Source organism: Schistocerca gregaria, chromosome 1 (genome assembly GCF_023897955.1).
Source record: "Schistocerca gregaria isolate iqSchGreg1 chromosome 1, iqSchGreg1.2, whole genome shotgun sequence".
Lineage (NCBI taxonomy): Eukaryota > Metazoa > Arthropoda > Insecta > Orthoptera > Acrididae > Schistocerca > Schistocerca gregaria.
The window spans coordinates 155,796,967-155,941,145 of NC_064920.1; the positions used below are offsets into that span (position 1 = coordinate 155,796,967).

General features: G+C 43.5%; 1 protein-coding gene across 1 annotated transcript; it reads right to left on the reverse strand.

The window, feature by feature from the left end:
• Nucleotides 1-24,560: 24,560 nt before the first annotated feature.
• Nucleotides 24,561-79,872, reverse strand: LOC126335267 (bromodomain-containing protein DDB_G0280777-like). Its single transcript, XM_049998319.1, has 3 exons — nt 79,814-79,872; nt 56,832-57,026; nt 24,561-27,267 (listed from the first exon to the last, which is right to left on the reverse strand). Exons 1-3 carry the CDS (start codon nt 79,823-79,825, stop codon nt 26,593-26,595), a joined length of 882 nt encoding a protein of 293 aa, XP_049854276.1. The 5' UTR covers nt 79,826-79,872; the 3' UTR covers nt 24,561-26,592.
• Between the last annotated feature and the right edge of the window lie 64,307 nt (nt 79,873-144,179).

A 144,179-nucleotide genomic window follows, 5' to 3' on the forward strand; every position in this document is an offset into this window, starting at 1 on the left:
TCCAACATTCTTCATAAGCTCTACTGCACGTCCTAGTTTTGGTTTTCCTTCACTACCTTTCCACACAATCGGCCATTCCATTCCCTCCTTTACATTCTTGGATCCCTTAGCATATGTCACAGTAATCTGCTCCTAACTATGGTGTCTTACTCATTTATTCGTTTTAGCTTTTCTCTTCTTTTTAACATTCTGTGACAAACTACACTCCTGGAAATGGAAAAAAGAACACATTGACACCGGTGTGTCAGACCCACGATACTTGCTCCGGAACCTTAGAGAGGGCTGTACAAGCTATGATCACACGCACGGCACAGCGGACACACCAGGAACCGCGGTGTTGGCCGTCGAATGGCGCTAGCTGCGCAGCATTTGTGCACTGCTGCCGTCAGTGTCAGCCAGTTTGCCGTGGCATACGGAGCTCCATCGCAGTCTTTAACACTGGTAGCATGCCGCGACAGCGTAGACGTGATCCGTATGTGCGTATGTGCGTATAGTGGGCATGCGGGAGGCCGGGTGGACGTACCGCCGAATTGCTCAACACGTGGGGCGTGAGGTCTCCACAGTACATCGATGTTGTCGCCAGTGGTCGGCGGAAGGTGCACGTGCCCGTCGACCTGGAACCGGACCGCAGCGACGCACGGATGCACGCCAAGACCGTAGGATCCTACGCAGTGCCGTAGGGGACCGCACCGCCACTTCCCAGCAAATTAGGGACACTGTTGCTCCTGGGGTATCGGCGAGGACCATTCGCAACCGTCTCCATGAAGCTGGGCTACGGTCCCGCACACCGTTAGGCCGTCTCGCGCTCACGCCCCAACATCGTGCAGCCCGCCTTCAGTGGTGTCGCGTCGCGACAGGCGTGAATGGAGGGACGAATGGAGTCTTCAGCGATGAGAGTCGCTTCTGCCTTGGTGCCAATGATGGTCGTATGCGTGTTTGGCGCCGTGCAGGTGAGCGCCACAATCAGGACTGCATACGAGCGAGGCACACAGGGCCAACACCCGGCATCATGGTGTGGGGAGCGATCTCCTGCACTGGCCGTACACCTCTGGTGATCGTCGAGGGGACACTGAATAGTGCACGGTACATCCAAACCGTCATCGAACCCATCGTTCTACCATTCCTAGACCGGTAAGGGAACTTGCTGTTCCAACAGGACAATGCACGTCCGCATGTATCCCGTGCCACCCAACGTGCTCTAGAAGGTGTAAGTCAACTACCCTGGCCAGCAAGATCTCCGGATCTGTCCCCCATTGAGCATGTTTGGGACTGGATGAAGCGTCGTCTCACGCGGTCTGCACGTCCAGCACGAACGTTGTCCACAGGACAACATCCAGCATCTCTACGATCGTCTCCATGGGAGAATAGCAGCCTGCATTGCTGCGAAAGGTGGATATACACTGTACTAGTGCCGACATTGTGCACGCTCTGTTGCCTGTGTCTATGTGCCTGTGGTTCTGTCAGTGTGATCATGTGATGTATCTGACCCCAGGAATGTGTCAATAAAGTTTCCCCTTCCTGGGACAATGAATTCACGGTGTTCTTATTTCAATTTCCAGGAGTGTATAAAAGGATTTCACTTGTTTTTACTACATTTTCTCTTCTGCATGTGTCACTTCCATACAATGTTGTGTTCCAGCTGCACTCTTCCAGTACGTTCTCCCTGTGTTCCGCACTGAACAGATATTGGCAAATGACATGCAAATCACGAAATGAGCTCGTCACCGCTCTGCGTCAAAACTGTAGTAAATTTAAAATCATGGAAATTAGTTCTCAAATGGCATCACGCTGGAGGTGGAAATGTAATGAAATAATTAAAGGATTTAACTATGCCAGGTTATATTTATAACTATGTCATCGACAAAGAGCTGATATGACTGGGCGTATACACGAGTGAGTAACTGGGCGAGATGGGGGGGGGGGGGGGGGGGGGAATAATGGAATATCTCTTCTAACCACACGACAAAGGTAGTTCTGCTTGGGGCGAGTGCGGCAGATGCACGTTCGGCGCGTCCCATCGATCCCCACTGATTATTTAAGTGGTGGCGGTTGACTTGCGGCAGCTGTCGTGTTCCATTCGCGTGGCTTTGTGAAGAGGCCCTGGGCAGCTTAAATCGGTCCTTCTTCCGTTCCAGTTGTAGTATTCTGTGAAAATTTCAAGGTATCTTTTTTTATGTTCTCTGGGATGTCTATTGTACTGTTTATCGCTAGTTCGCCTGAAAGTCAGTCATGCAGGTACTAGGCGATTTGTGCGCCTCTGAAAAGCATTCACATAGACAGTCAACATGTAATTTCAACGACAGCCTAACGGGCCTTAAGGAAATTATGAACGTACTCGAGCTTGAGCTCTGTCCTTCCTGTTGCAACGTCTCTCAAAAGCGGACGAAAAGCGTACTCATCTAGCAGAGCAGTCACCGACATAACTTGCAACAGAGGCCCTCAGGACCGCCGTGGCCTCGAAGAAGATGGAGGAAGACTTCGTTCTGGATCTGGAACGATTACTGTATGGTCCAGAGATCGCTGACTAGTGTGTGTTTAACTTAACTATAAATAGCCCAAAAGTTTAAGCGCGTTTTTCTCGAAACAGTATTTTACAATTTTTCGACGCTAGACACGATTTTGATCGGAATTTGCTGCCGCCATTCTAAACTCAATTCTTTCTCAGCGTGCGTAGCTGCTTTCCGATATCTTCAAAAGTCTATTTTTCGCTGAACAGCTTTGTCTCGATTTTCTTAAACTTCCTATTTTTCAGTTATCCGGTATGTGCTGATAGAAAATATACTGAAAATGACTTATACAAAATTATTTTGTTACTTGTCCAATATTGTCTTTTCTTATCTCTATTATTCAACATCGGAAGAAAACCAGTAGGCGACTAAGTCAGCATACACGGACGAAATTCCTCTCACTTTTGATGTGACGAGTTGCCATGAAAGGTGGTGAAACTGTGACTATAAAAACAAGTGGACATGAAAAAATGCGCTACACTGTTGTCGTTTCATGTTGTGCTGACGGCATTAAACTTAATCCAATGATCATTTTGAAGCACAAAACAATGCCAAAACTTTCTGAAATACCGCGAGGTGTTGTGGTTTATTTACATGTCAATGGTTCGATGGATGAGGATAGTATAAAATTAGGATTAACAGAGCGTGTGAAAGAATGAACGATGCTTTATTGAAGAGGAATTATCTTCCTGTGCTAGATTAGTTTAGTACCATTTAAAAACTCTGCGAACGAAAAACTGAAACAGGAAAATACAGAGCTTGCTGCTATTCCGGGAGGACTTACTTCACAATTGCAACCTCTAGATGTCTCGACTAATAAACCATTTTAAGAGTATATAAGAGAGGAATGGAACGAACGAATGATTCATGAAGCCCAACATCACACGGAAGGGAGCTTTAAAACGACCTACAAACAAAGACGTATATCAGGAGACAAAACAGTCGTCGTCGTGAGTGGGAGACGACCTTTTTGTTAAATCTCTCAAGAAGTATGGCATAAGTAGCGCTCTCGATGGCAGTGAAGACCATCGTATACATAAAAAGGACAACGATGTTGACGAAGAGGAAGGATCAGAAGAAGAAGGAGAAGAAGGTTCAGATGACGATTTGCAGTGATTTTAAAGGTCAGTACGATTTTATAAAGAAAGAATTTTTTTGAGACAGGCTTTTCAGTCTAATAGTACAAATGCTAAATATGTTACTTTAAAGAAAATTGCTTAAAAATTAAGATACGTCTTATAGACCGTAAAATACAGTAATATTTGAACGCTGACTTCTCACTAGGAAAACAGATCCAAATGAGGCCTCCAAGGGTTTGTCCATTCAACATACAATGAAAATGAATCTGTCACCAAGTGATGATAAGCATCAGTTTCAAAGCAGTGTCTGACTCATATTCCAAAGACTTTAGTTGATAATAGGCTCGCTAGGCCCCGGAAGACAAACTCACTGCCTCTTCTGCTACCTCTGACTTTGCATTTGCTAAGAAAGCGACTCCTCACTGTCCTATATTGGCTCTTCACCGTCCATCTGCCTGACTATCCACTTCTTCAAAGGCCGCCTGACCTCCTTGCAGTTGTGTTACCAGTCTCCCTCACGCTGTTGATGTCGTGGTCTTCAATCATGAGACTGATTTGATGGCGTTCTCCATGCTACTCTATCCTGCGCAAGCTTCATCATCTCCCAGTACCTACTGCAACCTACATCCTTCTGAATGTGTTTAGTGTATTCATCTCTTGGTCTCCCTCTACGATTTTTACCCTCCAAACAGCCCTCCAATACTAAATTTGTGATCCCTTGATGCCTCAGAACATGTCCTACCAACCGATCCTTCCTCCTAGTCAAGTTGTGCCACAAACTCCTCTTATCTCCAATTATGTTCAATACCTCCTCATTAGTTACGTGATCTACCCATATAATCTTCAACATTCTTCTGTAGCACCACATTTCGAAAGCTTCTTTTCTCTTCTTGTCTAAACTATTTATCGTCCACGTTTCACTTCCATACATGTCTACACTCCATACAAATACTTTCAGAAACGTCTTCCTGTCACTTAAATCTATACTCGATGTTAACAAATTTCTCCTTTTCAGAAACGCTTTCCTTGCCATTGCCAGTCTACATTTTATATCCTACTTCAACGACCATCAGTTATTTTGCTCCCCAAATAGCAAAACTCATTTACTACTTTAAGCCTCTCATTTCCCAATGTAATTCCCGCAGCATCACCCGATTTAATTCGACTACATTTCATTATCTTCGTTTTGCTTTTATTGATGTCCATCTTATATCCTCCTTTCAAGACACTGTGCATTCCGTTCAGCTGCTCTTCCAGGTTCTCTGCTGTCTCTGACAGGATTACAATGTCATCGGCGAACCTCAAAGTTTTTATTTCTTCTCCATGGATTTTAATTCCTACTCCCAATTTTTCTTTTGTTTCCTTTACTGTTTGCTCTATATACAGATTCAATAACATCGGGGAGAAGCTACAAGCCTGCCTTACTCCCTTCCCAACCACTCTGTCCTCTAGGGCCCTGAAATTTCCCTCGTATAGGCTTCGTCCTTGGCAGGGTCAATATGCAGTCGCAAGCAATGACCAATCGACACTGCGTAACAACGCCTCCCAGTCTTCATCTAGGTTGAAAATTTCCAGTATTGCGGGAGCAGTCGTATCACATGGGACATCTGTCCCGTTCTTAAACGTTCCGTGTTGTGGTACTTCAGACCGTGGATTGCGGCTCCCTAGCGTCTTGCTTCAGGAGTTTGTCTGTATTCGTGAATCGTCAAGAGAGCATCCACCCAGCAACTATCCACCTGTTTGTCACAGCAGTGCCTCTGTTTTTCTCCCCAGGTATTTATGATTCTGCGAGGTCCCCCTTGTTGCTCCTCAGACAATACACGTGGCAATTTCTTTCTGTAGAAACAAACATTTCAGTTCAATCGGACCTGTCTGACTTCTGGGAAAGTCTTGCGACCAGTTGCGGCTTATACTTTCTCACTTGCCCTCAGCCCCTGGCGGGCAATTATCAGTTTCTTACACGGGGTGTTCAAAAGTCTCTCCGCAGTGTCGTATGATTGTTAGCCGCGTGTGCTGTATGGCGCAGTGAATATACCGAAATCCAACTCAGTGAAATACGAGTTATTAATTTCTTGAATATTCATTGTTACTTACAAATTTTCACATTAAATGTTGAAAGTGTCCCCCGTGTTGTTGAATACACAATTCAATTCGTCTAATCATGTTTCCAAACACAAGCTTTAACATTTGTTCTGTAACACAAGCAGTGAAAGTGGATATTGCAGTTTTCAATTCATCGATGTATTTTGGACGGTTTTTAGAGACAGTAGCTTTCGCTGCATCCCAGGAAAAAAATTCTGGTCGTGTCAGGTCAGGCGATCGTGGAGGCCAAAATCCCTGTGAAATTATGCGATCACCAAAAAAATGAGCAAACCGTGACATTGAAACGGGAGCTGTATGCGCGGTAGCACCAGCCTGTTGAAAATAACCGTTCAGTATTTCACTTACCGCAAGTTCTCCTATGAATGGGTACAGAATATCATCGCAATATCGTTGTGCGTTTATTGTTTCGTTGAAAAATATGGGACCCACTATACGACGTCTAGAAATTGCAATCCAAACTCCTATTTCCACAGACTGAAGTGGTTCCTCATGAGTAAACAATGGATTTGCAGTACCCCAGATACGAGAATCTTGCGAGGTCATGTACCCGGATAAACGAAACCATGCGTCATCAGTGAAAAGCGTTTCATTAAGAATATCCCTTCCATTTCGTTTAACGAAATTTTTGAACCATTGACAGTAATGCAGTCTCTTGCTTACTTACTTGTTTGGACATTTTATCGCAAATATGGAGTAATTTATCCTCAGACAAAACGTTAGAATGACCCCTTCTCAGTACATTTGTCACTGAACCCGTACTTCGAAATTTGTTAGTAAAATATCTCACAGTATCGTGATGTGAGATTGTTGTCTCCGGGAAAACTGAATTAAATGTTTGACGAACTGAAACTGTGCATTTACCGCCAGCTTTGAACACTTGTTCGACTAAAAACACACGTTCTTCAATGGTTAGTATTTTAGCAGTGACAAAAATGAAACAAACTAACAAAGGAATTAAACGTTCGCGCCAGCACGTAACGACACACATCAACGATACTACTGTTTGTGGCTGAGATAAACGAAAGAGTGGAATGCTGGGAGAGTCCACTTGCATGGAAGTAACCCAGGCAGACGAACAATCACGACAAGTACGGCTAACAATCATACGGCACTGCGGAGAGACTTTTTCAACACGCCGTGTAAGTCTTTTATTGAAGAAACCGCTGTCCTCCTGCCCCAGCCGAAGACTCATAACTTCCTGCCTGTGACAGTCTTACGCTATCCGGTTTTCTACATAGGAGAATTCCATTACTACTTTCAGTATTGTGTAGATCTAAGTCTTGCTAGTAAGCAAGCCGTCATTCTTATTTCTAATCCTTATCTCCTTCGTCATTGTTCTGTTTGTTCTTAAGCTGTTGTTCGTGATAAGTACTCGTACTTGGTCCACTCATTTTAATGATAAGTACATCGGACTGTTACTTATAATTTTCCGCAAAGGTAAAACTCCGCATATTAATGCGATGAATACAGTAATTCCATTGGGGCATGAAAAAATGTATGTACATACAGATGCTTAGAGCAATCATTTCACCAATAATTAGACACCATTTAAAGTTATCTCAAGTGAAAATATTTATGTACGTTCATCCTTTTATGTACGTCCATCCTTCTGACTGATGATTTGTGGGACTTCGGCCATTGACTTACATAATGAAATGAAAACTGCTAAATCTGTCGTTTTGATGTTCGTTATTAATTATTATATTGTATTGCAACCAGTATTGGCTTTCAGCGTCAATTAAGGTCTGGATATGGTGTGCTGAGTCACCTGAACGGGTTGGAATATCATTTATGTTATTTATATCAAAACGATGGCTGACTGTTTCATTTCATTGCGTCAAACTAAAATCTTAAGTGAACGTGATTTGCATTCATCTTTCCCGGCGCTGTAGGACTTGAGACTCCATTTGTGATGGATGTTATCACAGTGAATTTTGCTTGGTTTTCTTTTATTTCTTTCCATCCTATCCAATCACATTTTCATGCTACATTGCAGTAGTCGTACTCTATGTATACAACGTGGAGACATCTCCGAGGAATTGAAAGAAATTCGAGATGTAACTTTTATCGAAGTGTAACACAAAAAGTGATACTACGGGTGGTTATTGTTTACAGTGCTAACGCTAGTTACAAAACAACTGAAAACATTTACTTTGTTACTTTGCTGAGAACTTACACCCCCCATCACACTACATACATGGTATGCAGTACGGTCTGACTACTTAGTTACACCGACATAGGTATTCAGTAACTTGCCAAAGCACATTACACACCATGTATGTAATGCGATGGGGTGTAAGTTCTCTTGGACCATATGTTGTACTCCACTTATAAGTACCTTCACTGAAATTAAGAAAACAATGTTTTCAGTTATTTTATAATAAGCGTTGGCACTGTAATGCAATAATCATTCGTAATGTCGAGCTATTTTTTGTACTGCACTTTAGTATAAGGCCCACCTTCATATACATATTTATGCATGTAGGGTGTTTCGAAGTCATTGCATCAGACGTCTAGCGGTGATAGACCATATCATGAGAAGCAACTTTTGTTCGAGACAGAATGCTCGCTCTCACACCCCACTGACTTAAGATTACTGGTTATTCCCCTGAGAGGCGACAGGGCTTGGGCACCCCGCAGTGCTCGCATGCAGTATGTGTAGCCTATAATCCAGATATCTGCTCTGTGCCAAAGGATACTTCGATCTTCACTTGGAGACACCCATTCTTGAAGTTTTCTGGTTGAAAATCACTTTATCAACTTACTGGCGTAGGTAGTAAGCAGATGCAGCATCAGTAGTCCCTGATAGGTCGGTGAAATCTTGTCGTCCGGAGCCTGACGAGTAAAAAGACGCCGAAAGTCTCATTCAAGTGTGAGTGAACATTTCGTCTCTAATAAAAGTTGTTCCCCATGATGTGGTAGACATTTTATGCAAAGACTTGTGGACTGGCGCCAATCACAGCTTCACTTCCTTTCTACTTTCCTTTTCTTGCTAAACCCTCTTCATTAGTTCACTACGTTTTTCCTTCCTGTCGACTTCTTCCTTGCTTAAGTTTCCTGTTTTTGATTTCACTTCTGGGTTTTCTGTACTCCATTCTTTGTTCCAAAAAGTTCAATTCTAGTAAGTCTTCTTGTGTTTCGTTTATCGAGTAGGTCTTTAATTTGCTTGCATTCAAGACATAACAAATTTTCTTTGTGAGTCTGTTTTCATTCATTCTGTATAGGTGTCCGTAGAACTGACGGCGCCTTTACTAACTTTATCTGTTGTCTTGTTTGTGTCTTCATAGAATTCCTTTCTAGATCGTCTACCCAAGTTCCGTCTCGGACAACAGCGCCGTAACTTGTTCCAAGAATCTTTAGTTCTTATTTTTTTATGTCATGAAATTTTTTATCTTTCTAATAACAGTGGTTTCTGTGAAATGCAAGACTTGTGGTAAAATAACCGCGTTGTCTTTGTGTTACACTGCATTACGGGATATTGGTCTTTTGTTACAGTGAGTCTTTGCATCACTGTTTGTACGCCTTTTGCAGCTTCAATATTCTTTCTGTGTTGGACGTTTTCCCTTTAGTGCTTGGACTGGGTAACATGTCACATTTTTTTCCACATTGTGTTTTCAGTGGAAGTTTATCTCACGATAGTATTGCTTGATCTTTGTTGTTTATTGATACAGGCAGGTCATCGGCAAGGGAAAGGCTTTTCACAGTGACTCTTCTTCCTTTCTCTTTTCCAATTTGGATACCTCTTATATGATTTTCCCGTTCTCTGATTATTTTTGTCTGTACGATGTTAAACAAGAGAGACAATCAGCCGTCACTTTGTCGGACTCTTAGGTGAATCTGTCCCAGAAATTACACATTCGGATTGCTTTCTGATAAAGAATCATGGAAGAGAGCTCTGGTCTTTTTACGGACTTTTAATTTTTCTAGGATATTAAACAGCATTCCTCTGTTACCAGAAGCTTAAGTCTTTTTGACATCCACAAATGTGACTGTAGTGATCAGGCTTCATCTGACGTTTGTTCAGTACAGCATACACCTTTCTGACTCCTGTCCGATAACTGCCAATCTGTGGCCTACTTGCTACTCAAATCGGTTCAGCAAAGCTTTAGAGAGGATTTTATAAGTTACTGGAATAAGTGAAATTTCTCTGTAATTGTATGGATCTGTCTTGTTTCCTTTCTTGTGGAGTGGGTGGATCAAGGCGCTCATCCCTCATGTGGTCCAATTTCTACATCTACATCCATACTCCGCAAGCCACCTGACGGTGTGTGGCGGTGGGTACCTTGAGTACCTCTATCGGTTCTCCCTTCTATTCCAGTCTCGTATTATTCGTGGAAAGAAAGATTGTCGGTATGCCTCTGTGTGGGCTGTAATCTCTCTGATTTTATCCTCTTGGCCTCTTCGCGAGATCTACGTAGGGGGGGGGGGGGGGGGGGGGGGAGCAATATACTGCTTGATTTCTCGGTGAAGGTATGTTCTCGATACTTCAACAAAAGCCATTACCGAGCTACTGAGCGTCTCTCCTGCAGAGTCTTCCACTCTGCCATCTCCAAAACGCTTTCGCGATTACTAAAAGATCCTGTAACGAAGCGCGCTGCTCTCCGTTGGATCTTCTCTATCTCTTCTATCAAACCTGGTACGGATCCCACACTGCTGAGCAGTATTCAAGCAGTGGGCGAACAAGCGTACTGTAACCTACTTCCTTTGTTTACGGATTGCATTTCCTTAGGATTCTTCCAATGAATCTGTCTCGCATCTGCTTTACCGACGATCAACTTTATATGATCATTCCATTTTAAATCACTCCTAATGCGTACTCCTAGATAATTTATGTAATTAACTACTTCCAGTTGCTGACCTGATATATTGTAGCTAAATGATAAGGGATGTTTCTTTTCATGTATTCGCAGCACATTACACTTGTCTACATTGAGATTCAATTGCCATTCCCTGCACCATGCGTCAATTCGCTACAGATCCTCCAGCATTTCAGTACAATTTTCCACTGTTACAACCTCTCGATATACCACAGTATCATCCGCATAAAGCCTCAGTGATCTTCCGATGTCATCCACAAGCTTATTTATGTATATTGTGAAAGGCACTCCCCTCGGCACTCCTGAAACCACTCTTACTTCGGAAGATTTCTCTCCATTGAGAATGACATGCTGCGTTCTGCTATGTAGGAACTCTTCAATCCAATCACACAATTGATCTGATAGTCCATATGCTCTTACTTTGTTTATTTAAACGACTGTGGGGAATTGTATCGAACGCCTTGCGGAAGTCAAGAAACACGGCATCTACCTGGGAACCCGTGTCTATGGCCCTCTGAGTCTCGTGGACGAATAGCGCGAGCTGGGTTTCACACGATCGTCTTTTTCGAAACCCATGCTGATTCCTGCACGGTAGATTTCAATTCTCCAGAAAAGTCATTATACTCGAACATAATACGTGTTCCAAAATTCTACAAGTGAGAGACGTTTTTTCCATAATTCTGGAACAGTTCCTGTTTTTTTAATGATTTGATTATTTTCTTTACTTCCTCGTGTGAAGCAGGAAGCGAATCAGGATTTGGTTCTGGTTATACAAATTCGCGTTGCTCAGATGGGTCTTGGCTAAAATTCTGCAATCGTTCTTTGTATTAGTTTCCAGGGATCCATTAGGTCGTTGGAAATGTAGGCTAGGATGCTGGTAGTCAGGTTATATTTTGTCTGAATGTTTTGTAAAGCTGCAGCTATTGTTCTTGTTAAAAGAATCTTCTGTTTCAATCATCCGCTTATTATCGTATTGACGTTTCTCTAGTCGAATAATTGTAGAGGAGTTATACCATGAGTATTGAAATCATTCAGTGCTTTAATACTGTATTCGACGTTTCGAGGGATTGATCTAATTTCATTGTTTAGTTCACTTTCTCCGCGAGTTGTGACTGTAAGTCGCTACTGAATGACACCTACTTTTCTTAACAGAATCGTTTCTGTATTAGTTTCTTCGTTCGGTGAAAGAAGTTTCTAGACACGAACCGACGTGTTGGGCAGCTGTGTCATCGTTGACAAGTGCAAAGTCAAGGCGAACGCCAGTGCCGATACAAGGTCTTCCTTTTTTTTGAGAAAGCAATATAAATGCAAATTCAGCGAGCAAATGTTGTCCCTTGAGCCAATAAGCGCTGCACAGTTCGCAGTCGCAAGTGTTGTGCCGTCGACTACAGCACTACAAAATGCTTCGAGCTGCGAGGGGGGGAGGTTGCAAGCATTGTTTCGTGTTAAGCCCCGCAGCCTCTCGAAGGAAATTCTGATATTATACGCATAGAACGCTTTGAGACTCAGCGGGCCGAGTAGGTTGCGAGTAAAATTTCAGTTTCTTCCGAGGTATAAAATGTTCCAACAACTTCCGGGAATGTAGCCAGGTGATATCTTTGACGACCAGAGATATTTCGACGAGTACATCTCATGCGCAAATGCGAGTAGAGCATCTTCCGCAGGAAGACAACTGACTTGTACACACTCGTAGTGTAGGTATTCCCGAACGGCTATGAATTTAACATGATATGAACTGTAGAAGCAGCTACATAAGACAGCAGCTATTTTCATAGCTATACACCGCTTATAAGATTGGTAATTAGTTTGAACTATTAATAGGAAATACTATCTTCAAGAATCACAAGAGAAGAAGGTATTCTTGGAAAAGGCTGATATATACGGGAAGATTTCAGTTAAATTACATACAGTCAGGCAGAGCTTGCCACATCAGATACTCGACTGTAACGCGTATCCAGCAGCACTATAGATGGAGATCACCATTTCATAATGGTAGAGAGTAGCCTGAAACTAAAGAGACTAGTCAGGAAGAACTAATGCCCTAAAAAGTGGGCCGCGCGGATGCCTGCGCGGTCTCAGGGCGTCTTGCCACGGTCCTCACGTCTCCCCCCGTTGCAGGTGGAGCATGGGTGTGAGTGTTGTCCATAGTGTAAGTTAGATTAAGTAGTTTGTAAGCTTAGGGACCGATGACCTAAGGAGTTTGGTCCCATAGATTTTACCACCTAAAAAGTGGAAGACGTATGGCTACAGATACTACGATAGTAAGTAGCGAAGTTGGCAGTTCAGTTCAAGAGGAATGGACATCTCTAAGAAGGACAATCACTGAAGTTGGAAAGAAATACTCAGGCACTAGAAATGTAGGTGCGAAGAAACCGTAGGTAGCATAAGAAATACTTCCTGATAAACGAAAGAAGAAAGTTGAAATCCCTGGGCTAGCAGGACAGAGATGAGGTTATATTTGTGGAAAGGGGTCAAAATAAGTTACTATCAGTTGAACTCAACACATATACATTATTTCCTAAGACACACAATCACACAAGCAAGAATCAATAAGTCTCAAGGTTTTAACGAAAGACCTCCTTTGATTTAATTTAGATCGGCTGAGGGCCACATCGAAATTCCAAGGCACAAGGCCTAACAAAGGAATTGAGGTACAGGAGTTCTTCTGGAGGTTTCACTTCTTTAGAAATTTTTTTTTATCTTCAATATAAATAGGCTGAAAACCTTATCTCTCATTTTTCCCATAGAACTCTGCTCAAAGCCTCACATTAATCAAGAACAGTGCTACGGCTTAAGGCCATGACCAAGATTTTCAATGTTTAATCTAAATAGGCTGAAAACTCGGCTGGAGGCCGCATTTCCACAAAACAATTTAACGGCTTAAGGCCTAGGAAGAAGAGCTTTCACTTTGAAAAGGCTGAAGGCCTTATCTTAAAATATTTCGTGTAAATATCGGCTGAAGACCTCATACTAAAGAGTAACAATCTTACGACTTAAGGGCAAGACAAAGATTTAGAGAGATTAGAATTCGGCTAAAGGCCACACACCATGCTGAAAACAATTTTACGGCTTAAGGTCTTAAGGAAAGAGCTACTAAATTTCAACTAAAATAGGCGAGAGCATTTATCCTAAAATGCTTCACATAAAACTCGGCTGAAGGCCACATACAAAACCCAAACTATCTCACGGCTCAAGGCACAAAGATATTTCGAATTTTAATTTAAACTGAAAAAGTCAGCTGAAGGCCGCATACAAACTAGAAAATATTTCTTCTGGCTTAAGGCCTAGACTAAATATTTCAACTTTTGATTTGAAAAGGCTGAAAACGCGGCTGAAGGCCACATACCAAACATGAAACAATTTTTTTCTTTTTTACTGCTTAAGGGCTAAGATAAAAGCCTTGCAATTTTAATAAGCTGAACTCGGCTGAAAGGCACACAGAGTACTTAAGACTAAAAAGAAAATCACTATGTAAAACACAAGGAGCGGCCCTCAGAAGGTTCCAAGAATCGTTTAGCTGAGACAGGCAGCCAGACCAACTTCTTAATCGGAAGGCAACCCAACCAAAAGCCAGCCGACAAACCAACCAACAAGATCAGTTCTGCTCCAGCCAACCAGCAAAACGACAACAAGCTGTCAATAGCACTACATTCTGGATACTGGTGCCCATTCCAGCCAAGTCAGAATAAAAACCCAAAACTACCAACAACACCTCAGCTGTCGAACTACATGCCATGCTGGGCAGCATCATCCCGACGAGGAAAATATACTGTCAAAAACTACATCAACGACCGTGGCACATCACTGGAAAGTCAACGGCCACAAGCCAAAAGATAACAGTCGTACACTTCATTAATGAAGGAATGAATTAAATTAAGTTAAACACCACACAGGAAGATGGCCACAATTCTAGTCAACTTCAATGCACACACGTTGTTGGTCGTGGGAATCTCCCAGAAAGCGACAACAAGGATCAAACGAAGAGATGTGATAGCAGTTGGGGCTTGATAGTAGGTTAAGTGAGCACTCAGCTTTAGTGTCCAGGGTCGGTGGGCGACGAACTTCGTAACCCTCGGAAGAAGCGCCTCACAATTCCAACCACGCGTGCACGCCACCAGTGGCTCCGGCATGATCACGCGCTCGGAGACTTCCTCGCTGCTCTACCCCAACCGACCGACTGCCCAACACCCGGAAACGGTCAAAAGATCATATACACTTCGGCCGATGGGATGACCGGACGAACGACCAACCAACGGTCGTACCCGCTCCAGTCTTCTTCAGTCGGACAGTACATGTGTGTCGCCAGCGGTCGGCAAGTACTGGCTGGCAGCACCTCACTGCCGCTCCGTGCCTGGCGCTCCTTCGTCCCTGACTGCTGCTCCATGTCTGACTGAGCTGCCAACTGAACTCCAGACACACGACGACCCGGAAATACTATCGGTCGCTCAAGAAATGGTACGAGAGTGCACTTATCGATATGCGCTGCTGCTGCCACTCACAGGCAGTTAAGGCAGTATGTCAGTGACGCCAGTAAATGGAATAAGTAAACGAGGCGGCAGTACCGTAAAAGAAGATGACAAACAACAAACTGCGTGAACACGACCAGCGCACACCTCAGAAGTACAAAAATGTTGTGGAAAACTCAGGAATACTGAAAGACAAGTCGCTTAGTAATGTAATATACAGGAAGTACGGAGATATAGGGCGAAATTGCTACATGAAAAATGTGAAGAAATCGAAAATGAAATGATTGTCGGAATAAATGGCTCAAAATATTGAAAAGTCAACCTTCGGTGAAATTAAAAGCATAGGCTGTAATATCAAGAGCGCAGTGGGAGTTCCAGTGCTAAATGCAGAGGACAGAGCGGATACTTGCAAGTCCTGTTTGAGGGGCTGGCCCTGCCTGACTACGTGATAAAGGAAGAAACAGTAGTCGATAGGAAAGAGGTAGGGGATCCAGAACTAGAATCGTAATTTAAAAGAACTTTGGAAGACCAAATAAGACAGAAGGTGTAGATAACATTGCATCGGCATCTCTAAAATCATTGGGGTAAGAGGCAACAAAACTATTCCTGTATGAGAATGGCGATATACCATTAGACTTTCGGAAAAACATCATCCACACAACCAGCTCGAAAGCCCCTGCATCCAAGTTGCTGGGAAGGATAGTATACAGAGGAACTGAAAAGGAAATTGAGGATAGGTTGGATGACGATAGCAGGGCTTTAGGAAAGGTAAAGGCACCAGAGAGGCAATTCTGGCGCTGTGATTGATAATGGAAGCAAGGCTGAAGAAAAATCAAGACACGTTAATGGCATTTGTCGATCTAGAAAATTCGACAATGTGGAATGGAGCAAGATGTATGAGGGAACAATAAGATTGTAAGACCTTCGACAATGTGGAATGGAGCAAGATGTATGAGGGAACAATTAGATTGTAAGACCAAGAACTAAATGCTGGAATTAAGAAGGGTGTAAGACAAATGTCTAGTCTTTTGCCTCTGCTGTTGAATGTATACATCGAAGAAGCAATAACGGAAATAAAAGATAGGTTCAAGAGTGGGATTAAAATACAAGATGAACGGACATCCATGATAAGCTCTCTTTTTCACGTTGGTCCCATCACTCAAAGTGAAGAAGCATCCCAGGGTGTGTTGAATGCAATAAATAGTCTAATGAGTGCAGAATATGGAGAGAGTAAATCGAAGAGACACAAGAGCATTGAGAAGTAGCTGAAATGAGAATAATGAGGAACTTAACATAAGGAGTGATGATCACGAAGTAGATAAAGTTAACAAATTCTGTTGCCTAGGCATCCAATGGTGGATGGAGCAGAGAGGATATGAAAAACAGGCTAGGAGAGGGAAGAAGGCATTCTTGACTAAAAGCAGTCCACTAGTATCAAAGGCCATAAACCGAGGAAGAAATTTCTGAGAAAGTACGTTTGGTACACAGGATCGTATGGAAGTGAAACATGGACTATGAGAAAACAGGAAGGGAACAGATTAGAACCATCCGAGATGTGGTGCGGTACAAGAATGTTGAAAATGCGGTAAGGAATCAGGAGGTCCTCCGAGCAATCGGCGAAGAAAGGAATATATGGAAAACACTGCCAAGAACAAACGACAGCTTGGTAGGACATGTGTTAAGACATCAGGGACTAACTTCCATGGTACTAGATGGATCTGCAGAGGGTAAAAGCTGTAGAGGACGGCAGACATTGGAATACATTCAACAAATAACTTACGACTTAGCGTCCAAGCGCTACTCTTGAGATGAAATGTTTGGCATAGGAGAGGAATTCGTGGCGAGCCGCATCAAAGCAGGTCAGAGACAGATGACTCAAAAAAAAAAAAAAATTAAGAGTTAAGGTTTTTACGCGATCGTTTGACACGCCATTTGTAGCGTTAGAGGCTTTAAAAGTACACTCCTGGAAATTGAAATAAGAACACCGTGAATTCATTGTCCCAGGAAGGGGAAACTTTACTGACACATTCCTGGGGTCAGATACATCACATGATCACACTGACAGAACCACAGGCACATAGACACAGACAACAGAGCATGCACAGTGTCGGCACTAGTACAGTGTATATCCACCTTTCGCAGCAATGCAGGCTGCTATTTTCCCATGGAGACGATCGTAGAGATGCTGGATGTAGTCCTGTGGAACGGCTTGCCATGTCATTTCCACCTGGCGCCTCAGTTGGACCAGCGTTCGTGCTGGACGTGCAGACCGCGTGAGACGACGCTTCATCCAGTCCCAAACATGCTCAAATGGGGACAGATCCGGAGATCTTGCTGGCCAGGGTAGTTGACTTACACCTTCTAGAGCACGTTGGGTGGCACGGGATACATGCGGACGTGCATTGTCCTGTTGGAACAGCAAGTTCCCTTGCCGGTCTAGGAATGGTAGAACGATGGGTTCGATGACGGTTTGGATGTACCTTGCACTATTCAGTGTCCCCTCGACGATCACCAGAGGTGTACGGCCAGTGTAGGAGATCGCTCCCCACACCATGATGCCGGGTGTTGGCCCTTTGTGCCTCGGTCGTATGCAGTCCTGATTGTGGCGCTCACCTGCACGGCGCCAAACACACATACGACCATCATTGGCACCAAGGCAGAAGCTACTCTCATCGCTGAAGACGACACGTCTCCATTCGTCCCTCCATTCACGCCTGTCGCGACACCACTGGAGGCGGGCTGCACGATGTTGGGGCGTGAGCGGAAGACGGCCTAACGGTGTGCGGGACCGTAGCCCAGCTTCATGGAGACGGTTGCGAATGGTCCTCGCCGATATCCCAGGAGCAACAGTGTCCTTAATTTGCTGGGAAGTGGCGGTGCGGTCCCCTATGGCACTGCGTAGGATCCTACGGTCTTGGCGTGCATCCGTGCGTCGCTGCGGTCCGGTCCCAGGTCGACGGGCACGTGCACCTTCCGCCGATCACTGGCGACAACATCGATGTACTGTGGAGACCTCACGCCCCACGTGTTGAGCAATTCGGCGGTACGTCCACCCGGCCTCCCGCATGCCCACTATACGCCCTCGCTCAAAGTCTGTCAACTGCACATACGGTTCACGTCCACGCTGTCGCGGCATGCTACCAGTGTTAAAGACTGCGATGGAGCTCCGTATGCCACGGCAAACTGGCTGACACTGACGGCGGCGGTGCACAAATGCTGCGCAGCTAGCGCCATTCGACGGCCAACACCGCGGTTCCTGGTGTGTCCGCTGTGCCGTGCGTGTGATCATTGCTTGTACAGCCCTCTCGCAGTGTCCGGAGCAAGTATGGTGGGTCTGACACACCGGTGTCAATGTGTTCTTTTTTCCATTTCCAGGAGTGTAGAACAAGTTGCAGACATCCATATCTTAATAGAATTATCGTATTGTATCTCTACATACGTCTACTGATAGCTACAGCAGTACATAGAGACTTTGAGTCGGACAAACCGGCGCTAGTAGCAACAGTTGTGCTTATTAAATAGTTGTCATTAAAATAGATGAAGCAAATTGTGAATTGTTCTATTAATTAGTCTGCAGCTATCTGTCTTTGAACCGTTGTAGTATTCGTTTGAAAGAACAAAAACGTAGTAACACGATAACGTTCAAGTAGCTTATTGTAAATTTCTCGTTTGATCCACGCTAAAGCCGTTAAGAAATTATTCCGGTTACGACTTTTTTTATGTTAGTCATTGCTAAAATGTCACAACTCGCCTCTGAACCCTTACACTGTACCTGATCCTTTTGTAACACCATAGTAAGATATTACGTATTTTTTTCCTTCTGCTTAATTATGCTTTGCATAAAGTGCAGTTTCTTTAATATTAGTTCTTTGATATGTTGCACTGTGTTTTCTCTTTACTGACTTATTGCTTTGGTTGTATTCAGAAAGGGATGATTTTGGTTAAATAATTTTGTATTGATTTGTGAATAATGGAAAATGCACTTAAAAATATTTACTTGCTACTTTGTAGCTGCTGATCCACACTTAGGGCTGTTGGTCTTTTTATTTTTTGTCATCAGTCTACTGACTGGTTTGATGCGGCCCGCCACGAATTCCTTTCCTGTGCTAACCTCTTCATCTCAGAGTACCACTTGCAAACTACGTCCTCAATTATTTGCTTGACGTATTCCAATCTCTGTCTTCCTCTACAGATTTTGCCCTCTACAGCTCCCTCTAGTACCGTGGAAGTCATTCCCTCATGTCTTAGCAGATGTCCTATCAGCCTGTTGGTTTATGTTATGGTAAAAGATGGAGTGGTTCCCCTCTAGAACGGAAGTTATTTAGCTCGCGCAAATTACGGTTGGTGCGAGTGAAAAGGTGGACACGACTGTCAGTCGGAGTGCAGTTGACAGCTAGTGATTGGAAGGTGCATTGTGCAGGTGCCGAGTGCGGCTTTTAGTGCTTGGATTTATTACGCCAAGGCATCGCTTGAATGAATGGATTTAATACAATGCTCTATGGCCTGAAATTATTGTAAAATCTGATGATCGTAGCCATGAGCCACAGAGCATATCAATTACAACTGCACGTCCATCTGCCATCATATACTCGCCACCAATATTGCGCAATCACTGTAACAGATACGGGGAATCATAGATTTGTAAAGTGATGGATCAGCACATTTAGTATGTGCGGATACAAGGTAACTCATACCTACCTTGATTTTTTCCCTATCATAACACCTATCAGGATCCTCTTCTTTTGAGCTCTGATTTCCAAGTGTCCAGATTGCGAGAAATTATTATCAATAATTATTTAATTAAATTACCTCAAAACTGAGTGAAACAAGTTATCTAAAATTACTGTCGATGTTGGTAAAGTTGAGGAGGAAGTAAGTGTGCCTTTTGTGAAAGCCTCTCACTGACTGAACTAATTCATTTCAAAGTTTCGTGGCCTTTTAAAATTACTTGCTTTACTTCTGGTTTCAAAAGTAAAGACCTATGATGATAACTAAAAGATAACGATCCATTTCTACGCTAGCTTTAAAGTAAATGTCCTTAAAGACTGGTTTGAAGTGCAATACCTGGTGAATAATTTTACTGTAAAATCTATTATAAACACGCATACTAGGTGGGTCAACATATCAAAGACTTGTCTTCCTAAGTTGGAATTCTTTATATTGTTCATGAAAGTGTGTTTAATTTGCTTTACTGTAGTAGTCAAGATTAGGGGGCCCTCCATTGAAAGGTGCTCAAAACGAACGAAATTTCTTGATTATAGAAAGTTCCAACTGCTCTTGAAATTTATGTTGAGTTTTGTGCACATTGTCTGTTAAAACGTGTAATATCAGTTTATGAGCAACCACTTAGTGTTTTATTCTCACTGAAGGTAGAGTTACTATGAATGTCATTATCTATGTAAACAATTACTTCTTTGCTTTTAAAGAATAGTGTCAATCTTACTGCATGTGAATTTAATTAAATTTTGTACTGTGTAGGAAATATCTGATGAAACAAGACTTCGCCCATGCCCAAATTCCAGCTTAGCAGTGACTTGCATTTGTGGTGTAGATGAAGTTATTCAGTTTGACAAAGTATTTAAAACCAATGAGTGTAACACAGTCTTCTGTGATTGTGAGAACGAGGATATCTTTCTACTACTGCTTTTACCCACAATAACATTTTGTTTCTGCTTGTGACTGGGTTAATTCCACTTTCGTAGGAAACAAGTATAGGCTGAGGTTTTCACTAAAACTATTTTTTATTTAAAAGAAATGTTACACATTTCTATGCCTAATTAGGCTTCTGAACTTATTCTATTTCATTTTTTGAGTAGTTAAAACAGTTTCTAAATTAGATATGTTACTGTCTGTGTATTTTCGTAAATTTAATGTTGGATAGGCAAAAACCCTCTTGGCATTTCATGGTCAAATCTACAAAAATCCTTAGAGAGGGTAACATTATACTGCATCTAACTACCGTAATAGGTTATAAATACAGTACCAGTGTACTGAACGGTGGAGTGTAGGTGTTATACTTTGCATTTAATATTCGTTTATAGCTGACACGGAAGTGCCAACTGAACACCTACGCAATGTCATGTAGCTGGTGTGTGTGTGCTTACAGACACAATCTACTTGTTGTACTGTATGTGGAAAGGTTTTATGAAATGTCAAAGGTAATTGCATTACCGTACTAATAACACGTGGCAGCACTTTTATTCAATGAAAGAGCAGCAACACCACTTTACACGTAATGAATGCTGTTTGATATTACAACTCCGTGAAACGTTCCAGTAATGTGCTTTCCGCTGGAAAAATGATTCACGCTTTATCGCCACCGAGCTATTCTAAACAGCAGAGGCTAAGCGGTTATTAGTACAAATTGGGCGAACTAAAACGGTCCGTAAAATATTTCATGCACCTTAAGATAGCCCTCCCAACTTATTCCATTCACGTCGAGTGTAGGTGATGTAAATTGGGTTGTTTATCCTAAGGTGCTGTATTTCCTGTCCCAGTTTTATATTGTCAACCCTGTATGTAACAAGCAAGAAAACCATCTCCTGTGCAGATGAAAAGAGGAAAGTAAATCTGTCTGTATACAATGATCACCCAGAATACAGTGACCATCTACCTGATTGCCGGTATAGGCACCTTTGGCAATGATAACAGGGGAAATGCTTCGTGGCACGGAAGCAGTGAGGCACTGGTAAGTCGCTGGAGGTAGCTGGCACCATAAAGAACACACAATTCCCGTAAATTCCGGGGAAGGGGAGGGGAGGATGATGAGCCCTGATGCCACGTTCATTCACATCCCAGATGTGTTCGATCGGGTTCAGATCTGGCGAGTAGGGGGGCCAGCGCATCAATTGGAAATCCCTACTGTGTTCTCGGAACCACTCCATCACAATCCTGGCCTTGTGACATGGCGCGGTATCTTATTGGAAAATGCCACTGCTGTCGGGAAACATGAGTGACATGAAATGATGTGCGTGGTCTGAAACGAGTGTGTGACACTCCTTGGCCGTGATATTGCCTTGCACGAGCTCCACTGGCCCCCTAGATGCCCACCTGAACGTTCTCCAGAGCATAATGGAGGCTCCACCAGCTTGTCTCCGTCCCTTCCTCTGGAAACGACGGATTCGTGCCCTCCCATCGGGATGATGAAGATGGTACTGGGATTCATCAGGACATGTAACGCTCTTTCACTGCGCCAACGTTCAGTGCCGATCGTCACATGGTCCTTTCAGCCGTAGTTGCCGACGTCGTGGTGTTAACTTCGGCCCATACATGTGCGTCGATTACGGAGGTCCATCGTTTTGTTTGTTTTCTGTACATTTCACGGTTTCTGGCGCGCTGCATTATGTCAAAGATTTGCATATTTTCGAATCTCTGTCTTCCCCCACAATTTTTACCCTCTGCACATCCCTCTTAGTACGATGGAAGTTATTTCTGAAGTCTTAACACATGTCTACCTTCCTGTCCCTTCCTCTTGGTAGTGTTTTCTGTGGTATCGGTGACAAGGATGCCACGGCGTAATTGCCAGTTTAGTTGGCCCTCTAGTAGGCGCTGTTGAGCTCTACGAGCACCGCTGTACATTCAGCCCATTTGATCAAGGGCAGACGGCCGGGGCACTTCGCTTCAGCTTCGCACCTCAGGGCAAAGTTATGTATTACTCTCGCTGCTACAGTAAAGGTGATTTTAATTCACACTGCAATACCGAGAGATTTTTCACCTTTTCTTGCTCCTACCCACGCGCCACCTTCCAGGCGGGGTACAAAATTTTCCATATAGGCCTTTATCTTCCCCGATTCTGCGAAGAACCGCCTCATTTCTTGCCCTATCGGTACACGTAAGTTTCTATATTCTTACTGTAGCTCTTTTTCGCAACACTTCGATTATTTTTATTCGTGGTTCTGTTGCGCTTTGTAGTTTACCTGTCTGTCCCTATGGGGTATATCTATACCACATAAGAGTCACAACAGTTTGTACCACTGTCTCGCTTTACGATTACGAAGGCTTTTTCCAGGTCAATAGTATAAACCCAATCTTTCAGTTAGATTGAATCAGTTTTGTGTCCTAACTTGGGACAGCGCCCCAAGTTAGGCTTAAATACAACTTTTGTTTTTGTAAAAGTACATACATGTAAAACACAAGAAGATTTAAACAAAAAACTGAAATTTGTCCTCCATTACAACCCTCAAGCGATACTAGTTATGTACCTGATTCGAGTTACATACTTACGAGGTAATTTGTAGAGACCAGGTTGCCAAACACACAAAAATTTTCATTTTTTAGCAAACGTTTCAGCCTGAATCGCTGACGTGAATTCTAAGAACAACTCACACACTTCATTGAAACAACAGTTGAATTTCGTTTAAACTAAATAGGCTAGCTGGCATCTCCCATACAGGTGTGCCCACCGTCAGCATAAAAGGCAATAAAATACCCGAAGTTATGATGCTGTCCAAAGTTTGTACATTTTAGTGAAGATTTGTAATCGAGATATGAAAGAATAATTTTTGCAAAAGGAGCTCTGTTTAATTATATAGCATATCCTTTAATTATGGCACCTCATTCTGAAAAAAAGCATGTCGGTAGTAGGGTCTATGTTACAAGCCATAGAGTGATTCAGTGTGCACAATTTCTCATATAACATAATACTGTACGGAATTATAAACAAAGGTGATAATAAGTAGTTCGTAAAACAGACTTCCTTGATTTTGCAGTTTCAGTTATTCATTGCCGTCGTTACGAGTTATTTGATTTTACAGAATATACATCTACAATATATCTTGCGTCATCCATAAGCTTTTTAATGCAGAAATATGGAAAAAATTATGTTCTGGTTTGGCTCGATAACTCTATTTAGAACCTGGAGTAATTTAGTCACTTGAATGGCTTTCAGGTGATCTGTTTCTTTCTCTTTATTTTTTGCCACGTCACTGCTATACATTCCAGGCGGACCGTTCATCCTTTTTTTTTTCTTTTTCTTGCTATGCTCTGTATAAACTGTGATACAGCAGCCACAAGAAATTGAAATTGCTGCTCCGTTTCTGCACCGTTTATGTTATAGTAACCCTAGAGTGACTATTAAAAACGTTTAGAACAACGTGAAAAAGTTTCTTTGAATCTGCCTTGATGATAAATAATCACTGATAAGTATCACTATCCATTCTCCTCCTCTATAAGCCTTTTTTAACGATGCGTTTTTCTGTGAAGATTAAAACTATGTCTTCATTGTTAGTCATCAATAGTCTTGCAAAATCTGTGCTTACATTACCTCGCGATTCTTTTTGATGTTTCTATAGTTTATGTATGTGATGACATGGGCACTCATTCCGTAATACGAGAGGTAGTTTGCGGTACCGTTTGTATCATTCGCAGTATCAGCACTGGTACCGCAAATACTACCTTAGCTGGAACTGAAGATTTGCCGCAGTATTTAGCTGTGTAATTTTTATAATACACACCAATACAAGTAGTTCTGTGTTCTTTAAATCATAGGTGAAAGCCAGTGATGTGTAAACACAGTTAACTGTTTTTGAACAGGAAACACGGTGTAAAAAATCGTGGCAGTGAAAAGACAAATTATATTTAACAAAAACGATATATTTATTCTAAACACAACAAAAATTCTTAACAACAGTTGTTCCAGAATGGTTTATAGTTTGGAATACAGCGCCGGAGGAAAAGTCGAACACCTGTTACGACTTTTAGCTGCCAGTAGTTGGTGAACGCGAGCAGGTTCTGTCTCTTAACGGCTTCTGTTGTCTTCTCCAGCAGTGGACGTCAGCGGAAACCCAATTTACGACGTGGCACATATCGGCATTGTCAGCGCCAGAACTCCGCGAGCTGCCTGACGCAGTCGTAAAAAAAAATGTGTCGGGTGGTAGGAGATGGGCTCTTCCGTAGGAACAACACAGAAGAAAAAAGGGAGCAAGGGAACAAAGAGCTGCACGAATTTTCGGTTTCACTGTGCATCGTAATGCACACGCAAAAGATTTACATGACAAAATGTGTAATCTCAATTACTTTTTAAAAGGTATTTCCGATGACGGATTTCTTGTTTGAGAAATAGCCTACTGCCGACCTTGTTCTTCGCTTAAATTTTTCAGTAGAAAAGTAGTAGACAGACGTTAAATGTCCTGTGGTTATCTATTGGCATATATTACCACAATAGTGAATAAAGAAGAGAAACAATAAGCAATGTAGAGCAATAACTGTGCCTGCTAGCACTCAAAAGGCCATATACCAGGCAGAAAACTCCAAGTACTGAAATTTTCTTTGGTGCAGGAAGAATTTAGAGCGATATGGTAGACATTTATCAGTTATTGTGGTTGGGGAAAAATCTATTTTTATATGAATCGCACACTGTAGAAAGTTGAAAAAACCTGGGAAAGGAGAAAACTGATAGAAAACAGAAAACATAACCAAAGAAAAACCTCTCGACACCATTTTCGGTCCGCAGAAATTACAATTTTAATTTTCAGTGCTTCCGTTTCGCCAGTTCTTAAACTCTTTTTGGCCTACAAAAGTAACAGTTTTCATTTTCAATGCTTCCGCTTTGGTGAAGCTTGTAGTGATGCCTGGCGAAAAACCAGTTTTTAATGTGACTCGCACAGTGTAGAAAATTGGAAAATTTGGGAAACGAGATGATACCTAAGAGAACATACAAAAAATATAACCAAAGAAAAGTCCCTGGACGTTCTTTCTGGTCAACAGATATTACAATTTTCATTCTCAGTGGTTCAGTTTCGGCAAATTCTTACAGTATTTTTGGTCCACAAAGACAACAATTTTCATTTCTTCCTTTTTGGTAATTCTTACAGTGATGGTTCGGGAAATATTAAAAAAAAGCACTCCGTCTTCAGGCCACAAGTCGCCCATCGGCACCATCCGACCGCCGTGTCATCCTCAGTTGAGGATGCGTATAGGAGGTGCGTGTGGTCAGCACACTGCTCTCCCGGTCGTGATGATGGCTTTCTTTGACCGGAGCCGCTACTATTCGGTCGAGTAGCTCCTCAATTGGCATCACGAGGCTGAGTGCACCCCGGAAAATGGCAACAGCGCATGGCGGCCCGGATGGTCACCCATCAAAGTGACGGCGACGCCCGACAGCGCTTAACTTCGGTGATCTGACGGGAACCGGTGTGTCCACTGCGGCAAGGCCATTGCCCGGGAAATATTAGTGTACACTTGAGAAAGTTGGAGAAATCTGTGAAACGAAGAAGCTAAGAGAAAATACAAAAATTATGAGCAAAGAAGGGATCTCTGTAAACAGTGTTTGGCCCACAGAAATCACAATTTTCATTTTGAGTGCATTCTTTTCGGTAACTCTTGCTGTGAAGATAACATAGTATATGGGTGGAGACTGTCTTTCTGTACAATTGTAATGGTACAAACGAAAGAAGTATTTTTACTGATTTTCTTACTGGTTTTCACTGAAGACCTTTAACATTACAACAGGTAATACTTGTTGAAAGACTGATCGATTGAATATCACACGCAGCACATAATGAGCACAATAACAATTGTTTCTCTGTCAACATTCTTTCAGTCACATCACACACTTGAACCTCTATGCTCCTGACACAAGACTAGTCTGGACTGTCTTACACCCACACTGTTCCCTACTCCTTCAGTAAGTGAAGTTGAACCCATTTCCGCTGAACCTGATCTTAGAGACAGTGTCGGCAGCGGAGAACTTGACACCTAGCGCAGACGGCTGTTGCACCTGCTGTGCTGAGGCAGCTGTTCCAGCTGGGGCCACCGCCACTTGCTGCTGTTGTTGTTGTTGCTGCTGCTGTTCTGCAGCTGGCTGTGCGCGAACGATCGGCTGCTGCACCTGTTGCGTCTGCAGCTGCTGTTGTTGTTGCTGTTGTTGTTGTTGCTGCTGCTGTTGCTGCAGGAGTTGCAGGTGCGCCTGCTGGAATGCGACAAGCTGCTGGGTATAGGCGTCCGCCTGCTGTGGCGTCACCTGCGGCTGCTGAGGCTGCAGCTGCTGCAGCTGCTGCTGCTGTCCGATCTGCTGTGCTTGCAGCTGCGCCTGCAGAGGGTTGTACACGGCGGCCTGTGGCTGCAGCTGCTGTGGTTGGAGTCCGCCCAGGGCGGCTGCGTGCTGCGCCTGGAAGGCCGCATAGGGCGACAGCTGCTGCGGGGTCAGGCCGGAGTACGCTCCGATCTGTCCCGGAAGTCCGCTGTAGGCAGCAGCTGGCTGCGGCTGCTGAGGCAGTCCAGTGTATGATGACAGGTAGGCGCCCGGCTGCGTCAGGCCCGACTGCGCCGCCAGCAAGTTGTTCAGCGCTGCGTTTGGCTGCAAAACACACCAAGGATGAAGTGGCTTCAAGGATTTTGATATCAACAACCCATTTCTAGAATAAATGTATGGAGACACTATTGTATTCTCTGATTTTCCTCGAGAACTGTCATATTTTTTCAACTGTCAGCACTGGATGTCTACTGGTAAAGCCCACACCTGTGAACCGACCAGTGAAGGTATCGAATCCCGATCGTACGACGAGAATTTTTATTGCTACCTAGCCTACATCTTTCTGTGACATGAAGACCAAATGGCACAGATTATTGGAGTGTTTACTTCAAAGAGAGTTTCTCAAGTCTCTGAAATAAACACTCAAAAAACTAATTCATGAGATCCAGATATTGACGGATCCAGTTATGCAAGTATCGGTAGATAAAATCTCTAGATGGAGTGCATAGAGGGCTGAAGTTAGCATTAATGAGATACCAAAACTGGTCGTCTAAATAAACACCTTGCCGATTTTCCTTGGTAAATATTTGACTGTTTGCTGACCTGTATCCACGATGTATCAACAGTGTACGAATTGAACAGTTATCTGGTAACAGATATGTGGGCTTACATCCACAGAATGGCTGAGTCGTGTGCACACATATTCTGTTTCTTTCCATTTCTCTCCTTTCTAGTGAGATAGTTGTAAATGGTGCTACTGTGCTGACAAAGAAAATGTAGGTCAGTGTCCCAAAGATATCTTACATTTGGGCTATTTACCTTTACATCATGCCACGCCAGGTCAAAGCTGAGTACCAAGGAAATCAGAGACCACAGATGCGGACTTGACATCATAGTTATACCACTCAAGATCGGTCCAATGTTAGTGGACATAATAGCAGAAGCTCTGCTGGGGATAACAGTACAAACTATTGTACGAAATAATGCGAGAAGGTGACAGTTGCTGGGGGTTATGGAGAAGAGAGGATGATGAAGTATTAGAGAGTTCTCTTAAGTGGCTGGAGGAAAAATATGAAGAAATCTAGAAAGAAATGATCGTCAGAATCACTCAGCATACACAAAAGTCAAAACAACATTTGGTGAAATTAAAAGTAATGGTTGTTAAAATGAACTGTGCAGTGAGTAATGGCTCAAATGACTCTGAGCGCTATGGGACTTAACATCTGAGGTGATCAGTCCCCTAGAACTTAGACTACTTAAACCTAACTAACCTAAGGACATCACAGACATCCATGCCCTAGGCAAGATTCGAACCTCCGACTGTAGCAGTCGCGTGGTTCCAGACTGAAGCGTCTAGAACCTCTCGGCCATCCCAGCCGGCTGCAGTGAGTATTCAGATGTTAAGCGCAGAGGAAAGAGCGGGCCAAATACATACAAAATTTGCATGAGGCGGACGAATTACATCATTATGGGATAGAAGAAGAAATTGGAATCGATGTGGAAGGCATAGAGGATCGAGTACTGGAGTCAGAATTTAAGTCTGGAAGACCCATCAAGTAAAACAGAAGGCACAGATAATATTCCACAGGAATTTCAAAAGTCGCTAGGGGGTGGCGAAACCAAATGAATGTTCCGGTTAGTGTGTAGAATCTATGGGTCTGGCGACTTACGATCAGACTTTTGGGAAAATGTCTTCCATACTATTCTGATGGTAGCAAGAGCAGACTGTTTTGGTAGATGGCCACTCTCTTCTCCCCCCCCCCCCCCCCCCCGCCCCGAACCCTGACTTTTTTTTTTTTTTTATCAGTCTACTGACTGGTTTGATGCGGCCCGTCACGAATTCCTTTCCTGTGCTAACCTATTCATCTCAGAGTAGCACTTGCAACCTACGTCCTCAATTATTTGCTTGACGTATTCCAATCTTGGTCTTCCTCTACACTTTTTGCCCTCTACAGCTCCCTCTAGCACCATGGAAGTCATTCCCTCATGTCTTAGCAGATGTGCTATCATCCTGTCCCTTCTCCTTATCAGTGTTTTCCACATATTCCTTTCCTCACCGATTCTGCGTAGACCCTCCTCATTCCTCATCAGTCCACCTAATTTTCAACATTCGTCTATAGCACCACATCTCAAATGCTTCGATTCTCTTCTGTTCCAGTTTTCCCACAGTCCATGTTTCACTACCATACAATGCTGTACTCCAGACATACATCCTCAGAAATTTCTTCCTCAGATTAAGGCCGCTATTTGATATTAGTAGACTTCTCTTGGCCAGAAATGCCTTTTTTGCCATAGCGAGTCTGCTTTTGATGTCCTCCTTGCTCCGTCCATCATTGGTTATTTTACTGCCTAGGTAGCAGAATTCCTTAACTTCCTTGACTTCGTGACCATCAATCCTGATGTTAAGTTTCTCGCTGTTCTCCTTTCTACTACTTCTCATTACCTTCGTCTTTCTCCGATTTACTCTGAAACCATACTGTGTACTCATTAGACTGTTCATTCCGTTCAGCAGATCATTTAATTATTCTTCACTTTCACTCAGGATAGCAATGTCATCAGCGAATCGTATCATTGATATCCTTTCACATTGTATTTTAATTCCACTCCTGAACCTTTCTTTTATTTCCATCATTGCTTCCTCGATGTACAGATTGAAGAGTAGGGGCGAAAGGCTACAGCCTTGTCTTACTCCCTTCTTAATACGAGGGTCGGTCAAAAGGTAATGCCTCCCATTTTTTTTCTACTTAAAAAAATTAAGTTAAGTGAAAAATTTGAATTTGGCGCCATTCCTCAAACCTTCTTCTGCAATCCACTGCAGTAGTAACTTTCTGTGTCAACAGGTGGCAGCACAGCAGAAGTTTGTAAGATGGCCGACATCGATGTTCGTTTTGAGACAGCGTTGTGTGATTGAATTCTTGAATGCAGAAGGTGAAACGCCCATATGCATTCGTGAAAGACTGGAGAAGGTGTATGGTGTTGTGACAGTGGATGTCAGCACTGTTAGACGATGGGTTCGTCGTTGTAAGGAAGCTGAAGGGCAAACACCGTTGACTGACGAAAAGCGGAGCGGCAGGCCGGTGAGTGCAGTGACTCCACACAACATTCAGCAAGTTGATGACATCATTCGTGGGGACCGTCGGGTGACTGCAGATGAAGTGTGTCGCATTATTTCTCTTAGTAAAGGCAGTGTGATCACGATTATTAAACAATTGGATTACTCAAAAGTTTGTGCACGGTGGGTTCCAAGAATGTTAACCGATCAGAATAAAGAGGCAAGGAAAACAATAGCCTCCCAACACTTGCAGCGCTTCCGTTTGGAGGGAGATGAGTTTCTGAAAAAAATTGTGACCGGGGACGAAACATGGGTGCATTTTTTTGAACCCGAATCAAAGAGGCAGTCAATGGAGTGGCGTCACACAAGCTCGCCGAGGAAGAAAAAATTCAAAACTGTGCGATCGGCAGGGAAAGTTATGGCAACAGTTTTCTGGGATACAGAGGGTATGATTCTGGTTGATTTTTTGGAGCAGGGATGCACAATAAATTCTGTTCAATACGTCACAGCCCTCAAAAAACTTAAAGCACGTCTTCAGCGAGTTCGCCCAACAAAATCAATGGCAGATGTTCTTCTTTTGCATGACAATGCAAGACCACACACCAGTCGTCACACCTCTGACGAGATTGTCAAAATTGGATGGGAAGTTTTGCCTCATCCCCCATACAGCCCTGACCTGGCACCATCAGACTTCCATCTGTTCGGGCCACTAAAAGAAGCTCATCGTGGGATTCATTTTGAAGATGAGGAGGCCGTCAAAACATCCGTGCGTCAATGGCTTAGGAAGCAGAGCTGTGATTTTTACCGTGCTGGGATACATGCCCTTGTTCAAAGATGGACCAAAACTGTAGAGATGGGCGGAGATTACATTGAAAAATGACAAAATGATCCTCAATGTTGTGGTTTTCAACCTATGTAATTGCATTTAAATTTCCTGACAATTAAACGTAGAAAAAAAATAGGAGACATTACTTTTTGACTGACCCTCGTACAAGCTCTTCGTTCTTGATCGTCCACTCTTATTTTTCCCTCTTGGTTGTTGTACATATTGTATATGACCTGTCTCTCCCTATAGCTTACCCCTACTTTTTTCAGAATCTTGAACAGCTTGCACCATTTTATATTGTCGAACGCTTTTTCCAGGTCGACAGATCCTATGAACGTGTCTTGATTATCCTTTAGCCTTGCTTCCATTATTAGCCGTAACGTCAGAATTGCCTCTCTCGTGCCTTTACTTTTCCTAAAGCCAAACTGATCGTCACCTAGCACATTCTCAATTTTCTTTTCCATTCTTCTGTATATTATTCTTGTAAGCAGCTTCGATGTATGAGCTGTTAAGCTGATTGTGCGATAATAATCGCACTTGTCAACTCTTGCCATCTTCGGAATTGTGTGGATGATGATTTTCCGAAAGTCAGATGGTATGTCGCCAGACTCATATATTCTACACACCAACGTGAATAGTCGTTTTGTTGCCACTTCCCCTAACGATTTTAGAAATTCTGATGAAATGTTATCTATCCCCTCTGCCTCCAAAGCTCTTTTAAATTCCGATTCTGATACTGGATCCCCTATCTCTTCTAAATCGACTCCTGTTTCTTCTTCTATCACATCAGACAAATCTTCACCCTCATAGAGGCTTTCAATGTATTCTTTCCACCTAACTGCTCTCTCCTCTGCATTTAACAGTGGAATTGCCGTTGCACTCTTAATGTTACCACCGTTGCTTTTAATGTCACCAAAGGTTGTTTTGACTTTCCTGTATGCTGAATCTGTCCTTCCGACAATCATATCTTTTTTGATGTCTTCACATTTTCCTGCAGCCATTTCGTCTTAGCTTCCCTGCACTTCCTATTTATTTCATTCCTCAGCGACTTGTATTTCTGTATTCCTGATTTTCCCGGTACATGTTTGTGCTTCCTCCTTTCATCAATCAACTAAAGTATTTCTTCTGTTAGCCATGGTTTCTTCGCAGCTATCTTCTTTGTCCGTATGTTTTCCTTCCCAGCTTCTGTGATGGCCATTTTTAGATACGTCCATTCCTCTTCAACTGTGTTGCCTACTGCGCTATTCCTTATTGCTGTATCTATAGCGTTAGAGTACTTCAAACGTATCTCGTCATTCCTTAGAACTTCCGCATCCCACTTCTTTGCGTATTGATTCTTCCTGACTAATGTCTTGAACGTCAGCCTACTCTTCATCGCTACTATATTGTGATCTGAGTCTATATCTGCTCCTGGGTACGCCTTACAATCCAGTATCTGTTTTCGGAATCTCTGTCTGACCATGATGTAATCTAATTGAAATCTTCCGGTATCTCCCGGCCTTTTCCAAGTATACCTCCTCCTCTTGTGATTCTTGAACAGGGAATTCGTTATTACTAGTTGAAACTTGTTACAGAACTCAATTAGTCTTTCTCCTCTTTCATTCATTGTCCCAAGCCCATATTCTCCTGTAACATTTTCTTCTACTCCTTCCGCTACAACTGCATTCCAGTCGCCCATGACTATTAGATTTTCGTCCCCCTTTACATACTGCATTACCCTTTCAATATCGTCAAACACTTTCTCTATCTGTTCATCTTCAGCTTGCGACGTCGGCATGTATACCTGAACTATCGTTGTCGGTGTTGGTCTGTTGTCGATTCTGATTAGAACAACCCGATCACTGAACTGTTCACAGTAACAGACCCTCTGCCCTACCTTTCTATTCGTATCGAATCCTACACCTGTTATACCATTTTCTGCCTCTGTTGATATTACCTGATACTCATCTGACCAGAAATCCTTGTCTTCCTTCCACTTCATTTCACTGACCCCTACTATATCTAGATCGAGCCTTTGCATTTCCCTTTTCAGATTTTCTAGTTTCCCTACCACGTTCAAGCTTCTGACATTCCACGCCCCGACTCGTAGAACATTATCCTTTCGTTGATTATTCAATCTTTTCTCCCTTCCTACTACCACATAACATATTCTTGCTAAAAGCTATGGTTATTTTTGTAACTAGCCTCCATTTTCTTCCCCCCATGAGTGCTCAGTGTACTTCTATTTTTATTTATTAAAATGAAAGCAAATTCTTGAAGTTTCAAATCTGTTTGGAAGTTTCGCACTTTCTTTTAAAATATGTAAAACAGAACGCAAATTACAATCCACAGTATGTTGTCAGTTTGTAAGTGTACAACATTTGTTCTTTATGTTTTATTGTGGACCTCACCAATCATGTTGAAATTTATCCCAGTAACGTTGGAATAATGGGTGGTGGGAAACCATAACAGAGGGGAAAGAATTTATGTATAAATATGCAAAAAAATTATTGTAAAAATCATTTTTTATTCAATTAAAAGTTTCGATGGACGGGAATATTGCTTATGTTCAAAGCTCTCTGAGTATGCCTGGTACTGAATCGTATTGAACTTGTCACCCTCTTAAATAAATTGAGGAACGCAATATGACTAAACAGTGACAAAAAAGGATGTCGTCGAGTTGTAGCAACAGAAGTAACCAACTCCCAAATGAATCTGACAACTTCTGAAGAGAGCACAGTGGCATGGAGCTCAAGGCATTTATTTACTAAAGGCCCTTTGTTCTGCCGAGCTGCAGTTCCAGCACATCCAAAGCGACAGCGATTGCGACTGTTGCCGACAGAGTGCAGCTGCCGCACCGTCGGTGGACGCTCGATGCACCCCTTGAAACCTGCCTACTCACTTGGACTATGATTGTCCACAATACTCTCCTCTGGGAACTGCTCCGGTATCGTACTGCTTACGAGTGAGACCAGCTGCTTGCCCACAGCCCTGATAAAGACAAGAGTCTCACTACAGGCACGAGAGAAATAAAATCACTTCTTATGTCCAACTGCTCTTGGAGCTTCTTAAGCTCCCCACTCTGCCTGCAGAGTGACTAATATAAAGCTCACAGAGACGCTCTGGTACTTCTGCTCGATAATCATTCGGAGTCTGTGCCTCTCTACTGTGCACAAGATGGCCCACACCGAGACACACCCCCTCCGCTCACGGAGAAGGCTCAGACCTGAATGCTAAACTAGTATCCCCTTTCTATTTCGAGTCATACAGCCTCCTACCATTCCGTGTTAGTCCATGTAGCAGTCGAGCGTAAATGTCCTGCAAAACCCCAACTCCCGACTAATTTTTAAGAAGAGGCAATGGCTGTTTCTTTTAATTTAAGCTGTGGACATTCGACTGCGGCTGGCCTGGAGCCGTTTCGCTTCGCTTCCCACTCTGCTACCTGAAAACTCTCACAGCTCGACAGCTGGAGCCTGTGTGAACGTGTACTGGTAAGAAATGGCTTTCAGTCGGCAGATCTGCGTCATCTCAGTGCCACTGACTCCGGAGTGCGGCTTCCCCCCCCCCTTCCCCCCTCCCCCTCACAACAACTCCACCCTGAGGAAGCCTGTACGAAAATACTGTTCCGTCTAAGCCACGCATCGCGGATCAGCCCGCTAGATCACAGTGCCCGTCTATGTTTCCTGTGGTTTCTCATCAAAAACAGCGTTGAGCATTCAATACAAGCGATTGGTAAAGTCATCCTCATTACCCTAGTATGTCAATATTCTAAATAACTTTCGAAAAGCGTTGGACTCAGTTCCGCACTGTCGCTTGCTACCTAAAGTGCGCTCTTACGGTCTATCCAATGAGATATGCAGCTGGATAGAAAGTTTTCAAACAGACAGGGAGCAATATGTCGTCCTGAACGTGGTAACTTCAACAGAAACAAGAATAACTTCAGGGGTACTCCAGGGCAGACTAAAAGGTCCTCTGCTTTTTACGATTTATATAAACGATCTGGTTGATGGTATTGACAGCGTCCTTAGACTGTTTGCCGATGACGCTGTAGTCTACAGGAAAGTGGTATCAAACGAAAGTTGTCAACAAATAAATGAGGATTTGCAGAAAATAAATGCGTGGTGTAATGACTGGCAGTTATTTCTCAATATTAGTAAATATAACCTACTGCGTATAACAAGGCGAAAATCCCCATTAGTGTATGAGTACAAAATAAATGATCAGTCTTTGGAAGCGGTAACATCAGTCAAGTATATGGGTGTGACTATTCGAAATGATCTCAAATGGAATGATCAGATTACACAAGTAACGGGTAAGGCGAACTCTACATTGCGGCTTAATGGTAGAATTCTGAAGCGATGCAGTCCTTGAGCAAAGGAAATAGCTTACAATACGTTAGTTCGTCCAGTCTTAGAGTACTGCTAGTCTGTATGGGACCCTTACCAGTTGGGTTTGATTCAAGAGATTGAGAAGGTCCAAAGAAGAGCGGCAAGACTCGTGGCTGGTACATTTAGCCATCACGAGAGCGTTACAAATCTCACAGAAAGTTTGAAGTAGGACACACTTGCAGATAGACGACGCGCTAAACAGAAGGGGCTGCTCACTAAATTCCGAAATCCAATCTTCGCCGAGGATGAAGAGCATATACACTCCTGGAAATTGAAATAGAACACCGTGAATTCATTGTCCCAGGAAGGGGAAACTTTATTGACACATTCCTGGGGTCAGATACATCACATGATCACACTGACAGAACCACAGGCACATACACACAGGCAATAGAGCACGCACAATGTCGGCACTAGTACAGTGTATATCCACCTTTCGCAGCAATGCAGGCTGCTATTCTCCCATGGAGACGATCGTAGAGATGCTGGATGTAGGCCTGTGGAACGGCTTGCCATGCCATTTCCACATGGCGCCTCAGTTGGACCAGCGTTCGGGCTGGACGTGCAGACCGCGTGAGACGACGCTTCATCCAGTCCCAAACATTCTCAATGGGGGACAGATCCGAAGATCTTGCTGTCCAGGGTAGTTGACTTACAGCTTCTAGAGCACGTTGGGTGGCACGGGATACATGCGGACGTGCATTGTCCTGTTGGAACAGCAAGTTCCCTTGCCGGTCTAGGAATGGTAGAACGATGGGTTCGATGACGATTTGGATGTACCGTGCACTATTCAGTGTCCCCTCGACGATCACCAGAGGTGTACGGCCAGTGTAGGAGATCGCTCCCCACACCATGATGCCGGGTGTTGGCCCTGTGTGCCTCGGTCGTATGCAGTCCTGATTGTGGCGCTCACCTGCACGGCGCCAAACACGCATACGACCATCATTGGCACCAAGGCAGAAGCGACTCTCATCGCTGAAGACGACACCTCTCCATTCGTCCCTCCATTCACGCCTGTCGCGACGCGACACCACTGGAGGCGGGCTGCACGATGTTGGGGCGTGAGCGGAAGACGGCCTAACGGTGTGCGGGACCGTAGCCCAGCTTCATGGAGATGGTTGCGAATGGTCCTCGCCGATACCCCAGGAGCAACAGTGTCCCTAATTTGCTGGGAAGTGGCGGTGCGGTCCCCTACGGCACTGCGTAGGATCCTACGGTCTTGGCGTGCATCCGTGGGTAGCTGCGGTCCGGTCCCAGGTCGACGGGAACGTGCACCTTTCGCCGACCACTGGCGACAACATCGATGTACTGTGGAGACCTCACGCCCCACGTGTTGAGCAATTCAGCGGTACGTCCACCCGGCCTCCCGCATGCCCACTATACGCCCTCGCTCAACGTCCGTCAACTGCACATACGGTTCACGTCCACGCTGTCGCGGCATGCTACCAGTGTTAAAGACTGCGATGGAGCTCCGTATTCCACGGCCAACTGGCTGACACTGACGGCGGTGGTGCACAAATGCTGCGCAGCTAGCGCCATTCGGCGGCCAACACCGCGGTGCCTGGTGTGTCCGCTGTGCCGTGCGTGTGATCATTGCTTGTACAGCCCTCTCCCAGTGTCCAGAGCAAGTATGGTGGGTCTGACACACCGGTGTCAATGTGTTCTTTTTTCCATTTCCGGGAGTGTATTGTTACCACCAACTTTCAAATCGCGTAATGAACATGTAGAGCATATATTGTTACCACCAACTTTCAAATCACGTAATGATTATCATTCAAAGATAAGGGAAATAAGAGCTCGCACTGAGGCATTCAGACATTCAGACAGTCGTTTTTCCCTCGCGCGATCCGCAAGTGGAACAGAGGGTGGGAGGGTGGGGCGGAAAATATGACATTGGCGCAAATTGTGACCTCCGCCACACACCGACCGCTTGGGGGCTAGCGGTGTATAAATGTAGATATGAAGAGTAAATGTAGACTTGTTCTCTATTTCTTATCGCAATTGGAATACAAGTACTGTTCGAATTACTTCAAGCAAGACATCCATAAAATGCGACGCCTTTCAACGTGTCCTTTGTCTTAATTTTTATTAACTTTTTTGTTTAATTATATGCGGCAAAACACTTTTACACTCTTCCACTGTACTCATCGATGACTTACGCACATATCAAGCAACTACATGAAAATTATTAGCGCGCCATGTCGTTGTTTTTTTTATGTTAGTCTTATACCACCTTGTTGACAGATTGTAAATTGAGGTGCCAGGTATTTGTGGGTTCATAGTATTTTATTATTTCTACAACTTATGAAAAAAGTGTTTGTAATATTGCACCTGTATAAAATTTTTATTGTTTTTGGTTTTTTTGTTCCAGCCTAGAGCTGAAGATTATATGCAACGCAGAATGTAATCGGTTGTCAGTAAATTAGAAGTTGTAATCCAGATGGTGTTTGTTTATTTATTAAACTCTGAGTCGGACTATTGAAATGAATATTACAGAGTGAATGCAGACAATTTTGTTATTCACATATTGTCTGACAAACTGGCTGGATCATTTATTAGCTCTGGAATGATATGTTATCCGACACAGTACCGTGTAGAAATATTTATTTTCGGAGAGATATTCATCCCTTTCCTTCACATTTGAGGGGAAAACTCTCCTTTTGTCAATATCGCAAATATGAGCAGTGTTGCCTTCCGGTAGTGCCATTGTTCATTTTAGCGGAAATTTAATTAACAGACAACACGTGTGCTTTGGTTTTATTTCAAGAGACGATAGGTGAATTTCGACACGTATGAGACTGTATGCAAGCACCGGCATCGACTAAAGGCGAGGTCTGTTGTGCACTGTGGAGCCAAAGCTTATATCGCATCCCGTGTGAAGCGCTGCATCTGCCGGCAGTCTCTCGCTCTTATAGAGCGTACTTCTCGTTCCTTCGGCGCGTAGGGATTCTCTCCGCTGCAGTTTTGCACAGTTCGACGAATATGCCGAAGAATAGCGACATAGCCATCGGTATTTACGGTCCAGATATTCGCCTTAGTGCCAGCAAACAGTAGACGGTTCCAGGGAGAAGGCGCCATAAGTTTGCGATAAGAGGCTATTCGTTTGTATTCCTGTAGTTTCCACCCCCTCTTTTTTTTTTTTAGTGGATGACCGTTTCCAATCTTCAGACAGTCGTCTCATTTTAGCTAACTATCTCAAATCCATTTTTGAACTTCTGTCACGATACGCTAAAGAAATGCCTCCCATTTCGTTTTTAGAGTGCCAAGAGCTTCAATACCCTTCCCATTCTTACAGATACGTGGGCAGTCTTACGGACCATTCACATATTCAGTCACATTTTCTTATCTAACTATAGGTGACAGGTTTTCCTACACTGTGCCTAATTACTAGGACGGCGACGGCAATTTAATCCCATACTTTTATTTTTTATTCGGTGTATTTTTGGTGACAGGTAGTCGCCTCCATATCTGAGCGTATTTAACATTATGCACCAGTTTTCAGCACTGAATGCACACGTAGCTGAAAAGAATGTTACAAATCGTAACACTGCCTCCTGCAAAACCTAGAACAGTACTAGCATTCGGAATCGGTAACACTCCCACTGTTTTTGTGTACGCAAGGGTCCACGGCAAAGCGAGCGCATGGAATATACACGAGAGGATCCCGGAAAGCAGTCGCTCAGTAGCTACTGCGCAAGTGGACTCATTATGAGCACTGTGACAAAGTACAACCTTCCAAGCTTCTGTCTTTCCAGTTGGAATAATCATTCCTTGTTAGTGGTTGTGATTTTCCTTCGACACAGACGGGCATGTTCCTAAAATGCACGACGGATTATTAATACGACGAAAATGTAAAACACCAACGCGAGAGATAAATACTCTGTGGAATTGAAGTATCTCCATGCCAACTCGATAAAAAAAATATGCAGACTGCATTAAGCTATGGTAAATAGAGAATTATTCCACGTTGGACATTGGAAGAGGTATGTTCTATGTCGGATTGAGAGATTGTTGGAAGCCGCCATTAAGGCAGAAATCTATCTTTTATGGTATTGAAGAAAATAAATACATATAAAAGCAGAAAAGGAGTATCAGGTGTGTAGAGTTCATAACCCTTAATAATTTCAAAAGAAATATTCATTGCTTATAAAGACGCAGGTTGTTCGGATCTGTTCGGTATATGATGGTGCAGACGGTTTTGGGATTCGTCGAGAATATTTCTCCGAAGACCTAAATAATTTCAGGGACTGAAGTTGGACGCCACATTCCATACACATGACACAGCATAGCACTTGGCTATACCGATCGATTTCCGCGGAGTGATAAATTGTCTTAAGCGATTTCAGGTGGAGAAGTTCCAGCAAGCAGACTCAACGAGATCTGCTTCCGCGAAAAACATGTGGTATTACCGTATTCTTTAACTTGCGGAGAACAGTAAGCAATACAGACTTCATAACCACCGCGAAATAATTAAAAGAACTCAAATGAAAGGAGTAAGCCGGCCGGAGTGGCCGAGGGTTTCTAGGCACTACAGTCTGGAACCGCACGACCGCTACGGTCGCAGGTCCGAATCCTGCCTCGGGCATGGATGTGAGTGATGTCTTTAGGTTAGTTACGTTTAAGTAGTTCTAAGTTCTAGGGGACTGATGCCCTCAGACTTAAAGTCCCATAGTGCTCAGAGCCATTTGAACCATTTTTTAAAAGGAGTAAACAGTGAAAATGAATCGCTAAACCAAACCAGAAATAAAAATCAAGTAATAATAAAACGCAATCACGTTAATAAAACGCTCATTAAATAATAGAGAGAATAAAAATATGAACTTTAAAGTATCTAATGGGTTTTAGGGGCAGCAAACATTTCATTTTTAGTATTTCATATACGTGCTTACCAAATTTAAAAATGTAATATGCTTGTATACATGGAAGAACCCTGGACATACTAAAGGTATCAGATAGATTATATTATGGTAAGAAAGAGATTTAGGAATCAGGTTTTAAATTGTAAGACATTTCCAGGGGCAGATGTGGACTCTGACCACAATCTATTGGTTATGACCTGCAGATTAAACCTGAAGAAACTGCAAAAAGGTGGGAATTTAAGGAGATGGGACCTGGTAAACTGAAAGAACCAGAGGTTGTACAGAGTTTCAGGGAGAGCATAAGGGAACAATTGACAGGAATGGGGGAAAGAAGTACAGTAGAAGAAGAATGGGTAGCTTTGAGGGATGAAGTAGTGAAGGCAGCAGAGGATCAAGTAGGTAAAAAGACGAGGGCTAGTAGAAATCCTTGGGTAACGGAAGAAATATTGAATTTAATTGATGAAAGGAGAAAATATAAAAATGCAGTAAATAAAGCAGGCAAAAAGGAATACAAACGTCTCAAAAACTGAGATCGACCGGACGTGCAAAATGGCTAAGCAGGGATATCTAGACGACAAAAGTAAGGATGTAGAGGCTTCTCTCACTAGGGGTAAGATAGATACTGCCAACAGGAAAATTAAAGAGACCTTTGCAGATAAGAGAACCACTTGTATGAACATCAAGAGCTCAGGTGGAAACCCAGTTCTAAGCAAAGAAGGGAAAGCAGAAAGGTGGAAGGAGTATATAGAGGGTCTATAATAGGGCGATGTTCTTGAGGACAATATTATGGAAATGGAAGAGGATGTAGATGAAGATGAAATGTGAGATACGATACTGCGTGTAGAGTTTGACAGAGCACAGAAAGACCTGAGTCGAAACAAGGCCCCAGGAGTAGACAACATTCCATTGGAACTACTGACGGCCTTGGGAGAAGCAGTCCTGACAAAACTCTACCATCTGGTGAGCAAGATGTATGAAATAGGAAAAATACCCTCAGACTTCAAGAAGAATATAATAATTCCAATCCCAAAGAAAGCTGGTGTTCACAGATGTGAAAATTACCGAACAATCAGGTTAATAAGCCACAGCTGCAAAATACTAACACAAATTCTTTACAGACGAATGGAAAAACTGGTAGAAGCCAACCTCGGGGAAGATCAGTTTGGACTCCGCAGAAATGTTGGAACACGTGAGGCAATACTGACCTTACGACTTATCTTAGAAGAAAGATTAAGGAAAGGCAAACCTACGTTGCTAGCATTTGTAGGCTTAGAGAAAGCTTTTGACAATGTTGACTGGAATGCTCTCTTTCAAATTCTGAAGGCGGCAGGGGTAAAATACAGGGAGCGAAAGGCTATTTACAATTTGTATAGAAACCAGATGGCAGTTATTGAAGTCGAGGGACATGAAAGGGAGGCAGTGGTTGGGAAGGGAGTGAGACAGGGTTGTAGTCTCTCCCCGATGATATTCAATCTGTATATTGAGCAAGCAGTGGAGGAAACAAAAGAAAAATTCGGAGTAGATATTAAAATCCATGGAGAAGAAATAAAAACTTTGAAGTTTGCCGATGACGTAGTTCTGTCAGAGACAGCAAAGGACTTGGAAGAGCAGTTGACTGGAATGGACAGTGTCTTGAAAGGAGGATATAAGATGAACATCAACTGAAGCAAAACGAGGATAATGGAATATAGTGGAATTATGTCGGGTGATGCTGAGGGAATTAGATTAAGCATTAAGACACTTAAAGTAGTAAAGGAGGTTTGCTATTTGGGGAGCAAAATAAGTGATGATGGTCGAAGTAGAGAGGATATAAAATGTAGACTGGCAATGGCAAGGAAAGCGTTTCTGAAGAAGAGAAATTTGTTAACATCGAGTATAGGATTTAAGTGTCATTAGTCATTTCTGAAAGTATTTGTATGGAGTGTAGCCATGTATGGAAGTGAAACATGGACGATAGCTAGTTTGGACAAGAAGAGAATAGAAGCTTTCGAAATGTGGTGCTACAGAGGAATGCTGAAGATTAGATGGGTAGATCACATAACTAATGAGGAAGTATTGAATAGGATTGGAGAGAAGAGAAGTTTGTGTCACAACTTGACCAGAAGAAGGGATCGGTTGGTAGGACATGTTCTGAGACATCAAGGGATCACCAATTTAGTATTAGAGGGCAGCGTGGAGGGTAAAAATCGTAGAGGGAGACCAAGAAATGAATGCACTAAGCAGATTCAGAAGGATGTAGGTTACAGTAGTAGGTTACAGTAGGTACTGGGAGATGAAGAAGCTTAGAAGCTTGCACAGGACAGAGTAGCATGGAGAGTTGCATCAAATCAGTTTCAGGACTGAAGACCACATCAACAACAATATGCTAATGTTACATCAGATGTTTAACACCACTGAAACTGTATATATTTCTCGAGGCAATGTAACAGCACGGAAATTATGCAGACTACGGGGCACTTTCAATAAGTAATGCAAGTCTCTCGGCTACTTTCGGTTGAAAATATGCAGAATTTGTTGTGGGTCATCGCGGAATATTCCTTCTGCATCCAATATAGTTTTATGAAGTTGCGATAAATGGCGGAGCTTATACGTAGCCTTCAAAACGGCATCTGTAACGAGATGCGTTCCACGCAGAGAGCTCTCGTTAAGTTTCTTTCGGCGGAAAAGCAGAGCATCGCAAGTATTGAAAGACGCTTGCAGAATGTCTACGGAGACCTGGTAGTGAACGAAAGCGCGGCGAGTCGTTGGGTGACGCGTATGTCATCTTGGCGACTAGGTCGCGCAAAAGTATCCGATCTCCCGTGTACCCGCTGGTCGCACACAGCTGTGGCTTCTGCATTGTTGGAACGTGCGGGCACTTATTCGAGGTGATCGACGAATCTCAAACAGCTCAGTGCACAACAGGACGACTCTGCTGGTTGAGTTGATAAAAGGCGTGTGCCTACTGCTGTTCACCTTCACACTATCCTACTTCTATCTGTTTGGCCCAGGTGGGGTAAGGAAAATAGTGGGATATAATATACTGGGTTGGAATCCTGAATAAAATCAACCTGCTTTAAGGAAAAGAAAGTGTTGCACTACTTACTGAACGTCCGTCGTATACTCAGAAAGTAAATAATACGAAATTAATAAAACCAACACAAGTTTCAACACAATTAGAGTTTTTCGTCTTAAAACATAAGCGCTTTACGTGCTTATCGCTAAACAGTTAACACATTAAATCAGTTTTAAAGTATGAATGCGTTTCAACCTGTTTACATACCGGAGATCGATCCATCCGAGAAACTTGAGTGAGGTGGAACAGGAAGGTTTTCTGGTTCACTTCTAATATTAATTACAACTCTTTACCTTACACTATGGCAGTGCAAATACAAAAGGTTCTCAATAGAATTTGTCAACTCATACACTTGTTTTCGTTGGGAGTCGACAGATTCAGAAACATCTGAAAGGGCAGGAGTCTTCAGTCAAGGTATTTCTGACCTCTTTATATTGATTTCAGCCCAGGTGATATTAGTGGAATTGTCACCTATCATTACCTGTTTTGACTCTGAAGCAAGTCATTATCAGAAGATTATCTAAAATATGAAAGAAACTGGGGTAGAAAAATTCTATGAACCTAAATTACAAAATGAAACCAACACGGTGTTGGATTGAATACGTAACTCAGTTACTGGTCAAATTACAACTGAACAGGCCGGAAGAGTATAGCTGCGAACGTTAGTCATCAGTTTGACACTCGTGGATGACTTTTGAAGGGTGGCAGCACTGATTCAGATTCTAGTGTACTTTTAGCTTACGTACACCATTAGCTTCTGGATCTACATCCATAGTACGTAAGCAACCTTACGGTGTGTGGCGGAGAGTACTTTGTGTACTACTGTCACTTCTCTCTTTTTCTGTTCCAGTCCGGTATGGTTTGTGGGAAGAATAACTGCTGGCAAGCTTGAATCTAATTTTATGTTTAAAAGGGAGCAATATCTTGGTTGGTCCTTCCAGGAACATACACTCCTGGAAAAGCAGACGACACCGTGACGCAGTCCACTTTTACAGCATGTCTTGCAATGTCGTCAACAATCGGAAGAGTCCTCGGAAAATATGGAATTGTGTTTTTCAACCATCTACAAAACTGAAAAATCTGTTAAGTTCGGTTAAGGATGATCTTGGCCTGAGAAAATGTGTGTACAAGACTCCTTGTCAGTGAGGGGCAGCGTATACAGGGTGTTACAAAAAGGTACGGCCAAGCTTTCAGGAAACATTCCTCACACACAAATAAAGAAAAGATGTTATGTGGACATGTGTCCGGAAACGCTTGATTTCCATGTAAGAGCTCATTTTACTTTCGTCAGTATGTACTGTACTTCCTCGATTCACCGCCATGATTTCATACGTGATACTCTACCTGTGCTGCTAGAACATGTGCCTTTACAAGTACGACACAACATGTGGTTCCATGATGGAGCTCCTGCACATTTCAGTCGAAGTGCTCGTACGCTTCTCAACAACAGGTTCGGTGACCGATGATTGATAGAGGCGGACCAATTCCATGGCCTCCACGCTCTCCTGACCTCATTTATGGGGGCATTTGAAAGCTCTTGTCTACACAACCCCGGAACCAAATGTAGAGACTCGTTGTGCTCGTATTGTGGACGGCTGTGATACAATACGCCATTCTTCAGGGCTGCATCAGCGCATCACGATGGTGGAGGGTGGATGCATCTATTCTCGGTAACGGAGGACACTTTGAACATTTCCTGTAACAAAGTATTTGAAGTCACGCTGGTACGTTCTGTTGCTGTGTGTTTCCATGCCATGATTAATGTGATTTGAAGAGAAGTAATAAAATGAGCTCTGACATGGAAAGTAAGCGTTTACGGACACATGTCCACATAACATATTTTCTTTCTTTGTGTGTGAGGAATGTTTCCTGAAAGTTTGGCCGTACCTTTTAGTAACACCCTGTATAGGCCAGACATGTCGCACAGTACAAGAACGCTGCGATGAACGCCAGCGTCACACACGCCTTCGTCAACTGGAAGAGTTCGCACCTGCGGAACACTGCCTGAATACACAACATCGCATGATTTATGAAAACACGAAAGTTTTATACTCGGCATCATCTTTCTGGGATTGCGTCATTAAAGAAGCAACACATATCCGTACAGCCAATAATCTCATCAACAAGGATACGGGATTTCAGCTGAGCACAGCCTGGAACCCGGCACTGGCTGCTATTAAATCACGACGCGAAAATCAAGATTCTTCGTAACAGACCAGTAATAACATTGTTCTAGTACGGTCTTTGGTGAGTAATGTCTGGCCGCACTGATAGCAAACGCAACGTACAGCGAACGCGCAATAGACGCTCTGTGATTTTCGGCAGAGGGCTTTTGAATATGGTAGCATCTATCTGTAAATCATTGCGCATGCGCGATTTCGGCGCCAATCCATTATTCGCGCGTATGTTCTAGAAACGGGGCGACGACGTGCGGTTACCGACGGTCGTACCTAGCCACCAGCAAGGTTGAACCACTTGACGACGTCGGACAGTTGCTCTGAGGAAGTATTGTGGAATTTGCACAACGGCGGCAGACCCCTGGAGACTGTTTACAGCCTTCAAGGAACTTGGTTTCCGGATGAAAATGCACCAGGGAAATGGCTCGAGGAGATGTTCCTCTCGAAACCAAGTGATTTCTGCAGTCACGGAAAGTTGCCCCAGCATTGACAGACTGTTCCAAACATTGAAGGAGAATATATTGTTGATGACTGTGGTCTCTGTTACACGTATCTGTTGTGTTACTAAAGTAATGGGAAAACGTTACGAACTTTTGCACCAACCCAGCATATCGTCTGATGACTTACCAGGAGGTGGAAACCGATATTAGTATAATTTATGTCAGCTGTCACCTGAGAAATATTTCCTTAAAAATCAGTTACGAAACGCTAAATATGCTTTCGTGAAGCAATCGGTCTTATTCTAAATCTGTCATGGTATCTCAGGCTACAGCGGAACATAAAGTAGAAGCGTGCCTTTTTAAATTGGTTTTGTTCATCTGTGTTTTCATTATAAAATACATTTGTCATTGTCAGTTCATTCCGATCAAATGAAGTTTTTGCTATACTCTTTGTGGGAGGGGGAGAGGTGGTACTTGGGAACAGATTCTGCAGCACTTTAATAGTGAGTTAAGCAGCGATGAGCATATGAAAACAAATCTCTATTTAAACTGTTAATTTTTGTATACTGCTCGCTAAATGCTTTCGTATGCGTATATCTTTTCAATAAATCTCGATCGGAAGCTGTTTTTCCTTCAAGCATTCCGTATCTATTCGCTGGAGTCACAGGTCGTCGGTGAAGCGTTCACCTTTAAAGGCAAGATTAATCTCGGGAACAGAAAAGTTTGCGACGGACAGGTCTGGAAAACAGGGTGGATGTTCGATCGCTCAGCTGTAGCTTGAAACCTAATACTTCTTTCTGGCCAGAAGTCTATCATGGTATGTCGTGTGCGGTGAAAAGACAGAGTAATCGTGTCAAATAGTATACACACACACAAACACAGGAGAAGTCGTTACACATAACGTGGAAAAGGGATATTCGTCTTCTGAGATGATACTGAGGCATCTTATGTTGTTTTGTCTCTGTGCGAAATGTAAACGTTTTTAGTCAAATGACAGTTTTTTGCAGTATAGTTGTATCAGTGATGCTTTGACAACTTATACTTAAATAATTCCTCTACAATTTCGTCACTGAATATCGAAAAGTTGTAACGGAGTCTTCAGTTTTTCTAAGCTTTCTCACATACACCTGAAAAACGTCTATCTGGTCGTTTCTCACACGATTAACTTAACAAGTGACTACGGACGATTTAGCTGATTAAACTCAAGGCATTAGCAGATTTTTTAATTGTAATAGAAATGTTTTATGATAGGATCTAACAGCAGAAGCAAATGAGTAACAGTAATCCACGCTAAAAGACAGTTGAATCACTATCCGAATACGTAACACAGTTTTCAAGAATAGGTGACACATTTCTCATATTTAAGTAGAGATAAAATGCGCCAATTTATGATCATGAGGTTTGTGAAAGCGGAGAGAGAGAGAGTACTGCTAGCGCTTTTCATTTCGCACAATTGCAGAATGCTCCTGAACGTTGTACTGTACTAACCTACACTGGCCTTTATCAGAACTAGAATAGAAACACAGATAAAGGATCGTTATTATATTTTGCCAAATATACACGCAGAGGAATCAATACATATTATGAAAATTAATGTATGTACGCGTCTTCACAACTCCTTATAAACAAATGGACCGACTTCAACCAAACTGGGTAGACATAGTCCTCATCTCCGGCAACAATCGCCGTATGGATGAAAACCAACTACACTACTGGCCATTAAAATTGCTACACAACGAAGATGACGTGCTACAGACGCGAAATTTAACCGACGGGAAGAAGATGTTGTGATATGCAAATGATACGCTTTTCGGAGCATTCCCACAACGTGCTGACATTTGGAAAGTTTCCAACCGATCTCTCATACACAAACAGCAGTTGACCGGCGTTGCCTGGTGAAACGTTGTTGTGATGCCTCGTGTAAGGAGGACAAATGCGTACCATCACGTTTCCGACTTTCATAAAGGTCGGATTATAGCCTATCTCGATTGTGGTTTACCGTATCGCGACATAGCTGCTCGCGTTGGATGATATCCAATGACTGTTAGCAGAATATGGAATCGGTGGGTTCATGAGGGTAATACGGAACGCCGTGCTGGATCCCAACGGCGTCGTATCACTAGCAGTCTAGATGACATTCATCTTATCCGCATGGCTGTAACGGATCGTGTAGCTACGTCTCGATCCCTGAGCCAACAGATGGGACGTTTGCAAGACAACAACCATGTGCACGAACAGTTGGACGTCGTTTGCAGCAGCATGGACTATCAGCTGGCCGTGCGGTTCTGGCGCTGCAGTCGGGAAACGCTGGACTGCTACGGAAGCAGGTTCGAATCCTGCCTCGGCATGGGTGTGTGTGATGTCCATAGGTTGGTTAGGTTTAAGTAGTTCTAAGTTCTAGGGCACTTATGACCTAAGATGTTGAGTCCCATAGTGCTCAAAGTCATTTGAACCATTTGACTATCAGCTCGGAGACCATGGCAGCGGTTACCCTTGACGCTGCATCACATATAGGAGCGCCTGCGATGGTGTACTCAACGACGAACCTGGGTGCACGAATGGCAAAACGTCATACTTTCGGATGAATCCAGGTTCTGTTTACAGCATCATGATGGTCACATCCGTGTTTGGCGGCATCGCGGCGAACGCACATTGGAAGCGTGTATTCGTCATCTCCCTACTGGCGTATCATCCGGTGTGATGTTGTGGGGTGCGTTACACGTCTCGGTCACCTCTTGTTCGCGCTGACGGCACTTTGAACGGTGGACGTTACATTTCAGATGTGTTACTGCTCGTGGCTCTATCCTTCATTCGATCCCTGCGAAGCCATACAATTCAGGAGGACAATGCACGACCGCATGTTGCAGGACCTGTACGGGCCTTTCGGGATACAGAAATTGTTCGACTGCTGCCCTGGCCAGCACATTATCTCTCACCAATTGAAAACGTCTGGTCAATGGTGGACGAGCAACTGGCTCATCAGAATACGCCAGTCACTACTCTTGATGAACTGTGGTATCGTGTTACAGCAGCATGGGCAGCTGCACCTGTACACGCCATCCAAGTTCTGTTTGACTCAATGGCCAGGCGTATCAAGGCCGTTATTATGGCCAGAGGTGGTTGTTCTGCGTACTGATCTCTCAGGTATTATGCACCCAAATTGCGTGAAAATTTAATCACATGTCAGTTGTAGCATAATGTATTTGTGTATTCAATACCTGTTTAGCATCTACATTCTTGGTGTAACAGTTTTAATGGCCAGTAGTGTACATACATGTCCAAAGGAACTTTGCGTCGTAATCAGTATTATGTGTATTATAAAAGTGCACAACGTAGCCGCCGCTAAAACTCAGAAACGAGTCCCGGTACGATCAAAGGAGTTATATTGTGTGTTAGCCCCCTATCCCCCACCCATGAAGAAGGTTCCAGTTTTTACCTGAAGGGCATGCTTCTGTAGATGTAAGTTCTGGCAAGTTTCGTACTCTAGAAATTTCTAGAAAATTCTAGAGCAGTCGAGAATATTCGAGAACATTCGAGAGTATTCTAGAGAATTCCACAACATTCCAGAATGTTCCACAATGATCTGGGATGTTTTGCAATGTTCGGAATTAGTTTGGAACTTTCGGGAAGATTCCAGAATGTTCGGGAATATCTCGGAACATCCCAGATAATTCTGAAATATCCAAAAACTCTCTCCAATATTGAGGAATGCTGTGGAACATTGTGGACCATTCGAAGCCTTTTTGGTGTGCTCTGGAATTCGCCACTTGTGGCGCTAACCATTGATAGGGGTATATAAAGCGAGACTCGTAGTTGGTTCGATCGTCAGTTTCTTATCAGTGACGAAGGGAGGAACCGAAAAAGAAATGCAGTGACTGAATAAAAACAAACAGTGAAATGTGAATAGTCAATGTGCCACAGTGAATGAATATAAATTGAAAATAGAATATGAACAGTGAGCAAAGTGTACTTAGTTTCATTGGTAAAAAGTAGATTTAATTTATACGTCAGACAATGTCCAAATGTAAAAGAGGCTATCTTGCTAGTTCTGAAGCAAAATGGGAAAACAAAAAGAACAACGAAAAAAGGAAGTTCAAAGCACGTTTCAGTTTCTAAAGAAAGACAATGAGCACCGTGATATGCAGAGAAACCGGAGGACAAGGAAATTAACGGACTGAAGAATCAAGAATTGCGGCACAGTCCTATAATGAAAGATTGCGAACTCAAGCCAACCAGGAAAATATCATCCTACGAGAGGAGCGGATGAGGACAAGTAAACAATACTACCTAACAAATGAAACATTCTACAACGACCCAACGAAAGGATATAACAAACGCAAACATGTCGTAATCTAGAGAATGTATAACATCTGCCGAATTCGCAACGCGAAAAGAATCAGTAGAGAAACAACAGGATTCTGCCGCATGAATGGAAAAATTCGGTTACCACTACAGGAATTACCTTCGCAGGAATTTTTACATTACATGACCTGGGAAACACCAGAGTCAAAACACTTTCTTCAAAATATAAAAGCATACTACGCCTGCTTCCAAATGACTTCTTTCGGTGGCACTTCGAACAACACTAACAGAGATGAGATCGACTATGTTTTTCAATTCTAGGACAAATCACTCACAACATAGGATCATTACTACCACTACCCAACGAAGACCATGAATTTCTACAAGTATGTTTAATCGGAAATGAAGGAGCAGAAACTGATCAGTGATGCACAGATATCAGTGGACTGAGAGCAGAAGAAGTCCAAGATGTACAGAGGATCTTACTCAAACACAATCAACTGTTTCACATACTCAAAACAGCACTACACCGAATGATTTCTGATGACTGTTAAGTTATAATTCGAGTCAACAGGAGACTACCTGGAGAACACGAACGTCGATGTAATGCGCCTCAGATACACAAAGTCGCCATCGTAATTATGGACAGTGAAAACACAAACGGAAACATAATTCTACAACGTACGGACAAACCCCCATTCATCGACACGACACAACAGCCCGAATTTTCCAACAAAAACAAGTCACCACAGCCTACCACATCTTTGGAACCGTTAGATGTCCCATGTACTCAATCGAATGGAAAAAACGAAGACTGGCTCACTTTCGCAATCTTATGTGGCTGCAAGACAGAATTCATCCCACGGATACCGACAAAACCATCCAAGATGAATTACACAATCCACAACAAGTTCCGGAACTGTACGACAGAGTAGTAAAAAACCTGATTCACGGAACATGCGTGACATTAAACCCCAATTCGCCGTGTATGAGTGATGGGAAATGAACAAAAAATACCTAAAACCATAGTTGGACCACACACAAATCGGAGTTGTTCACCATCTGAAACACGGTGGCTTCACAGCAGAAATACGAATACGAGGCCGCGACGAACTGGAAATAGATAATCAGTGGGTAGCACCACTACTCTCAAAATGTTTCAAGCACACGTAAATGTAGTACACTGCAATTTAGTGAAATCCATCAAATATGTTGTATGTGTTCTAGGCGCTTCAGTCCGGAACCACGCGGCTGCTGCGGTCGCAAGTTCGAATCCTGCCCCTGGCGTGGATGTGTGTGATGTCCTTAGGTTAGTTAGGTTTAAGTAGTTCTAAGTCTAGGGGACTGATGACCTCAGATGTTACATCCCATAGTGCTCAGAGCCATTTCGAACAAAAGACGAGACCCTCACGTACAAAACGGAAATATACACCAACGGTAACGAAGCAGTGTGGCAGGTTTTTGGTTTTCTCATACACGAACGTGCAACATTTAGCAGTACATTTGGAGAATGAACAGGAAGTTTACTTCACAAGAAACACAGCCAGAAAAATTACAAGCGAACCACCTCGGAACACAGCATTACCAGATTTTTTACCACCTGTGCCAAGCGGATCCATTCGCGTAAATGTTACTATATTTATTTATTTACTTATGCATTTATTTTACAATGTCGGCGTCCCACCCTATTATACGTGGACCACAACAAGAAAAGTTCTTAAACGACGAAAAGTAGAAGATCATAAGTAAACATGAAAACTGGTGCACTTGGCTGAGTATACATCGTACGTCCGGACAAAACCGAATGTTTCTGTCTCCGTATGTTGCTAGACGAAATACGTGGATCAACAAGTACCACAGATCTCAAGACTGTTGACGGTTACCTATACCAGACACAGGGACAAGCATTCCAACGCTTAGGCTATTGTAAAGCGACAACCACCGGTAATTAACTAAAAAAAAAAGGTTTTTTTCGCGGTAAATAATAACAACCAAAGAGTTGCAGGATAAAGATTCATTGAAATCCTTGACCACTGTTTCGGTATATCTAATTATACCTTCATCAGAAGCAAAAATAAATCCGAACAGGGAGACACCTTGATTAGCAAAGAACTTAGCAACATAACTGAGACAAAAGAAAAAACAAGCTTTAAGTGCCACGAAAATTACCAAAGTATTACAAGAGCAAAAACTTTTAGTGACTTACTAAAATCACATCCTGCAGTGGAGGTGCATAAACCATTCGTGCCAAAGGCGTCGTCAATAGTTAAAATTAAAATATCACCTCCATCTGTACAGCATGTACAGCATATTTATGAAGAGACTGTCGACGCGAACACAGAACACAGCATACAGTCAGTACTTACCACTGAACCAGCGTGAAGAGGGTGTGGAAGCACTCGGGCAGACAGTTTCACCGAGAGAGAGCACTTGTGGTGTGCGTGAGACCCTCACGCACATTAAAACCAGGGATACATACTCGTGAGGTCAAAATTTTAATGGTTATGCTACTTCATACCCTCTGTTTTAAGAAATAAAACATAACGGAACCAACTGCAACCGACGGAAACAATCGTAAGAGATCGTTATCGAAAGCAGTTGATGTGTTTGAGCCGATCACTGAGAGACAAACGGCCACAATACAGCGACAGACATGAAAAGGTGATTTTGCAGCATGACTGTGCTCGACCCCGTGTCGCGAAACCCGCCAAAAAATATCTAGAAACGTTGCAGTGGAAAGTCCTACCCCACCCGCCGTATTCTGCAGACATTGTTCCCGTTGACTAGTTCAATGGCACGCGACCTGGCTGCCCAGCGCTACCTGTCATATGAACAATTGCAAAATTGGATCGATGCATGGATCTTCTAGAAAGACGCCCAATTCTTCCGCCACAGGTGTCGTATGCCCCCGAAAGATGGGAGACAGTAGTGGCCAGCGATGGCCAATACTTCGAAACTTCAATTTTTTGTAAGGTGCTCACGATAAAGCCTCGAACTGTGAGAAAAAGCGGCAGGGGCAAAGTTGTAGCCCCAGTACAAATCGATCGACACGACGGTAAACGAGGAAGAAAGTGTGAACTTCCCTATGGGATTTCTAAACTCTTTACAAGCACCAGGAGTGTCATTACGTTGCCTTTAACTTAACATTGAATATCACTCAGAAATCTCAATTCACCAAGAGAATGTAATGGGACAAGGATTATTGTCCAACAACTATCGAATAACATCATCAAAGCCGAACTTATGACTGGAAAGTACAAATGACGCACACTAATAATCGCCAGAATGCCAATGACCTCTAATGAACTGCCATTCCAATTTAAAAGACAGCAATTTCCAGTCAAATTGACCTACAGTTTTACAGTTAACAAAGCGAAGGGGAAAACCCTCAAAAATTGCGGCATCAACCTCAAAGACTCCTTATTCTCTCAACTATACGTAAATTCGAAAAATTGATGTATATGTACCCCGGATAACAAACTGAAAATTGTTTATAAACAAGCATTATAAGTAGTTAGAATATGATTAAATAAATTTTTTGCCCCTTGTACTTTAAAATTTATCCTTTTATTCCATCTACCACACAATCTCATATCACTCTCTGGGCAAAGCCGGGTACCGCAGCTAATATGAAAATAAGTAGCTGACAATTTAGTCACTCACGTTCGCCTATGGTGAAACTATTTTTTTTCAAAATAGTGATGGAATAAGGATAAATGCGGGAATAACAAAAGTGATAAGGATAAGCTAGTACCAATCTTTTTGTCAAAGAGTTGGAAGGAAAGGCCTTGCAAAAAGTTATGCCTTTTCGGTAGTTACGAAGTAACAGAAAACTGAAGGTGTGCTGAGAAATTATGTTTGTTCACAGACGTTGAGAAAAAAAAGTAGAACTTAGAGATTAGTCAAGAGTTTTGTCTGGAGAATGCTGTTGTATAGTAGTGAATCAAAACAATGAAAGAAAGGAAAATTGTTTGATTGCTTTTGAAATGTGGGTGTGCTGAAAAATGCTTACAATGAGTGAAATGCACTGGAAAATGATGAATGAAGCTTTTCGCAATAGAAGAGAAAAAATACTAGTGGAATTTACGATGAAGAGGGTCGAGAAATTGGAGAGTATGATCATAATGGGTACGAAAAAGTAACATTATTACCTTACTTGTTGCATATATTGCAATGAAATGGCTTGCAACAAACCTATCGGATGAAAGATAGATGTGACTATGGCCGAGCGTTGGACTACATGGAAATGTAAGGGCGGGTGTTCTCGTTGTGAAGGTTTCGGACCACCACGTCTGACCACAGCAGGGAAGAATCGCATTATTGTGCGCGAAGCACATCGCAACCCCTTCACATCTGTGGCTGTCGCCCCGCAACAAGTAACAGGCTCCACGTATCACTCCACACCAGTAGACAGAGACTAGGTGCAGCCGGAGTAGGAAATTGCTGTCCCAAGCGTAGTTTACCGTTAACGCCACAACACAAATGGCAGCGTAACTGGGATGTATTGTCTGCTAATGGGTAAAAACTAAAAACTTAACTAGGATTGAGTGCGCACCGCTCGCAAAAAAACGTGTGTGAAATCTTATGGGTGCTAAGGTCATCGGTCCCTAAGCTTCCACACTACTTAACCTAAGTTACCCTAAGGACAAACACACACACCCATGCCCGAGGGAGGACTCGAACCTCCGCCGGGACCAGCCGTACAGTCCATGACTGCACCGCCTCAGACCGCTCGGCTAATCCCGCGCGGCCGCCTGTCAACAGCGCTTGACAGACCGGAAGGTCACCCATCCAAGTGCTAGTCAAGCCCGACAGTGCTTATCTTCAGTGATCTGACGGGAGCTGGTGTTACAACTGCGGCAGTGCCGTTGGCCTGCTGATGGATGGTGTCGCGTTATGTTGTGAAGCGCAGTTCTGTATTAAGTACGTCGTCGGCCTGGGAAGACGTTTCGCATTGTTTAATTGTTGTGAAGAGGAACAGGTGTGTTACTTCTTGCGTGATTGTATGGGGAGCCATCGAGTAAGGCTTCAGAATACGTCTGGTAGTGATTAAGGAAACTGACACTACGTCACCGACATGCTGTGCCCTCATGCGATACCTCTCGTGCGACAGTAACATCGTTTCATTTTCCAACAGGATACTGCTCGATCACGCACGGCACATCTCTGAAGTTTCTGGTGCTGAAGTGTTACTGTGGGCAGAAAGATCCCAAGAGTATTCCGTGATACAACATATTTGGGATGACCTCGCACATCATCTTTGTCCGAGTACCCCAGCACCCCAGAATTCAACGGTCAGTTACAACAGTTGTTGGGCATCTTACCTCAAGAAGAGGCTACGACGGTTGTAAGACACCCTTCCCAATAGAATTGGTGCGTGCATCCAGGTCAAGTGGGTGCCAGGTCATACTGATTAGTGGGCTCATTCTGTCAAGTTCTGTCTAAATTTGATAGCAGTTTGTCATCACTGAAGTAACATCACACTTTCTACATCTACATGATTACTCTGCCATTCACATTTAAGTGCTTGGCAGAGGGTTCATCGAACCACAATCATACTATTTCTCTACTATTCCACTCCCGAACAGCGCGTGGGAAAAACGAACACCTAAACCTTTCTGTTCGAGCTCTGATTTCTCTTATTTTCTTTTGATGATCATTCCTACCTATGTAGGTTGGGCTCAACAAAATATTTTCGCATTCGGAAGAGAAAGTTGGTGACTGCAATTTCGTAAATAGATCTCGCCGCGACGAAACACGTCTTTGCTTTAAAGACTTCCATCCCAACTCGCGTATCACATCTGCCACACTCTCTCCCCTATTACGTGATAATACAAAACGAGCTGCCCTCTTTTGCACCCTTTCGATGTCCTCCGTCAATCCCACCTGGTAAGGATCCTACACCGTGCAGCAATATTCAAACATAGGACGAACGAGTGTAGTGTAAGCTGTCTCTTTAGTGAACTTGTTGCATCTTCTAGGTGTCCTGCCAATGAAACGCAACCTTTGGCTCGCCTTCCCCACAATACTATGTATGTGGTCTTCCCAGCTGAGGTTGTTCGTAATTTTAACACCCAGATACTTAGTTGAATTGACAGCCTTGAGAATTGTACTATTTATCGAGTAATCGAATTCCAACGGATTTCTTTTGGAACTCATGTGGATCACCTCACACTTTTCGTTATGTAGCGTCAACTGCCACCTGCCACACCATACAGCAATCTTTTCTATATCGCTTTGCAACTGATACTGGTCTTCCGATGACCTTACTAGACGTTAAATCACAGCATCATCTGTGAACAACCTAAGAGAACTGCTCAGATTGTCACCCAGGTCATTTATATAGATCAGGAACAGCAGAGGTCCCAGGACGCTTCCCTGGGGAACACCTGATATCACTTCAGTTTTACTCGATGATTTGCCGTCTATTACTACGAACTTCCTGACAGGAAATCACGAATCGAGTCGCACAACTGAGACGATACCCCATAGGCCCCCAGCTTGATTAGAAGTCGCTTGTATCGCTTCGTTTCCTACTTCCCTTCTGACTGCTTAAATTTTTTAGTCAAGCAGTGTAAATGAGCAGCGTACCTGCGCATACGTCCTCTGCGCGGCGAAGAGGCTGCTGAGCGTGGGGTTGGCTGCAGTGGCGGCCGCCGGCGCGGGTACGGACTGGACGTGGCTGAAGCCGGGCCCAGATATGGACAGCTGCAGCCCGTTGAAGGGCACCTGCTGGCTCCACACGCAGCGCGCTAGCCACGTCGCCACCAGGGCTACTACCACCTGCTGCACAAACAACAAAACCATACTGCTCACCAGCTTCACCACTAGGAACACCTTGTTTTCATACGAAATTGCAATGCGTTTGTTATTAAGAAGTACAATGCAATATACCTTCGGACGTGTATGCATGTCCGAAGGATCCTTAATAACTCAGGCACTGCTATTTCGTATTCATTCGTAAATACCAGGCGCTCGGCTCTCAATAACAACGACCTTCCTGGACGGGAAAATAGATAACGTATGAGTGCAGGTTCTGACACATGGACGACGACGTATGGAAGTTTGGGTCTAACTATGATTAGGGCACGGATAACGGAAAAAAATTGGAAATTTGTGGAAAGGTCTTATGGGACCAAACTACTTAGGTCATGCTACTGGAATTTATGATGAAGAGGGTCGAAAACTAGGAGGGTCTACACACTACTTAATTTAACTTAAACTAACTTACGCTATGGACAACACAAACACCCATGCCCGAGGGAGGATTCGTGCGATCTATGGTGTAGACTGTCGTAACTTTGTGCCCACGTTTTTGAGTCACACAGTGGTTTTTCTTATAGTACCTCACAGCAGAGACCGCTAAGCATTGACACTTTAAAGCTGTATAAACGAATCCATAATCTGTTCTGTGAATCTTCTTGGTTAATATGACTTGGTAAGAATATCAAGCGGATTAACAGTACTCAAGAATCTGTCGAAAGAAAGTCCTGTAAACGATCTGCTTCGTGAGGGATATGTACTCCTTAGGAAACTTTCCGTAAAACTCAGTGCAGCATCTGTCTTCAACATGACTATACTTATGTGGTTATTTCCACATTTAACTGTTCTGGAAACAAATTCTTTGATATTGTCATTTTTTGTGTTTTCTGTGGTTCCTTAATTCGTTCTATTTTTCGATAGATGTGGTCCGTGTGTGAAACTAAGTGAAAGGCTGATTTGTGTCATAAGCGTTTTGCTTCATTTTATTTATGAAGTATCTTCAGTTAAGATGTTGTGATCTTATTAGTCCTCATATATGTCTTGGAGAGGTTCTTAGTCGTCCTGCTTGCACCAGGATGTCCGATATTCGACGTTTGGGAGCACATTTCACTTGAACATTTTACTTCCACTGTGTGTTGGTTGTGGGTGTTTATCGAACATCCTGGTGTACGCAGACCATCTAAGAACAACTCAAGACGAGACCTTTCTGTTGGAAGTGAAGATGCTTCACAAATAAAGAGAAGCAAAAACCTTACGGTATAAAATAAACAGCCATTCACTTAGTTGCATAGACGAACCACATCCCTAAGAACATGCCTAGATAGTTGATGTTTGTGAATGATTCCATTGGTTTGTTGTTGACCGTACAGTCACATCATAGCGATTCTTTTCGTCGTTTTTCTGCATTAGATATCATTCACGTCTATCAAACATATTTAAAGCAAGTTCTGATCATCGCAACTCTTTTCGCATTTCGTAACAATATTTTAATATCTCCTCAATGATCACATTTGCAAACAGCCTCGAAAATCTTTCACACCAGAAACTAAATTTGTCTAAGAGTGTTAATTCTGTTCTCCAGGATAGCTTACATACAAACTGTTACCTGTTTGAGTACTGTTATCACGCAGTAAGGAATAAAACGATCCGACGAACTGGGGAGGAACTGAAGAGGCTGTTACATTGAGAATAGGAACCTGTCTCTGCCAACATCATCCAACGAAGCTACAGAGCGTCCTGTATACTGATGTCGGGACCAATGGCTGCTGCTTCATATCCCCTTTCAAAGCAAAGAGCAGTTTATAGGCTGAGGCAAACTCAACTTCCGCCAATTAACTTGCTAGCATTCAGGCCGTTAAATTAGGCCCAGTCTGTCTGTCCTTCTCAAACATTACTGCCTGAAAGTACAGGGTGGACAAAGTAAAATTTCACCTTGAGATAGGCAACACAGCTTACACCTTCTGCACGCGAGACTTTTGATGTAAGTTGGTTTGCCTATATTAAGGTGAATAAATTATTTTTCTGACTAGAGGCAGAGTAGGGTGGTGCACTCAACAGTACGAGAGTGATTGGTCTGCGAGTGGACTTGCATCGTTTATTGTTTACAAAGGAAATAACATTCTTGAAATTTTTTATCCCTTTAAGGCATACGAAGGTATAGGGATGATTACAGTACCATCTAATGAAAAGTCAAGATACTTTTAAACGTTTTCTGTCGAAAAAAAATAGAAAAAAAGGAAAACAGCAAAGTCCTCTTTCATGTCAACTCACATGGTACAATGTCTTTCCAGTAAGTACCTATATTTAATTTTTTGTCATCTGTTCGAGAAGACGTACCTTAAAATCGCCATTGGAATCAAGAGTTTTTCAAATACAAACACCTCACTGGAAGTGGGAATAGGTGGAAAGGTGAACGTAAAGCTTTCAAGAATAGGACTGGATTGACAGCAGTTTGTTCTTCATAGCTCAAACTATCGGAGGCACAAAAGGCGTTTCGTCCTGTATAACGTGCACATCATTACCGCAACAGGTGCACCTATTCTCCAATTCTGAAGGGGATCTGTAACTTTCTGCCCAGCCAGCAGTGGTATACGAGACTAGTCTTTGTCTACAGATACGTCTACATATCGTTAGACGTGTATCCGAGACCAAAATCGCACAAAACCTTTGGGAGCGTCTAACAGGCTTAGGGTAGACATTGAAAGCTGGGGGTTCCTCTGCAGAATGAATGGGACCTTGGTGCCGAGAATAATTCATCTTCAAAATCTAAAGCTAGACCCTTCATAGATCAAGCCACTACGCAAGGAAAGCAATTCCTTCGCAGTCTTTTCGTTCAAACAGCGGCGTAGAATGAAAGATTCCTTCAGGTAACTATTCTTAAGGTTCGCTACGCCATATTCCTTATTACCTTTTTTCCCACAGAAGACGAACTAGAGCAATGAGGGCCCATTTGGAGTTTGGAAAGAGGGAGAGAGGACTTATTTTGCCCGGCATACACTGTCGCGTATTTCTGGTGGTAGGGTGTTGCCTATGGAAGGCAGAACTTCTCATATTCGTCCAAAAGAGGTTGGAAAATATCACCCTGTGTCATAATTGATTCTGCATCTAGCAATTAGGTATGGCAACAGCCAATAACTGAGGAAATAATTTTATTTGTATTTATTAAAGTGCGGTGAACTGCATAACACGATTTAAATTCTTTTTGGTTTCCATCCTCACCACAGAATAAAATGTTGGCCACGTAAGTATGAACACTACATTTTTAACAGAAATCGAGGAGGACTGGAAAATAATAGAACAAAACGGTAAAATGTATCCACAACAGTGCGAAAAAAGGAAGAAATACCAGAATACAGAAATAAATACGTGGAGGGGGGACACAGAATTTTTTAGCACGTGATTAAGATGTCACTCGCGACCCTAAAGAGACGAAAGAGCCCGTGTGTGCTCAATATTGAATTAGGAACTCCTTCTGGTATCGTTAGTCGCTACAGAATCAATATCAAGTCTAAACTGCAACATCCTATTTCTCACGTGGAATTCCACTATTGAAAGAATTTAAATTATTTTTCTATAGGGTTAGCTTACAGATGTAGGGCCATGACAAATATGCATTTTCAAAGTGTGTACACAGGAAAGTACCATTGTCTTTCGGAACAAGACGTCATCCGACATTCTCTTTTGTCGTTTTTACTGTTCCTTGTGTCGAGAGCTTTCAGACGTGTTAGTATTTCGAAATTTCTCCTCAATGTTCTGCTAAATTAGCGTACCAAACACTTGTATTATATAGCAGTTGCAATAGGGCAACACGGACCGTCTCTGGTTTCCCTGTACAAAGCACATATATATGTCAACAAATGATTAATTTCCTTTGCTTGTAAGTTCAATATCGAAGCGATCTTAAAAGAGTTCGAATTGGGATTTATTTGTGTCTACAAACCGGTGACGGTTTTGCAACAATTCTCAGATCAGTTTCCATCAAAAAGAAGAAAAGTGGTTACAATATACACATTCTTATGAGAGGCATTATTCGTTTATACTTACGTTGGCTTGAGCTTGGCTACACGGGCAACAGCAGTTAGGAAACACAAAGAAACAGTGATATTGTCGGTTTTACGATCAGTTCTAATAACCAGTCCCTGCTAATCGTCCGATACTCTGTTTAGAATTAAAGATGCAAGATGACTGAGGTAGTGAGAAAAAAAAATCGGGACTGCAGAGCAAATAACATTAGTCGGCGAGTAGTTAAAGAGCCAATCCAGCTGGAAATTCGAGACGAATGGTCATAAAACTTCTAAATGGCTGAATTTAATTCCTACCCCCCCCCCCCCCCCCCCCAAATGTATTCGATGAAATGATTTACACGCTGATTTCCCAACAAGCACACATGTGATATGTGAAGAACATAAAAGTGGTAAATTGAAAGATAAATGCAGTAATTTCACTGATGAATATCAGCTTTCCCTGGAACAATTAATATCAGTGGGACTCCATGTGACTAACGGTAAGGGCGTAGAAATTAACTATAATTAGTTGAAAATATTCAATTGTCAATGCAAAATAACTAGCTATTACATAGCCCCACTTTCGAACAGAGCAGGTGGTGCCAACACAGTACAAATTAAAATTATATAGAAGGTATCTATTATAGTCCTGGAAACAACGCAACAATTAAGAAAATTTAAGTACTCAGGTTACGTGAATTTACAGCAATTATACTGTTGGAACTAAGCACTATGTTTTGTCTGGAAGTGGTCGTAGCAGAAAATTGGCAATCTACGATCTTAGTTAATTCTGTTTTACGCGTGAGTCGTCTGGAAATGGCAAATAGTCAGCACAGCGGAAGAGACAGAATAAAGAATCGAGGCGAATGCAGCAATAATTCTGCTGCAAAATGCAGTAGCAAGCTCGAAGTTATTGGCCCAACAATGGAACTATTTGTTAGTGCAGAGTGATTATCGTACTAACTACGAAGCGGTCCCGCGCTGGCTTAAGCTAGATGTATTGAGGACGTCACTAGAGGTATTGGGACTAGATGTGTGCCTGATAAAGAGAAGTACATCAAATCCCATTGTTATTTACTTTACTGACTATTGCTTTACATTGGAAGTAGTTATTTAAAAATATTAATGTCTTCCGACATTGTTTTGAATTTTGTTTTCATATATTTGCCAAAGCCAAGACGGCATATTTAATAAAATAGGTAGAAGTAATGAATAGCAGGTACGAAAAAAACCGAAGCTGTGAAAGAGGTCTGTAATCTGTCATGTAAGGCCACAAGATATTAGTAAAACATAATAGCTTTTACGTCAATAATCTACAACTAAGACGGAATTCCTGAATGCGTGGGAAGGAAAGTAAATGAAAGTCAATGAAAACAGCACAAGGAGAAACGACTGTAAATTTGGCAAACCGAAATATGTTAAAAATACAATGAGCAGAAAGAAATCTTATTGTACGGACTTACGACTACATTTATGAACATGTACTTAGCTATGCGAAACAAATCAAGAACAGCAGAAAAGTAAAATCGTACAAGAAGAAAAAATAAAGCCGTAAAATTAAGGTAATTGAGAACGGTGTGCTTAGGGAAAATAATGATAAAAATGAGTCTTATGCGATACTAAAAAAAAGAAACACTGACTTGTCTAGATAAAAAGAGAAAATTTGCTACCGACAGTGCGACTTTCATACGCTAAGTCCACGTACGGTTCTAAAAGTGTAAAAGCTGGAACGACCATGGTCTTCATTACGCAGAGAAGCCTTAGGATAGCTATCAGAACAGAAATACTGCCAATTTGAGACTAGAGTGTAATATAAGGCAGAGTCCAGTCGAAATCCTCATTCGGTCATGCTCTCGTTGCGGCAAAAAAATCAACTGGAGGTCTTTCAGAGTATTCGGATCGACAGATCCAATAGACGGTAGTAATTTTCATATTGTGTAACCCAAAATGACATAGTAAAACATAAAACACCAATTTTATATTTCAAAATACTTCAGCGTCAACGAAAATTTAATGTCCTTTCCATATTTAAATAACTAGCGCGTGTAGATGATTCATGGTGAAATAAAATTTAGAGCTACGAATGCCCTGTAATTTCATAGTGAAATTAAATGAGCCAACAAATTGTTTTGAAAATAATGCCACGCTTTTCTGCTGCTATTTTTCCTTTAGATTGAAAACTTATTTTACTCCTACTAATTATTACTGCGTGTATCTTAAAATGTAGGTCCCAGCGGTTCGAGGAGATAGCGCCATACTCTGTGAGTACATCCATTTTTGTGAAGTAATGGAAAATTCGTGTAGGATTCCTCCTTTACAGGTTATCTCAGAAATTTTACATTACCCAAAGGACACGAAAAGGAACCTGTGGTTGAGAAGGAACTGAAACACAGTTATGATTCGGCCTCTATTTGTAAAAGTAGTAATGGCTCTAAGACGAAATCTGAAATGGATTTTGAAATTCAGAAAAATGAAATAAAAATCGTCTTCGTAATCCTAAAAGAGAGCAAAGGACCTGGAACATTAGTTGAACACAATACAAGGTGTCATGAAAAGAAGTTATAAGATGAATATCCACAAAAGTAAAACAAAGGTAACATAATGTAGTCGAATTAGTAAAGGTGATGCTGTGAAAATGTAGGATAGGAAATATATTAATAATAGAAGACAGAGTTTGCTATCCGGACAGCATCATTACTGACGAAGGTGGAAGTAGGCAGGATGTAAAACACAAACTGGAAATAACTCTGAAAGCCGTTTGTAAAGCAAGAAAGTACTTAATATCCAATAAAAACTAAAATTTTTCCTGAAGGTATTATTCCCAAGTGTAGTCTTGCACGAAACTCGGACGTGGACAATAAGCAGTTCAAACAAGTAATGTTGCGCTATAAAACAGTATTCAAGATTTCTGATAGCTAAAGAAGAAAGAAGAGGCATGGAATCACGTCGGGGAGAAAAGCAATTTGTGTCACAACTTGACTTATAGAAGGATCCGGTGGACAGTACATGTCCAGAGACATCAAGGAAACGCCAGTTTGGCTATGGAAGAAATTGGGGGCAGGGAGAAGGAGGTCTAAGTACTATAGTGAGAAACAGCTAATTTACTGCAGTACGAAGGTTCTGGTGGATGTATTGCAGTAGATGTTGAAAGACCAGGAGTTTTGAAGGGATGGGAAGTATCTTCAAGATCAGAATAAAACAGCTAGATTAAATTTACGTATAACAAGGCTAAACAAACAAGGAATACAAACAAACATTTTGTCTAAGGGTATAAAATTGTGCAATGAAAAGTCCAAGAAGATTAATACGAGAGCTAAATTACACGTATTTGAAAGAGTCAATTAAAGAATAGCTCTTAAATAATTCATGCTACAGAGTAAAGGGTTAGTAAGGTAACTCAGAGTACGGAATGGTAAAGAAACATTATATAATAATAAATTTTAGAATCCTTTGACGTTCAGTCAGGTGTGAGACAAGAAGATGGACTGTCTCCAGTTCCGTTCAACGTCGTCCTACAGAAGTCTATGGAAGACTGGGAAAAAGAATTCAAGGAACGTAGATTTTGGAAGCGAGTGCTGCTGGGCTTTCCCAAAAACAGCCTCTACATACCACACCTCGCTCTAGCGCAAGACCTGGGTGTACTTTCACAGGACGAAGAGAGTGCCGTCAAACACCTGGAGGTACTTAAAGTATGTTCAGAGAAAGTAAGGTTACAAATCTCATTAAAGGAAAACTGAATTCTTAAGTTCAAAGACAGAGACCGCGAAAGGGAAAATAAAACACTGTAAAATAAACGGGGTCCTGTATTTTAAATACCTCTGAGAATAGCTTGCGCTGGTTGATCTGGGATAGAAATTACTTCACCTTTTTTAAGCTTAAATTAATTACTCGTGTATACAGTACCTTTAGTTATGTTTTCCTGTCGGCAAATTCATGTCCCGATCACAATATTTGATTTTCATCAGCGGTCTACAGAACATCTCGCAAAAATGATATTGCAATTTCAAGACCTTGACAGTTTGACGTTTTGATGAAACAATTGATAATTCTGGGATACGCCACCGTGTTTCCCAAGAAATGCCTTTCCATTCTGTCTCAAATAAAACTTGTTGATGGTCACATTTGTACTAAAATATCTGTAGTACAAATAGACTTAATATTTCCAAGAAGAGGGCTGCTTTCGTATATAAAATAAAGGCTTCTGATACGACATTGCTTTATATGGTCATTGTATGTGTTATAAGAGAGAGATATGAAAAGTTGTCTTGATTACCAGTGTCCTCCAGCAATGATTACTGTATGAAAGACATTTTCGACGTGAATAGCAATAACATCGAGCTTGTTCCTGGAACATTACTACTATGTACAGAGTCTAATGTAATTCTTGCTCCTCTATTTCATTCCCTGCCTCCGTTTATTTTATATCTAGGAAAACAAGGTAATATCAATACCTACGTAAGAATATTATCAGGATCGAAATATGCATGCATGTGATCGATGAAATTCAATAGCAATTTGTGAAAAATAGAATTTTACGTTATTACAATGAAATAAACTGTCAGTATTTTGAGAGAAGGTTAAGGAAACTTAACTGCTCTTATTGTTTTCCGATACACCCTACAGTTCTTAAACAATACTGACATTTGTGCATTGTGGTTCAAATGGTTCAAATGGCTCTGAGCACTATGGGACTTAACATCTTAGGTCATCAGTCCCCTAGAACTTAGAACTACTTAAACCTAACTAACCTAAGGACATCACACACATCCATGCCCGAGGCAGGATTCGAACCTGCGACCATAGCAGTCCCGCGGTTTCGCACTGCAGCGCTAGAACCGCACGACCACCGCTTTGTGCATTGTGGATGTACGAGGAGATATGTTATCTCATCCTCTTTTTCATCGAAGAAATTTGTTAACACTGAATATAAATTTAAATGCTAGTAATTTTCTGGAGTATTTGTCGGAAGTACAGCTTATTATGGAAATGAAACGTAAACTGTCGGCAGTTCAGACAAGATGGTAGTGGAAGCTTTGGAAACGTTGTGGTACAGAAGAATGCTCATGATTACATGTCGTGCGGTAGCGTTCTCGCTTCCCACGTCCGGGTTCCCGGGTTCGATTCCCGGAGGGGTCAGGGATTTTTTCTGCTTCGTGATGGCTGGGTGTTGTGTGCTGTCCTTAGGTTAGTTAGGTTTAAGTAGTTCTAAGGTCTAGGGGACTGATGACCATAGATGTTAAGTCCCATAGTGCTCAGAGCCATTTGAACCATTTTGAACCATGATTACATGAGTAGATGGAATAATTAATGAGGACTTACTGAGAGAACGTACGGAACCGCACGTGGGAAAAAGGTAATTCATCTCAGAACCTCACAAAAAGAAAGGTTCAGTAAATAGGACACATCAACTATCGTGCGGCCTCAGTGTCATCCTCTGGCAGTGGCGTCACTAGTGGTGGTGTAGGGCGGCATTAGGTCAGAAGACTTCTCTCACGGTCTCTACCAAATTTCCGGACCCCTACAGTACCATATGAGTTGTTCCTTGTTGTCTATATACATATCGCGTCAACCTATCCCGTCTTCATATGCTTATTTTCCATGCGTCTCTTTCTCCACCTACCTTGCGGAGAACATCTTCATCTCTTATCTTACTGGTTTTCTAATTTCCAAGCCTGTGTTCGATACTAGCATACATATTTTGGCCAGGAATGCCCTCTGCGCTTGTACTAGTCTACTATTTAATCCCCTCTTGCTTCGTCCGTGACGTGTTATTTTGCGTCTACTTCGTGTTCCCAATTTCTGATGCTAATCGTTAATATCATTTTTGCTACTCCTCATAACTTTCGTCTTTCTTAGATTTATTCTCACCCCACATTGTGTACTCCCTGTAATTCTTCTTCATCTTTTGGATGAGGATAGTAATCATGTATCCTTGCCATCTTCGGTATCTCATACCTTCACTGAAGAGAATTTAAACCCACGTTCAGGAGCGTGAGAGTGACTTTCACAGATATCCTTGAGTATCAAGAAGAGTTTCATTTACAACTCGAGACGTGGAGTTATTTCAATCTGTTGGAGAAATGCACAGACGAAGAAAGAGGTAATGTTAAGGCGTAACGTCCTGCCGAAGACGCAGCGCAAGTACGGATTTAATGAGGACGTGAAAGGAAATTGGCGGTGTCCTCTTTCAAAGAAAACATCCACGTATTTGCCTTATTACATTTAGTGCAAAGGCAGAGAACCCAAATCTGGATAACAGGACTCGGAATTAAACCCCAGTTCTTGCAGAAACGGTGGTACACAATAGAGCTTGTAGTGTCGGGATTGGCAATTGAACAGGTGCAAATGAACGCGACTCGAGCAAGTTAATCTGACGGTGATGAAACAAGGCGCCCCTAAAGGGAGAAAGCAGTGAACAGGTTTCGTTGCAAGTGGAACTATTTCTGCCCTCTCCCGCCACCGAACGTCAGGGGCTTAGGCGCCCCGCATTGCCACACAGAGTGGGTACCCGATGTAGCCGTGCAGTCAATATCGTAGCCCCAATAAAGAACAGCTTAAAGGCACTCCAGCGCTGCCGGAACATTGGCTTTCAGCTGTGCAAACAATAGGTCTGCCCCCACTGCCAGATCTGACGTTATGAGTTGTTTACTGCCACAGACGAGATTAGATTACCGCTGCGTCTGAGGCCGGTCGTGACGCAGCAGGCTCACGAAAACAGCGAGTTTCTCGCGCAAGGGAAGTGCAGGACTGTTATGTTTTAGTAGGAGAACTGACAGGGGTAATTAATAATAGCATCCTCATTCTTTAAAGAAATTTCTAGATGTCCTCCGGGAGATGAAAATGTTCGTTCTATAGCTTCGGGGGGTGGGGGGGGGGGGGGGGGGGAGCGGGGTGCAAAGAGAACATCTTCTTCTGAAATCTCTTTTTACAGAATGAAATTTTCACTCTGCAGCGGAGCGTACGGTGATGTGATACTTCCTGGCAGATTAAAACTGTGTACACAGACCGATACTCGAACTCGGGACCTTGGCCTCTCAGGGGCAAATCCTCTACCGACCTTTTTTATCTAATTTTGTTCGTTATTGTTCGGGGTGGACGTCCCATGACGCTTGTTCAAGTTCGTCATTGAGCCATTAACTCAGTTATTATTATTATTATTATTATTATTATTATTATTATTACAGAGGACAGCTAACCTTCTGACCGGACACGCTGAGCTACCATGCCTACTCCGACTGAGCTACCCAAGCACGACCCGTACTAACTGCTTTATTTCCGTCAGTACCTCGTTTGGAACGTAGGAGACGAGGTACTGGCGAAATTAAAGCTGTGAGGAGGAGTCGGAGGTCGTGCTTGAGTTGCTCAGTCACTAGAAGAGGTCCACAAAATAGAAAAATATAGAAAAGGTAGTGGTTAGGACCAAAAAAAGTCATTAGAGCACGTGTCCTCGAAAAGCGAAGGTCCCGAGTTCGAGTCTCACTCTGGCACACAGTTTTAATCTCCCATAGAAGTTCGATTTCTTTATACCTCTCCTTGATATTCTTTCCAGCGATTATGAATGAAGTTTGATAAGGCAAAAACAGCTACAAGTTTCATATCTTTGTGGAACGCACTTTGTTGAAATGTTCACGCCTTATACTGATATATAAGCGACAAAAATGAGAATGTTGTTGTTTTTCGTCCGATTACAATAGGAGGGCAATGCACTTTGGTTATCCATGTTTTATGTCAGCGAAGTCACAGCAATTTTGGTTAACCAGGACGTTATCATATATAAGCTGAAGTCCCCACCACCACCACCCTATATTCCCTCGTCTCTCCCAAATCGTTGACAACACATGGGGAAATTGTAACGTCAGACTATGAAGAAAATTAATTGTCTTTGTTTTGTGACGATAAAACAACAAGAAAGTCATTCTCACTTGGCCTGTTTCTTCTCTTGTCGGAAAACACTCATTTCTGCAGTGTTTCATATTACGTATTTGTAAAAATATGAGAACATTTGCAGTTACCAATTCATTTCGTCGCTATAGTTTACTTATGTTGAAGGTAAGTAACGAGTGGTTTCTCATAAAACACAGGGCGGTCAACACAAGATTTGTTATCTGTAGATTTGAACAACAGGCAAGTGTTATGGACGCCCAGATGGAACTCAAATAGAGATACCTGGAAGGGTGCACACGTTCTTTCCGGAGAACCGGCATTTGAAGCTAACTACAGAAATATTTTACTGCCGCCGACATATATTTCGCGTAAGGATCATGAAGGTAAGGTACGAGGAGGCTTAGACGGTTGTTTTTCCCTCGCCATATTTGCGAGTGAAATGGGAAAGGAAATAACGAGTAGTGATACAAGGTAACCACAGCCACGTACCGCAATGTCGCTTGCGGAGTATATATGTACGACTAATCAACTGAATATAGCAACGAGTCAGGAAGAAGAAAACTACGTTTCATTACACATAGCCTGACCAAAATTTCTACATTTGTGGGTATATGGATTGTCTTGACGAAAGGATTTTTTGTCCTTTAGACTTCTTATCACGGCTTTCGGTAGATGCCGATTTTATCCTTTCGATAACCCCGTCATGGAGCAATTTATTTGTTACTTATTTTTTATCTATTTTCTAGCCCATTTGTGGCCTTTTTACCTCAGAATACCACTGATGTCCATCCTCTGTCTTTCGCTTTCATTTTTTCCCTCTACCATGGAAACTGTTACCCGATATCTTAACACGTGTCCTATCATCATGAGCCATCATTTAACAACATCTTCCCATACCTACCTTTCCTCTCAAATTCTTTAGAGAATCTCATTATTTCTTGTATTAATAGTCCACTTAATTTTCAGCGGTTGTTTGAAATACCACGTACCAGATGCTTCGATTGTCTTGTTTTTCGGTTTCAACGCAGTTCATAATTCATTCACTGTATGTGCTAAAGCCATGTTACGTCTATAACGTATAATGTGTAACATCTTACCTATTGTTGTCCTTTCATCCTCAGTTGCGAGTAAGATTATGTTGATGTTTAAGGTTTCATATTTCTGTGCGCAGCTGAATAAAACCAATTTTTGTCATGCGATGCACTTTTCTCCTATATTGTTGAAAGTTATCAGCAATGACATACATAATGAATGGCGTAAACGCATACAGTGAAATTACACGATACTAGAAGCAAAAAAGTCTCACTAACCATAGGGTGGAAAATGCATACGAGCAATTTTTCTTCTTCGATACTGTGAAACAAATCTCTTCTAGTGCAAGCTCCTTCCTTTTCATATTCTGGAAAGTGGCAGTATGGACCAAAACAAGAAAACAATGACGAGTAAACATATCAAATACATACCTTAAAGGGTATGAGCATTTCTTCATCAGAAATGTTTCAAAGTTGCGAAGATGCAAAAGTGCTCATAGCTCTTAACGTATGCATTTTGGAGCACATGTTTACTGGACATTTTTTTTGTTTTGGTCCATACAACTACTTCCCAAAATATTGAAAGCAAAGAGCTTGCAGTAGAAGAGATTTGTTTCACAGTATCTAAGATGAAAAAATGCTCGTAGCTATTATGCATTTTTGATCCTATGTTTACCGAGACTTTATTGCTTCTAGTATCGTGTACTTTCAACTGTATTCGTTTACGCCATTAATTATGATACACCCTGTGTATACACTGAAGAGCCAAAGAAACTGGTACACCTGCCTAATATCGTGTAGGGCTCCCGCGAGCACGCAGAAGTGCCGCAGCACGATGTGGCATGAACTCGGCTAATGTCTGAAGTAGTGCTGGAGGGAACTGACACCATGAATACTGCAGGGCTGCCCATAAATCCGTAAGAGTACGAGGGAGTGGAGATATCTTCTGAACAGCACGTTGCAAGGCATCCAGGATATGCTCAATAATGTTCATGTCAGGGGAGCTGGTGGCCAGCGAAAGTGTTTAAACTCAAAAAAGTGTTCCTGGAGCCACTCTGTAGCAATTCTGACTCTGTGGGGTGTCGCATTGTGGTGCTGGAATTGCCCGAGTGAGTCGGGATACACAGTGGACACGAATGGATGCAGGTGATCGGACAGGATGCTTACATACGTGTCACCTGCCTAGACGTATTAGGGTCCCACACCACTCCAACTGCACACGTCACACACCATTACAGAGCCACCGTCAGTTTGTACAGTCCGCTGATGACATGCATCGATTCATAAGTTGTCTCCACACCCGTGCACGTCCATCCACTAAATATAACTTGAAACGAGACTCGTCCGACCAGTCGTCAACAGTCCAATGTCGGTGTTGGCGGGCCCAGGTGGGGCCTAAAGCTTTGTGTCATGCTCTCATCAAGGGTACAAGAGTACCCATTAGTCTCCGAAAGCCCACACCGATGATGTTTTGTTGAATGGTTCTCTCGCTGACTCTTGTTGATGGCCCAGCATTGAGATCTGCATCAATTTGCGAAAGGGTTGCCCTTCTGCCACGTTGAACGATTCTTTTCAGTCGTCGTTGATCCCGTTCTTGTAGGGTCTTTTTCCGGCCGCAGCGATGTCAGAGATTTGACGTTTTACTGGGTTCCTGATATCCACGGTACATCGTGAAATGGTCGTACGGGAAAATCCCCACTTCATAGCTACCTCGGAGATGTGTCCCATCGCTCTTGCGGCGACTGTACTATCACGTTCAAACACACTTAAAACTTGACAACCGGACAGTGCAGCAGCAGTAATCGATCTAACAACTGCGTCTGACACTTGTTGTCTTATATAGGCGTTGCCCACCGCACGTATTCTGCCTGTTTACGTATCTCTGTATTGGAACACGCATGCCTGTACGGTTTTTTTGGCGCTTCAGTCTATACGTTTTTTGCTTTACACACTACGCGCTGTACTTAAAGATTAGAAATATTTCTGTCACTTTGTCACTTTCTGGAAGGTAATAGTTGTTCCTGTTTTTAATGCTGCTATTCTTGTGTCCTGCTTTGCTGGTTTTAAAGGTTTTCTTCTGCTACGAATTCACATTAACGCAGCACTGATGATATTTACGCTCGTTTTCTTCATGTTCTGTTTCGAATCTTGTTATCTGCTACTGAATGTTATTGCCAGCTGCTGAATGTGTGTGTGTGTGTGTGCGTGTATCGCGCGAGCGTGTGTATCGGAATATGTTTCGGTATGTCAAGTGTTCTGCGAATGCGGAATCGTCTGTTTCATACTTGCAGCAGCTGATCCGTTATTTGTAAAGTGTTATAAAATGTCTACGTGTCATTCCTATGTACACTGCATCACAAATGCGGTATTAAATTTTGTACCCTCCTGCTCCCTGAAATTTGTCGATCTTGGCTGTTGGTTGACTGAGACTTGTTTGGAGTTAAGTCCTTAGTCATTCACGGCCAGTGACAATTTGAATAAAATCATTTTGGGTGTTCATTATGAACATTCGAACAACTACACCACTGTCGTTTCGACCCTTCTTCCAGCGCCATCTTCAGGGCGATTAACGGCTAACAGCTCAAATCTAAAAGTTAACGCTTTGAAGACGGTCGAAACGTCAGTGATACGAACCTGTGAAATAGGTTTGTGCAGCATTACATGCGTGTGTGTGTGTGTGTGGGGGGGGGGGGGGGTGCGTCTGTGTGTGTGTGTGTGTGTGTGTGTGTGTGTGTGTGTGTCCGCGCACAAGTCATAGTGAAACCATATTCGTTGTTTCACTATGGTGTTCACATTTCTTTCTACAAGCTGGGAATTCTTGCACGTTGCACTTTGTGCATGTATGGGGCTCACGTACATCATAGCTGATTGCAATACGGTACTTAGAAAATATGGTCGCATTACGAAGACACTTCAAGCGCTCGTATGTACCCGTGCATTGTTACACTTTCTCTCACTCTCTTCCCGCTTTCACTGTTGTGCAATCCAAATTGGACTACAGTGCCATACAAGCTGTACTAGGCTCATTGAGAAAGTACTGTCTCCTTTGTATCCGTTTCTCGGATGAATAAATAAAAATACCTATTTTGAGGCTTTGTTTAAACATATTCGTGCGCCTCTTACAGGTCGACTGTAGCAGTAAAAAATATGACGCAGAGATTATGCTAATGGATTCGTATTCGGTGTTAAAGGTCTTCAATTCTCTCTCCACTGTTCCTGGTGTAGATGTTACTTTCTTAACGTAAGCCATTTTAGCCGTATTTTGATGAGATTATTTAAATCGAAGTGTTTTCTTCTCTACACTAGTCCAACTGATCATGTTTTTCACTTTAATGAACTTGATAACACTAGCTACTTAATCTTCACTCCCTCCTTTCTGTACTACTGCCATCGCAGTAGCGTGTTACAAAATGATTTCCATTCCCAACAACTATCTGTGAAAGGACCGTTCCTGCGAAGAATTGAAAAATATTGTTATCCATGAACCCTTGTATGTTATTAATGATGTGAGTGCTGTTTTGCAATCGAAGTGGATCTCCACAGGAGACAGAGATGAATGGAAAGAATGAGGGAAAATTTCAATTTAACGTCCCATCGCCGAGAAGGTCATTAGGGGCGGAATACTAGCTAGGACCTGAGAAGGACGGGGAACGAAATCTGAAGTACAAACTTGAAAAGAATTATCCTGAAATGTGCTTCAAATGGTTTGAGTGATTCACGAGTCACTTTATTCGGCTTGGGCGGACGTGTTTTAAACCGCCGTCATCCAGAATTCGTTGCCAATGCTTTATCACTGTGTGGTCTCGCTCAATATGATCAGGGAGTTAACGGAAAATGCAGTAGTAGTATATATGGAGCAAATGACTTCGGGCATATAGCGTGTCCATAGCATTGACGAAAACGACGTGATTACAGTGTGTGATTTGTTCCATGCGCTCCCCTTTGGTAAAAAAAAAGGATGATTATTACAATCTAGATTTTCTGAAAAGTATGTGAAACTTGTATATATACCAGAATTTTACGTCCTTTGTAGTTACGTTAAAGCATTGATAGATGAAACACTTGAATGCGAATCTTTGGTGACATCTGTTTGAGGATAAGGAGGCACTGTGTGCCAGTTGCCTACTTCCTCAGCTGATGGAGACGGAACTGAAGAGTGGTAATTATTTGTCAGTATTAGCCATTCTACCGTTAAATTGTTACGTATGCGTAAAGTTACTCTAACTTTTCTCTGAAATGAGTCTACAATCAATATTAAAGAAATAAGAGCTGGAAAGGAAACTCGTTACTTCCTTCAGTTATGTGCAGTGGTCTGAAGTGCGACATGGTTAAATGATAAAGGTTAAGACGTGCAATACCCTAACTGATGCTGAACTGTAGTTACCACCAAACATATTATCTCCACCAACAGCACCGCATCCAGAACGGTTTCCTGACAAACAGCTCGTTTCTAATACACTTCTGGAAATAGAAATAAGAACACCGTGAATTCATTGTCCCAGGAAGGGGACACTTTATTGGCACATTCCTGGGATCAAATACATCACATGATCACACTGACAGAACCACAGGCACCTAGACACAGGCAACAGAGCATGCACAATGTCGGCACTAGTACAGTGTGTATCCACCTTTGGCAGCAATGCAGGCTGCTATTGGACCAGCGTTCGTGCTGGACGTGCAGACCGCGTGAGACGACGCTTCATCCAGTCCCAAAAATGCTCAATGGGGGACAGATCCGGAGATCTTGCTGGCCAGGGTAGTTGACTTACACCTTCTAGAGCACGTTGGGTGGCACGGGATACATGCGGACGTGCATTGTCCTGTTGGAACAGCAAGTTCCCTTGCCGGTCTAGGAATGGTAGAACGATGGGTTCGATGACGGTTTGGATGTACCGTGCACTATTCAGTGTCCCCTCGACGATCACCAGAGGTGTACGGCCAGTGTAGGAGATCGCTCCCCACACCATGATGCCGGCCGGGTGTTGGCCCTGTGTGCCTCGGTCGTATGCAGTCCTGATTGTGGCGCTCACCTGCACGGCGCCAAACACGTATACGACCATCATTGGCACCAAGGCAGAAGCGACTATCATCTCTGAAGACGGCACGTCTCCATTCGTCCCTCCATTCACGCCTGTCGCGACACCACTGGAGGCGGGCTGCATGATGTTGGGGCGTGAGCGGAAGACGGCCTAACGGTGTGCGGGACCGTAGCCCAGCTTCATGAAGACGGTTGCGAATGGTCCTCGCCGATACCCCAGGAGCAATAGTGTCCCTAATTTGCTGGGAAGTGGCGGTGCGGTCCCCTACGGCACTGCGTAGGATCCTACGGTCTTGGCGTGCATCCGTGGGTAGCTGCGGTCCGGTCCCAGGTCGACGGGCACGTGCACCTTCCGCCGACCACTGGCGACAACATCGATGTACTGTGGAGACCTCACGCCCCACGTGTTGAGCAATTCGGCGGTACGTCCACCCGGCCTCCCGCATGCCCACTATACGCCCTCGCTCAAAGTCTGTCAACTGCACATACGGTTCACGTCCACGCTGTCGCGGCATGCTACCACTGTTAAAGACTGCGATGGAGCTCCGTATGCCACGGCAAACTGGCTGACACTGACGGCGGCGGTGCACAAATGCTGCGCAGCTAGCGCCATTCGACGGCCAACACCGCGGTTCCTGGTGTGTCCGCTGTGCCGTGAGTGTGATCATTGCTTGTACAGCTCTCTCGCAGGGTCCGGAGCAAGTATGGTGGGTCTGACACACCGGTGTCAATGTGTTCTTTTTTCCATTTCCAGGAGTGTATGTTTTCGAGTAATTCAAGGTGTCGAGTGTACCAGCTGCCAAATAAGGTATTCAAGCCACTGAGACGCTTCTGTGGCGTTATGGAGGCGTCGGGGACGACTAATTCAGATTACTGAGAACATAAACGAGGATTTTTTTATTTTTCATCTTCCTCTTTTACATCTTTACGGTGAGTATACCGTGGACGCTGTTCCCTTCCACATGACAACAGCCACATTCCGCTTTTAACCTGTCCTTGCTTGCTCGTTGGCCAGTATTACATGACGACGCTCAATATAAAGTAATTCATTCCGGGTGACTGTAAGGCAGGAAAGTATGGATTTTCTTTGTCTTTTTTCCCTCTTCTATGTATTTCTTGCTTGTTAATTTATTGTGATATTAACTGTTTTCTCTGGGCCTATAATACATGTTTTCTGTAGTAAGCAGAACCATCTCTGAAATAAGTTATTTCCGTGCCTGTTTTATTACGAAGAATGATGCAATGTTCCTTCGAACATGCATGCATGTCCGAGCCGCGCGGTTCAAGCAGCTACCATCGTCGGCGGTTCGAGTCCTCCCTCGGGCATATGTGTGTGTGTGTGTGTGTGTGTGTGTGTGTGTGTGTGTGTGTGTATGTGTGTGTGTGGTGTTGTCCTTAGCTTTAGTTAGATTAGGTAGTGTGTCAGTCCAGGGACCGATGACCACAGCAGTTTTGCCCCCGTAAGAGCACAATTTTCCAATTCCCATGTCCGAAAGAACAGGCTCTGTCGCGACCACAGCCATTATGAAATACATGAACTGTATACGTAGTTGCAATTACGAACAACCATGAGCCGTACAACGGAGTTACGTCAACAAAGACTTGTGACAGACCGGGACTCCAACCCAGATGTCCTGCCTCACCTTAATCGCTCGGCTACCCGTGCAGCACTCATGGCCAGATGCAAATTTCAATAAGACGTCGTTCCTGCATCACAACCTGTACTCGTACACATATTATTTGATTCCCGTACAGGGGAGGGCACTTTCAAAGTCGCTGGCCGGTATCGACGGATAAATATGATATTGGAGTGCCTGTCCTGTTAAGGAGTGCGATGCAATGTCCCTTTCATATAATGTATTCGCACACACATAATGTGTGTACGAATACAAGCTGTGACACAGGAACGATGACAACGCACATGGGATCCATTATGTCTTTCTCGTCTTTCAAAATATTTTACTAGTGAGGAAACCAAGCCGCGCGGAGTGGCAGAGCGGCCTTAGGCACCATTTCATGGACTGAGCGGCCCCTCCTGCCGGAGGTTCGAGTCCACCCTCGGGCATGGGTGTGTGTGTTTTCTTAGCGTTAGTTTAAGTAGTGTGTAAGACCGGGGACCGTTGACCTCAGGAGTTTGGTCCCTTGGAAATTCACATACATACGAACATTTGAGGAAACCGCTGGTAAAATTTACAAATATGTCATAACGTACTCGAGGTTGTCTACTTGTATCGCGAGACAACTACACACGTATAGTTTTCCTCTGCCGGACTTGAGCTCCGCTTCGTGACTGGTATATATTCCCCAGTTCTTAATTTCACCTCAGTTTCCTTTAAGTTTGGTTTGTTAATTCTTTTGATCACATCCGTCATGATAAATGAGCTACCTACGGAAACAGACACCGAATTGGTAAAAGCCATGGAATAGCGAAATGCACTTATACAGACGCCGGTAGTATAACGCACATATGATACAAAAGGGCGATGTGTTGGCAGTCTGTCATTGATACTCAGATGATCCTTGTGAAAAGGTTTCCGATGTGATTATGGCCGCACGGCTGCCATTAACAGACTGAACGCGGGATGGCTATTGGATCTAGACGCGTAAGACATTTCCTTTCGTAAATCATTAGGGAATTCCATGTTCCGAAATCCACATTGTCAAGAGTGCACCGATTTCAGGTGTTACTTCTCAGCCGGCCTTTGTGGCCGAGCGGTTCTAGGTGCTTCAGTCCGGAACCGCGCGACTGCTACGGTCGCAGGTTAGAAACCTCCCTCGGGCATGAATGTGTGTGATGTCCTTAGGTTAGTTAGATTTAAGTAGTTCTAAGTCTAGGGGACTGATGTGATGACCTCAGATGTTAAGTGCCATAGTGCTCAAAGCTATTTGAACCATTTGTTACCTTTCAAAGCGGAAAACACTGTGGTAGTTGATGGTTGCAGACACAGCATCGCTGTTATAGTAGTCTGCGGAAAGCAGTTCTTAGACGTTGGCGGTTGACTGGACCGTATTTATGGCTGGAGTTCACACCATCAGCGTCGGTTAGTGCCTGAAGTTGGTTTATTGAATCACCGAAACTGGTAGCTTTGTAATAAATCAGATCGAAAAGACGACTGCGCGGGGTTCCATTTCATTACGTACGTAGATGGTTATGTTCGGCTACTTGGTGACAGTTGGCAGCGATTCATGAACTTCATGTTTGCAAACAGCGACGAATTTTCTATGGATGACACTGCCTCATGCAACTAGTTAGAAGAACGTTTTGGACAATTGGAGAGAATGATTTGGCAACGCAGATCGCCCAACAGGAATCTCGTAGAACTTTTATGGGATGTAATCGAGTGGCCAGATCGTGCACAAAATCCTGCACCTGCAATTTGGGACGGCTGTAGAGGGAGTGTGGCTCAGTATTTCTGCAGGGGACTTCCAACGAGTTGTTAAGTCCATGCCGCATCGAGTTGCTGCACTGTGCCCGAAGAAAGGAGGGCCAACATGGTATTACATAGGGAGAAACGATCATCATAATAAAACATGGGACATCAGAGGTCTCGCGGAAAGATACAGGTGTTCGTTTTTTCCGCTCACTGTTCGACATTGGAATAATAGACAATTTGACGATGTCCGCCTCTGGTAGCTGAGTAGTCAGCGCGACGGAATGTCATACCTAAGGGCCCGGGTTCGATTCCTGGATGGGTCGGAGATTTTCTCCGCTCAGGGACTGGGTGTTGTCTTTATCATCATCATTTCATGCCCGCCGATACGCAAGTCGCCGAAGTGGCGTCAACGCGAAAGACTTGCACCACGCGAACGGTCTACCCCACAGGAGGCTCTAGCCACACGGCACTTACATTTACTGTGAAGATGTTTCGGTAACCGCTCTGCCAGGCACTTAAGTGCCACTTGCAGAGTATCCGGGTAGATGTAGATGTAGCATCTCAATGAATAACTGGCTAGCCCCGCTGGATTGATAGAGCAACCTGTTGACTGGTGCAACAGGCTGAACGAGACCCTTGTAAGCTTGGCAGGCTTGCGAAAACGTGAGTTGGATTGCTTTAACCACTGTGCGTCAGTAGACATGTAAACTTATGTCTTCGTTGTGGCAGGTTCAACTGCTTTAATGGTTGAAGCGGAGATAGGGGCAGGGAGGCTGGAAGGAGAATTTGTATACCTGTGGTTTACCGGGCTGCACATACAGGGTGGTCAGAAAATGTGTGAAATGCTGGTAGGGATGTTACAGGGCAGATTGTACTGAGGCATAAATGTTAAGGAAAAAACTGGATACGTTGCTCCGTTTCCGAGTTATTTAGCATAGAATTTAGCCAATCAGAGCGTCGCGCGCTCGCATTCAAGCGGCCTTCCAGGGGCGGTGTTGCCCAACGAGTGCTTTGCCTCGTTAGCTGAAACTTGAATTTACGGGCGCGACGATGTAATTGTCTAACTTTAATGCTAAATAACTCGGAAACGGCGCAACGTATCGAATTTTTTTCTTAACATTTATGCGTCAGTACAACTAGCCCTGTAACATCCCTAAAAGCATTTCACACATTTTCTGACCACCCTGTATATGTACCTGCTCTGGCGAACACTCGGCCACATATCGCACCATGACAGGCTATCATAATTACATTTCGGTATTCTGATGTCGGTAGTTAAACAGTTTTTCCTCGTGATTTTTCTGGTATTGTTTACACGCACACACGTATGTTGAGTCACTTCTGATGTACAGTGTAATCGCTGCAGTGGGACCGCACAAGTTTAAAAGCCACACAGCTGCCAGCCGTGCGTCTCGACCTCGCGACCCTACGTCCGCACCTTCACACCGGAGTACTACTTGTCAGCCAGTGGACTCACCTTGCTCGCCATGCTGCCAGTGGAGTGTGCTGCTCGCAGACCTCTGGGTGGAGTGCAGGCGGCCGCGAACGTCCGCTTATATACTAGGGGACCTGGCCAGCACATCCTGTGACGCCCTGGCCGCGTGCCGCGTACGGGCTTTCACTGCGGGACGTGCCACACATGGCTCATGCGACGGCGACGAGGAAGCCGGCCGCTTCCTAACAGTGCCGTGTGGGGACACGCACTCCAGCCCGACAGGCTCACGCTTAACTCGAATCGATCCACAAACAATCATTCCAAAGAGAAAACTGAATTCAGTTCGTCGTCTACACTCCACAAACCGCCCTACAGAATGTGGCGAGGGTACGTCTGGTACTGTGAGGTTATAATTAATGAGCAGCTACTCACGGAGTTACAATCAGGGGCCATAATCATCGTATGGCGACAAAACCTGGTAGGTATTCCGATGCCTTAATCCGGAGCAGATTTACTGTGGAAAAATATTTCGACGGACATTCAATAAGTAATGCAACGTATCTTTTTTCTGAAAGGAAGCTGGTTTTATTCAGGATTCCAACACACTCTTGCTTACAAAAGCCTATTTTGCAACATAATATCCGTTGAGTATGAACACCGATAGGGAGAGAGGGCTGCATGTCCCCATGGAATTATTTAACTCGTCGATGTCGGAGTCAACGTCTTGCTACATCAATAACCTCCCCATCGTCCACGTACTGCTTCGTAGGGTGTATCTTTCTCTGGGCCAAACAGATGTGGGAGTCGGAAGGCGCGAGATCCGGGCTGTAGGGTGAATGACGAAGCATAGTCCACGACGTTTTGTGAGCTCCATTTAGATAAGCAGCCTTGTGCGACGCCTCGCTTTTTCATGAAGAAGAATTTCGTTTGCATTTTTGTCGCTACGAACAGGCTAAAGCGATTTCTTCATTTTCCAGGACGTAGCACAATACTAGGGGCGTTTGAAAAGTCCGTACAAAGTCCGAGAGATGGAACTACCGGCGCGTATCGAGGTCATGTTTAGTTAGTAGCATCTTTGGAAGGAACACACGTCAAGTTTCATCCATATTGGTCTATGTCTTTGTGTTTGGCATTCGTGTGAATCAAGGAAGTCGAGTGATTGTCAAGAAATAGATGAAAGAGAATTTCGTGTGGTGTTTAAACATTACTTTATGAAAGGCAAAACGCCGCAGGAGAATAAAGAAAAGCTTGATAGACATTACGATTACTCTGCGCCCTGTGGACGTTACGACTCCAGAAATCATTGATAAAATCCACGATATGGTGATGGATGACAGAAGAGTTAAGGTGCGTGAGATTGCTAGTGCTGTGGGCATCTCGAATGAACGGGTATATAATATTTTGCTTCAACATTTGAACACGAGAAAGCTGTCCGAGAGATGGGTTCCGTGATTTTACTCATGCTTGACCAAAAACGGAATCGTGTCAAGTGGTGCAACGATTGTTTGCAGCTGTTCAGGAAGAATCCGCAGGCCTTTAAGCGTCGTTTCGTCACTGTGGATGAAACATGGCTACATTACTATACTCCTGAGACCAAACAACAACGTAAACAATGGGTTACCAAGGTAGAATCTGCATTAAAAGAGGCGATGACCATTCCTTCGGCCGGAAAGGTTATGATGTCTGTCTTTTCGGATTCGCAACGGTTAATCGCCGGCTGGAGTGGCCGAGCGGTTCTAGGCGCTACGGTCGCAGGTACGAATCCTGCCTCGGGCATGGATGTGAGTGTTGTCCTTAGGTTAGTCAGGTTTAAGTAGTTCTAAGTTCTAGGGGACTGATGACCTCAGAAGTTAGGTCCCATAGTGCTCAGAGCCATTTGAATCATTTTGAAAGGTTAATCCTTATCGACTATCTGGAAAAGAGTAAAACTATTACAGGTGCATATTATTCATCATTATTTGACCGTTTGAAATTCGAGCTGCAAGAAAAACGCCGGCGATTGGAAGAAAAAAAGTCCTTTTCCATCACGACAGTGCGCCAGCACACACCTCAGCAGTTGTGGTCGCAATATTAATGGAAATAGGATTCCAACTCGTTTCACATCTCCCCTATCCTCCTGACTTGGCTCCCTCAGACTACTATTTGTTCCCCAATTTTAACAAAGGGCTGGCGGGATAGATTTTATTCAAACGACGAGGTGATTGCAGCAACTAATAGCTATTCTGCTGACTTGGACAATTCCTATTATTCAGAAGGGATCAACAAATTATAAGCGCGTAGGACGAGATACAAAAGTCTAAAAGGAGACTATATTGAAAAAAAAGGTTTACCCCAAAACACGTAAGTAGTCGTTAGTTTTGCATGGACTTTTCAAACCCCCCTCGTAAGTAATGCAACGTATCTTTCTCTGAAAGAAAGCTCGTTTCGATCAGGATTCAACACACACTTTTGCCTGTAAAACCCTATTTTTCAACATAATATCCTTTTAGTGCGAAGACCTGTCGCCACGTTATTGAGAGGGCCTGTATGTCCTCATGGTACTACTCAGCTCGTCGACTTCGGTCAACGTCTTGCTACACCAATAACCTCCCCATCATCCACGTACTGCTTCGTAGAGTGTATCCTTCACTGGACCAAAGAGGTTGGAGTCGGAAGACGTGAGATCCGGGCTGTAGGGTGAATGACGAAGAACAGTCTACCGAAGTTTTGTGACCTCCTTTCAGATGCGCAGCCTCGTGTGAGATCTCTCTTTGTCATGGAGAAGGAGAATTCCGTTCGCATTTTTGTGGCTGCGAACACGCTGAAGCCATTTCTTCATTTTCCCGGACGTAGCACAATATACTTCATACGTGATCATTGCACGATGGTGGAGGACATCAAATAACCCCTTCAAAATTCCCAAGTCTGTAGTCGTTACTTCTCCGGCTGAGGGTGCGACTTTGAACTTTTGCTTCAGGGAACAGGTGGTGTGGCGCTGAGCGGGTGTGTTTCTGGCGCCAGTTTCCATCGATTGTAATTTTGATCTTTGAATCGACTTCGATGCTTATTTGTCTTCTTCACATTTTTGGCGGCAGGATTTAACGGAAGCGCGTTCGCTCTGCCACAGGCGGCTATCCGCGGTGCAAGGTGGAGTGACGTGGGACTGTGTATGGATGTAGCACGCCGAGAGGCCGAGTCAGCATCACGAAGGAGCGTGGCCAACTGCTACGACGCTTTTAATCGTGCAAGGCAGATCCATTGCCTATGGTAATAGCGTTTTCCTAGAGCTTGGAAGGAAAAGTTTCTTCGAATCTCTTACAAGGTACACAGGCCGAATGAATTGGAGTTGCTTCGGTGGGTTGTGTACATCTTAACTGAATATTCCAGTGTACTAAAACGATTTGGGACTGTTCCGGTTGTTTATCACTCAGTTCGGCGTCGTCACTTGATATCTCGACGGCAGTTAAGGGAGTGTAGCTACGCCCAACAAACAGACACGAAGTAATGCTGAATACGTAGATAGAAGTGCAACAAGTAGTGCGTAAGTCGGTATCTGGCGTTCCAAGCCACGCCGGGATATTTCTCCCATTCTACCTTGTAGTTCATTATTGTAGTCTGAGGTTTAAATGTGCGCCGAGATAACTGTGTATCTTTTTAACGTTTAGGCCATTATTTTATTGGTGGTTTTAAGCAATTGGTTCATTAAATTTTAAGGGCCGTGACTGGCCAAGAAACTCACGGAGTTAGTTGCGACGTTTATCAATGAAAGTTATTGATAATCTGTTCTCTAGATAAGATTGTGTATCTCATGCCTCAGAATACTGTCTGCCGCTGATGTGTTTTATGTTGCAGATCATTGGCAGTGGTCGATGCGAGCAAACCGGAAGCCGAGTACCACAGTGGTAGAATGATATTTAAGGCCCCACCCCCACCCCCTCCCCCCTCCCTTGCGTATGTTGTTACTGTCTTGTGATTCCATCTTTCCGGTGAAGAGCTATGGTGTCTGAAGTTAAGTACATTTCTATTTCATTTTCTGTCCCGTGGATCTCTTGCATTGGTTAAAATCCTTTCGTTTGCTCGCGTCTATCTGATTCATCAGCAGAATTGAAGCGGTCTCATTTTAGGGGCTATTTCTCATATTGTCATGTTCTAGTAGCAATTGTCTTATGAATATTTTTCATTAATAAACTTGGTTAACCAAACTTAAAAAATTTCTTTGGTGAAATTAATGCAGCTGCTTAGTGGTGGAAGTGGTTCTTGTTTTTACAAATAAAGATTTTATGGATATTGTTTTACTTAAGGAAAGTTGGCTAGCCAAATGTTGCAAGATCTTTGTTTGGGACTTAATGTACATTCTTTGCCGTTGGAAGTAATTAGAGTTCTGATAGGAATCGTGTGGAAATTAGTTTTATCTAAGTGATGAAATTTATCTGAGTTAGTTCACGTAGTCACATTCAATTTTTCTAGTTTTGTGGATATTAAAGAAATTTGTTGGCGTCATTTGTTAAAATTATGTGGCTTTATAACGCAATCGCCTTTGTATTATTGTTATGACTAGGATTTGATGAAAGTTTTATGATTGTAATTAAGCAATATGTGGCAAGTAAAACGGATTACGCCTGTGATCTCGGTGTGTCCTTGAGACCCACATCACAGGCGCTACTACATGGATTGTCGTTTGTTTCCACGTCGATGTGATGAAGCCATGTTTCATCGCCTGTGACGATGTTAGACAAAAAATTGTCATGATCGGCCTCGTAAAGTGCAAGAAAAATCGCACTGCCTAGTGCGCTTACGTCCGCTTTTAGCAGCGTCGAGTTGAGGACGTCTGCTTTGTCCCGGCAGTAAGGCCACGTGCGGGTATTTTGTGTTTCCTTTCTCCGTTAGGGTTAGTTTTGGTTTTACGTTCAGCGCGCTACGGCCTATTCCTATACCCAGGACACGGTAAAGATCGCTTTTCAGTAGGACCATGTCCGAGAATGTAGATCAGTACCGTCGAGATGAACTCAGACGTGATCCATCGCTCATTGTGGAGATACATTTTACCGTCACGGCCAGTATCATTACGTAATGATGTCATTTGCGACCGCAAGCACCGACGTGGTCAGTAAGTTCGCCGACGCCCCTAAGCTCAAACGCTCCGACAGTCATGTCGGAGCCCTGACGGTGGACAGCGCGGGACTTGGTGCGAGTATCTGACCTTCCTTTTCAGGCGTCGGAAGATGTCAAGACAGCATGTCGACCGTATGGCAACGTGATCAGCCATATAGTGACAAACTGGCAAACATTCGAAACGTACATATCAAATGGTTCAAATGGCTCTGAGCACTATGCGACTTAACATCTGTGGTCATCAGTCGCCTAGAACCTAGAACTAATTAAACCTAACTAACCTAAGGACATCACACACATCCATGCCCGACGCAGGATTCGAACCTGCGACCGTAGCAGTCACGCGGTTCCGGACTGAGCGCCTGGAACCACGATACCACCGCTGCCGGCCAACGTACATATCCCGTCACACCTGAAGATGGATGGGTGTCCTGGTGGCACCATGTACAACAGCCAGCCAACATCGAACTTGCTCCGGCTGCTGACGACAAGGCCATGTTAGGTTGGCGTGCCTTCAGCTTCGTCTTAAGTGCTCTCCACCACAGGATGTTATCAAAATGGTTCAAATGGCTCTGAGCACTATGGGACTTAAGGTCTTTGGTCATCAGTCCCCTAGAACATGGAAATACTTAAACCTAACCAACCTCAGGACATCACACAACACCCAGTCATCACAAGGCAGAGAAACAGGATGTTATCGTACCCACAGAGATCACTATCGTATCCCTACATTACATCAAACCACCCACGTCACTTTCGGTGAGCAGTGATAGGAGCGATGTGCCGAAGGAAACAGTAGCTTCCAAGAGGGCAGGACGCCACAACGTCTGAGATTTCAATAACTCCGATGACGTCTACTGCGTACAGAGGCCTCGAACCACCTGTGATCTTACATCAGGAGATGATGGACGTGGACGCTAGGGTCCTAAAGACTTAAAAGTAGCACAGGTCACACCATTATTAAAGAAGGGAAATAGGAGTAACACATTGAATTACAGACCCATATCACTGACCTCAAATTGCAGTATGACTTTGGAGCATATACTTACGAATCACTTTGAAGAAAAAATAATGGTTCAAAGGCTCTGAGCACTATGCGACTTCTATGGTCATCAGTCCCCTAGAACTTAGAACTACTTAAACCTAACTGACCTAGGGACATCACACAACACCCAGTCATCACGAGGCAGAGAAAATCCCTGACCCCTCCGGGGATCGAACCGGGGAACGCGGGCGTGAAAAGCGAGAACGCTACCGCACGACCACGAGATGCGGACTCACGTTGAAGAAAATGACTTATTGATACATAACCAACACGGATTCAGAAAATATCGTTCTTGTGCAACACAGCTAGCTCTTTACTCCCATGAAGTAATGAGTGCTGTCGACAAGAGATCTCAGTTCGATTCCACATTCCTAGATGTCCAGAAGGCTTCTGATGCCTTTCCTTACAAACGTCTATTAATCAAATAGCGTGCATATGTGGTATGATGTCAGTTGTGTGACGGGATTCGTGATTTCCTCTCAAAGAGGTCACAGTTCGTAGCGATAGACGGTAAATCATCGAGTAGAACAGAAGTGATATCTGGCGTTCCCCAAGGTAGTGTCATAGGCCCTCTGCTGTTCCTGATCTATATAAGTGATATAGGTGATAATCTGAGCAGCGCCCTTAGATTGTTTGCAGATGATGCTGTAATTTACGGTCTAGTAAAATAATCAGACGATCAATTCCAATTACAAAATGATCTAGAGAGAACTTCAATTATGGTGCGAGACGAGGCAACTGGCACTAAACAAAGAAAAGTGCGAGGTCATCCACATGGGTACTAAAAGAAATCCGATAAATTTTGGGTATACGATGAATCGCACAAATCTAAGGGCTGTCAATTGGACTAAATACCTAGTAATTCCAATTACGAGCAGCTTAAGTTGGAAAGACCACATAGATAATACTGTGGGGAAGGCGAAACGAAGACTTCGCTTTGTTGGCAGAACACTTAGAAGATGCGAAAAATCCACTAAACGGTTCTAGGCGCAACAGTCTTTAACCACTTGACCGCCACGGTCGCAGGTTCGAATCCTGCCTGGGGCATGGATGTGTGTGATGACCTTAGGTTTGTTAGGTTTAAGTAGTTCTAAGTTCTAGGGGGCTGATGACTTCAGAAGTCCCATAGTGCTCAGAACCATTTGAACCAAACCCACTAAAGAGACAGCCCACATTACACTTGTCTGTCCTCTGCTGGAACATTGGCTGCGCGGTGTGGGATCCTTACCAGGTAGGATTGACGGAGGACACGAAAAGGTGCAAAGAAGGGCAGCCCGTTTCATGCTACCGCGCGACAAGGGTCAGTGTGTCACTGATCGCTGATATGATACGCGAGTTGGGGTGGCAGTCGTTGAAACAAAAGTGGTTTTTCTTTGGGGCGAGATCTATTTACGAAATTTCAATCACCAGCTTTCCCTTCCGAATGCGAAAATAGCAAAATAAGAGAAATCAGACTCGAACGGAAAGATTTAGGTGTTCCTTTTTGCCAGTGGCCATTCGGGAGTGCAATTGTAGAGAAGTAGTATGAAAATGGTTCGATGAAGCCTCTGCCAGGCAGATAGGTGTGAATAGCAGAGTAACGATGTCGATATAGATGCGCAAGCGTCGGCCTTTTTTTTTTTTGGTCATCTTTCCTGTGCTAACCTCTTCATCTCAGAGTAGCACTTGCAACCTACGTCCTCAATTATTTGCTTGACGTATTCCAATCTCTGTCTTCCTCTACAGTTTTTGCCCTCTACAGCTTCCTCCAGTACCATGGAAGTCATTCCCTCATGTCTTAGCAGATGTCCTACCCTCCTGTCCCTTCTCCTTATCAGTGTTTTCCACATATTCTTTTCCTCTCCGATTCTGTGTAGAATCTCCTCTTTCCTTACCTTATCAGTCCACCTAATTTTCAACATTCGTCTATAGCACCACATCTCAAATGCTTCGATTCTCTTCTGTTCCGGTTTTCCCACAGTCCATGTTTCACTACCATACAATGCTGTACTCCAGACGTACATCCTCAGAAATTTCTTCCTCAGATTAAGGCCGGTATTTGATATTAGTAGACTTCTCTTGGCCAGAAATGCCTTTTTTGCCATAGCGAGTCTGCTTTTGATGTCTTCCTTGCTCCGTCCGTCATTGGTTATTTTACTGCCTAGGTAGCAGAATTCCTTAACTTCATTGACTTCGTGACCATCAATCCTGATGTTAAGTTTCTCGCTGTTCTCATTTCTACTACTTCTCATTACCTTCGTCTTTCTCCGATTTACTCTCAAACCATACTGTGTACTCATTAGACTGTTCATTCCGTTCAGCAGATCATTTAATTCTTCTTCACTTTCACTCAGGATAGCAATGTCATCAGCGAATCGTATCATTGATATCCTTTCACCTTGTATTTTAATTCAACACCTGAACATTTCTTTTTTTTCCATGATTGCTTCCTCGATGTACAGATTTAAGAGTAGGGGCGAAAGGCTACAGCCTTGTCTCACTCACTTCTTAATACGAGCATGTCGTTCTTGATCGTCCACTCTTATTATTCCCTCTTGGTTGTTGTACATATTGTATATGACCCGTCTCTCCCTATAGCTTACCCATACTTTTTCCAGAATCTCGAACAGCTTGCATTATTTTATATTGTCGAACGCTTTTTCCAGGTCGACAAATCCTATGGACGTGTCTTGATATTTCTTTAGCCTTGCTTCCATTATTAGCCGTAATGTCAGAATTACCTCTCTCGTGCCTTTACTTTTCCTAAAGCCAAACTGATCGTTACCTAGCGCATTCTCAATTTTCTTTTCCATTCTTCTGTATATTATTCTTGTAAGCTACTTCGATGCATGAGCTGTTAAGCTGATTGTGCGATAATTCTCACACTTGTCAGCTCTTTCCGTCTTCGGAATTGTGTGGATGATGCTTTTCCGAAAGTCAGACTCATATATTCTACACACCAACGTGAATAGTCGTTTTGTTGCCACTTCCCCTAACGATTTTAGAAATTCTGATGGAATGTTATCTATCCCTTCTGCCTTATTTGACCATGAGTCCTCCAAAGCTCTTTGAAATTCCGATTCTAATACTGGATCCCCTACCTCTTCTATATCGACTCCTGTTTCTTCTTCTATCACATAAGACAAATCTTCACCCTCATAGAGGCTTTCAATGTATTCTTTCCACCTATCTGCTCTCTCCTCCGCATTTAACAGTGGAATTCCCGTTGCACTCTTAATGTAACCACCGTTGCTTTTAATGTCACCAAAGGTTGTTTTGACTTTCCTGTATGCTGAATCTGTCCTTCCGACAATCATATCTTTTTTGATGTCTTCACATTTTCCTGCAGCCATTTCGTCTTAGCTTCCCTGCACTTCCTATTTATTTCATTCCTCAGCGACTTGTATTTCTGTATTCCTGATTTTCCCGGTACATGTTTGTGCTTCCTCCTTTCATGAATCAACTGAAGTATTTCTTCTGTTAGCCATGGTTTCTTCGCAGCTACCTTCTTTGTACCTATGTTTTCCTTCCCAGCTTCTGTGATGGCCATTTTTAGATACGTCCATTCCTCTTCAACTGTGTTGCCTACTGCGCTATTCCTTACTGCTGTATCTATAGCGCTAGAGTACTTCAAACGTATCTCGTCATTCCTTAGAACTTCCGCATCCCACTTCTTTGCGTATTGTTTCTTCCTGACTAATGTCTTGAACTTCAGCCTACTCTTCATCACTACTATATTGTCATCTGAGTCTATATCTGCTCCTGGGTACGCCTTACAATCCATTATCTGATTTCGGAATCTCTGTCTGACCATGATGTAATCTAATTGAAATCTTCCCGTATCTCGCGGCCTTTTCCAAGTATACCTCCTCCTCTTGTGATTCTTGAACAGGGTATTCGCTATTACTAACTGAAACTTGTTAAAGAACTCAATTAGTCTTTCTCCTCTTTCATTCCTTGTCCCAAGCCCATATTCTCCTGTAACCTTTTCTTCTACTCCTTCCCCTACAACTGCATTCCAGTCGCCCATGACTATTAGATTTTCGTCCCCCTTTACGTACTGCATTACCCTTTCAATATCCTCATACACTTTATCTATCTGTTCATCTTCAGCTTGCAACGTCGGCATGTATACCTGAACTATCGTTGTCGGTGTTGGTCTTCTGTCGATTCTGATTAGAAAAACCCGGTCAATGAACTGTTGACAGTAACAGACCCTCTGCCCTACCTTTACGGATAATGAGGTATCAACGGATTGTCCACCGCACCAATATGGGAGTACATGTCCATATACAATAATCACGTCGACGTCTCGAGAAATTGCGACGGGTCTCTTCAGACGAAAGTCTTCTTCGCGCATCTGTCCCGGAAGAGGATGATGATGTTGATTTAGAAGACACGTCGAACGACGGTACTAGACGACCGCCTCCCCCTCCCCCCGCCCCCACCTTGGTCATGCTGCAGGTATCACATGACACCACAGCGGGACGCCGGCGTCGGGCGTCTTGTACGGTGATGGTACAGTGCCGACCAGTAACACAGCAGCCCACGATGAAGAGCATGGAGAGTCACTGCTCAGACCAATACTGCCATTTGTCCCGTGGGCTGATGACGTTGAGGATTCCAATGGTGTAGCGCTAGGGCAGGTGGGGGGCTGAGGCATTTCGTCTGCCTCCTCTGACCGCCAGCCTCGTTAAAGGGGTTGCAGGCCGTGGTGTTCAGGTATTTTCCTCTCCCACTTGTCTGTTGTGACAACCAGCCCGCGGGACTGGACAACAGACCTTCCACCTAACCATTATTGATGGTTCACGGGACATTGTTGATAACATTCATACTAGAATATTGAGGAAAGATTCGAACCTGTTAAATGAGGATAACTCTTGACCGGGAAAAATCAGTGCACAAAATTTATACAAGTATGGAGTACAAGAGCCAGATATCTAAGCCGGCCGCTGTGGCAGAGCGGTTCTAGGCGCTTCAGTCCGGAGCCGCGCTGCTGCTGCGGTCGCAGGTTCGAATCCTGCCTCTGGCATAGATGTATGTTATGTCCTTAGGTTAGTTAGGTTTAAGTAGTTCTAAGGCTAGGGGACTGATGACCTCAGATGTTAAGTGCCATAGTGCTCAGAGCCATTTGAACCAGAGATCTAATAAGATAGCAAGTGCGTTTAAGAACATTCATGTTAACGTAGGTTTCAGTAGTAAAAATACTTTAGGTAAAGTACTAACGCATTCTACTGAGCACACTGACCCTGTGATCAAGTCTGACATTTATAAAATTAGACGTAGTAATTGTAATACGTTCTATATTGGCCAAACTGTAGATCATTCAACGAACGATTCCGAGAGCACACATCCCTACATACAATTAAACATTAAACGTTTAAGGAACATCTCAAAACCATTAAGCATCACGTAGAATGCATTTTTGACAGTTTAGAGATTTTACACTTTATAGATAAAGGAGGAACGATGGATTTACTAGAAGAGGTGGAGAAATTTATCCTTTGGGTAATGAACCTGATGACCTGTTAAGTGAGCAGGTAGTTTTTAAAAATAAACACTTCTTTGAAACATTTAGTGACTTCTTCTAATTTTATGAGTTACACATATGTTTTTATGTCATGTACATTTATTTCTGACTACCTTTGTTATACAGAAGTGTTAATAGTGATGGAATATTGTCCTATAAACTTTTCGTGAGTTTTATATCTTGCGAATTCCCTGTTATCTTCACGACATATTTTTAGAGATTTACGATGATATACCTAATGTGAGGGTGTAAGTGGGCAGAAGTTATTGCCTGCTGTTCATTCATCGGCTTCCTTCTCAAGCTTGCATCGACCTTCTTATGATATATTCTAAGTCCTTCGTGCGCCATTTACTGAACTGCGATATATCGACTCGTTTTAAGTAGGCTCTTCCAGGTGGTATGGGACAGGTTGTGATGTCATCTTTGGCCCTCTAGTTTCAATGGATGTTTTGACAGTTGCTGACGGTGGTCCAAGGAGCACGAATGCCCGTGTAAGTATGTTTTTGAGGCTACCAGACCTTATCAGTGATATATTTTCCGTTGCTTTATTACTCATGTTGACCTCTCTCTTCAGAATAATCGTTACGAGACCAGTTAAAAGTGCTGCTATATTTTGCAACATGAAGGTTACTCGATTGAAGCAGGTGAGTAGACATCCTCTCGTGTTTATTTATGATCAATTATGGCTTAATGTAGGTCCGACTTACCAAATGGTAGTGGAGTTACATGACATGTTTCGTACAGTTTGACCATTAGTGTGTGAGTACTTAAGGTTTAGTTACATAGATGCTTCTGTTCATTCGGTTTTACAGTATCCTAATGACAGCTGTAATTGTCACATCTACGCAATTTTCGTCTGCATTTAAATGTTGTAACTATGTCAGTGTAGAAGCGATTATATTATAGTGACTTTTCCGCGATTACATGATTAAGAAGTGAGATATTCGGATATTATATGATATATATCATCCTGTACTTTGCTAATTTGGGATCCAATGTGGGATCTCATTTGATTTAACATTTTATAGTATGTACTTGAGTTTACCTCTTGGATTTTGCGATCGCCAGCGATCTATATGAAACAGTCAACATCCGGGTTGGTTGAGCACTATTCGGTATTTAAAATCCATAGTGACGTAGTGGAATAGTATATTTGTCATTTGCACGACTTCCTATATCGAGACTACTGTTGATTTTTTTCATTCCATAGATAGTCCCCAGAAGTATGCTGTTAGGAATTTTCTGCCGAAGTAACTGATGTGGGTTCCATCTTCCAGATAGTGTTCATGCAAATAGAAACATAAAAACTTTGTGTTATCGTTGGAAAAGTTGTGCTTTTTGAAAAGATAACGCACGCAATATCCACTTTCCTGTTGTGTTATCCAAGGTCTTATCACATGTGTGGACACATACTTACTTTTTGTTTTTTAATTTTCGTATTTTTACTTTTATTTTTTACTTCTTCCAGTCATCATCCTCCTTGTGAAATATTGTCTAATAAACACTGAATACAGGTTTGGTGCTTCAATAGGTGTAATGGCTTTTTAATGTATCGTTTCTTTATGTCTACTTATCATAAATAGGCCTATTGCTTATAGTGCACTCCCTTTACTTGACCTTATAAAGGATCCTGTTACCTCCTATAAATACGATTAGTCGGCCATTTACCCGTCTTTCATTTTTTGACAAAACCAGTAGAGTCTGCCATGTATAACCATACATTTTTGCAGACAAGGGATGTACTGGACTCATTGTTACATTACTGTGACACTTCGGCTTTATGAATACTTCCATTACGTTACTGAGGATTTCACAATGCATGAATAACTAATTTCTGATCGTACACATTCCGTTGTATCATTTAGATTTTAATTAAGACTGCGTTCTTTTAATTGTATAAGTTAATATGTAACACTTGCATCTTTTAGACAATACGATCAGTATTTTAGTATGCACATATTGCTCTCTTATAACCTTCACTGTATATATTTTAATTACGTAAGTTAATATGCAACAGTTGCATCTCGTAGACAATACGGTCTGTATTTTAATATGTACTTATTGCTCTGGCATAACATTCAGTGTGTAGGCCTGAAGATGGACGTAGTGTATAGTTGAAACTGGTAACCTAAAAATGTTTTAAATGGCTCTGAGCACTATGGGACTCAGCTGCTGAAGTCATAAGTCCCCTAGAACTTAGAACTACTTAAACCTAACTAACCTAAGGACATCACAAACATCCATGCTCGAGGCAGGATTCGAACCTGCGACCGTAGCGGTCGCGCGGTTCCAGACTAGCCTAAAAATAAAACCTAAATAATGGCGATTGGTATTGTTTTATTGGATGCTGACCAGCCGTAGTCCTATACTATATACAGAAGATGGGGTTAGAACTGAATTTATGGCCTTGGTAATACACAGCAAGTAACGGCCTCAGTGGTACATTTATCACCAACACAAAGACAGTCATCAGTTTACATGCAAAATTTGCACCAATGAAATAAATACAAAGATACAACTCGATTGCGGCCAGGATTAATCACAATAAACTGAGATGTATCAGTGATACATAAGGCACCAACAGGAGAAGCACAGATATCAGAGCGCGAGAAGTACAGACAGAAAAAATTTCGACTAAATATCCTGACACTGGTGAAAACATGAGGGCAAGTATCCAGTTCCACAAAGCATGGATCGGCAGGGAGGTGCAAATCCCCCGAAGGCCGTAGGAGCACGCCGTCGATACAGTGACGTGACTGCCACTACCCAAAGGTGTGACAAGTTGATCTGGGCACAAACAGAAGGAACGGCTGAAAGAGGGGTGATGCGCCCGAAAATCCATTAGTGGTCACCTTTTCGCTGAGCCCCTCCTGCCCCTTCTCAACCCACTGCCGACTTATTTCAAACTCTGAGTCAGCGACGATCATCTACAAGAACCGGAAGCTAAATTCAGGCCGCCTATAGGGGCGCCACTGAAAGAAGGCACAGGGGAGACAGAGATCAAATGAACTATAGCCGTCATGGCTCAGAGATGACTCCCTGCCGGCCGAAGTGGCCGTGCGGTTCTAGGCGCTGCAGTCTGGAACCGCGAGAGCGCTACGGTCGCAGTTTCGAATCCTGCCTCTGGCATGGATGTGTGTGATGTCCTTAGGTTAGTTAGGTTTACGTAGTTCTAAGTTCTAGGGGACTAATGTCCTCAGAAGTTGAGTCCCATAGTGCTCAGAGCCATTTGAACCATTTGACGCTACCTCACCCTACTCATGGAAAGAGCTCGGGCTCGTCTGTGACAGGGCGGCGGTCCCCTACATTAGTTCCGGCCTGAAGCTGCGGTGTAGATGCCCGTTGAGCCTTACATTCCCGTTCCTGATCGTGATGGAACTGGCCACTGTCGATCGACCGTTTATGTTAGGAAACCTCCCGGCTCCCTTCAATCATCTTGGGCGATTCTATTTGGACAACAGTTATCTACGGTAAGTGACCCAGATCCCACTTTTGGCAACGATCATACGACTCTACGGTAAACTACAGCGGTACCGCTGGCCTAAAATGATCGAATCCAAATATCCTAATGAGTGGCAAGTGAAGTGCAGAAAGTTGTACCACCTCTTACTTCACTGACGCACTATGCGTGTGATATGTGGCTGTCAACAGGAAGTATTTGACACACTACCGACAAACACCGACTCAACTCTGGCGATGTGGAGCGGATGTGGTACCTTACGCGCAAAATATTGCTGTATATACTTCTTGCACCGCCCTCCATAACGGCGCACACGTTAGTCTTTTACTGGGTGAAATGTTTCACCCCAGCTTTCGGACAAATGCAGTCTTCTGGATCCGTGGCCAGGCTGTGAAATATCTCCGTCGTGACAACTCCATACACGTTATGGTGTTTGGTGCTACCTCCATGAGCGGCACCACGTTATTGATCGCCACCCGAAATACTGTCAACATTTTTTAAATGACCTATGGAGAGTCTTGAACCATCCACCGAGTAGCTGGAACGCCCCCGCGAGACGAGTTGATATGACTGATCATATTCTTTAACTAACGTATGTGACACGGATTGAAACCAGAAGACATGCCGGGTGACACGGCGTCACTAAACGATGGTGCGTTCCTTCCACCCGTGTATGATAATTTCGTTCTCCCCCCTCTCTGACTTAGTATGGCGTGCCATAGGTGTCCCCCACTGATTTCTTCATACATACATAAAAATAATAAATAAAATAAAATAACGTAATTGCTGCTCTACGGCTGTAAAGCACTGTTATTGTCTTTGTTTTTCGTTTGCCACATACTTCCCCTTGTCTCCGTTTTCCTGAGGGTGTGACAGGGACACCGTGGCCAGGCATCGGGTTGCGACCTCTGCCTATTCTGCCCCACTCATCCCCTCCTTTACACACCTAACTGGAAAAAAGTACGCACGAGATCCCAGGTTGGAGTCCCGGTCCGGTACATATTGCGACTAATCGCCGCTGATTGCACATGAGGTCTCAAAGCAGCTGACATCAATACTTTCTTCCCTTTCCTTTCTCTCCCGTGCACCTTCACTTTGCAGTCAGTTTGTTTCAGTCCCCCTGCAGCTCTTCTTTTCTCTCATTATGGAGCGAGTACAAACTTCTCTTTAGAGCTATAAAGCTGAATGCTATGTTTCTATGTTGTGTCAAGCTATAATGTGAAATAAAAAGTGTTGTCGTATCGTGAGGTAGTCTCTTGACTTTGTCGGTGAAAAACGCAAGGCCTGAAATCATATTCCAGCAAAGCGAGCAACACTATATTAAGAATAAACCAAAAGATGTACTCATCTTTCTCTACGTTATTGTTTTTCGAACATTTAGTATATGATTTCTTTTTCCTTGAACTTTAAAAATATACTGGGTCAGCACTTTGTGATGCTCGAAGAAAACATAATCTGGATGCAAAGTTGAAAGAGTTGTTTCTACGTAGTTTTGGAAACAGAATCATTTCAAATGGAAGAAATGCAGAAGTACATAGAACAGTCTTGTCAAGATTTAAAAGATGATCTGGGGTATTTGGCAGACTTCATAGTTCATTTAAGGATAAATTCAGTATTGCACCCAAATTCTAGAACAAATACGTCCAAATGGGACACGTCCTTCTACAGGTACGAGAGTACATTAATTTGTAACACGTACGTTACTGAAGTAGAACTGTATCCCTTGTTAATCTAAAGGTTTACATTTGAAATACACTCCTGGAAATTGAAATAAGAACACCGTGAATTCATTGTCCCAGGAAGGGGAAACTTTATTGACACATTCCTGGGGTCAGATACATCACATGATCACACTGACAGAACCACAGGCACATAGACACAGGCAACAGAGCATGCACAACGTCGGCACTAGTAAAGTGTATATCCACCTTTGGCAGCAATGCAGGCTGTTATTCTCCCATGGAGACGATCGTAGAGATGCTGGATGTAGTCCTGTGGAACGGCTTGCCATGCCATTTCCACCTGGACCAGCGTTAGTGCTGGACGTGCAGACCGCGTGAGACGACGCTTCATCCAGTCCCAAACATGCTCAATGGGGGACAGATCCGGAGATCTTGCTGGCCAGGGTAGTTGACTTACACCTTCTAGAGCACGTTGGGTGGCACGGGATACATGAGGGCGTGCATTGTCCTGTTGGAACAGCAAGTTCACTTGCCGGTCTAGGAATGGTAGAACGATGGGTTCGATTACGGTTTGGATGTACCGTGCACTATTCAGTGTCCCCTCGACGATCACCAGAGGTGTACGGCCAGTGTAGGAGATCGCTCCCCACACCATGACGCCGGGTGTTGGCCCTGTGTGCCTCGGTCGTATGCAGTCCTGATTATGGCGCTCACCTGCACGGAGGCAAACACGCATACGACCATCATTGGCTCCAAGGCAGAAGCGACTCTCATCGCTGAAGACGACACGTCTTCATTCGTCCCTCCATTCACGCCTGTCGCGGCACCACTGGAGGCGGGCTGCACGATGTTGGGGCGTGAGCGGAAGACGGCCTAACGGTATGCGGGACCGTAGCCCAGCTTCATGGAGACGGTTGCGAATGGTCCTCGCCGATACCCCAGGAGCAACAGTGTCCCTAATTTGCTGGGAAGTGGTGGTGCGGTCCCCTACGGCACTGCGTAGCATCCTACGGTCTTGGCGTGCATCCGTGCGTCGCTGCGGTCCGGTCCCAGGTCGACGGGCACGTGCACCTTCCGCCGACCACTGGCGACAACATCGATGTACTATGGAGACCTCACGCTCCACGTGTTGAGCAATTCGGCGGTACGTCCACCCGGCCTCCCGCATGGTTCACGTCCACGCTGTCGCGGCATGCTACCAGTGTTAAAGACTGCGATGGAGCTCCGTATGCCACGGCAAACTGGCTGACACTGACGGCGGCGGTGCACAAATGCTGCGCAGCTAGCGCCATTCGACGGCCAACACCGCGGTTCCTGGTGTGTCCGCTGCGCCGTGCGTTTGATCATTGCTTGTACAGCCCTCTCGCAGTGTCCGGAGCAAGTATGGTGGGTCTGACACACCAGTGTCAATGTGTTCTTTTTTCCATTTCCAGGAGTGTACATTAGCGCTAACCATGACAGTAGTTCAGACTGAAGTAGTGGTTCCTAACCAAATAAGCTCGTTTGTGGACCCGTGGTCTCTATAACGGTTTAGCTTCTCCTGTCGCATATTTATGTCAGTTTTCATTATTAATTATGACACGTCCTTTACAGGCGGTAGTGGACTCGTGATGAGACACAGAACGCCGCTTAGTCTCATACATATTTGTTGTGGTCTTCAGTCCTGAGACTGGTTTGATGCAGCTCTCCATACTACTCTATCCTGGCCAAGCTTCTTCATCTCCCAGTACCTACTGCAACCTACATCCTTCTGAATCTGCTTAGTGTATTCATCTCTTGGCCTCCCTCTACGATTTTTTCCCTCCACGCTGCCCTCCAATGCTAAATTTGTGATCCCTTGATGCTCAGAACATGTCCTACCAACAGATCCCTTCTTCTGGTCAAGATGTGTCATAAACTTCTCTTCTCCCTAATCCTATTCAATACTTCCTCACAGTTATGTGATCTATTCTTCTAATCTTCAGCATTCTTCTGTAGCACCACATTTCAAAAGCTTCTATTCTCTTCTTGTCCAAACTATTTATCATCCACGTTTCACTTCCATACGCGGCTACACTCCATACAAATACTTTCAGAAACGACTTTCTGACACTTAAATCTATACTCGATGTTAACAAATGTCTCTTCTGCAGAAACGCATTCCTTGCCATTGCCAGTCTACATTTTATATCCTCTCTATTTCGACAAACATCAGTTATTTTGCTCCCCAAGTAGCAAAAATCATTACTACTTTAAACGTCTCATTTCCTAGTCTAATTGCCGCAGCATCACCCGATTTAATTCGACTACATTCCATTATCCTCGTTTTGCTATTGTTGATGTTCACCTTATATCATCCTTTCAAGACACTGTCCATTCCGTTTAGCTGCTCTTCCATGTCCTTTGCTGTCTCTGACAGAATTACAATGTCATCGGCGAACCTCAAAGTTTTTTATTTCTTCTCCATGGATTATAATTCCTACTCTGAATTTTTCCTTTGTTTCTTCACTTTTTGCTCAATATATAGATTGAATAACATCGGGAGTAGGCTACAACCCTGTCTCAATCCCTGCTTCCCTTTCATGCTCCTCGACTCTTATAACTGACATCTGGTTTCTGTACAGATTGTAAACAGCCTTTCGCTCCCTTTATTTTACCCCCGCCACCTTCAGAATACATTAGTTATAAGGTGATATTGTTATTTAATCTGTAATCAATTAAGCCACCAACCGTCGCCCCATCTCTTCTCCCCCTACTTCTCTTTCCTCACGAACTATGAACTTTGCCGCCGTGGTTTGCACGCTTCAACGATACGGATAACTGTAGTAGAACTGACAACAGCGGAAGTGTAGCTATGAACAGATCAAGATATGGTTCCTGAAGAGCGACAGCTGCTTCTCAGTAGTTGAAGGGACAACATCGTTGAAGTCTTATTTGTCCTTTCAACGTTAGACAACATGACGTTTGTACATTGGTTCTGCTGACGACTGCAAGTGAGGAAAACCACAGCAGTAGAAGAACATGCAGTTCTACAATATGTTTGCGTGTCAGTTTTTGCTGTTGAAATATAGCGGAGATAAAATAATCCCTCATTCGGATTTGCACGGGGATTAATGAGAAGGGCTGTGTTATTAGAAAAGAAATCTAGCGTCCTACAAGTCTGAACGTTGCATGTTAAAAGTGCAAAATTAAAAAAAATGTTCTAAAATAATTATTTGAAAGAAAGGCCATTCAGAAACAGCAATAGGCAACACGTGAGTGAAACCGCCGAAAGAAATGCATTAGAAAAGGAACTGGCAGCTTTGCGGTGATGAGATAATGAAGCACAAGAGGAACAACGACGCAAAAAGACAGAACGCAGTAGAAATGTCATGACAAAATACGAAATGTAATATAAATTTAATGGATGAAAGTAGAAATTATGAAAATACAACAACTAACGCATGCAAAAGGAATGCAGACGTTTAAAATATTACATTCGCAGAAAATAAAAAAAATTGTAAATCAGACTGGCTAGAGGAGAAATGAAAAGTAATAGAAGTGTGAAAGACAGAGATATATATATGAATCATACAAAAACATTGAAGAAATTTCGCAGAAATGAGAAGAGGCTGTATGATTATTAAGTGCTCTCTTGTCAGATGGCAAGCCAATAACAACGAAAGAAGGGATTCTGAAATATAGAAAAATATCTATAAAACGAAGACACCTGGAGTGAACAGTATTCCTTCAGAACTGAAGATTCTTGGGCGAAGCATATGTGGCAATCCAATATTGATATCTATAATATACGAGAGAGACGAAATGTAGTAAGATATTAAGACGTTTGTAATAACACCAGTAACAAAGAAGTTCATTGAAGTTAGGGACAGGTGTATTACTCAACGTTCAGTTTAGTAATTTATGGTTGCCGAGTACTAACACGAACTAAGATGAGTTATTTACGGAAGGCTAGATTGATTGGTGGAAGACAATGTGGAGGTAGATGAGTTTGGATTCCAGAGAAATGCAGGAGCAACATACACGAATATGGGAACCCGTTTTAGCTCTACGTCGTGTTCGGTATTAGAAGATAGATCGACAAAAGGCATGTATACATTGGTGGCATTCGTAAGTCTAGAAAAAGCATTTCTTAATGTTTTCTGGAATACGCTACATAAAAATCTGAAGTTTTCACAAATAAAATACAGGAAGTGAAACGCTATGTACACCTTTTATAGGAACAGACAGCAGCTATAGCGGTCGGAGAACATGAAAGGGAGACAACCGTTGAGAACGGATCGCCACAGGTTGTTTACCTGTCTCTAAAATGTGTACACTGAGCAGAAAATAAAGAAAGTAAAAGAGAAATTTGGAAAGTAAATTACAGTTCAAGGGAAGGGATTAAAGTCCTTAAAGTTTGCCAATGGAAAGAAAAGTTTATAACATGAACATCAACAACAGCAAAACAAGGGTGTTCGCGTATAGTCGAATTAAATTAGGCTGTGCTGAGGAAATTAGGTACGGAAATGAGACACTAAAAGTAATAGATGAGATTTGCTATTAAAGCATCTAAATAAATGACTGTGGACTAATTAAGGAGGATGTAAAAGGTAGACCAGCAATAAGAAGGAAAGCGTTTGTGAATAAGGAAATATTTTAATATTTAATATAAATATGAGGGTTAAGAACTTTGTTGATGAATATATTCGGCCTGCAGGCTTGTACAGAAGGTCACTCAAGAGGAGAATAGAAGATTTTGAAATTTGGTGCTACAGAATAATACTGAATATCGGATGATTGTACCGAGTAACTAATAAAGAAGTACTAAATTGGAGTGAAAAGAAATTTACGGCACATTTGACAAAAAAGGAACGCTCGACTGCTAGTATTTGATAATGGAGGAAGTGGGGGACAGGGGTAAAAATTGTAAAAGAGGACAAAACCTTGAAAACGGATAAATCAAATGGTTATAGCATTTACAGAGATGAAGAGTACTCCTTGAATGGACTAGCGTGGAGAGCTGTCGGATTTGAAGCCAGAACATCAATAGTCTCTTCATATTATTCATTAAGTTACTATATGCCACTACCTGCTGGAATGCCCTTTTTTCAACAATTTACGTTCGAGCATGGGTTTGGCGTCTGATTTATAAGCCGTTTTTTAGCGAATGGGGCGAGGGCTGTCGATCGCATTTTATTTTTTATCCGCCGAAGCAATATGGAGAAATTTAATTTTTAGTTTTGGAGCCCCATTTTTGTATGGCTTTTTTTTAGCCCTTTTCCCACGTGCCTGTTTTTAGCCGTCTCCTGTCCACTGGGACAACGTATAGTCGTTTCCCTCCTCTTTGTGTTCATGTTCTATTGTTCTCACTTGGGCGCGTATGATCCCAGGTGTTTTTTGCACCCTAAAACAAAACAAAACAAACAATCAAACCGGAAAGAGTGTTTCAGTCCGAATCTATCTTACCGTAATTTATATGAAACATACACGAAGAACCATGACCATAAAGCTAACTAGAACGGAAATGATCGAATCTATCTTACCGTAATTTATATGAAACATACACGAAGAACCATGACCATAAAGCTAACTAGAACAGAAATGATCGAATCTATCTTACCGTATTTTATATGAAACATACACGAAGAACCATGACCATAAAGCTAACTAGAACGGAAATGATTTTGCACATGAGTAGAGTGACAGAACAGATGGGACACCTACATGAATAACTGGGATGAAGGGAATGGAAAGGTTACGGGACGGGAAGGAGATGGGAATTGAAATAATGACTTCGGACATGTCCGACAGAAAAGGCACCCCTAACGTGTATAATTCCATGGGGGCGACGACTGTTTAATGAAAAATGCACATCTAGCATCCTAACTTGTACAGGAATCAGAAACGAGAGGGAAGTTGGTAGGCCGAGTGTGACGGAAAGCGTGTCTGGATAGCCGAGGCGGTTAGGGCAACTTCTGTAAAGAAGCGGAGCATCCGGGTTCGAATCCCAGCCCGACACAAAATTTCAGATATCGCCGTTACATTGCTGCAGTGCCCTGTGAGGCTTAAAGTCGTCACTTCCTTACTCTCTCTTTCCCATCCCGTTTCCATTCCATTGCTTTTACCCCAGTTACTGATGAAAATGATTTTGCACTGCGATAGACTCATTATTATGATAGATGCGATTGAAACAAACACAAAATATGACCAGAGGACTGAATAAAACGTAAATTACTTTGCTATTCGATTGATGCAATTTTATGAAAGATGTGACCTTTCAGAAAGTAATACCTGCTTGTATTATGCAGTCATAATTATCTGAAGTAGCGCCAGCATGCGATACATATGTACATGTTTAACCGCGTTCTGTCTGTATTCGTAATATAACATGTTATCTGCTTTATTATAAATAAAGATGACACAAACAAAGTAATTATCATTTCCATTATTCTAAATACAAATGTAACGAATATTATTCACTTAATTGCCCGAATAATAAAGTTATGAGCGTTGTAGGTATAATATAAGTGTATGTTGAACTGCTCTTAGTGGTTCAGTTACATATGAAGCAAGGTCAGTCCACAAATCTGAGATCTTAGATTTTCAATATAGGAACGTTTCTTTTTCATACATTGATTTCACTTGATTTTGATGGCGGCGAACGCTTCATTCCTTTGTCACAAATTCCATATTTCATATAATCCGCATTTTGTGCTGAAAGGTAATTCTATTAACTTCTATGCGAAAGGGAGGAAAAGGTCATACTATCTTTCAGACGACCTCAATTTTCAATGGACTCCAAGAAAGTCAGACTTTGTACGAAATTGAGTAAGAAAGAAAAATCTTTTAAATCGCAGCATTATAAAGGTGTACAGAATTTAGCTTATTATTGGCCAGTCTAGGGATTATCTAGCGTCATTTTCATGAATATGGGCCTCTGCAATAGATTAAAACTAGTTCGTGAAATCACAGAAGAGAGGTGCCTGGAGGAATATTACGACATTAACTACGAGATTAAAAGTTCCTCATAGAAAAGTCCATTCAATTAGCCGTAGGAGAGGCAGCTTCGTTTATATGGCATACAAACGTAAATATTAAGGACAATAGATCAGGAGACGTAGGGTGGGAATACGCTAATAACATTGGAATCAATTTGACGGAGAATAACCTCAAGTTGCAATAATATTCATCACAGATGTTTCTTGATGCAGATGCCACAGTATTAGTTAAGGTCAGAGATCTAAAATTATCACATTCGTATCGGGTGTGAGGTTAAGAATTCAATCCAGAAAGAAGGTACAAGAATACGGGTTTACTAGTAGAGAGACGTAAAATCATTTAAACAACTTTTAATTCACATTGAAAAATCAAACGTGTTCATAATTCTCATAAATGTGGCTCTTCTGAAGAAAGTTTCACAGACGCAGCCCCTGACCAGAGCATCGAAAACGCATAATCGATTAAAGGAGCATGCAGCAGTATATAAGAAAAATTAGAGAACGTTTTACAGATAGAATTAGCTATGAGAAAACACGACACAAGATGAAACAAACTTTTGCCTATGATGGATCTAAAGTAAACGATTGAATCATTTCAGAACAGTTCCATTCCGTGCTCCCATCTGTAATTGTGGACGAGGCATAACGCGATGGGTCTTCCGTATTTCGCTAAAGGACTTCCGTTCTTTATTTACGATTAGTTAAGCCAAGATTCCGTAACTCTATCCGCTAGTACCGTGTGTATCTTGTCTTAGCGTGTTAAGGTCTCCTGTCGATTGCAACAACAGTAAGGCTATCAAAGTGTCATATTATTCTCTGTCTTCAACAAGGGCCGTTAATACCTATATACACGTGTTCCCCACAAATTACTGCGGCGCTCGAAATACGCACTTCAAAGAGGCAGCTAGCCTTTCCTTGTTCTCTCAGCGAGGGAAGTAAAAAGCGTAGAAGAAAATCTCAAATGAGAATATCAACCAGGCCCGGAGTCCAGAATTTTTCCTTTCATGGATGCCGCGAGCTGTGTCCTCTGTCATTACAGATTTATGTAAAACTCTTTATACGCTGCAGTAATTCTTTCTGTTGAGCATAAGCCCTCTGCTAAATTTACTTAACAGGAACGCCGAAAGAAAGCTCTTAACTTCCGGGAAGAAGTTTAATCCCTACTTATGTAATAACTAGCTTTGCCCAGCGGTTTTACCCGCGGTTTAACAGTTATTTATAAAAAAGGTACCTGAGTTCTCCTACCTCCTGTTGGTCCATCTCCTACTTCCCCCTCACTCTGCACATCTCCTCTATTCCCTATCTCCGTCTCCCTCCCCCACCATCCAATCTTCATCTCCTCTACCCCCTTTTATCTGTCCACCTCATACTCCCCTTCTCGCTTTTCATCTCCTCTTCTCTTCATCCATCTCTTTCTCTTTCCTTTCTTTGTCTGTCTCCTCCTATACTCTCTTCCTATCCATCTGACCCTCCCCCTTTTTCTGTCCATCTCTGGCTGCCCCTATCCCTGTCTACCTCTTTCTTCCTCCCCATACATATCCATCTCCTCCTCGCCCCATTTCTACCTGCCCATCCTTTTTCGCATTCTGACTCCACATTATCACTGTGACTCCAGTGGGATGCTGGTTGGTCTTACCCCATAATATTTCTTTGCAGATCGTAACTACGAGGTGCAACAATAAAATAATAAGACTGATTTTCTTTGCAAGATGTGGCAACCCTGCAGGCTTGCGTAGGCACAATGTCTCTGACCTTGGTCTATAAGGTGCTTCTAGTCCAAGCGGAACATCGATGCAACTGCCCAGTCGTGAGTTGTGCTGTAATAAGTTAAAAAGTGTTTGCATCTCTCGTCACGCAAATGGAACCACATAATATTGCGCAACGGTATACCATTTCTTTTGCGTTAAATTTGGTGAAAACGTGACGACAACTTACGGTAAGCTTTAGAAAACTTTTGGAGAGGATTTTATGTCAAGAGCTCAAGGTTTTTTTTTTGCATAAAATGTTTAGTGAAGGCAGAACGAACATTGACGATGACGACCGCAGTGGATGACCATGAACCTCACGGACCGATGTCAGCTTGGCCATGGTGCGTGAACTCGTACGATCTGATCGAAGATTATCCGTGAAAATGATTGTGGAAGAACTGAACATCAATCGATAAATGTTTCGTCTTTTGTGCAAAAATGGTCCTCAAAAATCTCACACCACAACAGCGATAAACACGGAAAAATGTGGCAGCCCATCTGTTAGAGCGAACGGAAACCAATCCAGAATTGTTGAGCCGTGTCATCACTGGTGATGAAGGTTGGTTTTGTCAGTACCATTCAGAGACAAAACGCCAAAGTTCGCAATGGTGCTCAAAGGGATCACCCAGACCAAAAAAGCTCGCATGTCAAAGTCTAAAGTGAAATGCATGCTTGTGCGCTTCTTTGATTCCAAGGGAATTGTTCATGAAGAGTGGTTGCCTCCTGGACAAACAGTTAACCAATATCACTACAAAGAAATTTCAGGAAGACTTCGTAAAAGAGTTTCTCGTGACGGTGCCAACATTGCTGATAATAGGATTCTGCAACACGATAATGCACCATCCCATACTGCTGCGTCAATACGGCAATTTTTAACCTCAAAACTAATTTCAGTACTACCACAGCCACCTTATTCACCAGATATCGTTCTGTGCGACTTTTTTCTATTTCCAAGAGTCGAAACGGCGGTCAAGAGACAACCTTTTCAAACAACACGAGATGTCCAAAAAAAGGGTCTTGGAGGATATTACAGAAGATGAGTTCCAGAAATGTTACCATCAATGGGAGAAGCGCTGGAACAAGTGTGTGCAATCAGAAGGAAGCTGCTTTGAAGGAGACAACACTAAACGGTAAGCACATTTTTTTTCACATCAGTCTCATCACTTTATTGTCGCACCCCGTATAGTTGTATGTCCACAAAATTTATTTGAAATCTTTCCGGGGGTTTGGGATGAGCTTTTCACCCGTGGCTTTGCCCGTGTACACACATGTAAAATATATTTCACATGTATTTAACATGTTTCATACATATTTGTACACATATTCTACCTGTAACTCTAGACAATTTCGCCGTGAGGTTTCATTTTCTCAGAGCTCAGTGTTTATGACGTCTACCTTTTGAACTAAGTATCGTGCATCTATACAATTTTGTAGGTACATCTAGTGATATATTTGTCTATAGTGTGAGAAATGTGTTGTGAATAATGTTAGTAGTAAAGAAGTGAAGTAGTAAAGAAGTAACAGATTAAAACGTCATGGATGATGCGATAGTTTATCACATATGTCAGTATATGACATTATATCTACTTAACTATGTGTCGTACAATAGCATATTTTTGTAGGTACATTCAGTGACATAAGACTAAACTGTTTGCAAAATATGTTGTGAAAAGAGTCAGTAGAAAAGGATTAATGAATTTAAACGTCATACGCCATACGGCAGTGTCTGTGTGTGAATTCGTAAGGGACCAAACAACTGAGGTCATCGCTCCCTAGACTTACACACTACTTTAACTAATGCTAAGTACAGCACACACACCCGTGCCCGAGAGAGGACTCGAACCCACGGTGGGAAAGGCTGCATAATCCGAGACATGGCGCCTCGAACAGAGAGGCCACTCCGCGCGGCGATGCGACAGTTTTCATATATCCTAAACTATGTTTTCTGCAGTTCAGTGGTATATGTAAATTCTGTTTATAAAACAGGTCCGAATACAGCTACTAGGAAAGAAACAATAAACTAAAACGTCACGCTTCATATGGCAGTTTTATTGCATGATCTGCGAAAATGTGTTAAGCGATAAATTTTTTCCTTTCACAATTTTTTGAGGGCTGTCAGCGAGAAAAATTACGTGTCACGAAGAGCTCTCATTCTCGAATATTGGATGAATAAAGTACGGGTATTCATGTGTCTTGCGCTACACTTCTTTTCCACCGCCGCTCCTGAATTAGGTGGAGCAGATAAAAGTCGCTCGGAGAACAGAGTTCCATTGTATAAAAGAGCACAGCAGAGGAAAGGGAATACAGTACTAACCTGACTATAGCAAATGGTGAAAGTGACCACCATTCATCTCTTGGCACTTTTGGCAAGCTGCCGAAGGTGGATCAAAGCTGGACTGCAGGAAAATTGATCCGAAATGTTCTGCTGTAGGTATTGAAGACTTAGACGGTTGGTGCGATACACCTTAAGGCTTGAGGACTCCCCACGCAAAGTAGGCAGCGACAAAACCGACCTCTGCTAACAACTATATCAGGCGCGAAATGTGTGTAAATGTGCTCCAGGGTTCGGCCTGTTGTAAGGGCAGTTGCTCCATCCTATTGGAAGTAAATTGTAGGCCTTTTCCTCCTCCGTTAATGTTTCCACAAATGATCTGGCCCACCTTTATTTGGCTCACCCTGTATAAGTAGCCTGCGTGTTAATTCAGATAATGTATCTACACTCATGCTGCTCCCTACCGCCGTTGGATAAGCAGCTGCAGCAGCAAGTCGTATACCCCTAGCTTACTTATTTGTTACATAGTTTAATTCTTAATTTCTTTTGGTGTTTTTGGTACTTGCATTGTTTAATTCATAAATTTCTGGCGTATTTTAGTATTTGAGAGTTGTAGCATCGCGCCTTAGTACCTGAATAGTGTAAATTCGCATAGTCGTCTGTCTACTGTTTTTGTTTTGAACGGCCAGTGTCGGTTGGTCACAGCCAGTGTGCTCCCTACCGCTGTTGGATAAGCAGCTGCAGCAGCAAGTCGTATACCCCTAGCTTACTTATTTGTTACATAGTTTAATTCTTAATTTCTTTGCGTGTTTTTGGTACTTGCATTGTTTAATTCATAAATTTCGGGCGTATTTTAGTATTTGAGAGTTGTAGCATCGCGCTTTAGTGTTTACTTCATAGATTCCTACTTTCGTATAAGAGGTATAATTTCGCGTTTTAGTTACTGTAATCGTAAATTCAGGCAGATTGTAGCGCAGTCGTTAGGGATTTGTACAAGTTAGTCCATACGTTCTTTGCGTGTTTCCCTTGCGTTATCTAGGCACCGACTCGTGTTTCAGTAACTGTTGTTCAACATCGATTAGACTGGACAGGGACTGCGATTGCTGTGTTCGGATGAGGGCTGACTTGGCATACCTTCGCTCACAGCTGCATGCGGCGCTGACTTCGGTCGCGCTGCTGGAGGCTGTTGCCAATGGGCACCACTGTGGGGAGCCGGACTCGGATATCACGGGGATGTCAACCTCGTCCCGTCTGTCCCCAGACCGGTCTGCCGCTGTGGTTGCCCCTGTTGCTACCCGCAGTGGGGCTGAGCGCTCGCCTGTGGTTGATTGGGAGGTCATCCCAAGGCGTGGCAGGGAGCGAAAGACGTCCCCGGACGCTGATCAGAAAGCCTCCCTGGTACGTCTGACAAACAGGTTTCAGGCACTGTCTCTGGCTGAGCCAGATGCAGCTGCCTGTCCTGTTACAGAGGATGATCCTCAGCCTTCAAGGTTGGTTGGTTGGTTGGTTTTGGGGAAGGAGACCAGACAGCGTGGTCATCGGTCTCATCGGTTTAGGGAAGGATGGGGAAGGAAGTCGGCCGTGCCCTTTCAGAGGAACCATCACGGCATTTGCCTGGAGTGATTTAGGGAAATCACGGAAAACCTAAATCAGGATGGCCGGACGCGGGATTGAACCGTCGTCCTCCCGAATGCTAGTCCAGTGTCTAACCACTGCGCCATCTCGCTCGGTGCCTTCAAGGTCTGGGCAGTCACAGAGGGTGGGCATATTGGTAGGGAGATCCCATGTTAAGCGCATAATGGGACCCCTTAGGGATATGGCGGCTAAGGAGGGGCGTGGACTGGGCGGTTTTTTAGGTTAGAAGGCCTCGGCAAACTACAGGGTGGGCTGCAATCTCAAAGGGTGCATGGTAAATACAGGACGTGCTTGGATCAAGGAACAGTCGGAATTGTAGTTGTAAATTGTTGTAGTTGTGCTGGGAAAGTCTCTGAGCTTCAAGTGCTAATAGAAAGCACAGAAGCTGAAATCGTTATAGGTACAGAAAGCTGGCTAAAGCCTGAAATAAGTTCTGCAGAAATTTTTACGAAGTCTCAGACGGTGTTCAGGAAAGATAGATTACGCAGGATTGGTGGTGGAGTGTTTGTGTCTGTCAGTAGTGGTTTACCTTGTAGTGAAGTAGAAGTAGATACTCCGTGAGAATTGCTATGGGTGGAGGTTATACTTAACAGCCGAACTAAGTTAATAATTGGCTCCTTCTACCGACCCCCATACTCCGATGATATAGTTGCGGAACAGTTCAGAGAAAATTTGAGCCTCGTAACAAATAAATACCCCACTCATACGGTTATAGTTGGTGGGGACTTCAACCTTTCCTCGATATGTTGGCAAAAATACTTGTTCATAACCGGTGGTAGGCAGAAAACATCTTCCGAGATTGTCCTAAATGCTTTCTCCGAAAATTATTTCGAGCAGTTAGTCCACGAACCCACGCGAATTGTAAATGGTTACGAAAACATACTTGACCTCTTAGCCACAAACAATCCAGAGCTGATAGAGAGCATCATGACTGATACAGGGATTAGTGACCACAAGATCGTTGTAGCTAGGCTCAATACCGTTTCTTCCAAATCCATCAGAAACAAACGCAAAATAATTTTATTACAAAAAGCGGATAAAGTGTCACTAGAAGCCTTCCTAAGAGACAATCTATATTCCTTCCGAACTGACTATGCAAATGTAGACGAGATCTGGCTCAAATTCAAAGATATAGTAGCAACAGCAATTGAGAGATTCATACCTCATAAATTGGTAAGAGATGGAACGGATCCCCCGTGGTACACAGAACAGATACGAACGCTGCTGCAGAGGCAACGGAAAAAGCATGCGAAGTTCAGAAGAACGCGAAATCCCGAAGATTGGCTAAAACTTACAGGCGCGAAATTTGGCACGGACTTCAATGCGAGATGCCTTTAATAGGTTCCACAACGAAACACTGTCTCGAAATTTGGTAAAAAATCCGAAGAAATTCTGGTCGTATGTAAAGTACACAAGCGGCAAGACGCAGTCAATACCTTCGCTGCGCAGTGCCGATGGTACTGTTACCGATGAATGTGCCGCTAAAGCGGAGTTATTGAACTCAGTTTTCCGAAATTCCTTCACCAGGGAAGACGAATGGAATATTTCAGAATTTGAAACACGAACAGCTGCTAGCATGAGTTTCTTAGAAGTAGATACCTTAGGGGTTGCGAAGCAACTCAAATTGCTTGATATGGGCAAGTCTTCAGCTCCAGATTGTATACCGATTAGGTTCCTTTCAGATTACGCTGATACAATAGCTCCCTACTTAGCACTCATATACAACCGCTCGCTCACCGATAGATCTGTACCTACAGATTGGAAAATTGCGCAGGTCGCACTAGTGTTCAAGAAGGGTAGTAGGAGTAATCCATTTAACTACAGACCTATATCATTGACGTCAGTTTGCAGTTGGGTTTTGTAGCATATACTGTATTCAAACATTATGAATCACCTCGAAGGGAACGATCTATTGACACGTAATCAGCATGGCTTCAGAAAACATCGCTCTTGTGCAACGCAGCTAGCTCTTTATTCGCACGAAGTAATGGCCGCTATCGACAGGGGATCTCAAGTTGATTCCGTATTTATAGATTTCCGGGAAGCTTTGACACCGTTCCTCACAGGCGACTTCTAATCAAGCTGCGGGCCTATGGGGTATCGTCGCAGTTGTGCGACTGGATTCGTGATTTCCTGTCGGGAAGTTCGCAGTTCGTAGTAATAGACGGCAAATCATCGAGTAAAACTGAAGTGATATCAGGTGTTCTCCGGGAGAGCGTCCTGGGACCTCTGCTGTTCCTGATCTATATAAATGACCTGGGTGTCAATCTGAGCAGTTCTCTTTGGTTGTTCGCAGATGATGCTGTAATTTACCGTCTAGTAAGGTCATCCGAAGACCAGTATCAGTTGAAAAGCGATTTAGAAAAGATTGCTGTATGGTGTGTCAGGTGGCAGTTGACGCTAAAAAACGAAAAGTGTGAGATGATCCACATGAGTTCCAAAAGAAATCCGTTGGAATTCAATTACTCAATAAACAGTACAATTCTCAAGGCTGTCAATTCAACTAAGTACCTGGGTGTTAAAATTACGAACAACTTCAGCTGGAAAGACCACATAGATAATATTGTAGGGAAGGTGAGCCAAAGGTTGCGTTTCATTGGCAGGACACTTAGAAGATGCAACAAGTCCACTAAAGAGACATCTTCCACAACACTCGTTCGTCCTCTGTTAGATATTGCTGCGCGGTGTGGGATCCTTACCAGGTGGGACTGACGGAGGACATCGAAAGGGTGCACAAAATGGCAGCTCGTTTTGTATTATCATGTAATAGGGGAGAGAGTGTGGCAGATATGATACGCGAGTTGGGATGGAAGTCTTTAAAGCAAAGACGTGTTTCGTCGCGGCGAGATCTATTTACGAAATTGCAGTCACCAACTTTCTCTTCCGATTGCGAAAATATTTTGTTGAGCCCAACCTACATAGGTAGGAACGATCATCAAAAGAAAATACGAGAAATCTGAGCTCGAACAGAAAGGTTTAGGTGTTCGCGCACGCTGTTCGGGAGTGGAATTGTAGAGAGATAGTTTGATTGTGGTTCGATGAACCCTCTGCCAAGCCCTTAAATGTGAATTGCAGAGTAGTCATGTAGATGTAGATGTAGATGCTCATAAATTAAGGATATTGTTCATGCATGATGAAACAACGCTCTGGTGGGCGGTTTGCGGGCTTAAATCACCTCGGGGTATGACCATGTGGTGTATTTGACCTTCGGTCGTTGCACGGTGGCTCTGGCAGCAGTCCACATACGCAGAAGTGTGTCGGTGCATATCAGAGTACGCAGCAGCGAGTAAGTGTGCAGACGTTTTCCGACGTTCTGATGGTGACTGTGTGTTGAGAATGGCTCAAAAAACACATATTGATGACATTATGAGGCAAAGAATACTAGGGCGACTGGAGGCTGGTCAAACACTGCAGGTCGTAGCACGGATCCTCTGTGTGCCACAAAGTGTGATCTCAAGATTATGGCAACGATTCCAGTAGACAGAAAACGTGTCCGGGCGCTACAGTACGGGACGTCCACAGTGTTCAACACCACAAGAAGACCGATATCTCCCAATTAGTGCCAGCAGACGGCCATGGAGTACTGCAGGTAGTCTTGCTCGGGACCTTACCGCAGCCACTTGAATAGTTGTCTCCAGACACACAGTCTACAGACGACTGAGCAGACATGGTTTATCCGCCCGGCGACCTGCAAGGTGCATATCACTGACCGCTGGTCACAGAAGAGCTCGTAAAGCCTGATGTCAAGAACACAGTACATAGTCATTGGAACAGTGGTCTCAGGTTATGTTCACGGACTAATCCAGGTATAGTCTGAACAATGGTTCTCGCCAGGTTTCCATCTGGTGTGAACCAGGAACCAGATACCAACCCCTTAATGTCCCTGAAAGAGATCTGTATGGAGGTCGTGGTTTGATGGTGTGGGGTGGAATTATGACTGGTACACGTACATCCCTGCATGTCTTTGGTAGAGTAACTGTAACAGGTCAGGTGTATCGGCACGTTATTTTGCACCAATACGTCCTCCTTTTCTGGGGTGCAGTGGGTCTTACCTTCCTCCTGATGGATGATATTGCACGGCCTCACCGAGTTGCCATTATGGAGGAGTACCTTGAAACAGAAGATATCAGGCAAACGGAGTGGCCTGCCTGTTCTCTAGACCTAAATCCGATCGAGCACGTATGGGATGCTCTCGGTCGACGTATTGCTGCACTTCTTCAAACCCCTAGAACACTTCAGGAGCTCCGACAGGAATGGGAGGCTATACCCCAGCAGCTGCTCGATCACCTAATCCAGAGTATGCCAACCCGTTGTGCAGCCTGTGTACGTGTGCATGGTGATCATATCCCATATTCATGTCGCGGTACATGCACAGGAAACAGTAGCGTTTTGTAGCACATATGAATCGGGACAGTTTTCTCAACTTATCACCAATACCGTGCACTTACAGATATGTGTCTTATGTGTTCCCTATTTGCCTACGCTATTAGCGCCAGTTTTGTGTAATGCCACGTTGCGTGGCACCACATTCTGCAGACAAGGGTAGTAAAGTATGTTAATGAACTTACCGATATAAGTGAAACTGAAAAATAAATGCTACTGAGAATATTTATGACTCCAAGAGCAAGACACAATACAAGCGTAAATGTTGAAGAGAATGATTAACACTGAGTATCTATTATTATCATTGTAGGTACTTGTAATGTGCACTCGAAGTGCCGCTCTCGGAAGGGTGATACCAGGGCGTTCCCCACCTGCATTTTCTTGCATGCCACACAAAATTTGATAAGAAGAATCACGATGTTTTTGGATCTGTAAGGCTTGAGCGAAAAAAAGTTAATAATCAGTCCTGAACCTTTTCTTCCCATCAAAAACTGTTCTCAATCCGCACTACATACTTAATGGCCGTTACTAGATTGCTCTTCTGCAAGATCATGTATTTACAGTCTGTGCCTCAGTATGGCAGCAAAGCCCTGCACTCCAAGGCGCTTTAATCCATTGACTTGTTTTTCCCCATAATGTAACATATATTTACTGTTTAAAATCAACAAAATTCAGTATATTTTGTCTTACAAATTTTTCTCAAAAGTATATCATTTTTGATAGTAATTCTTTGTAAATCTATCCTTACCATTTATTGTAGTGATCAGGAGTGAAGATAATGACGTTTTAGAAGGGTTTTTTTGGTGTGATATACGCGAAAAATATAGGAGTGTGCCACACCACTAGACAGTTCTCACATTCATAGCGTGTATTACTTTCCTTCTTGCCTGGTCTGCACGCTACACAAATTCTGGCGATTGGCGGAGGATAATCCTAACAGAACCTGAAAACGATTGCTTGTAACTCGCAAAATATCGAAATGGTGTTCTATACACCACTAAATACACTGGTCAGTCATGACCACCTTCTAATAGCCGTTGTGTCCACCTTTGGCACAGATAACCGCAGCGACACGTTGAAGCATGGAATCAATGAGGCCTTAGTAGGCCGCTGGAAGGAGATGGCACTACAGCTGCACACACAAGTCACCTAATTTCCGTAAATTCCAGGAAAGGGGACAACGAGCTCTGACGCCGAGGTGTTCAGTCGGCAATTTTACCGGCTGGGGAAGGGAGGGGGGGGGGGGGGGGGGGTAGGAGCAGCATATCAATTGGAATACGCTACTGTGCTCCTCGAACCACTCAACACTCCTGGCCATATGACATGGCGCATTACCTTGCTGAAAAATGACACTTCTCTAGGGAAACATAATCGTCCGGAAGGGGTGTACGTTGTCTGCAACCAGTGTACACACTCCCTGGTCTTCATAGTGCCTTTTACGAGGTCCAATGAACTCCTGAATTCCCACATGGATGTTGCCCAGAACATTATGGAGCCGCCGCCAGCTTGTCTCCGTACCTTAGTGCAGATGTCAAGCAGCTGTTGCCCTGGAAGATGACGGATTCGCAACCTCCCATTGGCATGATGAAGAACGTATCGGGATTTATCAGACCATCCAACGCTCTGCCACTGCGCCAACGTCCAGTAACGATGGTCACCTGCCCAATGCTGATGGTGTTAACATTGACACATGCGTGGGTCGTCGGCTGCGGAGATCCATTATTAGGAGTGTTCGGTGCACTGTGTGTTCGGACACACTTCTACTCTGCCCAGCATTAAAGTATGATATTAGTTCCGACACAGTTGGCCACCTGTCCTGTTTCACCAGTCTGCCCAGCCTATGATGACCGACACCTGTAATGATGGGTAGCCGTCCAGCCACGACTTCTGGGCGTGATTTCACCTTGGATGTTGAAGACATTCATCACAGCATTCGACAAATATTGCAGCCTCCGAAATGCTCGTGAACAATCTGCCGTCAGTCAGACAGATCGCGTGTCTTCCCCAATGAACACAAGGCAGCAAACTCACTGACACTACATGCACCTTGCGTGTCTGACTAGCAGTTATTCCTCACCAGGTGACGCTGCTATTGCCTGTACGGGTTTATATCGATAGTAGGTTGGAGGTCATAATGATCTGGCTGACCAGAATAGATTGATTCCTCAGCTTTCCAATGATGTATACCATGTGATGTCCTCCATTAACAGAGACGAAGAAACACTAAGAAGAAACAATACCTGCTACGCCAATCTCACAAGTGCCAACGTAATAACGGCTTTGAAACCTGCGACAGGCTGTTAGTCGTCTGTATAAGCCACTAGGTTAAATATCAACTACCTTTACCGTTGGAACTGTTCCCCACAGGGCCTAGATATTATGATCTCATTTACTTCGTATTTCTAGCAGGAATCTCCCACAACAGTAGCAAAAGTCTCTCGAGCGATGGCAGCCTCAGATAGCACTATGTACCGCATTGTCAGGCATTGAGATGCATTGTGGCAACCCTTTGATGTGGCCCCGCCGCATCAGATCATTGAACTCGCTTACTTCTGGCTAATTAGGGACATGCTGTTACTTCGCTTTCCTCCATTAATGCTCCCACAAAGCAACATGCCCTCAAGTCGGTTTTCGCCTTCTTCTTACCATTATATCCCTGAATGGTACAGAAAGTCGTATGAAGCTAGTACGTACTACCTGTTGTTAACGTCAACCATAATGGTTTTTCTCGATCTTAAATTGAACGTGATAAGGACTCATGATTTGATACAGAAATGTACTGTTTGAATTTGCCTCTCAACCGCTTCAGAAATTATGCAATTCTTATAAGTTTTAAGGCTCATTCGCCTCTCTCTACCTCGGTCTACGACGCAAAACCTAGCAAGGCATCCATAACCGGTCCCTCAGTGCAGTGTTCGACAACACAACGGTTAATTTAAGAAGAAAACATATTATAACCATTATAGCAGATAGACAAATTCACACTCTAAACGAAGAAGCAATCCAAATACTGAATGGCAATCGTTTGCTCTGTAGCTAATAATCAAACTTGGTTGACATTCCGGGAAGTGGACGGTCGTAATGTCTGATATGAAGAACACTTATTATTATTATTATTTTACTACTAAAGGGTAATACACGCAGATAACGAATACCGTGATTAACGTCTAGACCATTTGATCAAAGCATTACTGAAGCAGCCTAGATTACAGGAAAAGCGACATTATTCTTCGTGTCAATGTCATTGTTTACAAAGCTGACTTGACAGTGAGTAGAAAGATTGATTTGAAATTGACATTGATGCAAGTCCCACTTGTTCACGAGGTTTGTCATCCTTACCTAAAGCACTTTGTTGAGAACGAGTATTTCTGCTGTGTAAGGACTGACGATAAATAGGTTGGAGTACAGTGACTGAGAAGATACAACAAACGCAAGGTATGATAACTTCTGCTCTTAACTGTTCATAGGCAGTAGTGATAGGGTCGAAATAGGGTACGTCACGAATACATCGCACACAAGAATTCATCGCTAGTTTTTTCCGACGTCAGCTCTAATACGAAAGTCAAGGGTAGAGAGTATTAATGACTCCAAGAGCTTCTTTTAAAGCTCGAACGGAAGTAATTAGAACACATTACAACGGACAATTGAAGAAAACTTGTCGTACACTCTACACGTGAAGATGCTCACCAACTAAGCCCAGGTGGTTCAGTCATTTTACTTTGCCTGCAGTTTCCACAGATACCACAGATGTAGCAGACGACTCTACGAGCAGGCTACTATGACGACGGAATACTAGAGAAATAGGCTAAGGGGCACCTAATATACTTCGTTTTTCTAATATGTTAATTGTATAATGGAGAATACACTGATTTTAAAGTTTGTTACTAATTACTTGGAACGACTTTTATGGCACGACAACGCATGCTGTGCAAAGATAACGCCGTAGCAGAAGACCATATGGACTGACAACAACATGGCGGACGAATGGTTATGGTACGCCGCGCAAAGATGATATTGCAACCAGCGACCTATACGAAGCGGCTACCATGACGACAGCGTACCAACCACACAGGCTAGGGGGCGCTTGGTACACACTATCATTTGATACATACTATCGCCCATGGCAACGGCGTCCCTGCCACTAGACATAGAGGGCTCTATTCTCTCCACAAGTGATGTGAAAAATGAATGAGACAACAGCTATCTGAATTTTAAATAATTGTAAATTTCTCGAGAGTTCATTAGTTACAATATTATTTATTATGTTTTATGTTACGCCTGGAACAAACTTTAAAATTTACGGTTTCTTGCTCAAATATGTAACTACCGTTGGTCACCGTAGAGGGCGTTACCGTCGGACCACGAGTTATTGGCCGTTATTTAAGCTCATGCAGAGAGCCAACCATGCATAGTTACCAACCGTGCACAGTCAGGGTGACAACTCCAGCGAGTGACCTAACGGGTACAAAATTTAATTATTTATATAACTTTGACTAATTGCTTGTAGATTACATACATGATTACTTACTAATATTATAACTTTACAGCGTAAATTTCCCTGAAGATGACCCCATCGCGGGTTGAAACCGGTTGGCGACAAAATAAATAAAGCGATTGTGACTGTTATTTTGATTGATTGAACATTGTTTCATCTTCATAGTGAGCGAGCAACTACAGTTTTTGCTTGTGTTAGCTTTGATGCATCCGGCTTCGCAACCTAAGTGCTCATCTTTACCTAAAGTTACGTATATGTCACTGACTAATATTCTGTATTAAATGTACCTTTACGTTAAATGCACGACCGAGATTTTCACCTCACCAGCTCCTGATCACTTTCTACATTTGGCCTACCCTTCAGTTTACCGAGCAGACCCACGCCTTCCAGGCGGGATACAAAATTTCGAGCACCAGCCAATAAATTCTTTTAGATTCTCTGCAGTGTGGTGCATTTTTCATTGTCGTATCTACCGTGAATTTTCTCTCCTAGGTCTTTGGAATCAGGGATGTTCGAGTGGGACAACCGGTATTATCCTCTCAAACCTCAAAAAAATTAAATAATATGCCCAGAGATGGAAAAAAGTTGATTAATAAAATTTGAATGTCGGTCGAACCTTAGCAACACTCATGGTCGTCTTAGGAAACTAGAACGATGATCACTTGATCATCATGAACTCCACCGTCCGGCACCTGCGCAGATATACATACAAGACATGTAACAGACACGTAAAATTTTCTTGCGATTTTCTCGGAATTGCCAGAGTAGTGCACCTTACTACTTCATCTACATCTACATACATACTCCGCAATCCACCATACGGTGCGTGGCGCATGGTACCTCGTACCACAACTAGCATATTCTCTCCCTGTTCCACTGCCAAACAGAATGAGGGAAAAATGGCTGCCTATATGCCTCCGTACCAGCCCTAATCTCTCTTATCTTTGTGGTCTTTCCGCGAAATATAAGAATGCGGCAGTAAAATTGTACTGCAGTCAGCCTCAAATGCTGGTTCTCTAAATTTCGTCAGTACCGATTCACGGAAAGAACGCCGCCTTTCCTCCAGAGACTCCCACCCGAGTTCCTGAAGCATTTCAGTAACACTCGCGCGATCATCAAACCTACCAGTAACAAATCTAGCAGCCCGCCTCTGAATTGCTTCTATGTCCTCCCTCAATCCGAACTGACAGGGGTCCCAAACTCTCGAGCAGTACACAAGAATAGGTGCTATTAGTGTTTTATAAGCGGTCTCCTTTACAGATGAACTACATCTTCCCAAAATTCTACCAATGAACCGAAGACGACTATACGCCTTCCCCACAACTGCCATTACATGCTTGTCCCACTTCATATCGCTCTGCAACGTTACGCCCAAATATTTAATCGACGTGACTCTGACAAGCGCTACGCTACAAATGGAGTATTCAAACATTACGGGATTCTTTTTTCTATTCATCTGGATTAATTTACATTTATCTATATTTAGAGTTAGCTGCCTTTCTTTACACCAATCACAAATCCTGTCCAAGTCATATTGCATCCACCTACAGTCACTCAACGACGACACCTTCCCGTACACCACAGCATCATCAAAGAAATAGTCCAAATGGTTCTGAGCACTATGGGACATAACTTCTAAGGTCATCAGTCCCCTAGAACTTAGAACTACTAGAACCTAACTAACCTAAGGACATCACACACATCCATGCCCGAGGCAGGATTCGAATCTGCGACCTTAGCTGTCGCACGGTTTCAGACTGTAGCGCCTAGAACCGCTCAGCAACCCCGGCCAGCCACAGGATCATCAGCAAACAGCCGCACAATGCTATCCACCCTATCCAAAAGATCATTTATGTAGATAGAAAACAACAGCGGACCTACTACACTTCCCTGGGACTCTCCAGATGATACCCTCACCTCCGAAGAACACTCGCCATCGAGGACAACGTACTGGGTTTTATTACTTAAGAACGAGCCACTCACATATTTGGGAACCAGTCCCATTCGCTCATACCTTAGTTAGAAGTCTGCAGCGGGGCACCGAGTCAAACGCTTTCTGTAAGTCAAGGAATATAGCAACCGTATGATGCTCTTCATCCATGGTTCGCAAGATATAATATGAAAAAAGGGCGAGTTGCATTTCGCAGGAGCGGTGCTTTCTAAGGCCGTGCTGGTCCATGGACAGGAACTTCTGTCTCAAGGAAATTCGTTATATTGGTACTGAGAATACGTTCGAGAATCCTGCAACAAAGCGACGTTAAGGATATTGGTCGGTAATTTTGAGGACCCGTCCTTCTACCCTTCTTATATACAGGCGTCACCTGCTCTTTTTTCCAGTCGCTCGGGACTTTACGTTGGGCAAGACATTCGAGATAAATGAAAGCTAAGTAAGGAGCCAATGCAGTAGTGTACTCTTTGTAAAACCGATTTGGAATCCCATGAGGACCTGGCGATTAATTTACTTTCAACCCATTCAGCTCCTTCACAACCCCAGGAATGTCTATCACTATGTCCTCCATACGGGAATCTGTACGAGACTCAAACGGCGGTATGTTTGTTCGATCCTCCTGCGTGAAAGATTTCTCAAATGCTAAATTTAAAACTTCAGCTTTCGTTTTGCTGTCTTCCGTTGCCAGGCCAGTCTGATCAGTGAGTGAGTGGATGGAAGTATTCGACTCGCTTACCCATTATACGTAAGACCAGAATTTCCTTGTGTTTTCAGCAAGATCTTTTGCTAAGGTATGAGAGTGGTAGTGGTTGTTTGCTTCGCGCATAGCTCTTTGTACAGCAGCACGAATCTCTACTAACTTTTGCCTGTCCTCATTCTCCCGATCTTTCTTGTACCGCGAGTGCAACTATCTTTGCTTCCTGAGCATTCTCCGAATTGCGCTGTTAAACTACGGTGGATCTTTTCCTTCCGTAACCCACTTTTTCGGCACATACGTGTCCAATGCGTGATTTACAATGTGTTTAAAATTTGCCCATAATTCTTCAATGTCCATCGTACCGGAAGTAAATGAAGTCGATTCATTTACTACGCGGGATGCTAACAACTGCTTATCTGCTCTTTCTAGTAAGAATACTCTCCTAGCCTTCTTGACCGACTTTTTAACTTTTGTAACCATAGTCGTAATGACAAAATCATGATCACTAATCCCTGTCTCAACACTGACACCGTCGATGAGGTCTGGTCTGTTCGTGGCTACCAGATCTAAAATATTTCCATTACGCGTTGGCTGTCGATTTAGCTGCTCATGACAGTTTTCGGATAATGTTTTCAAAAGTAATTCACACGACGGCTTGTCTGTACCACCTGTAATGAATCCATAGACATCCCAGTCTATACTAGGTAGGTTGAAATCTTCTCCGAGTAATTTAGCATGATCCGGGTACTTCTGCGATACAGAGTGTAGACTCCCTTTGAATGATTCTACAACTGTCACGGTGGAACCTGGTGGTCGGTAATAACACCCAACAATTAACTTCATTTCCCCTAGCCCTGTTAAACGTGTCCAGATAACTTCACAATCAAACTCTACTTCGACCTCAGTAGACACAATATTTTGTCAACTGCAATGAAGACACTACCTCTTCCGGTGTCTAATCTGTCTTACCGATACACGTTCGAACCCTCACTAAATATTTCAGAACTTCCTATCTCAGGGTTCAGCCAGGTCTCAGCCCCCAGAGTAATTTGCGCACCACACGCTTTCTGGAGAGCAGTAAATCCAGAAACTTTATTCCGAACACTCTGAAAATTTACTGCTAATATCTTGATAGCTGAAGCGTCTTACACTGAGCGCGTCCTGAGTTCCTTGCCTGCACGTCGACTGGTGAGTGTTCATCAGGACTGCCCAGAGTAAAGACCCCCATGTCCACGCTATAATATAATAAAATAATGGAATATATGATTATAAAATGTTGAAATGCGTGAATTACTGAGGTTAATTTTTCGGCATGAATGACAAGCACAATAAGTTGAGCTATGCCTGGAAATAAGTTCGTATTAGTTCATATTATTTTGCAGGGCGAAGTAGTTTTTTTCTCCGCTGTAGATTTGTGCTTACCATTCTTTATAATGCTACGTTTGGTCGCCATGTTCACCTTTGAAGTCTTGACCGTGTTCCCATCAAGCTTATCGGATCTTCGTAGTTTTCCAAAGTACACAGGTGGGCTTCAGTTCTTGTAATTATTGTACTATTTGAAATAACAACTCACACAACCTTTCTGTTAATAAAACAATACTGTATTTTTCTAAACCGTGCACATATGAAATACACTCGTGGAAATTGAAATAAGAACACCGTGAATTCATTGTCCCAGGAAGGGGAAACTTTATTGACACATTCCTGGGGTCAGATACATCACATGATCACACTGACAGAACCACAGGCACATAGACACAGGTAACAGAGCATGCACAATGTCGGCACTAGTACAGTGTATATCCACCTTTCGCAGCAATGCAGGCTGCTATTCTCCCTTGGAGACGATCGTAGAGATGCTGGATGTAGTCGTGTGGAACGGCTTGCATGCCATTTCCACCTGGCGCCTCATTTGGACCAGCGTTCGTGCTGGACGTGCAGACCGCGTGAGACGACGCTTCATCCAGTCCCAAACATGCTCAATGGGGGACAGATCCGGAGATCTTGCTGGCCAGGGTAGTTGACTTACACCTTCTAGAGCACGTTGGGTGGCACGGGATACATGCGGACGTGCATTGTCCTGTTGGAACAGCAAGTTCCCTTGCCGTTCTAGGAATGGTAGAACGATGGGTTCGATGACGGTTTGGATGTACCGTGCACTATTCAGCGTCCCCTCGAGGATCACCAGAGGCGTACGGCCAGTGTAGGAGATCACTCCCCATACCATGATGCCGGGTGTTGGCCCTGTGTGCCTCGGTCGTATGCAGTCCTGATTGTGGCGCTCACCTGCACGGCACCAAACACGCATACGACCATCATTGGCACCAAGGCAGAAGCGACTCTCATCGCTGAAGACGACACGTCTCCATTCGTCCCTCCATTCACGCCTGTTGCGACACCACTGGAGGCGAGCTGCACGATGTTGGGGCGTGAGCGGAAGACGGCCTAACGATGTGTGGGACCGTAGCCCAGCTTCATGGAGACGGTTGCGAATGGTCCTCACCGATACCCCAGGAGCAACAGTATCCCTAATTTGCTTGGAAGTGGCGGTGCGGTCCCCTACGGCACTGCGTATGATCCTACGGTCTTGGCGTGCATCCGTGCGTCGCTGCGGTCCGGTCCCAGGTCGACGGGCACGTGCACCTTCCGCCGACCACTGGCGACAACATCGATGTACTGTGGAGACATCACGCCCCACGTGTTGAGCAATTCGGCGGTACGCCCACCTGGCCTCCCGCATGCCCACTATACGCCCTCGCTCAAACTCCGTCAACTGCACATTCGGTTCACGTCCACGCTGTCGCGGCATGCTACCAGTGTTATAGACTGCGATGGAGCTCCGTATGCCACGGCAAAATGGCTGACACTGACGGCGGCGGTGCACAAATGCTGCGCAGCTAGCGCCATTCGACGGCCAACACCGCGGTTCCTGGTGTGTCCGCTGTGCCGTGCGTGTGATCATTGCTTGTACAGCCCTCTCGCAGTGTCCGGAGCAAGAATGGTGGGTCTGACACACCGGTGTCAATGTGTTTTTTTTTCCATTTCCAGGAGTGTACCTACTCCTCACTTATTCATAACGACCCCAAAATGGCGGTCTACAATTACTTGCTAAAAATGGCGTGCTTCTCACTCGTTCACTAGCTGAGTGCGAATCCTTCCTTCCTCCTACTGGTACCAGAGAAAATACTTTCTTTTTTTAACAACTGAAAGTCAAAAAATACATGACGGTAGGCATAGGCTCTATGATGGGCTACCGCTTCATCTTCTCCCTTTGCCTTTAAAGAAGACGGAAACATAAGGAAATGCAAAAGGTTTATCACAACGCCACAAGTAGTCTGGTACCCGAGTAAGAGCGATTACATTACGTTGTTTTAATGGCCTACTGAAGGTGTACAATGTTTCAAGTATATCTATGATCCCAGCGTCGTGGCCTCCCCTTGTAAGTTGACAGATTGCCAATGCAGAACTTCGCTCAAAGTGCTATTCAGTTCCGGCAGGTGCCTGCAGCCTCCAAGTCCCGCATAACTGCCAGCCACTGTCGCTAGACGGAGCTGATGTGGGCCGGCGTAAAGTCGACAAAGCCGACCAGGTGCGCGCCCCCTGGCGCCATCCTAAGCTGTCTTTTGCTTAGCTGCAGCAAAGAGGTTGAGTGGAGCTTTCAGTTACATATCAAAACCGCGCAAGGCTCCACAATTCCGCCCAAAGGCCCGTCGACGTGCCACGCGATGGGAATGCAAAGAGCCTGAATCGTGCTTTGATTCAAAAGCAGGCAAGGCCCAACATTTCCGCGCAGAGCCACCGACGAAAAGGCAGACTGAATCGCTCTTTAAAGGGATTTCATTTACACACATTTCGTGGTTGAAAACGACGGTTTGAAGTACGCTGTGCATATTTCCAACTTCTTCTGTGCTTCAGAATGATTTTTAATATAATTTAAACGACCACAGAATCTCCGAGATTGGCGATATTTTACAGAAGCTCGAAATTTAGCGCTGATTTAAATGTGAGCAACTTCTAATAATTTCCAGAACGAAACTTTGTCTCAAAACGTGGCAGAAAATCCAAAGAGATTCCAGTCGTATGTAAAGTGTGCTATCGGCAAGACACAAACAATGTCTTTTCTGTGCTATAGCACGGGAAATACTAACTACGACAGTGCTGCTAAAGCTGGATTATTAAACACAGCCTTCCGAAATTCCTTCATCAGAGAAGACGAAGTAACTATTGCAGAATTAGAATCAAGAACATCTGCCAACATAGATAACTTAAAGATAGATATTCTGAGAGTAGGGAAGCAACTTAAATCAATTCATAAAAGGAAGTCATCCTGTCCAGCCTGTATACCATTTTGGTTCCATTCAGAGCTCCATACTTATCAATCATATACAACCGCTCGCTCTACGAAAGATCCGTACCCAAAGACTGGAAAGTTGTACAGGTCACACCAATATTCAAGAAACATAGTAGGAGTAATTCACTAAATTACAGGTCCATATAATTAAATATGCAGCAGGATTTTGTTACATATATTGTGTTCGAGCATTACGAATAATCTTGAAAATAACGATCTATTGACTCGCAGACAACGCAGGTTTAAAAAACAACGTCCTTGCGAAAGAGTCTTCTTTTTACTCACACGAAATGTTGAGTGCTATTGGCAAGAATTTCAAAATGATTCCGTATTTATAGATTTCCACAAGGCCTTTGATCCTCTCACCACACCTTGTGGCTTGTAATGAAATTGCATGCTTATGAAATATCGTCTTAGTTATATGTCTGGATTCGTGATTTCCTGGTACAGAGGTCACAGTTTGTAGTAATTGACGGAAAGTTAAGTCGAGTAAAACAGAAGTGATTTCTGGCTCCCTCTAAGGTAGTGTTGTAGGCCCTATGCTGTTCCTTATCTATATAAAAGATTCAGTAGACTATCTGAGCAATTGTCTTAGGTTGTCTGCAGGTGATGTTGTTTTTTATCGTCTAGTAAACTCACCAGAAGATCAAAACAAATTGCAATATGATTTAGAAAAGATATCTATAAGGTGAGAAAATTGGCAATTGACTCTAAATAATGAAAAGTGTGAGTTCAGCCATATAAGTGCTAAAATAAATCCATTAAACTTCAGTTATAGGAGAGATTAGTCAAATCTAGAGACCGCAAATACCTAGGAATTACATTTTCGAACAACTTCAATTGCAAAGAACTCACAGAAAATTTTATGGGGAGGGCGAGCCAAAGACTGTGTTTTAGTGGGGAAACACTTGGAAAATGTAACAGATCTACTAAAGAATCTACCTACACCACGCTTGTCAGTTATACTTTGTAGTACTGGGGTCCTTACCAGTTAGGATTAACGGAGTACATCGAGAAAGTTCAAAGAAGAGAGGCACGTTTTGTATTATAGCGAAATAGGGGAGAGAGTGTCACTGACGTGATATAGGATATGGCGTGGGAATATTTAAAACATAGGTGTTTTTCGTTGCGGCGGATTCTTCTCACGCAATTTCAATCAGCAAATTTCTCCTCCGAATGCGATAATATTTTGTTGATGCCGATCTACATAGGGAGAAACGATCATCATAATAAAATAAAGGAAATCAGAGCTCGCACGGAAAGATATATGTGTTCGTTCTTTCCGTGCGCTGTTCGAGATTGGAATATCACAAAATTATTGTAAAGATGGTTCGATGAGATCCCTGCGAGACACCTAAGTGTGATTTGCAGGGTACCCATGTAGATGTAGATGTTTCCTTGAGTGTCTTTAGCAGATTTGTCCTTTGCTATGGTATCCACATCTTAAATTGAATGTAAGAAGACTGTTTTCATTTCTCCTATGAAAAACCTTAGGCTTCTTCACTGTTTCCTTCCTGTCTTGTAGAACGAATAAATATTTTAAATGTTTCTTTTGCAATATCAAATTCCTTGTACGTATGGGCAGTTTCATGGCATTTGTGATCTATTATGCCAATATACTAACTTTGCCTTAAGACGTACATCCCCTATTTAAAAAGAAGGACCATTTAAGTATTATAAGAAATCCAAAAATCCTGCACGTCAAGCTGCTGCACTACTTTAAAAGTTAAACATACCTCAAGCTCCATTAAAGATATCAGCAATTTTTCTTTCATCGACCATTTCACTTGTACTAGTTGTGGTCTAAATGCTGTCCAGGCATTGGCTTAGTCCCTATACTTTATCATCACAAAGTGCAAAACTATACCAGAATGGTAATTCTTCTGCTATGAAGAGATTCCCACGTTAGCTTAACTATTGCGTGCTTACATGATTTTCTTGTGAAATGAGACTTCGACCACTTGTACTCTCAAACCCTCGTTTGACAAGGGAATGACACTGGTCAAAAACAGTTAATGGGATTTTTACTGCATTGCCACCTTCGTCAGCTGGTAAATTGAGCGTTGCTTGTATTGTTTAATGAGTTAGGTATCTGGAAACAACTAGAAGTCATTCTTACTTTTTTATCCATTGTAGCAGTTATTTGAAAATAATGAGAGAATGTGAACCACGTCATTTGCAAATGAATAACACGTTGTGCTTTTGAGAGCTTTCACTTTTCAGTTCCTGTAGAAGGGTGCTAAAATTTTGTATTTTCGGCAGCAATACTGTCTGACGAAGTCTTTGCACAATTTTCATTTACTTTGCCATAGGGAACAGCCTTTCAAAAAATTTTCTCTCGTCATATGAGCCTACTCATCAATGCAGCGGTGAATAGTGCACGCATGATTCTTCTCAAGATTAATATGTGCGCAAGCTATTGAACTTTGTTTCTTACTCTTCAAGGTCCTTTATTGTGTTATTATTCATTTCAGTGGCTATTCGTGACAGAACTTTGCATGCACTTAATCATCGTTGATTATACGTCTTGTTTCTTCGTTGGTAGTCCAGCACAACTTACTTCACTTTATGACAAACGCTTAATTTCTCATTTCGAGGCCCTTTCCTGGAGCTAACAAGTTAATTTTCATGGCAGGAAATTTGCCGGGATGCACTTAGAAAATCCACGTAATTTCCACAGATAAATGTAAGAAACAGAAGGTAAGTGTAAAACCAGATAAATGCCTTCACACAATCTGATGTAAGTAAATAAAATCTACAAAAATGCGTTTGTGAACGTTTATTACATGCTTTTCCACTGTGAAGACCGACATTTCTTACTGATTTTTAACATCCAGCAATATTTTCTTTGTTGACTCCTTTTCTGTTTACAATTAATAACAATGAACATAAAAGAAATAAAAAATCAGAAGGCAAGAAAAAAACTAAATAAATTCATTAACACTATCTGAAGTAAGGATCTGTAGGCACCAAATTCCGTGTAAACGATTTTTTTAAAAGTTTTTACTTGTTTCTCCCCTTTGAAAAGTGGAAATTTCTACCTGGTTATTTTTGTTTCATACCTGACAAGAATTTCCCTGCTATCCTAATTCCTTGCCTACTCTCAGTTTTTAAGTTTCTGTCTCACTGTAACAGTATTCGTTATTATCCTCGTAGTCGTCAGTCAGAAGACTGGTTTGATGTAGCTTCCATGCTACTCTATCCTGTGCAAGGCTCTTTATGTCCTAAAAACTACTGCAACCTGCATCCCTCTGAATCTGCTTACTATGTTCATCTCTTGGTCTCCCTCTACGTTTTTTACCCTCCGCACTCCTTCCAATTCTAAACTGGTTATCCATTGATGACTAAGAAATCTCTCGCTAGTGCATTTCTCCCACAGTTTGCGCAGGGTCGGCATTGTTACAATCGGATTTGGCATGGTTAGTTTTAAGGGGTAGCCAGATCCCCTTCCTGTCACCCCATTACCACCCCCTCTCCCCCCCCCCCCCCAGAGAAATTATTATATTATTCCTGAAGTCTGAGGGTATATCACATGTGATCACACTTCTTGCACGCCAGATGGAAGAGTTTTGTCATGGACAGCCCTCCTAAGGCTATAAATAGTTCAGATGAACTATCGTCACTCCCGTGCTTTGTTTCAACATAGGTCACTCAGTGTCCTGTCAGATTGTTCTCGCAGTATCATATCTCCCATTTCATCTTCATTTACGTCCTCTTCCACTTCTATAACATTACCTTCATCTCCTTTGTATAGACAGTTTGTATATTCCTTGCACCTCTGATATTTCTCTTCTTACCTTGGGACTGGTTTTACATCTAAGCTCTATTCATACAGCTGGCCGCTGTGGCCGAGCAGTTCTAGGAGCTTCAGTCCGGAATCGCTGTGATGCTGGGTCGCAGGTCCCAATCCTGCCCCGGGCATGGATGTGCGTCATGTCCTTAGGTTAGTTAGGTTTCAGTAGTTCTATGTCTAGGGGACTGATGACCTCAGATGATCAGTCCGATAGTGCTTACAGCCATTGTTTTCTCTTTTCTTTAGTATTCGTATGTGAACAGTCATATATTTTGTGAATATTTTGTGGGTTTACTCCCTAACTTACAGGAAACGCTTGATTTAGTCATATAAAGAATTAGTTTCAGATCATGAACATAAAAAAATGTTCAAATGTGTGTGATTTCCTATGGGACCAAACTGCTGAGGTCATCGGTCCCTAGACTTACACACTACTAAAACTAAATTATGCTATGAACAACACACACACACACACACACACACACCCATTCCCGGATCATGAACTCTAAAGAGACGATGTTTTTGATCACATCTTCTTTCCTCTTTTCCTGTTTGGTATGGAGTCCTCTTTGCCACAATGTGGCACATTTTATTTCAGTATTTAACTTTATAGCCGGATGTCCCCGTGAGGTGACAGTCGTGAAGGTAGCCTACGGGAAGGAAGTCTTGTGCGCCATTTGTCCGCGTATCGTGTAAACATTTTTCTGTGTGTGATCGTATTTAACAGTTTATTTAACTATAGAAATTCTTCCAATCTATCTGTGTCATGGATCAGCAAACCAGTGTTTAGTAGTATTAGTTGAAAACAGTCTTGATTGCAATTTTAGTTCTTTTTATTTATCAACTAGGCCTCTTACCTTATTTAGGCTTCTTCAGGCTGATCTTAATACCCAATTGTGTGCCATATTCTCTGGGGTGGAATTTGGGCACTGGCCCAGCATTTGCCAAAATCAGCGAGGGTAACCGCTGAAAAACCACGCTCAGGCTGGAAGATTTATCAGTCCACGGACGGGAATGGGCCATACGAATTCGAACCGCGTCTTACTTTCCGTCGTCTCACTTTCCTCCCTATCTCGCAGAATAGTGCGCTATGTGTTACACTTCACAAGAATCTACAGGTGACAGTTATTCACCTATATGAAATAAAATCGCCATGACTTCAGCACGGTTTGCGTCAGGACCTTCAGACTGCACGGTTGGCCACAGGGCATGGAGGGAATTAGTATGCGCTGTGTGGTTTGGTTTGCTATACGGCGATAGATAAGTTCAATACTGTGACATAATCCAGCATAATCCAGAGGTAAGTTAGTGTACAAAATCCTGCATTCTCAAGACTTCCGCAATATTATGGACGGCTACAGAGACAGCTTGGCTCAATATTTCTGCACTACGCCGAGAAAATGATATCTGACACGATAACATGAATTTTGTCACCTCAGTATTAATGTGCACCTTTAAGGAGAACAGTTCATCTTAAATATGGTACTAAGTAAGCAACAGCGGAATGTTTACAGTAGAAAAAATTAAGAGTATTTATCAAATTTAGTCTTTGGTCACGATACAGGAATAATTCTTCATGAGGCTGGAAAAATAATCCAGAGGTGGTCGAATTATTTTGAGAAACTGCTGAATCAAGAAAATGTAAGAGTGAAAACTGAGTAAGAAGGGGCAAACGAAAGATTAACGATGGATATAAGTAGAGCCGAAGTCGAATGGGCAGCTGAAAAGATGAAAAATGGGAAGGCAGTTGGCCCAGACCAGATCCCCGTTGAGGACTGCAAGTGACTCGGTAAAAAGGAGCTCCTTTGCTATTTAATGAAGAAGATTTGGCGACAGGAGGAGGTGCCACACGAGTGGAGAACTAGTGTACTGATCCCAATATTTAAGGGGAAAGGTGATGTGCAGGACTGCAGTAACTATAGAGGTATTAAACTGATGGCACACACAATGAAAATTTGGGAAAGAGTTATAGAAGCAAGATTACGCAAGGAGATTGTCATGTGTGGAGAACAGTTTGGGTTCATGGCTGGAAGAGGAACGACTGATGCAATACATGCTTTCAGGGGGATAGTGGAGAGACACGGGGAGCTACAAGCCGATCTGCATTTGGCTTTAATTGATTTGGAGAAAGCATATGACAGAGTCCCAAGGGACGAAATATGGAGAAGAATGAGAGAGCAGTGCGTGCCAGAGAAGTGTGTGAGGTGGTGAAGGAAATGTAGAGAGAAGCAATGACGCAGGTGAGAAGTGGTGTGGGCATGACAAAGGAGTTTCCAGTAAAAGTAGGGTTGCATTAAGGGTCAGCGCTTAGTCCGTACCTCTTTGACCTGATTATGGGTGTGTGCTGGTGAAAGATGTGAAGAAGAAAGCGCCATGGAATATGATGTTTGCGGATGATGTGGTTCTTTGTGAGCAGAGCATCGACAGACTTGAGGAAAAGCTGGAGGACTGGAGGAAGGCACTAGAAGAAAGAGGGATGAAAATTAGCAGGACAAATAATACTTAGTACTGAAGGATGTGCAGATGAGGTCTCGCAAGAGCCAAGATTATGAGCTGAAATCGATCTGCAAATTTAAATACCTGGGGTTGAACATACAGAGGGATGGAGGACAGCAAAGCGAGATACAACGCCGAATAAATTGCGGTTGGAACAACTGTTGGGGTGTTGTGTGACAAGAAGGTGAGCATTGGGTTGAAAGCGAAAGTGTGCAAGTCGGTGGTAAGGCCTGCTATGATATACGGGGCACAGACATGGCCAATCACAGTAGCCCAGGAAAAAAAGATGGATGTGGCGGAAATGAGGATGTTGAGGTGGATGTGTGGGGTAACAAGAAAGGACAGGATTAGAAATGAATTTGTTTAAGGAGCTGTGAAAGTGGGACCCATGGGGAGAGAGATACAAGAGAGCAGACAGGTGGTACGGACACTTACAGAGAAAAGGGGAAGAGTATATCGGAAACAGAGTTAAAGATATAAAGATTGAAGGAGCGAGAAGGAGAGGGAGACCGAAGATGTGGAGTAAGGATAAGATATCCGGGGACCTAAGGGAGAAAGGATGGAAGATGGAATAGGCAATGGATAGAGTACTATGGAGGAGAAGGATGCAGAAGAGCAACGTCGACCCTACGTGACGTGGGACAAGGCGACGATAAAGAAGAACAAGAAGTTTTTCGTCACAATATACACTCCTGAAAATGGAAAAAAGAACACATTGACACCGGTGTGTCAGACACACCATACTTGCTCCGGACACTGCGAGAGGGCTGTACAAGCAATGATCACACGCATGGCACAGCGGACACACCAGGAACCGCGGTGTTGGCCGTCGAATGGCGCTAGCTGCGCAGCATTTGTGCACGCCGCCGTCAGTGTCAGCCAGTTTGCCGTGGCATACGGAGCTCCATCGCAGTCTTTAACACTGGTAGCATGCCGCGACAGCGTGGACGTGAACCGTATGTGCAGTTGACGGACTTTGGGCGAGGGCGTATAGTGGGCATGCGGGAAGCAGTGTGGACGTACCGCCGAATTGCTCAACACGTGGGGCGTGAGGTCTCCGCAGTACATCGATGTTGTCGCCAGTGGTCGACGGAAGGTGTACGTGCCCGCCGACCTGGGACCGGACCGCAGCGACGCACGGATGCACGCCAAGACCGTAGGATCCTACGCAGTGCCGTAGGGGACGCACCGCCACTGCCCAGCAAATTAGGGACGCTGTTGCTCCTGGGGTATCCGCGAGGACCATTCGCAACCGTCTCCATGAAGCTGGGCTACTGTCCCGCGCACCGTTAGGCCGTCTTCCGCTCACGCCCCAACATCGTGCAGCCCGCCTCCAGTGGTGGCGCGACAGGCGTGAATGGAGGGACGAATGGAGACGTGTCGTCTTCAGCGATGAGAGTCGCTTCTGCCTTGGTGCCAATGATGGTCGTATGCGTGTTTGGCGCCGTGCAGGTGAGCGCCACAATCAGGACTGCATACGACCGAGGCACACAGGGCCAACACCTGGCATCATGGTGTGGGTAGCGATCTCCTACACTGGCCGTACACCTCTGGTGATCGTCGAGGGGACATTGAATAGTGCACGGTACATCCAAACCGTCATCGAACCCATAGTTCTACCATTCCTAGACCGGCAAGGGAACTTGCTGTTCCACCAGGACAATGCACGTCCGCATGTATCCCGAGCCACCCAATGTCCTCTAGAAGGTGTAAGTCAACTACCCTGGCCAGCAAGATCTCCGGATCTGTCCCCCATTGAGCATGTTTCGGACTGGATGAAGAGTCGTCTCACGCGGTCTGCACGTCCAGCACGAACGCTGGTCCAACAGAGGCGCCAGGTGGAAAAGGCATGGCAAGCCGTTCCACAGGACTACATCCAGCATCTCTACGATCGTCTCCATGCGAGAATGGCAGCCTGCATTGCTGCGAAAGGTGGATATACACTGTACTAGTGCCGACATTGTGCATGCTCTGTTGCCTGTGTCTATGTGTCTGTGGTTCTGTCAGTGTGATCATGTGATGTATCTGACCCCAGGAATGTGTCAATAAAGTTTCCCCTTCCTGGGACAATGAATTCACAGTGTTCTTATTTCAATTTCTATTACAACGAATCTAGTGTCATAACTGGCAGCTTTCGTTTTGTGCCCACTCTCTGCGGAATTTTTCTGTCGGATGTGGCGCCTTGCGAACGCCGCCCGCTGGCCAGGGCGTGGCTTTCTTCGGCCGGCTGTTAGGTGGCGTGACGCGGCGCGCGTGCCAACAGCACACAGTGGCGCATCGCGTTGCGGCGAGGAGTCGAGAAAGCAGAGTTGCGCGATAGGCGGCTCGCCCGTTCCGGCGTCCGGCCAGCGGCGGCCGGAAGTCCGACAAGGCGAGGGAAGGCGAGGCGGCCGAGTCCTTCTGGCGCCTGCCGGGCTCCCCCACCCGTAGCAGTCTCACGGCGCCGCCTGGACACTTGCTCAAAAACGCACGGCGCCAACGCTCCAGATGTTCACCGTTACCCACCGTTTATAACCAGCCCCTGGGTTAAGCGACTGACTAAAACTACACTACTGGCCATTAAAATTGCTACACCAAGCAGAAATGCACATGATAAACGTGTATTCATTGGACAAATATATTATACTAGAACTGACATGTGATTACAGTTCCATGCAATTTGGGTGCATAGACCCTGAGAATTCTGTACCCAGAACAACCACCTCTGGCCGTAATAACGGCCTTGATACGCCTGGGCATTGCGTCAAACAGCTTGGTTGGCGTGTACAGGTACAGCTGCCCATGCAGCTTCAACACGATGCCACAGTTCATCAAAAGTACTGACTGGCGTATTGTGACTAGCCAGTTGCTCGGCCACCATTGACCAGACGTTTTCAGTTGGTGAGAGATCTGGGGAATGTGCTGGCCAGGGCAGCACTCGAACATTTTCTGTATCCAGAAAGGCCGTACAGGTCCTGCAATATTTGCGGTCGTCCAACTGATGAAATGTAGGGTTTCGCAAGGATCGAATGAGGGGTAGAGCCGCGGGTCGTAACTCATCTGAAATGTGACGTCCACTGTTCAAAGTGCTGTCAGTGAGAACAAGAGGTGACCGAGACGTGTAACCATCACGCCGCTTGATACTCCAGTATGGCGATGACGAATACACGCTTCCAATGTGCTTTCACCGCGAAGTCCCCAAACACGGGTGCGACCGCCATCATGCTGTAAACAGAGCCTGGATTTATCCGAAAAAATGACGTTTTTCCATTCGTGCACTTACGTTCGTCGTTGAGTACACCATCGCAGGCGCTCCTGTCTGTGCTGCAGCGTCAAGGGTAACCGCAGTCATGGTCTCCGAGCTGACACTCCATGCTGCTCCAAACGTCGTCGAACTGTTCGTGCAGGTGGTTGTTGTCTTGCAAACGTCCCCATCTGTTGACTCAGGGAACGAGACGTGGCTGTACGATTCGTTACAGCCATACGGATAAAACACCTGTCATCTTGACTGCTTGTGATACGAGGGCGTTGGGATCCAGCACGGCATTCCGTATTACCCTCCTGAACTCACCGATTCCATATTCTGCTAACAGTCATTGGATCTCGACCGACGCGAGCAGCAATGTCACGATACGATAAACCGCAATCGCGATAGGCTACAATCCGACCTTTACCAAAGTCCGAAACGTGATAGTACGCATTTCTCCTCCTTACCCGAGGCATCACAACAACTTTTCACAATGCAGCGCCGGTCAACTGCTGTTTGTGTATGAGAAATCGGCTGGAAAGTTTCCTCATGTCAGCACGTTGTAGGTGTCGCCACCGGTGCCAACATTGTCTGAAAGCTCAGAAAAGCTAATCATTTCCATATCACAGCATCCTCTTTCTGTGGGTTAAATTTCGCGTCTGTAGCACTTCATCTTCGTGGTGTATCAATTTTAATGGCCAGTAGTGTACCAAATTTAGGCACTAAATCCCTCAACTCTCATCCAGACGTGTAATGACGTAACTTGACGTACCCTCACTGTCTAAATCGCCTCTCCTCCGAAGTTTTACCGCACCTTCCAAATCTTTTAACATCGTACATTGTCTCTCTCTCTCTCTCGCTTCCCGCATCCCTCTGCCTTCAGGCTGCGAGGTGTCTGTCATCATCGCAAACCAGTGCCATCTCCCGCATCCTGGCGGGCCGCACACAGCTGTGACTGCTGCAGCGATGGAACGTGCGGACACTCTCATCCGAGGTGATCGACGGTTCGCAACCAAACACGTCGCTGAACAGTTGGACGTCTCTGTCGGTAGTGCTGAGATTCTCGTTCTCATTTGGGGGTACTCAAAAGGCCCACTGGGTTCCTCGCCCGCTAACAGAAGACCACGAAGAGCAATGAAGGATGCATTCTCCAGGAAGGAATAAGTGGGTGATGGGAAGGTCATTGTACAAGACGTTGGCTGCGGCGCCGACCAGTAGAACTGTACTATGCTGGCATAGACTCTCCCAATAAGGTGACCTTAGGTCGTCGCATTGAATAGAGATTAAGCTAAAAAATGGGTTTCTATAGCCAAAGAGTGGGGAATAAAGCGGTGTATTGGAATACTGAATGAAACCAACGGGCTTGTAGAAAAAAAATTACATTACTTACATCAAATTCAAAGCTCGTGACCACATCGGTGGACCATAGACGACCGTGAAACCCTGACCTGGTCAGATGACTCCCTGTCACAGATGATAAGAGCTGATGGTACGGTTCGAGTGTGGAACAGACCCCACAAGGCCACGGGTGCAGCCTATGCACAAGACACTTTGCAGGCTAGTGGTGGCTCCATAATGGTGTGGGCTGTGTTTACATGCAATGAATTGGGTCCGCTGGTCCAACTAAACCTGTCATTTATTGTAAACGGTTATGTTCGGCCACTATTTGCAGCCATTCGTGGACTCCACATTCCCAATTTTTATGGATGAGAATACACCGTGTCACTTTGTTCGTGATTGGTTTTAAGAACATTTTGGACTTTTCGAGCGAATGATTCGGCCACCCAGATCGCCTGACAGGTATCCCATCGAACATTTATGGAAAATAATCGAGAGATCAGTTCGTGGACAAAATCTTGCACCGGCAACGCTTCCGGCTATAGAGGCAACATAGCTCAGTATTTCTACAGGGGATTTACAAAGACTTGTTGAATCCATGCCACATCGATATGCTATTCTACGCGAGGCAAAAGAAGGTCCGACACGACATTAGAAGATACCGCATGACATTTGTCATCTCAGTGCACATTTCTCTGTCCCCTATTAGGGGATAGCCTGGTACCGGCCGGGATCCGTTTCTCGGCCTTTACTTTGCGGTGCTAAGGTATACATTTTATTTAAATAAAATAGTGAAGAACTCACGACTGGGATATGAGTTTTCTGCTTTGTGTGAATAATAGGTGGGAATTCCTGGTAACTGCTGGTAACCGTAAGTAGGAAATATACAGGATGAAAAGTATTTAAACCAACAAACTCTGGGAGGTTATAGGGGACATCAAAACAAATATTTTCCCTAATGTCATTTTTTCCTATGAGGATTATTTAAACAAACAAAAATGGTTCAAATGGCTCTGAGCACTATGGGACTCAACTGCTGTGGTCATCAGTCCCCTAGAACGTAGAACTACTTAAACCTAACTAACCTAAGGACATCACACACATCCATGCCCGAGGCAGGATTCGAACCTGCGTCCGTAGCAGTCGCACGGTTCCGGACTGCGCGCCTAGAACCACGAGACCACAGCGGACGGCTATTTAAACCAGTGGAGGCCGTATTACGCTCTTCAGTTGTTAGATGCGGTATTACGATCTTCAGTAGTTAGAGAGCGTGCTACGTTCTTCAGTTGTAGGCAACTGCTGTCCACCAGTGCAGTAGTGCATTGTCTCTGTTTACTAATGTAGCCTTACACCTGGAGTGTGTACACTGATATGGTTGGTGCGTACTACGTAGCGCACCACAACGGACGAGCTGCACAGCGTTTTTATCCACAACAATATTCTAATTGCCGTTTCCCGCATCACACGACCTTTGCTGCTGTGTACCAACGTCTGCGTGAGACCGGTTCATTTAGCAGATTACCCGGACATGGACTCCGTCGCACGGTAAAAACGCTATAAGCTGAGGAAGCTGTATTGCAGCATGTGGAGCGGGATCCTTCAATCAGCACTCGTGCAGTTGCACGTCACATGGAGACGAATCAGACGAATGTAAGAACAGTCCTTCGAGAGCAGTCGTTACGTCCATTTCACTTACAGCGTGCCCACAACCTGGAACCAGTTGATTATCCACCCAGACCACAGTTTTCGCAGTGGTGCCTGGAACAGTGTGAAATGCATCCTACATTTCCATCCTCTGTATTGTTTACCGATGAAGCAACGTTCGGGAGGGATGGAGTCTTCAACATGCACAATTCGCATGTTTGGAGTGAGGATAATCCACATGCCATGCTAATCAAGTGCGGTTCTTCGTTTGTGTGGGTCGGTGTGGTTGGGGACTGTTTAATTGGGCCGTATCTGATAGCTAGTTGTTGTCTCTTTGTCATAAAAAATGGAAAAGTGTTTATTCGTTTAATTAATTTGCTACCAGAGAAATCTTCCTTTACCTGTTTACTCTTCATAGGAAAAAATGACTTTAGAGAAAAATATTTGTTTTGATGTCCCCTACAATCACCCAGAGTTTGTCGGTTTAAATACTTTTAACACTGTATACGAGGGTTGTACCTATAATAGTGGCAAATATTTACTTACAGCTCGTACAAAATAGACAAGTGTTTCAAAGTTTTATTCATAGATTTACTGACCTTCAGAGTAGCCACCAGCATTGTGTATAGCCCGTTGCCAGCGATGTGGAAGTCGTGGGACACTCTTAGCAGTGCAATTTGTGTAGACAGTTCGAGCGGCGTAGCCTATTGCCCGACGAATTTGTAGCAGTTCTAAAGCGAATGCCGCGAAGTGTTTCCTTCAGTTTAGAAATCGAGTTTAACTCACGACGGCTTAAGTCAAGGGAGTAAAGTAGGTGGTATATCACTTAACAGCCCCATCAGTCAAACAAATCAGTTACAGCTTGCACTGTAAGCGCTTGAGCATTGTCCTGCAAAATGATGGTCAGGTCCTACAGAAAGTGTCATCACTTCTGTTCTATGCTGCTCATTTTTGGAACATAACCTGCGACCAGCTTAGAGACAGAAGTGATGACACTCTCTGCAGGACCTGACAATCATTTTGCAGGACAATGCTCAAGCACGTACAGTGCAAGTTGTTACTGATTAACAAATCAGTGGGGCCTGCTAAGTGCTATACCACCTACTGCACTCACCTGACTTAAGCCTTCGTGAGTTCAACTCGATTTCTAAAGTGAAGGAAACACTTCACGGCATTCGCTTCAGAACCACTACAACTTCGTCGGGCAATAGACCGCACCGCTCCAACTGTCAACACAAATGAGACTGCTAAGAGTATCCCACGACTTCCACATCGCTGCCTACGGGTTATACGCAATGCTGATGACTGAAGATCAGTAAAACTTTGAAACACGTATAAATTTTGTACGAGCTGTAGATAAATAGTGGCAATTATTAAAGTTCCAACCCTCGTATAAGCATATGAAGTTACTGTTTGTCGGTATGTAGGCTTTACAAGAAATACTTCCTCTTTTGTGGGAAAATACTGCCTTAGACTCTGTAATTGGCATGGGAGAGATGGGCTAGGTAAATCTTGGGAATTAATGGATGGTCTGATAGATGTGTGTGATTAACATTGCCCTGAGAAATGATGTAGAGCGTTAGGAAGTGAAGGTGCTGGTACAATCGATGACGTTCTAGGTGTTCGATAAAGTGAGTTTACAAAATGATGCGGGGATACATTTGGAAGAAAGTATTCGCATGCGGAAAACAAGCCAAAGAACGAGATCTTCAAGGTTCATTGGCTGAAAGTGATGAAATGCAGGATGGTTGCTCGTCTATCTAAATTTGCTAAGGTGATGATGAGTTGGATTAAGGTCTTGGAAAATGCCCATGAGCTTATGTTCTGATAGATAATGGAGGTGAATTCCTGGTTAGTATCTTACGGAGTATTAGATCGAGGTATTTAGTAAGATGGATTGGACAAAAGTCAACCAACAATCCTGTTAGATAAAGGGCTCGTGAGTGGTACACGCTAGTGGGCTTTTGTACATTTACTTTCTGGTAATGGGTGTGATTTTTCAGAACTAATGTTTAGCTACCATGATTATTTCATGATGTGAAAGCACTGAGGTGGAGATGTTGAATCGATATCTGACGTCGAATATGTAAAAAAGTACTTGTTCCGGCAAAATAAGGTATTGTGTTGCCTTTCTATCGCCACAGATACAGTAATACCCCCCAGCCGACAGCGGTAATGAGAAATGCGGGAGGAGAAACAAACAGAAATACATTAGGTTGCGCGTACTTACCCTACCAGAAGGCGATTAGCTGTAATGTGAACGGTTTTGCGAACGTAGTTCTATACCGTTTACTGGTCAGCTCGGAGATGTTGACACTGCTGAAACAGTGAGTGGTACGCAAAGCACTTTGCGGAAAGTAAGATAAACTGGTTATATTCTGAAAAACTGTACGATACTTGAATTAAAATGGCAGTGCTAGCGACATTTATGAATTGACTGAAATAACGAAATATCCCAACAACGTAAACGTAGCTGACATTTACAGTTTCTCCGCACACTGCTGTTAGCTGTCAATACCCAGGCAGTACTCGCGGCATCACGAGAAACGAGCATAATCAAAGGATCCTTCATTTGTGTGGCCATGTTATCCTTAGTTGCTTTGAAATTCTTGATGGTATTTTTGTTCTGTCGTTGCAACTACGAACATGCGTGGTTTTTTCACCAGATGCGTTTCGCTTTATTGAGGTAAAGCATCTTACGTCGGAAAATGCCGTCTGCTACCACTTCGTTGATGTTTTTCTTGCTTAGACGCTGGTAGTTCTGGTTTAATTTTTAGTTCTTCTCCAGTACTACTCATTTCTTATGTTTTTTCACACCACACTTTATCGCACATTCCTGGTTACTGTTTGTTTTTATGCTTCTAACCATAACATATACTTAGAAGTATAAAAACAAACAGTAAACAGTGGTGTGCGAAAAAGTGTGGTGTGAAAAACATAGGAAATGCGTTGTGCTGCAGAACATCTGAAAATTTGACCACGGTTACCAGTCTCTAAAGAAGAAAAACATCAACGATGTGCTAGCAGACAGCATTTCCCGATTTAAGCGATGAATCCAGCGAAAATCACCACCATTGATGATGCCGTACCTCAGTAAAGCAAAACGCGCCTGGTGAAAAAACACGTATTCTTGTAGTTGCAACAACAGAACAAAAAAACCCTCAAAAATCAAAGGAGTAAGTTCCCTGGTTACTGCAGTATAGCTGCTTACACCGCTAAATTTGTCAGGTGCTGTTATTCTTTTTCTTGTACCTTTGTCCTACATCGGCGCAGGGTTGGGATCGTTATAAACGGATTTGGCATGGTTAGTTTCAGGATTGGTCGGATATTCATCATGTGGCCACGACTTCACCCTCCAACCCCCCCTCCGCTATCCCCCCCCCCCCCCCCCACCCAGGACGGCATGTGTTCTCAAACCGTCTGCATGTGTTGTTATTCATCTGAAAGTGAGCTAAAGTTATCGAAATATTTGCGAATCGTCTAACTGATTGTGAGGTGGGAATTGTGTACCAGCCCAGTATTCACCTTTTGCTTTAGTGGGCTGGCCGGCACACAGAGCCTCCTCGTTAATCCGACGAGCGGATTCGGCCTTGTGCCGGGGCACCTCCCCGCCCCGGATGTGGCCTTATAACTGCGCACCGAGACTAGGGCGGGTTTATGTGCAGTGCGTACTAAAATAAAAATTAAAATTTTCAATTAATTCGATAGTTATCACATGGGCTCCAGTTGCTAATAGGCTGTACACAATTATAATTGTTTCCAGAATGAGATTTTCACTCTGCAGCGGAGTGTGGTCTGATATGAAACTTCCTGGGAGATTAAAACTGTGTGCAGGGTTGAGACTCGAACTCGGGACCGTCAGAATGCTCAATAGAAACTTACAAACGTGCTTGAGTTGTGTTGTATAAGAGCCGGATGTCATCAGTTGGTGGGGTGAAGATCGACGCCTTTTGTACTTGGTCAGTCAATAAAGGGACTGTTAATGCTCATAATGGACGCTGGAGTTGTCCATTGATGGCCATATGTGCTCGAATGGAGGCAGATCGGACGAATCATCAGGCCAAGTCAACAACCCGACACTCTGTAGAGCATGTTGGGTTGCAACAGCAGAATGTGGGCGAGCGTTAACTTGCTGGATAACACCCCTATAGTGCTGTTCTTTAATGGCAGGTCCAGTTACCAGATTGACACACAAACTTCCTGTCAGGGGTGTGTGGTATAACCACGAGAATTCCCCTGCTGTCACACGAAATCATACCCCGGACCATAACTCCAGGTGTAGGACCAGTGTGTGTAGCACGCAGCCAGGAACGTTGTAGACCCTCAACTGGCCTCCTTGTACCCAGCCAGCATTGCCACCGAGACAGAACGGGCTTGCTTCAGAAAACGCAACAGACCCCGATATTGCCCTCCAATGAGCTCTCGCTTGACATTCACTGAAGTTGCAGATGGTGGTGATTTGGGGTCAATGGAAAGCACGTGACAGGGCTTCCAGCTCGGAGCCACCCGTGGACTAACCGACTTGTAACATGTAAGCTCGGGCTTCCGCGGAGAAAGTGGTCGAAATGTCGGACAATTTTATATATTGACAATGCTGTCAACAGTCCTGAAGAATTTTACTGTCGCGTTTTGTAACAGTTCGGTGTGTGACTGCTGCGCCAAATGATGCTCAAATTGCAGCTGTAGATGCATGCCGAATACGCTGGTCATCTCTCTCGGGAGTGACCGTCCGGAACCCAGTCTCGACCATACATTCCCGCGACCTCCGCTACCATGAATCATTCCTGTAGAGTCTTTCTGCAATGTCGCAGAAGGAACATACAATTCTGGTAGCCCTGTTACACCACCTCGTTCAAACCCACTGAGGTGTTGATCTTGGCACCCTTTGTTGTCATAAAGGCATTCTTGACTAACATCAACGTACCGCACCCTATTTCAGAGGTAACTAACACTCTCGAGCGTTCATCTACATCTACATGGACACTCTGCAAGTCATATTTAAGTGCCTGGCAGAGGGTTCATGGAACCACCTTCACAGTCTCTATTACTCCAATCTAATATACCGCTCGGGAAGAACGAACACCTGTATCTTTCCGTACGAGCTCTGATTTCCCTGATTTTTGGCGTGGTGATCGTTTCTCCCTATGTAGGTCGGTCTCAAAATATATTCGCAGAACGTTGGTGATTGGAATTTCGAGAGAAGATTCCATCGCAACGAAAAAGTCTTTCTTTCAAATTCTGTATCATTTCAGTGACACTCTCTCCCATATATCGCGATAATACAAAATGTGCTGCCCTTCTTTGAACTTTTTCGATGTACTCCGTCAGCCCTATATGGTAAGGATCACACACAGCGCAGCAGTATTCTAAAAGTCGACGGAAAAGCTTAGTTTCGGCAGTCTTCTTAATAGATCTGTCACATTTTCTAAGTGTCCTGCTGAATCGTCACCCTAGAAAAATTATACATGACTGTGCTTAAACTGACACACAATATTTCTTAGCGCAACGCAATCTGACTTTCAATAATCAATAAAAAAAATGGCCCTGACTAACATTAACCTATACGTTTCACAAATCATTACCTCACCAAAAATCTTCGTTACTCGAACTACTGCAATACAGTGAGCGCCACTACTGCTAGCTAAATAAAGGATTGAAACTACTGAAGGCACTAACTACTCATAGGCATAGTTAGCAAATGAAAGATTTTGATAGCGTACAAACAATGTATTTACCTCAACAGTGTGCAAAAGTCATAATGTATATAGCAGTTCATGACACCCAGTCTTACAAATTTCAAAACTCCGCCATCTCTCTCCCCACATCCACCACAGCTGGCGGTTCACCTCCAACTGCGCAACGCTATGCGCTGTTCACATCCAGCTGCCCAACACTGCAATGGCAGACAACAATGCAAACTAGCCACAGACTGCACACAACACAGCCAGTGATTTTCAAACAAAGTGCTACGTGGCGTTATCAATAAAAAACCGAAATAGCCTAGTTACATAGCCCCCATGCTCCCCACAAAAAAATTTACAAATTGTTTTGGGCACTGTCCAATACAGATTTGAAAAAAAAATTTCATAATTACAGTAGGAAAGATATCGAATGCACACACTTATTAATACAATGTTGGTCAAAAGCTGAAATTTTCTCACAGTCCGTAAACACAGGAATGATCATTCATCACAGTAAAACTGCCGTTTGTTTTCTCAAAGTCTGAGGAGTAAAAGACAATGCACACGGAAGTAGTGGATTTCCATGTAGTCTTGAAGAAGTAGCGTTGTCCTTCCAATGGAAAGACAGTGCTGACTCTTGACATGCTGACAGGTAATGGGCCACAAAAGAGCAAACCCACCGCAGAGTCAGTCGAAGTTTTGAAGAATATTGGTAGATAGGTCATCACAGAGCAGTCCTGGTAGAGATTGTGGTATTGGTGGGCCATCAAAGACGCAGACCCATTATAGTCCTCGCAGAGCCATCCATTGCGACTGTGCAGGTGCACAATCAACATTCAAGAGTCCTGCGGAGAACATAGCAAGTCCATGAACCACCACTTGTGCACTCACAAAAACATTTTTTTTTTTGAAACCTCCTTAGAACCAGCAATGCTGTTAACCAGTCCCTTGCTGA

Coding starts and splice junctions, on each gene's coding strand:
- LOC126335267 (XM_049998319.1), bottom strand. Junction 27,268..56,831: donor CGCAGAGGACGTATGCGCAG/GTACGCTGCTCA, acceptor TGTGTTTTGCAG/CCAAACGCAGCGCTGAACAA.